The sequence below is a fragment of the Pagrus major genome, chromosome 7 (genome assembly GCF_040436345.1).
Source record: "Pagrus major chromosome 7, Pma_NU_1.0".
Taxonomy (NCBI): domain Eukaryota; kingdom Metazoa; phylum Chordata; class Actinopteri; order Spariformes; family Sparidae; genus Pagrus; species Pagrus major.
In genome coordinates this window covers 19,885,499-20,029,677 of record NC_133221.1, presented here as the reverse complement: position 1 = coordinate 20,029,677, position 144,179 = coordinate 19,885,499, and the positions used below count along the sequence as shown (strand labels likewise).

At 42.0% G+C, this 144,179-nt stretch overlaps 2 protein-coding genes across 3 annotated transcripts in view; one reads left to right on the top strand and one right to left on the bottom strand.

Moving 5' to 3' along the window:
* pex14 (peroxisomal biogenesis factor 14) overlaps nt 1–44,117 on the top strand; it is a 53,346-nt gene extending 9,229 nt beyond the window's left edge. Inside the window, exons 3-10 of one of the 2 annotated variants that reach the window (XM_073470327.1) lie at nt 12,872–12,956; nt 20,752–20,877; nt 24,253–24,338; nt 26,316–26,418; nt 30,820–30,917; nt 38,593–38,684; nt 41,894–42,341; nt 43,722–44,117. In XM_073470327.1, coding sequence (XP_073326428.1) covers nt 12,872–12,956; nt 20,752–20,877; nt 24,253–24,338; nt 26,316–26,418; nt 30,820–30,917; nt 38,593–38,684; nt 41,894–42,341; nt 43,722–43,745 — 1,062 coding nt within the window. In that variant the 3' untranslated portion in view covers nt 43,746–44,117. Of the gene's footprint in view, nt 1–12,871; nt 12,957–20,751; nt 20,878–24,252; nt 24,339–26,315; nt 26,419–30,819; nt 30,918–38,592; nt 38,685–41,893 lie in introns of both variants that reach the window. The other variant, XM_073470328.1, reaches the window with a different exon arrangement.
* A 16,853-nt stretch (nt 44,118–60,970) lies between these two features.
* Nucleotides 60,971–136,241, bottom strand: casz1 (castor zinc finger 1). Its single transcript, XM_073469473.1, has 18 exons — nt 136,148–136,241; nt 93,308–93,859; nt 86,720–87,620; nt 84,558–84,623; nt 81,839–81,929; nt 79,164–79,328; nt 77,335–77,507; nt 75,930–76,795; nt 71,902–72,034; nt 71,421–71,484; nt 70,271–70,434; nt 69,870–69,992; nt 69,467–69,787; nt 69,160–69,358; nt 68,172–68,343; nt 66,479–66,627; nt 65,174–65,405; nt 60,971–63,265 (listed from the first exon to the last, which is right to left on the bottom strand). Exons 1-18 carry the CDS (start codon nt 136,194–136,196, stop codon nt 61,992–61,994), a joined length of 5,694 nt encoding a protein of 1,897 aa, XP_073325574.1. The 5' UTR covers nt 136,197–136,241; the 3' UTR covers nt 60,971–61,991.
* Between the last annotated feature and the right edge of the window lie 7,938 nt (nt 136,242–144,179).

The window sequence follows — 144,179 nt, the reverse complement described above, 5'->3', positions numbered from 1 at the left end:
TAAACAGCATGGTAACAGAGCTGTAATTTCCTATTCTCCCACAATTTAGTGAACTGTCACAATATGTTTACTTAAGAAATGATAGAAATACGACACCAGTTTAATTACAGCGTAGTCATTTTGCCTCAATATACTTGGGAAAGTGGGCTTATTGAGCTGAGCTTCCTTTATCCTCTCTATTCTGCTTTGTAATTACTTCAGCTTGATTTATCGTCTTTTCTTTGTGTTTATGGTTGTAAACTGCTCGAGTGAGTAACTTGGTCTGAGAGTGGCTTGTCTCCTCGCAGCGAGGCTGGAAATCTCCCGATGAATCTGAGATGTCTCTGCTGTCAAGACTGCTCACATCGCTCTCAGCCTCCAATGTCACTTTCAAGGCATAATTACACAAGTTGTGTTGATTAGTATGAGAAGCAATTACGCCGGCTTTCCGCCGCAAATGGAGAATGTGATGGCTCTTGATTGACAGGAAGCATCCTGGCTTTAATAAGTAAATGACTATGGTAATTCAGGTACTGAGACCCTTTGATTTGTCAGCATCTTTCTCATTTTTGTGATGTCCTCTGATTTTAATGAACATGAATTTGATTGAATCCCCCTTCATTTCTCCCTGTCCCTGCTCCCGTCTGTCCGTCTGTCTCCTCTCTGACCAGCAAGTGCTCTCACGAGGGAGCCATATGCTTTCAGAGCTATCTTCAGCAATCTTGCTGCCGATGCTGAATTATTTCTCTCTGAATGAATCCAGTGTGTAAAAATGAAAAAAAAAAAAAGACAGAAAGAAATGAACAACATGCAATTTTGGCACACTGTTCAAAATGCTTTTCAGCACATAGTGCCTTCACAAGTGTGGAAATCAGAGGAAAAATAATTTGTAATTGACACTTTGGGGAACATTTTTTTCTCTTTTTATCTGGCTTCCCAGTAAGTTATTAGCTGTTAATTTGTCGGCAAGCTCCCCTACAGCGCCAGATATTTGTTCAAATGCAGGGATCCCCTCAGTGCATTTGTAACTACACTTCTGAAAATGCTGCCCTGTCTAATTATGTAATATAATACTGCCTTTTAGGCAAGTTTCTTTTAATTGAATAATATTAGCTGTAGCTAAGTGTAAGCTATTGGAACAGCAGTGCTTAAAATAGCTCTCTATATTGTATTAGACACACAGTAGTCTTCTGCACAATGCAGCTAAGATAGGGTCTGCAGTTTGCACATTTTATGAATACACCAGTCTTATAGATCTAAAGCTTTTACACTAAGTTCTGTGTATTTTTAGATATTTGAATTAGAGCCAAACATTTAAATAATGCTGAAATTTGATTGGCCCAGCCCACAGTCTCATATTTCTTTTCTTTGTTAACCACACTTGGCCTAATCAAGTAATTCCCTGTTTGTCTTAGTAACCCCCTATAGAGTCATACATGCATAAATATAATAAAATAATTTGCTCTTGCACTCCCTAGCCCGGCTGTAATTTATATGGATTGAATGAGTGCTGCATTGTGGAAAAGCACGAGTGGACCAAATGCTCGTTTGTCACCTCTAATAAATGTTGGAATGTAAATTATGAAGTTATGCTTCAGATGTAAATGCACTTTATTCCAGTCCTTTAATGTAAACAGCCCACTCCAATACATTACGGGTGGGGGTGGGAGGGCAGAGGGGGATTTGACTTGGAATTTTGACTGTTTTCACAATCAATAATAAACACAAAAGAGCCGAGATGGGGAACATTATAACATATCTGAAGTCGGGTTCATAAATTATTGCATGAAAGCAGGCTTGTACACCAAAAATGTAAATACATTAATGTTATTAATAATGTAGTGACTAATAGTTCTATCAAGACTGTAATAGCAGTTTAATGGAATATGACAGCAAGAATGTATTACACTTCTTACATTTAGACGGGACCTCACATGACATTTATCAGGGATTTTCTGAAACAATTTTTTTGATTATTTTGTTAAGTTAATTGCTTCATTCCCCCCCCCCCCCCCCCCCCCCCCCCCCCCAACGTCTTCTCTGGGAGAGGGGCAAAAAAAAAACTGGTAATGGATATTAATTAATATGTGTCAGTTTTCGGGGTTTGATTAAAAATAATGAAAGCAAAATGCTAATGGGATTTCAGAGTTTCTCTGTGTGTGGCGCCCTGAGATTGTGGCTTTATCAGGGGAATCTGAAAAACAGATAGTGGGCTACTCTCTAGACTAAAATGAAAGTGGCAGAATACAGAAAATGAGATAAATTATCTTAAAACCCTGCAAAAATAGAGCACTTAAGTGAGAATATTGCACTCCAATTAGCCTAACTTTAGATGTGTGATACAGTGGTTCACTGACAGTAAAGTTTCCAGTGCGTTATTATGAAAAGTTGAGCCCGGCTTACAATTCATCTGTTCTTCTCAGAATGACGTTATCCTCACCTGCAGATGAAGAGTTTGATTTCTGAGCGAAACAAACACTTGAATCATTTCTGACAAGTTGCTGTCTTGGCAAGTTGTTTTTTCGGGCTGCTGTGATGTGTTTCTAATATATGGTTGTTTGCCAGAAAGAGGATATATGGTCTTGTTTCTCAGAAAGGTTACACAGCCTGTAGGTGTTTTTTCAAGTGGTTTTTGGCCTTTCATTTAAATTAGATGTTCCTCATGCCTCTTTTAAAATTGAGCTTCACTTCACTTGGCACTGATTACAGCAGGGACGTCAATGCCTTCATCTAAAGTCCACTACAGTCAGCATGGAGAAACCTCTGCCAAGACTTCTTTGTGTCTGCATGCAGTCTTCAGCAGAAAGAGGACTTTTAAAAGCTATCATTAAGGTGGGGCACAAGTGTAGACCAGCAGTGAAACAGAGGCTGGCACAGTAAAAAAGCAACCGTAGCCACTGGCACAACTGACAATTATCCAACACCTGGACTGGCTCTCCTCCCTGGTATGTGCGTCAAGACTGTCTACTTTGTGTTAATGCAGTGATTAACAGGAAGATTGCGTTTGTTTTCCTGTGCAGCTCTCTTGGCACCCAGTCTTTGCTTTCTGTTTGATTAAAACAGTAGATGGATGGATGCATTGTGGCTCTGTCGTGAACTTTAAAAGAAAGGGGTGAGAATGAGATGATCGAAACAGAATAAACTGAGGAGGAGTCCAGGCCTTTTCATTGTGGAATCTGGGATTTTAAGCGAGGTATTGGTGGCCTGCAGTCCTGTGGAAAGAGTCAACCCTCTTTGGTTGCCCCCAAATATGACTCTACGTCAGATTAGTGCGTCTCCCCTTATAACTCCCTGTTCTTTCCCTGTTATTTACTGTCACTACGTGACTCGCCTTCTGTCCGTCCCTCCTCACATCTACAGGACTACGTCATGGTTTTCTCCCCCTGCGTACTGCGTGGAAAGTAGTTTTAGGTATCATGGGGACGAGAAAAGGGGAAGTGAAGGGGCTTCGTCAAACAGCCCGTACTTCTGAAATGCAGAGAGTGGCATTGTCATGTGTTTTCTGTGTCAAGGTCGACAGAAAATGTCAGAACAGGTGCGCGTCTGCTGCTGAGCTGCTTGCCAACTCAGCCCCTTTGCTGTAACACGCCACCCCGTGTGACATTATAGTGGTTCACTGTGGGTTGTCTCCTCTCCTCTCTCTTTCGGTTGAGCGGGGTAAAACATGTATTTTTCCCCGTCACAATGTGAGTTCATGTAGATTTCAGATAGGTGTCGACGCCTAAACTTTGACCACTGGCTGCTGCTGTGTAGGAGTGTTGTGCAACGTTTTCTTTTTCCTTTTTGTTGTTCATTGTTTGATCTAAAGTCATAACCTTGATCAGGAGGAAGTCTGTTTCTTTAGATCAATTATTGGTCATGGCCTTCTTGGAAGCCCTGTATAAGAGGGACATCAAATACATTTTTATAAACTTAAATGTACAAACTTTGTACGTGTTTTAAGGCACATGTATAGGACAGGTGTGCTGATTTACATCACTGTCACCTCAGTCTTTTACAGTCAGGCAAACATGTTGCAAAACCTGAAAATTCTTTCTTCTTCTCAGAGGAGGTGGATTATGTTTAGGTGTGGCATTTATAAACCAAATGTCACACATGCTTTTGTCTTTTTATGACATTATAACCGATGAAATCTCCAGTGTGTAGCCGCACTGGTTCAGAAAGGTTGAAACGAAGAATTATTATCCGATCTGACCAGCTGTCATGTTTGTATCCTCTCTGGCAGCGGACTAAATGAGAAGAAAGAGAACTGCTACTTCTGTGACCCTGATGAGTGTTGTTTTCTGACGCTGTCAGCACCACACTCTTTTTCTGCTTATCCTGCTCTCGAGGTTAAATTCTTGCTGGCAGTTAGAAGCCTCCAGAAATGGAGAATTAGCCAACATTTTTCTTTGTCACTTAGTGTGATCAGGAACAGACTCTGCCTGCTCTCTTTCACAAAACCAAAAACGGAGGTCTGCTGCCTTAAGTTTCCTCCCTCATTTGTTGGTGATTTCTGTCCGACTTATCTGCCGCGGTGGATGTGTGGCCCATTGTCTTGGCAAGTGCGTCTAAATGTTTCTGACAGGTCTCAGTGAAAGACAGGCCGCAAGGGTAAACTGCCAGGCTTTTCCTCCCCCCCTTTGACTCCACTTGTACCACGCCTGGCCAGTAGATGGCGATGTTAATCTTCTCTGGCTCCGTTCCTGTCTGGACGCGTCTCCCTCAATACCATCCTCTCTTCTCCTCCTCTCTGTGGCACTCGCTGAGGAAAAGAGGGGTCTCGCCCCGTGTGGAGGGTCATGCCACCAATTCCTGGCCCCCTTTGAAGACCATGAAATTGCTGATCCAAGACGCACGATTAGTGCATTCAGCCTATTGACTGGAGAAGGGTTGACGCACGATTATAATGTCACTGGAATGTCACAATCTGTCTGGTTGTCTTTGTGAGCATACTCTCATCCAGTGGCACAGTGTACCCAAGAAGGAATAATTTGATCAATAAAAGGACACCTCTCTCTCTATTGTCGCTGGCCTCTCTATTCTAGTTTTATTAGTCAATTTGGCAGGCCGGCAGCAGGACTGCACACAAAACCGATGCCAACTCGCTGCATCCTCACCCTGGCTCCGTGCTTTATTTGCCTATCGCAGTGGTTCACTTCAAGTTACTTTGCTGTGTGTGTATTGTAGGGTGTGTGTGTGTTTGGGTGGTTGCTGCCTCAGTGAGAGGAGCAGTTTGGATCAACAGAGGAGGATAGGCTTGTCACTGTAAGTTGCTCGTGACGGAGGGCGGCTCTTCTCCTGACACCACAACACAACTTCTGTGGTGTGTCGCTTGGACACAAGCTTCACGTTGTTTGCTGCTGGTGCCGCTCGCGTTTTGCCTCAATCAACTAATTGAATGTGAAAGGCTTGCGGGCCTTGATGATATGAAGGACAACACACACACAGCAGTGGCAGTTTTAAGAAAAGCCTTTGTGTTTTGTTTGTGTGACTGTAGCTGGTTGCTTCTGCCATTTCTGTTCACAGAAGAAATTTGATTCATGCAGATCGGTTTATTGTGTCTAAAAACTTTTACTTTAAAATGTTAATTTGTGACAAGTTTTCATTGACCTCAGCACAGATTTTGATCCTTTGAAAATTTGTATTCAATGATCTTATATGATAAAGTGATATCAAATGTCCAAACCATGATGAATTAAGTTTTTTCACATATTTTATATCTCTATTTTGAGTAAAACTTTAGGTGACACGTGTATAAAACGCTTTATAATCTAATTTTTATTAGATGTTATTTCTTACTAATTGTAGCTGCTTGCCTCAAAAAGCTGTCACACTCACCTCATTGCAGTTTTTGTTCAATTCAGATATATATAAGCCATTTTTATGTCAAGAAAATTTAAGTCAGCAAGTAAAGATCAGTGACCAAAGTTTATATACAGTTTTATATTTTTGTAAATATATAAATATTTTTGATGTCTAATTTTCCACAAAACCTTTCATATGTAGCCGAATTACAGCCACATTTTTGTAGCACATTCCTCTGGTCTAAAGTTGCACCGTGAGCACTCTTGGTTTAAGTAACGCTCACTGAAGAGCACATGGAGCCGCTTGTCACAGAATGTCATCACTGACTGTAAAAGAAAGGAAAAAAAGAAAAAGAAAAAAGCTTCGAATTACAGGAAAGAGGCACTGCATTAAAGAACAAAGGAGATCGATGGCAGTACATTAAATTTTATGCGAATGAAAAAAAAAATCAACTAATTAAAATTGATTACTCCTGCTTTGTAAATGTGTTTCTGAATTAAATTATTGTATGAAAACATTTTGACCAATCGAGGAGCTGAGGAAGTATCCATTACTGGATTGCAGCTGAGAAGGGGCTGGACTGTTTTGTGGTGGCTAAGTAGTTTGTTGTGCTTCGCTGCGACTCCCCCTCTTGCACCCCCCACTGCTAAAGTGCCATGGGTTAATCTGTGATGACCCTCATCTCTCAGAGCAGCTCCGGACTCATGGTTTGGGCCTTTTACCTGAATTAAAAGGAATTTGCGGGCTATATAAGTATTTTTGTCCAAAGTGGGTGAAAGTGAGGTGTCACTGACGGAGTCGCTGCTCTTTAGTCATCGGGGGCTCTCGGGGCTCTCAGGGCCCCGCTGGGGACGCCCTTATCTAAACAGTCATCTGTCTCGCTAGTTAAGCAAGGGCAACCCCAGGCAGCACGACTGACAGTTACACATTAAGAAATGTCAGACTTGGCTTTAAACTGTATCTCTCAAGCTAGTTTTGAATTGGCTGCATGCCACATGTTTCTCTTCAGGTTTAGATCTCGCAAGAATAAAAGAAATACTTCACTTTGTTGTTGCTTCGTCTTATTTTTAAAACTCTCTGCTGCTCCACTGTTTCTTCATGCTTCACTAAAGAGTCTTTGTTATTGTTTTTTTTAATCCCGTTTATACAGATCATGAAAGAGGTCTGAGGATGATTTTTTTTTTTTAAACTGCAACCTGTAAAATCACACTTGTTGTTCCTGTTTTTAATTTTCATACCATAACTTAAATTTACAATATGAAGGGCATGGAGAATATTGGATCATAAAATATGCGGCCACAGTTTTGAAACATAAATTTACACCATAGTAAAAATCACTTTCTGTATCTCCAGAAGAGAATGAGGGAATGAAAAGGGCAACTTTCTTTTTCCTTGATGGCCTTAGTGTAACTCCCAAGGCTGCATTATCTGTATTTATCTGTTCTCTGCACAGTTTTTACAGTTTGATTGTGTCCTCTCTGCATCAAATGTGCCTCAGCCGCTGGTGTTTCTTAGCTGAACCGACTCAACTTTTCCATGTTTGTGATGACAGAGCTCTGATAGGGAAATGCTGCTGAATGGAAAGTTTGGGTTGTACATGCAGTGGTCTTGAAAAAAAAGCTTGATTTCCGTCCAACAACCCCCCCCCCCCCCCCCTTTACAAAACTTGCATAATGCGCTTTTGATGTCATGATTGTAGCCTTGCCCATGGCTCTGAAACTGACACTGATACAGTGCTGTGTGTTATTTTTAAACCTTTGCAAAGAAAATGTCAATGAAGTTTTCCATGACCCCTTTTTCATCTATTGAAATGTTGACTCTGACCTTTAAATTTCAAAAGTTGCGATCATTCGATAAAGATTGACCGTATTTAGAGAGAATAAGACACAGAAAACAAACACGCTGTGTTTACTCTTAGGTGCTGTAAAAGTAGGTTTAAACAAGCTCATAGTTTGACAGGAGAAGAAGAAAAAAGCCATTTCACCAGTACCCTATCAGATTTTACTGCTGCTGAAGTTTCGGTAGTGGTTGTTCATTGAATTTTCTCACTTTGTCGCTTCTCTGAAAAGCACTGCCCTGAAGAGAAGAAGGCAACACACAAAAACGTTCTTTTTGTACTGTCACTGTCAGGACAGTTCAGCTCCAGCAGTGCGAGTGTGGACGTGGAGGTTAGCTAAATGATCGGGTCTGCACTTCACTTCCTGATGTCTCTCAGGGTCAATAATTCCCCATAGCTCCTCCCATGAGACCCTGCTTCCTCCACTAAAGGTCACATTAAGGTGGGAAAGATGTCACAATTAGAAGGGCATTTAAAGCTGCTCTTTTAAAAAGATTAAAAAGCACATCAAGCAGGCAGGCAACTAAAGGCACCACAATAATTGCATTAAAACTTCATTCCTTTCTGGCAAGGGGCTCTGGTATCAGAAAGGTATTGGGTTAAGTCATTTAAGACAGCCGCCCCTGATAGCAAAGCATCCATGAAAGCACCAAATTAATATAGAGCTTCATTTTTCGCCGTCTCTCACTTTCTCTCGCTTTTGGTCCTCCAAACGTGTGTTTGGGGGGGAAATTTGAGACTGGCCTAACACAATTTTTGTTCATGTCTATCAGTCTGTTATTATATCAGGGGCACTTCTCCACAAATGTACAGGCCGGGGCAATTTGGAATGAATTGATTCACACTGAGACTGAATCCTATACTTGCTAATGATTTCCTTTTAGCCCCTCCATTGCAACCCCCCCACCCAAGTTGTAGTTCCATCATGCCCTCTGAATGTCTTCATTGTTGCAGACAAAATGTGTACATATATTTTTTCTGGATTAAAGGAAAGAAATTGATAAGCGCATGGCAATTTATTTTCTGTTAATTAATTGAAAAGTGATGTGACTTCTACTTTTGAATGGTCTTTTTAGACCAGAGTTTTGATCTTTGATGTTTAAATGGAAAATTAAGTTGAGGTAAAGCCTGGGCTGGTAAGATGTGAAGTATTTTAATCAAAATATCTCAGTAGATCAGTAGATTCAGAAGATGCTCAGAGATAAACAACATGCAACAAACATTTAACACGGGGAAGCCACAGCTGCAAACAACGCATTTTTACCTAACAGTTTCGGTTCAGAGTAATTGTTAGTAAAGTGGTGGTTTGGGTTGGCCCAAATAATTAAAACTGAAAACAAGTGCCTTGAATCATGTTATCTTTTCATCTGTTGTGGTTTAAATGTTGTTCTCCAATGCATTTCAAATACTGAAACTTACTGTTACTTCAAAAACTGAAACCAGCACAGAGAAACGATTGTAAGCCATATAGTGCGTTGACATTTCTGTATAGTGAGTCGGTATAGAATTTCCCAACCGCACAAGTCCTGGAACCCCATAATGCACCTGCAAAATATCTATAGGTCTTACCGTATATTATAGTTAAGTGTTGTTACTAGTTTGAGCAAAAATATACAACTGGTTACATGGATTGCTTCAGGCGTCCAACCATGCGGTTCGAACGTAATTGGATTTCGTCCTCATTTCTCACAATTCAAGGTATCACAGTTGTAATTTTTTGACAAGTGCAGTGCAAAGTCTTGTCCAATTCAAACTCAATAACACTGCTGTAATCTTGTCCGTTCATCAACTTCACTCTCTTTAAGTGTGTTGGTTAATGTCATCTCTTCCTATGATTGAGTTTTCGCCTCTTTTTCGGCTTTACCTGACACTCTATTGGTTATCTGGTTTGTAAAGATTATTGCTCTTAACATGGAGCACTTTGGTGCATTAGCAGTCAAAGCTTTACTTGAGCTTTACATTAGAATCTAATTGTTGTTTTAACTGAAAATGATTCACTAGTTTGCCAAAAGGAAGGAAATTCACCTCATTTCTTTTTTAAGTTATTTATGCTGCCAACCCAAATGTGCCTCTTACTGTTATCCATCTTTACCCCCTTAAAAGCCTGGTTGTGTGCTACCCAACACTATAACTGGGATGATCCATAAGTCAATAACAAGACAAGACTGAAACCTGCACAATGTGGTTATAATTGATTGAGATGTCTGGGTGGAACTTGTGCAAAGCATCTATGTCATCTGCTAAGAAGTGCACTTTTCCTCTCCCTGAAGATCTACCACTACAGTTTTAACCAAATGGACATTTGCCTCATTAGTGTGCCGCTGAGCTAGCTGCGGTCCTTCCTAAGATGTCATACTTAGGCCTATTAACATTGACACAATTTCCTCGTCCATGTTGTGCTATTGAAATTTTGAGGCAATGTAAACAAGGTTTGCTTGTTCAGCATATTCTCCCTTCTATTAGATCATTACCTCTCACAGGGCCAACATCACTCTGTTATTTACTGGAATAAATATTTGAATATTAGATTTTAGTGTGTTTATTATCTCTGGTTGCTGCTTTTACCACAAGTAGTTTTGTTGGCTTACTTGAACGGTAAGAGGTTTGCCAAGAGCAGGATGATTTTGTCTTGTTATCAAAGGGGTATTTTCTTTGTGTTTTGACTGTATCTTTTGGCCCAGAACATCAGTTGGGGGTTCACCATGCAAATGGTTTAATCTGCTTGTCACAATGAAGGTTCCGGGTGACTGACTTTAATAAGCCCTCAGCATATAGAGATACAGGCAATTCCATACCCCTTGCATAACCCGTATGTACATCAAGGTCATGGTAGTTCACAGTGCAACCGTAGATTAGTGTCTAAATAAATTGTGGCAGCATCTCTTGGGATGAATCTGGCACATTTTGATAAATTTCACTATTGAGGTTTCAATATTGTATTCATTGTATAATTCTGCAGCAAGTCTTTGGATGCTGCATGTATTTGTGTGTACTTGTGTACTTGATTTAATAAGAGAGTTATTAAAGCTACTACAAGGAACTTTGATTTTTTTGTTGATTCTGGCGATCCCTTTGAGCAAAAGATGAGAACGGGGAAACAAACTTAACTTTGTTTTAGTGCTGCACTGTACCACCAGACTATAGAGCAGCTTCTTACCTCAGGCTGTGAGACACTTCAATTCATCCTCAGCACTCCACCATTAAAAGTAGTTTTCATTTTATGACTTATCCAACATGAATAAGTCTGATTCCGACCTGGTAATAGGCATTAATAATAACTATGATAATTATACAGAAATAGAGAGCCAAAGTCACGCCCCTTCCGGTGGACCACCATGGGATCTTATTTTGGAAAAAATATGTATGGTAGTGAATGACAAGAGACAAATAATTTTTGGATCCCGCTTGAATTGTGCCTTGAACTACACAAATAATGTTTGTCATTTTTCAAGAAAGTCATAGTTTGTCATAATACAAAATTAGAAAGACTATGCAGCCAACAGTTGTGTTTGTTACATAGTCTTGTTGAACGCTCACCAAAACTGATAAGTGAAACCTTGTAGAGCCGATCCTGTATATTAGCTTGCTCACAAAACTGACAAATTCTCCTTTCACATAACTGCAGTTGTCAATATAGCCAGATTTATCGTGATTTTCATCTTTTAGTACCTTTTCTGTGCCAAGTTGACGGCCATGTTGGTGACATATGTTGAGCAAGTTGATATAGTTCACTGAGCGGTTTAACACAAAACTGACTGGAAACTTTCTTGGCTGGAAAATATTTGAAATAGACAAATTTCATATGTGGTGTTTTTTAAGCAAAAAATCAAAATACTAATGTGTATAATAATTAATAACACTAATACAAACAAATTACTCTGTGACAGTAAACTGAATATGTTTGGGTTGTGGACAAAACAAGACATTGGATGTCATCTTGTGCTTTGGGAAACACTGATTGACATTTTTCACCATTTTCTGACATTTAACAGACCGAACATCAATTAATCGAGAAAATAATGGAGTAATCAATAGTGAAAATAAGTATTAGTTGCAGCTGTAATTCTAACATTATTTTCAGTAAAAAGGAAAATTGTGATAATTATCATTCCCACTAACTATTATATGGCAATTGTAATACCTGTCTAATCACCATGTGTATTTTTTCTACTGTGTGCAGCCCTCAAAAAGTTCCCTAAAGTTGCCTGTGCCATGATTCTCTACTGTACTGTGTGTTTGTCACAGAAATCTAGCTCTTTATACAGCTTCCCTGCCACACCTACCCCTTGGACAAGTTTAAACTGCAATTCTTTTGGATTGAAACGGGTTCATAGTATATGCAATGCATTACCCAAAACGAATTACCACTGGCAGGGCGCTCAATCACTTTGTATCTTTCAACACTAAGAGAAAAGAAGAGTAATCAAAACCTTTCAACCTATTAGAGGGATGACTTTTACAATTGAATCACGGGGACCACAGGTGCGATAATAAGTCATCTAAACCTCCCCTCCAGTGTGTTTCCCCTTTCTCTGTGTTCTTACATATTTATCTATTTTAGGAGGCGCCACTTCACGGCGCCCACTTTGAATTTATGTTTTAATGCCATTTGAGGAAGATTTTTTTTCTCCCACCGATTCTTGGAAATGCATACTGGGGTGGAAAATTAAGGTGCATCTCGAAGGAAAACATAATAGAATCGATGAACGCTGTGCACTTAAAACTACTGATGTTCTGATGCTATTTAACGTTCTAGTGCATTAACGTTTCAAGTCATTACAACATTCAGGCTGGGTGATTTGATCATGGCAGGTTTTTAACTGGAAGAATTACAGAAGTTTTCAGCCTAGGATTCTCAAGTTATTAGATACAAATGATCACCTCTGCATTAAGTATAGATTTTCTTCGACTGCGCACTTAAGAATGGAAGTTTGTCTTTAAGAGGGTAATAGCAAATTAAGCTCCATACTCCATTTGTCCAGCACTCTTGATGGGCTAATTTTATAACTGCTGATTTGGTCATTCCCCACATTTAGCTGGAAAGTGGTCAGGTGGTCTTTCCTTTTCACTGCTGGGTGTGGGGGCTTAGAAGCAACTATCAAATGGAATCCGTTTATCTTTTTTTCTTATTTATAACGAACCTTTTTTCTAAAAGAAGGTCTAGACTGTTGTTTGTACTGTTGAAAGCATCACTATCCTGCAGACCTTATCTTCTTCCTTTCACATTATCTCATTGTGAGGAATTAAATCACATTTGTCTCTTCCCAGATTACCACTGCTGTAAAATTTCTCCAGAACCCAAAAGTGCGCCAGAGTCCATTGGCGACCAGAAAAGCCTTCTTGAAGAAAAAAGGTGAGAGATATTTGATTTGCTCTTGATTTATGTTGAATACAGTGCAGGAAGCGTTGAAAAATACAATATGTATCTGTCAGAAAATCGTATTAACATCATAATCCATATGTGTTTATTTACAAAATGTTGTTGGCCAGAGATGCACCCGCTGTCTTTCTTTTTTTCTTTTTTTTATAAGATTGGTCTATTAAGGTCAAAGGTCGTGGCTGTAGCTCTTTGCCCTGGGGGGGTCTAACAGGGGTCGATTTAGCTTCAGAGTGCATGATTCAGGCCCTGTGAATAAATGACACACCAGTTGGGATGCTCCTTTGGGTTCAGGAAAATTAATATTGACAAACTCCCTCTGCATTTTCAATGGAATTATCAATATTGCCTTCCAGCATTTTAACCCTTTTACTTAATTTAACTGTTATCGTAAATTTGAGGCATGACACGGGGAGGCTTTCGAAAGCAGGGACGGTGTAAATGTTTGCTGGCTCTTCAGTTTCTTTGCAATTCATTGAGATTATTTCTGACACATGGTAGAATATTGTTTGTGCAATAAAACTTGCAAAAAGCTTTATTACTCTGAACTCATTTAAGTCGGTTCAATATAATGCAGCAGTGGAAATGTGCAGTGTTATGCCATGTGTTTCTTAGAGTCGGCCTAAGCAATGGCAATATGCACAGAGAGAGAAAGTATGTAACTTTACCTCAGATAAACTCTTTGTGGTGAATATTTTTATTTTAGTTCTTGGAAAAAACAGTTTTATACTTCGGGGACTGTACCTCTGCATTGCTGGGGGACTTTGCCTGCAGCATTAGAGTAGCCAAAGAGTGAAAAGTGAGCCTAAAAGCTCCATGACAGGGGAAGGTAACCTGAAACCAAATCCATGGTTGCCGGCTGCTACTACACACATCTCATGTGGCTCTAATGACTCTTGATATCTTTTGAAATTTCTTTCTCATTGTGTCTCATTATTGACAACTAAGGCATGTTTATAATCTACTGTTGGTTCTCTCAAATGTAATCAGGCCTCATCAATACCAAAATGATGTCATACTACGCCACACTTTCTTCTTACTTTCTGCTTCATTGTAAACTCCGCAGCTCCGCTATCCAAAATGGTTTTGCTCTTACTGCACTTTAAGTCCATGAAATATGTATGACGCTTTAATGCAGATTTATTTTGGAAAGTCAGTTCCACTGTAGATCTAAACAAGAATCCTCGATTTGCATAAGGGCATTGATCTCAGGGAGAGAGAGGGTAAAGATGAGAGAAAATAGAGCAATGAAACACTAAGCACAAAGTATGTTTGAGTAGCACTCTGAAGTACTCATAGGATAGCTCTTGACTTGTATTGTATAGTCATACAACAGTGAACCTGAGATCCTTTAAATTTATACTCAAGCTTTCATTTTCATGTGTTGTTTCAGGTAAGTGCTTTACTATAACCCTGTACTTTTTCTTTCTTTTTCACGTCAACACACTAATTTCAATCCTAGAGCAGCAGCATTTGTACATGTTGATGTTACAGGAAATTGTGTCAAGAAAAGGTTTAATAGTAATTATCTAACCTCGTGTCATTTAGAAACTAAACTAAGTTGAAAAGCAGGATTATAAATCAAATTTCTTGAAGAGATAAATTATGAGTCACATTCGTATCTTTATATCAGTATTTCTTATACAACTAAGCCTTTTCTTTTAAATGACAAGTAAAATTAAATCAATTTTCCCAGCCCTTATTTGTGGTGTTGCAATGCAGGACATTATGAGTTTTACTTTTCCGTTACTTGCCTTCAGAGTATAATATACAAATGAAGCATCATTACAAAATCCTGATTCATGTTCTCAAAGATATACATTAAATATATTTGTGTTTTCTATGTTGACATGAGTTTCACTTTGAGGTGACCACTTTTTGACTCATTTTATATTGTATTTAGAAAGAGTGAATTTCCCATTCATTCACTCCTTTACTGTTTCAGAAAGAGTTTTTAGCCTGGAAACAAGTCAGACAACTACAAGATGAATTCAAAATTCAAAGCAAAAAAGAAATTTAAAAAATAATAAAAAATTGGAAAATGGAAGAAAAACTGTACATAATTATTTAAAGGGTGGATGCCTTCCAACTAGGGTTGGAGTGATGTCAAATTTTACAAACCGGTTTGATATACAGTAAGGCCTAAAACCTGACCGGATCATAAATACCAAATTTCACAGCTGGATGTTGTACAAGACTCAGCCGCTCCGGAGTGGAACATTATTAGAGCCCCTGAATGAGAGTGTAGCAGCACTACAGTCCATCAGGACAACTGCAACACATTGTGTTTTCCTACCCAACCCTACTTCCAACTCACAAACACTAGTACATGGCCTGATTTGTAGTGATTTTTCCCCCTTTGGGCACTTTTCCTCATCTCCAAAAATAAAAAAACACAGCATGTCAGAAAAGTTTCTCTGTGGTAAACATAATGTAAACGATCCAGTGTCAGTAGTAAGTCACTCGCCAATATGACTTTCACGGGTGCGGTAAATATTTCCAGAGACGTTGCTGTTACACCTTAGGTTTTGGGGCAGTGTGGTACTTCTCCATGACATCGGATTTAAAGCGTGTTTTTCTTAAAAACAAGATTGATATCATACTGTTTTGTGGCTTTGACTAGTGTTATCACAATACTGGAATTTCTAACTTTGATACAATACCTTGAAAAATATTGATATTCAATACCATGTTCGATAACACAGGGAAAAATTCATATAATATTGAGGGCATACAATTTTAGATTTTTATTAAAACATAGAACAGCTTGGTTTCTGTTTGTTCAGTACAACAGCATTTAAGGTAGTATACTTCTGACCATAGTCATAAGAGGGAGAGGAGGCAGGCCTATGTGGACACTGCAGTGCTGTGGGTGTTGACTTGCTATCAAAGAGGATCCGGAGTGAGAAAGCGCATCTGGTATCAGTATCAAGACTGTGGAAAATAAGTTGTGAAACCGTTTCAAATATTCATCATCAATTTTTCAATATTTCAATATTTTTTCATTTAAAAAAATTTATGATGCAGCAATAATCAGCATTGTAGCCATCTGAATCGCAATTGAATTGTGAGGTGCCTTATTACTGCTGATTGGTTGCTTGTTTTTCAGTCCTGAGCCATAGTAGATGTTTGAATAAACATGGCAGTGAGCTAAAACTCACTGTTCCCCTGTTTCTGTACTCTGCATGTATTGTCCTCTCAACCTTTTGACCTAGAAACTCAATCATCCTTCTCCTCCCACAGTCACCACAGCAAATGTGCCAGTCTTAATTTCTAATACAGTTTAATGTCATATTTATGTAAATACTTCTGGATTTTACTCTATATTAACAGCCAGAAATGTCAAAGCACACATAAAATGAAACAATACCATCTCCCGGTAGAGTGGAATTTAAATTGGATTCCTCTTGCTGCCAGTACTTATGCCGGACAGCTGATGAAGGGGAAAATAGGACCCACTTTGATTGCATGTTGCGGAATCTTTACACAATAATCTCGCTCGTGCATATTATTTCCCTGCACATTTGTGCCCTAATCTGTGCTGAAGGATGCCTCTCTGGTAACATCTCCTTTTTTCCAAAGAGATCCTAATAGTGTGGTTTATTTCAATATTCATTGAAAAATATAATTTTCTGTTTTCCTTCAACTGTCAATTTCAGGGTATGAATTGGCAATTATGTAGTCCAGTACTTCTAGCTGCCCCTCTTGAGTCCTTGTTGAATAAACTGACTGAAATATTGAAACTTTGTCACTTAAATGTAATATAAATCTAGATTTAAACCCAGGGATGCCTTTATTTGTTGTTTCTTCTGCAGGGTAGTGGGAAAATGAATTGCATTTAAAGCCATCTTGAAGCAATTTTGCTTGACTTGTTCCTTGCCAAGATCAAGTAAATTTTATTGTGTTTGACTGAAATATAATGTGCTCATCTAGTGAATTGTGCCATCTATGTCCTCTACAATTAACAGATGTAACGACTAAAAAGCGTTGGGCCCCATTTTGGCACCGCCATTTAGCCCAGACAATTAGCAGTTACACACATAATTACCAAAAAAAATCAAATTCTCAGGACAAAGTCAACAACATTTTCCAGCTTTCAACATGTCACTTTGACCGTGGCCCCTAAACTGACATCACTCAAGCGCTGTTGGATTACCAGACTGAGTGCAGTTTGTCTGGGAATGTAAAGCCCAGAGCGAACACATACACTGTGGCATCACAGGTAAATACAGCACGTGAAACAGGCACAGTACATTCTCTGTCAGTGAGACATAAATGATGGCTTGACTTATTTCTTTTTTATACCGTCCCAGTTGTTATTGAGTTGAATAAATAATGCTAATAGATTTCACCCTGAGTGGAGGGCCAGTGATCGAGGGTCACAGGGAACACAGGTAGGCTGTTGGTCTATTACCATACCTGCTATGAAGGTAAGGGTAAGGTTCATCATCCCAGATATTAATAGGATGCTGTTTGTAAGTGGGGTTATGTGGCTCACCTCTCGGACAAAAATGACAATGACCAAGGCCTGCATAGAAGGTAAAGGGATTGATGTGGTTATAAATTACTCCACGGCGCCACCTAGCCTAGGCCTTGCCTACTTTGTCATCAGTACAAGGCGATAAAGCAGGGAAATGAGAGCAGAGTCCCCCTTTTTAATACATAAATGAATACTCTATGAGAGTGGTCATTATTTAGGGCATGCTATTTTCAAGCAGTTACACCGGACCAAATGACATGTAGAATCTCCCTCCACCGACGCAGCATGAGGAGCAGGTTGAAGTTGCACCCGACTTCCTAATAACCCATTGACCCCCATCTATTTATGACCCCTGTCATACATTTCTTTTTTCTAAATATCATATTCAAAATGTAAGTAATTTTCATTCAAGGGCAGCTTCATAATTCAGGCCTTGGGAGGACGGTGAAAAAGGCATTCACCTTTTACCACCCAAAATATTTTAGTAAGCAATATTTATAATTGGCTGTCCGGCCTAGGTGCTGACCCATGAAGTCCAGAAGTGCCAGAATTGGAGAAATGGATTTAATGTAAGAGCCTTGCTGCCTCTTTGCCCTTAAAAAATACCCAGAGAATATGAGCCAGTGAAAATAGAGCTGTAAATAACCTGACGAGCAATGGGTTTTCCTTTAAATAAATACCGATCAGGTTTATGTTGAAAGACAATAGAAAACGTAGCCCAGATATGCAGTTTACAGTATTTATAGCTGTAATATCGAGGTGCCAGCACCGTAATTTCATGCCCCAATGAGAATGGCAAGGTCAAAGCAAATGCTTTGGCTGAGCATCTGCTAATACGGTGACTCATAAACAGGCACTGCGTGTATCAGGTGCACCAAATAATACAGTATAATGAAATACAGAATAGCTTTCCATTATTGTTCTTTTTTATGGTGTCGTCATTAGGTGTAATTTATGTCTTAAAAAATTCATCTCCCCACAGGTCGATCTGAAATGGAGGTCCAGGGGTCATTCCACAGGTTTTGGAACCCGTAATAAATTTCACAATCCCTTTTTTGTCTTTTCCTTTTATATGTAAAACTCACTTTCACCTTGTTCCCTTTTCTTTTGGATCTAAGGGCTCTTTCATTTGCTGTTGTCTTCACCTCGACAATAAACAGATCAGAGCATACAACACAACTTAGTAAGCTCTAATTTGACTAGAAAACAGCTTTATGAATCTATTTTATTTTGACGCAGGGTAAAAAACCTTTCATTTGCTGCATAAACAACATCAAAGACGAGAACAGCCATTAAGATGTACATACATTAAGCTCCATAGCAGCCTAAATGTGGATTATTTAAAAAGACTTTTCAAGGTGAAAGGAGAAAACCTGAAGCATTTTTATTTCTTCTCATTCGGTGAAACTGAGATCCTAGCATGTCTCACTCAATAGTCTGCCACCATGTAGTCTGCTGTGGTCAGATGAATCAGGAGTCCAGGGACACATTATTGCTTATTTGACAGTGTAGTCTGACTGCACAAACTCAGCACATGGCGCTCACCACTTCCTGGCACTCAGGACCTGCTGTAGACTACTGGCCGGCCAATATTTGCCTTCAATTATTCAACAATTTTCATGGCCATTTGAAGTCCCCAGAGCATTTAAATAGGTGACGGAAGGGACCTCCTCTTGGGGTAAGCTGTGTGGTAGATTATCAACGGATTGCTTTATGCTTTAGGGCTGCTGATACAGGGATAGGTTAAAGTGGGATTTCTGAAGGTTCAACCTGCTATTCAGATCTGACTCACAATTAAGCAGCTTAAACAGATATTAAGAGGGAGACTTTTCATTGATTAAAAGTTTTTCTTTAAACCTTAAGAAATGAAAATGTCTGGATTCCACATGGATCCTTTTCTTGTGAAGACCTCTCTGGAGGTCAGGGACAGAGATATTAGGATGTGGCTCTGTAGAGTTGCTATCAGGGCCGCAATGAACAGGTACTTTGTCCATTGAACTGTTTTTTTTTCTCAATTAATAGATTAGTTATTTGGTCTACAAAATCTCAGAAAATGGTGGAAAATGTTGATCAGTGTTTCCCAAAGCCCAATAAGATGTCCTAAGATGTCTTGTTTTTTTACTCAGACCTCTTAATCAAAATAGTTGGCGATTAATTTTATAGTTAAAAACTAAGCGATCAATCGTAGCAGCTCTAGTTACTATTAATGAAAACGTAGAAGCATCTCCTGAAAGACTGCAACTGAAGCCTTTCCAATTGCTCGATTTCTCTAAAAGGATGGAGGAAGCTTATTCTGAGCTTGTGTAAATTCTCTAAATCCTGAGGGAACAATGCATGTAAAAGGTTCTCTTACAGAGGGAATTTTCTGTCAGTGAGCGAGGGAAATGGCTCAAAGACATAATGGTAAAACGTTAGCAAGGGACACCCTGTTAGGCTACACTGAGCAATACTAATATGTACTTGCTCAAACATAAGGTAAATGATGCTCATCAATGCATAAGAACTAGTGTACAAACCAGTTTTAATTCTTTATCTTCAGCTTTCTCCTAATTGATTTTGTTTAATGTTGTTTTTTTTTTTTTTAAATGTAGCTCATTGAAAGTTGTAATTATTTTCCTTTGTTTAGACTAAGATGCTCATTAAAAGATGAGACCCACAGCAATGGCAGCATATGGCGCCTGAAATAAAATCCTTTCTTGCCACAAAAGGAGATGTTCATATTAGATTTTTTTTTCTCCTCCCTTCTGATTCTCCATCAGGGAGCCCTTTGCAATTTAATCATCACTAAAATCATTAAAAAGATCTGAAGATTAAATTATATTGGCATTTGCAAAATTATGTAATACATTTACATTACAATGAAGAAATTAAAATAATGCATTTTCGCTGTCTGGGGTGTATGAAATCTCCACATGGGAAATATAACCGGAGAAGTGGACAGACTCTTATTTTCTTTGCCTTTGGTGGCAGTTAATAGGCTCGCAGAGTTTCAGATTTCATTGTGTGAACCTTTTCACACCATCTTCCTGTGATGGATATCCCTGAAAAGAAAAACTCTCAGCGGAATTTTCTGAATTATGAAATGAAAATGCATTTTTGAGAAGAGGGGTAGGTAAAATTGAATGAAGATTTGACATACCTTCTCTAAATTGTAGTTACAGGATTTATGGGGAGCTTGGGAAGTATTTAAGCATATATTATGATAGCCAAGGAGCCATTTGGCGTTTCCCATTAATGCGCAGTCACTAAACCCCCTCCGAATGTCTTAAAAGGTGTGTGTCTTGATTGCAGGGCTGACGGACGAGGAGGTAGAATTGGCCATCCAGCGCTCTGGCAGCACAGAAGAAGTCCTGCCTCTGAGCCCTGTGGGGCCTCCACATCCACTCCATGCAACTCAGCTGGTTCCTGCACCACACAGTGAGTGCACACCGCCTTTGATACCTGCTGCATATACATGATATTAATATTTATGTGCACCGTCTCACCTGAAAAGCCAAGTCTTATTTAAAACTTTAGATCCTTGTCCAAGGTCTTCCCTCTTGTTTTTATTCATTTAAACCCACTAAACAGCATTAAATCACCAAACACAGTGATATTTACAAGTATGAGACATGTACGCCACACAACATTTGCCATGATTGTGAATTCAGATACAGAGAATATGACATTGCACAGCACAAGCTCATGAAGCTGATCTGTTTCAAGGGGTTCCACCCTGGCAAGACCCCACACCGCAACCTGTATCTTTATTACCTCAGGAGGTTATGAGTGCTGTCCACTGATTTACCAATGCAGAATGAAGTCCGCGTAATGCTTAACCCATATGACAATGATTCCAGATGTATTCCACCCTCATTTATTACCACACTGTCCTTGACTCCCCTGGCATCTCATGTTTTGTAATGAAAGTGATGTTGATGGGATGGCCATGTAGTTAGGGAGACTCGCGGCTCTCCGTCCATAGTGGGGGGTTTTATATCAAAACGGCTATAAGGGAGCTGCATAATGAGGTGAGAGCGGGGAGTCTTGTATGGGGGGTCATGCTGAAAAGAGGGGGCTACCTCCCTTTGATGTCCTTGTTATGGGGACGGTGCACGGGGACCCGCATCCATCTCTGTCGAAGTAATGGATACTCTGATCTCTATTTCCACGCGGTAGAAGGACAGGAAGGCCTCCACTGAACCCAATAAATTTGAGAGGAGATTGGAAAAACGGGGGATGGAGACCACAGTTCCACAGCTTAAGTGACCAAATAAAAAAAGGAAGATGGCAGAGTGGAAGTGGTGGAAGGAAAAAGGGAGAGACAGAGGAAGAATGAAAGGTCCTAACGGGGGGGAAAGGAGCACATGAAGACCCCTGGTGATGCAGTGAGGCTTGTTCAGGGTCAACCACCTATCCCAAGGACTCCCAGGCCTTTCAGAAGCACGGTATTCTGGGATAGGTGACAGTCTATCGCAGCTATAATGTTGATGAAGACCCAAATTTATGTGGTTACCATATGGATGCTGGAAGATGATTCAAAATTTTTCAATACAAAAGGTTACAGGTTCATCCCTGAATGCTGCACCAGCGATGAAACGTGCCCTTGAGTGAGGAGAATAAAACAAAATTCACCTTGAAAATATACCATATAGTCCAACATGACAGCGGGTCTCTCATTTTATTTGCATGTCAAATCACACAAGCGGTAAAGCACAAGATCAATCTGTTTTACTTACTTCAAGCCAGTAAACATGTACCACATAAGCCATTAGGTGAAATCAGACCTGTAATAGAATATCAATGGTGTACTTTAGCGGCCTAGCCTCTAATAATTTCCTATTCATTTGGGCCGCATCAGAGGAAATAAAAGAAAAACTCATACAGTGTATTTCCTCCAGAGCTGTTTGTTGTTTAGTGACATTTTCAGTTGAATGCCTCTCTTATGTGGGGAATTTCCACTTTGACAGACAGTTGGCCTACCCAGATGACAGCTTGCACAATGACACACTTTCACATTATCTGTCACTCAGCAAGACAGTCAACTTCTAGACACACATACACACACACACACACACACACACACACACACACACACACACACACACACACACACTTGCCTTTTCAGTTGTATAAAGGTTTATACACACTGTATTAGGCCCCACCCCAAAATAAATGGAAGACAATAGTGTGTTTTCTGGAAGAGCAGGATAGAGACAAAGCTCTTTTGCTATGTAGACTTTATAGATCTTTTGCATCAGCAGATGGAGAAATAGATTAAATGCTTATAACGTGTACATTATACACATGAGGTAATGCAGAGGTAATGCTAATGCTGAGTTTTTTTATGTGTTTTGTATGTCTATGAATTTGGACACCAAATGAATTTCAGTGTAAACTGACTTTAAAGTCATATCATATTATGTCATATTGTATTATCCTTATCTGCATTTAAATTATACAACCATGCAACGAGTATTTAACACTGACAAAGAAAACTTTGATTGGGCTACACAACACACACACGTTTCAATTAGGGTCGGGCAGTCTGATGAAAGTGCCGACCATCTACTTTTCAGACGCATCATAGAGATTGCACTATCTGATTTCATCTTATTTCACTTTCTATATTTTCATAACATCATTGACCCCATTCACAGGGCAGTCATTTTCCCCTGACATCGTGCTCAGAGTGGGAAGCTTGAATGCTGGGATAATATTATGCATGTCGTATAAACGTAGGGAATCTGAGAAGTTGTTGTCATTTCATCACTTACCGGTTGAGTAGAAACTGAAATGTTATGGGACAATGAAAATCCGGAGGGAAATTGGGCCATATTTGATAGCCCATTTGCTATCGTTAGCATTCAACAACTTCCGAGCTAACATTGCCATTTGATTACTTTCACTTCCAGGCTTAAATAAATGTGTCCAATATATGGGGTCATATTTTAGAACTAATTTATGCCTTTCCTAGCTTATGGCGTTACACTATCAAACAGTAATGTTAGCTAGGAAGTGGTTGAATGCTAATGTTAGCTGTTGTTTCATTCATTCATTCATTGTCTTTTCAGTTGCTGACCAATCTGAAAGCAGTGAAATTACAAAGATTTGTCAGATTCCCTACATTTCTACAACTTGCAATCTGGAACTCAGCAGTACCACAGCTGAGCCTCCGATCCCTGAGCGTGATTTCAGAGGAAAATGGCCGCTGTGTGAATATTGTCAATTGACTAACAGATCAGCCTTACTTGAACATACCAATAATATGATGTCGCTAATTAGGTAGCTATGCTGATGGGATGAATTACTTTATATGGCTCTTCCTTGGGTGCCACATTGTAAATAATGCAATGTAAGTTATAGGTAGCCGCTTGGCAGATGAGGAGCAATCTTTAATGCTATATTGTGCTTTAATGGTGCAAATTTATTTAAAACATTCAGTCTATTTAAAGACTGGCTATACAGGGAATTTCAAAATAAATCGCAATTTCGATCTTGGATTGTGATTGCGTTTAAATAGATTTTTATTTTTTTGGCCAGATTGCCCACCCCTAGTTTCAAGACCCAGTTCATTTATTCCCATGAATTTATCTAATGAATGGAAAACAATGGCTGCCTGGGTTGGTAGGAAAAGTTCTATGAGACACTGGTACATTTTTTTAAGTTTCATGTCACAGTTTATTCACATGTACTTAGTATGCCAGTGCTAGAGGCAGCATCTTGAGAAAGCTTCTGAGCCACATTAAACTTTTAGTGAAACAGTCTTCAAATGTATTGTACTATGTTTAAGTGATGTGTCTCCCTCTCCAGGTCCAACGGGCTACAGATGGAGAGACTACGGTGCCCTCACCATCATTATGGTGGGCATCGCCTTTGGCTTTCATCAACTTTACAAAGTAAGTCACACCCTGTTTCACCTGCCGTCGTGACCATGTTTCCTCACCGACTTTGTTTTCACAGTTAATGCTTCTCTAAAATTAGTTATATATACTATACTTTGCATCCTAAGGTCTGTCTGTACTGCCTCTCCCTGATATTACATTTAAATTGGTGGGCTTAGCAAGTACATCAGTTTATGATGAATTATGGTGCTAGAATAGAAGGCGCCTCTGCAGTATGTAACATCACTCTGGTCTTGTTATTAAGCCTACCCTGCTTTACGTCAAAGCATGATCTCATTTGAACCCCTTCTTTTTAACTTTCCCTTCCCTCCTCCTCTCAGATATATATTTTTTGCCTTTAAAAAATATAGTTGCTAACACAGCACACAACCATTTTTTTGATGTCCCACCTTCTAAAAATAATCACCCTGGTTTTTATCGGGCTTAGCAGCCCTTGAACATGAGCTCATGAGGCCCCTTGTCCCCGGTGACATTAATCCCATAGTGGTTGTTAGTAGTAGTCTGAGTGGCATGTGGAAGCCATTACTCTCGTTTTAGAGGAGGACAGGAGCTCGAGCAGTAGCTCTTGGCCTAGATGACAGGCTGTTCTCCTCTGTGTGTGCACGAGAGAGAAAGGGTACATATCATGTACATGCATATGCCTACCTGACTCTGTCCGCCTTTCGTAATGCTGCACATGCACATTCAGGGTCTTCTGTCCCTTATTCCTCTGTCCCTGCGCTCCTCCGCTTAACACAACACACACTGTACCAGTCCACTGTTTCCTCCATGCAGCAGGGTTTGCCAGCCACTGGTCGTCTGGGAGGTGGGATTCCCTGGCGGGACGGCACAGGTTGCTGTCATGTCACTGGAGCGTAGCGCCAGTCGCACCATATGTCCAGGCTTCTGCCCATACTTTATTTATGTTATGGTGCACCTTGTAAACACCACACTCCCAGCAACCCACTTATTAATTACCACGTGTTGACACTCATTTAATCTTTTTCTCTAAAAAGTGTTTATTACTTGCGCTGGTGTGGCGGCTTGCCACCTGAGCTGGAGAGAAAACCCGGCTCAGGCAGCAGAGAGCTGCAAACCGGCTGCGAGCGATTAAGTGATCTTTATTCAGTCTTAAAATATAAAAAATAAAACATTTATGATTTTGAATGCAGTTCAGTGGGGCCCTCCAGGGTCACACAGACATTGATTTTATTTGGAGAGCTCGGCTCTACACACATATGTAAAGGATCCAGAGAGACGCTTAGCAAGCTGAACAGCTGCTCATCTGGTTAACACTCACGCTAAAGAACAAACATCCTCATTTGGCTGTCAGACATACATATCATTTTGGTAGAGTTCTGTTTATTCAGTGGGAGAGACACGATAAACAACATGACAGACATTGTTTTTGGTTTTTTGGAAGACTATTTTCAGTGTTCACCACCATGTTTTTACTGTCTCTTTCTGGGTTTCATTCATTTATATTGTTGGTAATGTGTTTTTAAGCCTGTGGATTGTAGAAACTTTCGTGAAAGAGCAGTCTGATTTTTTAAGTTTTACAAATGACTTGTTTAGTGTATAAATTGTCAGAATATTGTGAAGAAATTCTCATAACCGAAGGTTGCCTCTTAAAATTAATTTTTTAGTCTAACACCTAAAGATATTTAATTTACAATGGTGTAAAACGGAGAAAAGCTGCAAATCTAGGACCATTTTTGACATTCATGCTTTAAAAATGACTAATTGACTAATGATTATCAAACATATTCATTCATTTTTTACTCTATATGTGTGCACATACCTGTTTCAGTTGTATGGAGGCTGCAGAATTACATGCACGTAATCATGCCGTTTAGACAATGAGGCACTTGTCCAATAAAACAATGCTTTTGACCCTCCAATGCCAAGTCTAGGTGGCCCTGTCTCTTCCTCATCTTTCTGCCCCTTCCCACCAGAGAGAAGTGTAATATTGTGCCATGCTTTTAATTGCAGAAATACATCCTTCCCCTCATTATGGGCAGCCGAGAGGACAAGAAGCATCTGCAGAGGATGGAGAGCAACATTGCGGCAATGAGTGGCACGCTGACACAGACAGGTGAAGATTAATATCTTCATCACTTTCTCCCTCCTTAACATTTTCCCTCATTTATCTGTCGCCAAAATCGGGGGGCCCCGCACGTTTTTAACAAATGACGCCGCTGTCATTTCGCTTTAATTTGAAATTGCTTGTTTACTGTCAGGCTCGGGCTCAATTAATTACGTTTCGCTGAAAAGCTCTTAACCTCGGAATATTAATGAGGAGTTGGGAAATGACAACTTTTCTTCCCCCCGCCCATCCTCTCTCACTCCCCCCCCCCCCCCCCATCCGTCTCTCCCCCTGCACCAACCTCACCCCCATCCAAACCTCCACCGCCATCATCATCATCCACCCTCTTCCCCGTAGGTGGCGAGAAAGTTCATTTTAATTTTCTGTGCGTGTATGTGTATTTGCGCGCGTGTGCGTGCAGGATGTGCGTGCGGCATGGCACTGTGTGGCGTCTGGGCTCAGCACTGGCCCTAGTGTGATTAAGTGCACGGTGACAGGTGCGGCTCCCATGTTGGACAGGTGAGGAATCTCAACCTGGCTGTCAGGCATGGAGAGAGAGAGAGAAGCAAGGAGAGAGATGCTTTCCTAGCTCTTTGTCAGTATAATTAAAAATCCAGGGAGGCGTAAATGAGAGAGGCAGTCTGAGAAAGTTTGGTCTCGTTAGCAGTAGTGTTGAACTGGAGTGTGTTTTCACCTGAAAGGTACCAATCCCTATTAGAGATACGAGGCCTGGCAGAAATGTGCTTGGAAGATACTCAAAAATGCTTTAAAATTATGATTATGATAAATTATGAACTGCATTTAATGTCTAGAATCTAGACTAGACCTTTTTTATATATTTTGTTCTTACGTTTTCTACCCATGTTAAATATTATTTATATTTTATTCAAGGTAACGGTGCATTTCACCCGGTCGCCTGTCAGAGTGAGGAAGGAAGTCGGTGAACGGGACTATACATGATGTGACTAAAACTTCCAACATAACCTCGTCCTTGAACATTTCTTCCTGAGTCACGTAGCTAGATTTCCAACGGTGGTTGTTTAACATTGAAAACAACAACTCCCATGATCCAGTGCTACTCACAACTTTTTTTGTCTTGGTTGAGAGGCCTCTAGTGGCAGAAAAATACAGACTGTGTGTTTAATTAATTAATCGCAGTTTGGCCAAGTTTAGGCACTAAAACAACCTTAGTTAAGTTTAAGAAAAGATCACGGTTTTGGCTAAAGTAAGTATGTTAATTACATAAGTTGGGTGGTGGATATGTGGGTGAAACACCAGACTCACACAAGAAACTGTGGTTCGGTTCCTGTGTGGAGCCAAGTTTGTTTTTTTTCTAACCCAAACCATGATTTCTTTGTCCCATGATTGTCACAGGAAATGGAAATACCAGAACCTATCGCATTGCGATCTTTTGCATACTAATTAGATGGAGCTAATGTGTCATGCCCACAACCATAGCTCCAACTTTCATGAAATTGTAGAGCTTTAGTGGCCAGTTTTAACAATTTTCTTTTAAATATGAATTATTGAATCAAAATGTGTATTTTAATCAAATGAACTTCCCTGTGTGCACCGTAAAAAACTTCACCTCAGGAGTTGTTTATGCTGAAACAGTGTGTAACTAAAGCCAGTAGCTCTTTTCTGTATGCAAAAATTAGTTTGTATAATTTCCAGGTTAGATAAAAAAAAACTGAATGAGTAACCATATCGGTTGTCATATCAGGCTTTTGAGCTGTAAATAGAGAAAGAGACGCCCAAACAAATGTTTCCTTCTCAGGCTTCGTTCTAACTTGCGTCATGAATTCGACAGTGTCAGTTTAAATACAAGCATCCTTTTGTTGGATTGTCCCTTCATCACCAAATGAAAACAAATTAAGTGTTGAATTTACAGCGACTGCCACAGACCAACACAGCATAGATGAAAATACGGCTGTTATCATTCAATCCAGTCACACCCATTGCTATTGTTTTCTGGCTGGGTAAGGTAGGTGGAGGGCAGCTACTGTGTCAGATCGCGTGCGAGGTGTGCCACCCTCAATCTGATTAACAAATATATGCTCTTTTATGGTCATTTTTCTCCCAACTATGCAAACACATTTCCTCTGGCTATTTCACTGCCCATTCTTGCTCTACTTATCACTTTTTGGAGATTTGCCAACTCCCAAGCCCTGCTTTGTTTGTCGGTGAGGACAGGGTTTCACCGTAAGAGTCCTCCTGTGTTTTTCTGCGACTAGGTGAGACTACAGTGGAAAAAAAAACACATGGGTCTTTTCTTCAGCCAGTGTGGGGAACTAATTTGCTATGACTGCAGTAGCCAAGCTGCTATTGTAGTTAATGACTGTTGTAGTTAACAGTTGGGGAGAGGGGTTGCAATTACACTGAGAGTTTTCTCCCTCTGCTTTCCCTTTTGTCTTCCTCTCCCTCTCGCTCCCTCTCTTCTCGCTGCACTGAGTAATAGCGACCGACTGCCTCGCCGCTGCCAATTGCTTGAACCCCCTTTTGTTAAAGTTCATGTATTTCTCTAGTGCCGGGCGCAATGAGGTGATGTATCCTTTTGAATGGGGACCACATTAGTCTCTCTCACCAGCCCCAGCTCGAGAGTAGGGGCCTTGACTCCCATTATGATTTGCCTACAACTTCACACAGACAATTAATGAATGGATCTTGGAACTACTTCAGCGCGCCCAGGCTGTAATGGAATTGTGCGGCTGTTTGGGCACTCTTTGTCGGTGGGAGCCATATTGGTGACCAGCTGGCCATTAAAGACAGAGACAGGCTTGGACATATGTAGTGTACATTATATCGAGGTATTTACTGAATAATTTACTGAATACACAATGTGCACCCTCCTCACAGCAGCTGCAAGCCTCACACATCATCTTGTCTCTGACACACACACACACACACACACACACACACACACACACACACAGCCTCCTTCTGATTCATGCCTGGCCAAAGTCATTGACTTCATTATTCTTGGCTTCATATCTGTGATAACTGAGGATATGAAGTTATGCATTTTTGTCAAGTGTCTGAACCGTACAAAGGAGTCAACTTTGTGGAGAGACATGAAAAGAAGTGGCCTGTTTGGCTGAAGTAGCCGAAAGCGCGGTGCCAGTGGTAATTCAGGAGGCACAGCATTACCGGCTGGCAGACTGACCCACACATCTGGATAAGCTGTTTTGTGGCGAGGTGGAATCAGAGACTAATAGGGCAGCTCTTGGTTTAGCGTGCACACCCTGTCACAGTAACACCTTTTTTTAAGCAGCGATGGCCGCTGTATTTTAGTTTTATTGCCGTCTTCAGAAAGCCTGGTCATACTCTGGATCACAAATTCAAACTGTTTGCACAATGGTCTTTGGCCTCAACTGACGATCCTGCTCCAACTCGCATCCCGTAGGATTCTGCAAGCATGAAAAGATCAGACGTTTCAGCACCCCACCCATATTGATACAACTCCACCCATTTAAACACAGGTGTCGCTACAAGATATTAGCTTCTTTGAAAGATCAAATATTGTGTCTGTGTTGGTTTTTCAAAAGAAACGCAGCCTCCGAGCCGGGCTCTGTCTTTTGTCCCGGCCTGGGTTAATGTGAGAGGAGCGTTCTTTACATCCCGTCCAGCCGGCTGCAGCTCAGGCTTTTAACCATTGGCCTGACAACCTCAGCAGTGGACCGCCACAATATCTGTTGATGTTAATCCTATTAGGCTTGATTTAACACTTTACACGCCCATGATTTATATGAATGTTTATTGGTTTTCTGTAATATAATCAGCTCGGGGAAACTTAATGCATTGTTTGGTAATACACGCGTGACTGGAAGCAGGGGGCAACAAACTGTGCCCGGTGTTATTTGAAATCATACACCCTCGTCCAACACCAACACTTGAACTAATTCAATCTTCAAAGTCAATGGAAAAAGAACAATATTTATTAGGATTAGGGGGGACATTTTGTCTGGCAGCCTCCTCCCAAATGAGAGCCTTGTTTTTTCCTTTGTTGATCGTTTGAGGATTTAAGATGCATTAGAAGGCAGTGTCTGGGTGGATAATGGAAGGTTAGAGACTGTTATTTGATTTAAGTTCAGGCACTAGAGATTAATATCTCCATCCTATGTGCGCACCCCTCCCTCCCCTTCGCACCCTCTACCCCCAGCGCCTCGGACCAAAAAGCTGCGACTAAAGTTACCGGGTATTAGCTTTGATTACAATTCTTAGAGGACGGCTTTGATCAGTGACACAAGTTGAGTCTCATCAGTTCTCTCATCGTCTCTGGAAAGAAAATGTTCAGTTTTGAGGCACCAAAACAAACTTATCACACAATCTGACTTCCCTTTTCCTTTCTCTCTTTTTTTTGTTTGAAGTGTGCTACAGTTTTACCGTCTGTTATTCTGCTTGTTTCCACAGTCAGCCAGCTGCAGCAGACCCTGGTCTCCGTCCAGGAGCTACTGATCCAGCAGCAGCAGAGGATCCAGGAGCTCTCTCAGGAACTGGCTGCAGCAGAGGTAGATACAACCTCATCAACAGCTCAGCACCCTTCACTTACGAACGCAAACAGTTCTTAGTTTGCAGGAGTATAAGTGATGACAGTTTAACAACTGAGATTCCACTCGTAGGCCTGTCATGATAATTACGATATTGATTTATCATAAACATCTTATCTTACTTATCTTATAGACTTTTTGAAAAATATTTTTGTTTTTTGTGTCTTTTATTATGTGAAAGAACAGCTTAAGATTATGACAGGGAAGGGGGGAGAGATAGGGGATGACATGCAGCAAAGGGCTGCAGGCTGGAATCGAACCCAGGCCACTGCTAAGGACTATCAATATATTTACATCACCACGATCAATTTTGCTGACCTCGATAGTGGCCATTGTGTTTTCACATGCAGGTTTTCTTTAACAGCGCCACAGAGTCTGTTTTATTTATTGTTTTGGTAGTGTGGATTTATTTTATTTATGTTTTTTTGTATTTAGGTCATTTTATTCATTGTATTTATTTATTCGGTGACATAAAATGGTCTTAATATGACAGCACTTATATTGATGACATTTTATTGACCAAACTAATCGATTTATCGAGAAAATTATCAACAGATTAATTGACAGTCAAAATAAGTGATATAAAAAAACCCAAGATATAATAATAAAAGCTCAATTGACAAAGGTCCATTGCAGTTACAGTGTTTTAAGCAAGGTACAAACAGGGGTAGCCACTGTGACATTGGAAAAGTGTAGATATGGAGTCCATATCTTGATGAATTGTCCCTTTTTAAGTGTGAAGCAGAGAGGTCAAGTATACCAAAGTAAAACACTTTGATTATCTTATGCCAGTTTGCTTTGGTGGTCGGTTCGTCATTTATCCGAGACATAAAGATTTTCTTCCTCGCAGCATATGCAAGGATATCGTAGTCTGCCAGAGCTAGCACCAACAATTGCATCTTGACTGGGATGATTGATGTTTCTGAGGAAAGCTAGACAGGTAGTAACTCTGAAATTAAACATAAAGATGCAGGTTGAAATCTCCAGATTGATGAGGACAGAGAAAAGGCTTATCGAGGCCTCTGTGTGCTAAAATCTCTGAGTCATAACTAGCTAAGACGGACAGTCTTATTATACTGTATATCATCAGAACACAAGCTGCAAAAAAGTATGGTGCATCTCATCATGGGACCATAATCTTTAACCATATTGTCGTTCCTCCTCGCCTTGATTTTTATAGACAGTGTTCATAATCTACTCAGAATTGTAAGTGTTTAGGTGAATCCGACTGAGTGATTGTTCTAAAAACTTATGTGCGGGGATGAAATGTTGCTTGCTTTTTATAACGGCACTCGTAAATCGCTTTATGATCTCTGGGCTCTAAAAAAGTGCCTTGGAAGAGACAATCTTAGACAATGTTTTATGTCCACAGCTTGTTAAGCACATGGGTGTTTCACTGTAGCATCTGGATATCGCAGGAAAACATATGCGGACACAGCTGCTTCGGCACAAACGAGGAAGAAAAATATGAATCTCTTCCCTGGACGAGGTTCATCAAAAACTCACGAGTCATAGCTCTTTCTGTGCCGTTTCAAGTTCTCAGCCACACAGTCTCTGTGAGCGATGTCGAAAGCAAATCAGCATGAGTACATCGGAGAAGTGATCTGATGTGACCCCATGCTGGTCTGAAACAGAACTATCTAAAGTTTTCTGTCATGCAAGCTTTGTAGGCTCACTTTATACAATGAGTTCTCTTCCATATAGAAGGACAAGGGATGTTTTTTTCTTTTCATTCGTCATCTCCAAATCACAGATTGGATTAAAAAGTGTCTGCTTCATTTGCTATGAGTGCCTTGTTGGACAGCGGTAGTGTATAAAAAGTATAATTCACATCAAAACACCCATTAAACAAATCATAAACTCTGCTTTATAGCTATAGTGTTGATCTTAAATTTTCCCTGCGAGGCGGCACAAGGCCTTCTGTTGTCTCAGGCCATGGGGGAAATTGGGAAATTGTTTTCAGGTCCGGGATGTTTGATGAGAAACACATGTTGGTGCTGGCGAGCTACTTATCATTCACCGTTTGCGGCTTTCGGGGGTTCGCCTCACCACGGCGCTCAACGTGCGCCACGCTTAGCAATTATACCTCTCAACGCGGAAATGTGCCTTTAACCCGAAACACATGGAGACTTCTGTTTCCTCAGCTGCTAAGTAAACATTTCTCGTAGTTTGGAAACCGCTCAATTGCGGAGTGCGCTTGTGTCCCTAAACTGGGGACCTCATTATGGAAGTGAGTTTAGACAAACTGACTCATGTCCCCACACGCACACACGCACACAGACACACACACACACACACGCACACACACACAGAGCACACGCTGATGCTGCACATTTCCAGACTTCAGAGCCTGAGACAGTTCCTCTCTTTTTCACTGTTTTTTCAGTTACCATCACTCTTAAAAGACGTATTTTATATGTCATGGCTGTATTCTACCACCAGTGTTAAAGATAGATTTGCCTCAGGATGATTCACCCCTGACGTTGAACAGCCAAGTCTATTTCTGCTCCATTATCATTACAAATCTGCCTGTTAACTGTGTTTGTCCTGCTGTCTCAACTCACTGATCGTTCTCTTTATTAGTGGATACTACATAGAAGATTAGACACCGCCTCCTTGCATGCTTGCGAGACGAACCGCCAGTGGGAAAGTGCATAAATAGAGTGAAATCAATTGCACTGTAGCAGTGTTTCCACTCAAAAACACTCCTCTGGGGACTTCCTTTTGAAACTAATTCCATCATAAATATACATGCGTTACAAGAAAACACACTGTCTGCCGGCGGAGTAACTGTGAATTAATTTGCCTTCAGACACTCTTAAACAAGGCTTGTTAAAGATCTTATCTTGTTGCTAATGGTCCACAGGCATTTATCTTCATTTAGCCAGATGCGTTGCCGTCCTTGGGTGCTGCTAGAGTTGATAGTCGTTTTTTTTTCTTTCCTTGTAATATATATTTCTCTTTTTTTCTTGAAGCACTTGGTTAACCAGCAGAAAAAGGCCGACCCCTATGGCACTCAGGCACCCACCCGAGACATATTAGTTACAAGGCTTTTAAACCAGTTAGAGGGAATCTTTATATGTACAGTATTTACACAGTAAGAAGCACATCCAGCCAGCACAGTGGTGGTTGATAACGTAATAGTTGGCTTCTCTCTCATAGGTTGAGTTGAGTTATTTTGGTTTTGGTTGGTTGGCTCACTTTGTTTGTTGGTTGTTTGTTCATGCATGATGCTTTTTGCAATGTGCAATGCCAAATTGAGAATTATGGTCTCCACTGTTGAGGCCACACAGAGCCCTTAGAGCTCTGCACCTGCACACCAGGAAGTGTGATAGAACTCAAACAGCAGACGAAAGAACAGAAAGATGCACACTCTTTTTTTTTTATCTTCAAGTCTGTGATTCACTTTTGCACTTGCACTGCTTTCTTCAGGGTAAAATTGTCAGCATGTAGTTTGTAGGTGAAACATAGAATAATAAATAGTTTATAAAGAGGTCATACATGTACATTGCCTCTTAACATGTCTATGTCGACATCCCTGGAAACAGCAAATACAAAATGGATGCATACATTTATATTAAGTCTATTAGAGAATACAAAATGCATTCTAGTCACATATGCACGTGCAATATTTAAAGGAACAGTCCACCCTAAAATCAGAAATTCATATTTTATCTCTTACCTGCTGTTCATTCATCTTGATTGATTATTGGAGATATTGGTCTTCTCTCAAATATAAATGTGCCAAAAAAATACATTTTAAAAACGCCCTTTTTCTTCCTTCCATGGTTGTTGGGTGTAGTTCAGTAGAAAGAAAATAGTTCCTTCATGAAACTGCTTACAGCAAGGTTATTTGGATTATCTGGAGTAAGCGAGATTTTTAAATGCAAGCACTACATGTAAGAGAAAAAAATATGTATTTTTGATTTTGGGTTAAAATGTCCCTTTTAAGGTTCAGAAAAAAATAAAAGATTTTTGTTAGGAATATTCTTTCAGTAAGTGTTAGATTAAGTTGTAAATATAAAGAATAACACAGTAAAAACTAATACAATAGACATTTGCTCGCAAGCAAAAGCAAAATGGTGAGTATAAAATAATAGTAAGAACTAGAATGGCACTACCTACTAATGACATACCTCCGCCAAGGCCCAACAGACCCCTTTAATTCAATCAAGCTTAATTCAATATCAGATTCGATAGCCCTGCATCACTCTAAATTTTAAACCACCCAAAACTCCTTAACCATAATCTAAGCTCACCATACCTAGGAATCCACATCACATTGTACTCGCTCATAGACAGAGTTTTTTCCATCAAGATTCATGTGTTATTCCCTGAGAAATTCATGAACATGTAAAAAAAAAACCAAAAAAACGGCCCATCTCTCAATGTTAAAGAAAGTGAGAAAAATTTATCTTTTATCTGGATCAGCACCAAAGTTAATGAGGTCTATTCTGGGCCGAGACCCAACCGCCGACGGACACAGGTGAAAACATAACGACTTTGGCGGAGGTAATAATATAAATATCAAATTCTGCAAGTCAAACATAAAGTGACTCTGCACTGTCGTGCTACAGTAAATATCCACAGACCTGGAAGTATCTTCAGGATAATGCTTTTGTAATCAAAGCTACTAAATCATCACAGAAGTTAAATATTTTGATCAGCAGTTTGGTAAAACATCACATCGTACACACTCGTGCGGTCTATTGGATATGTGTCAGCACTTCAGGTGGGGCTTTTAAAGTCAGCGGTGTTTCTTTCAATCTCTCCGGTCACTGATACCCCTCCACTCAGCCTCCGCCCTGGCAGCTAGTGCACTTAACACAAGATTCTTACACACTGTGTGTGTACACACACTCACATAATGTATCTCAAAGCTGAAATTCAGTCCTGGCCCAACATTTAATTAGGTTTCTTCAGACTTAATAAGACATATGTCAGTGGTAGTGTTGTGTGACAAGTCTTGATGTGAGATATTATACGGCGCTGCTCTGTAGCTAATGCACATAATGTATGTAGCTGCCGGTTAACAATTCTGCTCTAAAGCTTTTATTTCTCCTGTTAAGTGATAGAAGTGTATCGGAAACGTCACATTTCAGTTATTTGGAGCAATTTGCATTTCTGAAGTTAATTCTGTGCTTGGAAGTCTTTTAGCTCAGCCCATGCAGCAATTAATTTTTTTCAGTGTAAAATGAGAGAGAAGCAGAATCCAGCCTTATTATACGGGTGCCTTGGGGAGGCGAGGGATTAAGATGGTTCTAATGAGGTGACGGCTGTAATAAGAGTGTCTTCAGCCGGCCTCCAATGCACCACCTCTAAAACACGGCTCCTTATCAGAGAGCTTTAGGAGTCGATAAGTGCCAAAAAAGAAAAAAAAAACCTCCTTCCCCTCCTCGCCTCCTTTTCTGTCTCCCTTCACTTCTCCTCCTCTGCCTCCCTCCTTCCACTGTAAATGAGTCTGATCCCTTTCAGATGTGATTCAATTAATTTCTCTTAGATTTAATTACAAGCGAAAGAGTCCAAGTTATCCCTCTCCCCTCGATAGGGGGTCCACGTTTTCTAACAAGCTTCCTCTGGTGAGTCAGGAGAGTCTTAATTACGGTTTTTACTTTTCTTTTATCCCACTTTTTTCCCTTGTCTTCTCTCTCTCCTCCCTCTGGTCTCATCAGTCTATCCTCCTGTTTCTCGCACATGTTTGTGCTTCTTATTCAGGAATGGACTGTGAATGGGGAGCAATTAGGTACATCACTGGTTTCCCACCTTTCCTTAAAGCTAACCAATGCCTTCCCATGATGCCTCGTCACAGGTTGGATTTGTCTATGGGGAGTTTAGCCAATGATCTTATCATTTGAATTACTCTGAATGCCCTGAGGAGGTCCATAAAAATAAACATCATTCTGTGTAGCATAAATGTTTTTTTCTTCGTCTTTCTTATTTTGTTAATCATATCACAACCATTCAGATGTCCATGTTAGTCGTATACCATCCCAAATATCATGTTTTCTTTAGTCTGACTCATCTTATGTTGACTGTGTTGGTATAAGCCTGCCATTTTCCAGCTTTTTCAGTGGTTCAGTGGCATTCTCATCCCTTTCACTATTTGCGTGCTCCTGTTTTTAAAATGCCAGATCTGAGCTAACAACCTACATGCTGAAAATGGCTAGTTACCCCAACCTGGTCACTACTGTGAATAAAACTAATACGTAAAGTTGTAAAAGAAGTGGATAATCTCACCTTTTGCCTGGTTGACATATTGTTTTGACAAGTGACAAGTGTATGGGTACAGTCACACATGTGATGTTTTCGCTTGGAGTTCAACTTTACTGAGCTTGTATGCAAATTTGACATCAGCAGGAGATGGTCACACCTGAATTCGAGCATGTGTGACCATACTCACTGGTTACAGTGGATGCCTTCACAGCCAATAGGAGTGTCTGATACAGAAGCTTGGCTTTGAGCTTTTCTCTGTACCCAAATGAGAGCCACGCAGGACTTTTAAAGCTCAAAGCAGAGAAGAGAAGTTGGTCAAAGGTTTTTGTCGTGGCAGAAAAAAATACAAAGATATGACGAGAATGAAAAATAGTACAGCTGAGGGTCTATTTGAGGTTTCTTTATGATTCAGGACAGGAACTGTTATCGTGCTTATCATGTTTGGCAGGAAAAAAAAAACAATTCCTGGCAAAAAAACAAAAAAAAACATAGTTTTTGTTTTCAATATTATGGTTTTTAATAAAATAAGTAAAAGTTCAAGTTCTGTTTTTTCTTGTTTTATTGGCTTATATCCCCCATTATAGTGTAGAGAAGTCTTTATTGAGTGATATACACATTTAGCTGAGGTTGTGCTGATTCTGGGGATGTATAAAACGCAATGCTACTGTAAAATATTCCCAACAAGCTCCCAATGTGTGTCTAAGGTTTTCATTCATTTTGCAGAGACAGTTTACAGTTGAGTTTTATCATTACATTTGACTGTTGCCATGCAATGTTTTTTCTCTCTGTGCCTTTATCGAAACTCATCATTTTATAGCTCCCTCTGTCAAAGTCCTGCCTATCCCTAAAAAAGTGCTGCACGGACAGATTTTTGGCATCAATTTGCCATTCAAATACCAGTGTGTGCGATAACACACGCCTTTGATAAAAGACAAAAAGAACAAAACAAACTGCTAAGCTATGGTCTGCCTTCATGAATGTGGCCATTGTTCAAGATAAAGTCATTATCCAAAACACTGGACACTGGCCTAATCTGTTCTAGATAGTATGGAAAATTATGTAAAAACAGCATGATTCCCACTCACGGACTTTCTGAGCACTCGAGGCCATAAAGGTGACTGTAGTGGGGATTGTTTGTCCTCCTTTCTGTCATCACCAGCAGCAGGCAGTTGTGAGGTTGTTATGGTGACAGATGACCTGACTACATAAAAACATGTGGCTTTGAGCATTTGCATTTGCCATATTTGTTTATCTTGTAAGCTGTGTCTAAAACAAGGCTTTTTTTTATTTCATATTGTTGAGACAGAGTTGTAGAAAGGTATACATTGACTTTGTGCTGCGACCCTGCATGTGACCTGAACGGTGCTTCTCTGTGTGCATGTCTGCAACAGTTATGTGTGTCTCGCTTGTGGTTTTCGTATAGGCTTCGTCTTCAACCAGCCGCATCCTGGACAACCAAACAGTTGAAGAGCTGAAGGCTGAGATCGTCTCTTTGAAGGGCTTACTGCTCAGCAGGTAACAAAGTCACCAGACCCCCGTCACATGAAACAGGGCAGGTGTGTGTGTGTGTGTGTGTGTGTGTGTGTGTGTGTGTGTGTGTGTGTGTGTGTGTGTGTGTGTGTGTGTGTGTGTGTGTGTGTGTGTGTGTGTGTGTCTGTTTAATGGCAGACCTATCACTGCTTTCATGCACTTTCCTGGATGCAGTCCATTTAAACCATTTGAAAGTGTTTAACAGGAATAAAGTGCCACCAAATTGATAGTTAATTTACTCAAACATACCTGTCTGCATATATCACAACGAAAATAAAAACATTGTTTTGACAGTTTGAGACACAAATAAAGATTCGTATCATAATAATAAATGTCTCAAAAGAACAAAACAAGCCAAGCTGCCAGTAGCCTTACCATGTATATTGAGCGTAAAGGTTGATTTTTGACATTGGAAACAGTCATTTGACAAATCTTACAGGAGACCTACAGGTATGATGCCTTTTTGTTTTCTCCTTTCCTTCAGTGTTTTATATACAGTATGTTCTTGTGCATGTAAAAGATCTTTAAAGTTAAAAAGGTTAAAGTCCGCACCAACAGAAGCTCCTCTCTCCCACAGAAAACACTGCTCCTGAAACGCCTCGTCAGCAGTCCCGCCTTTAATTCTGTGACTTTGTGACATCACACTATGTCACCATGTCACACATTTGCATAATGTATGCCTAGTGGCTAGTTTGGCACATAAGAATTGATTTAGCTCAGCTGCTCTGTTGTTGTTAGTGGTGCTGGCTCAGGCATGTGTGAGTTGACCAATCAGAGCAGACTGGATATTCAGGAGCCGGGCCTTAAAGAGACGGGAGCTAAAACAGTGTTTCAGACAGAGGGGGAATACAGCACTGGAAAATATATGAGAAAACTGAAACCTTTTCTTGTAGTTACCCAGAATAAAATGATCAACCTGAAAATGAGCATAACATGTCCCCTTTATCTCCTGACACCTGCTCAAAGACAAAAAAAATTACATATATAGTTGAAAAATGTAAGCCTTTTGGCAAAATTGACTGTTTTGAATGAAAAATGGCAGTTGGGAAGAGTTGTCTTTTTTAACTTTATGGACTGGGGATACACATGGGCAGAAACATTGCACTTCAGATAAGGTCCTGCTTGACCTCATGTTTGTAATGAAACTGTTTTTCAGCTGCTATAACTTCAAATCAGGCCCAGACTGGCTGTTAGGGGGCCTGGAAAGCTCATTGGCCTAGAGTGTCAGGCCAGTGTTAAAAATACTAAAGAAAATGTGTTGATCAAAGCGAAAACAACAGCTACAGTCATTCAGAAACCCCCACCTGCTTCAAACCTGATGCAATGATCTATGCCTGTTGCATACACATCCACATACACATCCACACTGCATGGAGTGCAAATGGTCGAGCAGTAGGGAAAAAAATCTGGACAGCGCAAGAAAAGAGAAAAAGGAAAGGTGGAGCTGGGATAGATTGCATTAAAAGGAGAAAAGCCCTGAAGCAAAGTGCATCTAAATGCTCCAAAATTACAAATGTTCAGAAGCAAGGGACATGGGGAAACAAAACATATTAGCAGGGTCTCTGTCAGCACGCCGTAATATCACAACTGCCCTTCCCGAGTTGATTCTGTGTTTTAAAGAATTAATAAGGAGCAGGAAGCAGAGAAATAAATATTTATATGCTCTTTATTTTGTCACATGGAAGGGATCCAGTTACTCAGAGCTTCATGACGATCAGTAGAGGTCCAGTCAGAGCTCTGAGGAAATGCCAGCTGCAAAACAGACACTCCAAAAGTGGACAAAAATAATAACATATATATATATATATATATATATTTTTGAAGCAAAGTGAGCATAACTACTTTTGCTTCGTCTGGCCCAGCAGCTGCCGCAACACACTGACAGCGGTTCGGCCTAGTTCGCAGAGTTTGCAGGCCTTGAATATAACCGAGTGAACTCCCATCTGCTCAGAAAGACTGTGAGATGTGGTTAACAGCTCTGAGAAAAGCTACAAAGTTGACCTTGAGTTAAGATTTATTATTTAAGTACATAAATGGTTTCTGGAGTTCTGAGTTTAGATCTCAGAAACAACAACCAGAATGCGTATTCTTTGCATGCCCACTTCTATAGTGCAGCACTGATGGCCTGAACGTTTGTGTTTGTGGATGAATAAATTAAATAAAAGAACATATATTGTCACATTTCTCATCCAAACTAGCACACTTACAGCATCATTATTGATCTTAAATATGTTTATTCTCACAGCCACTACAAGTTGTAATACAATCCCAATTACTTTCAATCACTTTATGAGAAAAAAATACACAAGAATATAGAAACACATACCAGAGAAATCAGCTGTTTCCTGGTCAATCATAGATGCTTTTGTCAATCATTTTATTTGTTGTCAGGGTAAAATCTGATGTTAATACTGCTGTCATGTACTGCTAGACGTTCCCTTCATTTCTTTCCAGCTTTGTTCCTCAATCTAGTCAGGCACAGCCCAGCTCAGTCAGGCCCATTAGCATGCATGATTATGTATCAGTGTCTATAATGAAGCCTGAAGTAAGAGTGTACATCAGAAAAGCGGGCGAGGAGGAAAATTGCCTCAGAACTGTGTAGTTGAGCATGTTTTGTTCCTCTCGTACATTCTAATCAGTAATAATCCCTTTGTCATTTGCTTTCTTGACTCCTTCCTGACTCTCACAATGAGTTTTCTGGCAAAGGCTTGAATCACAAAATAAAGACTCTGAATCACCATCTGTCTCCAAACGTGCTCTCTTCCTGTTCAAATGATCCAAATCATCTCCAAACTGTTCTTTTTTTTTAACCACCAAGAAGTGCTGATCCCATTACGATTCAGCGTTGTCTTTTTGATCTTAAAAGCTGCAGTGGATGTAATTAAAAAAATCTTAGAGCTTCTTTACCAGGTGTGATGAACATCTGGCTGTTTGGGGGGGAAAAAGCCATTTTCTCTGTTGTAATTATGAGGATTACGTAGTGTGCTTTGTGTGCGGCTGCATGCTAAAAAAGAAACCAGTGTCGAGGACGTGTTCTCATTCAGCACCTGACTTGGAAAGCTATGTATAGGTTTGTGGTTGCAGTATGTCCAATTACGGCTGATTACATCGTGGGAAAGCTCTTTTCACACGTTTTGATCACAGTGAGGTTGATGATGAGATTGTGATCAGGCCTCATTTTCTCTCCCCCACAGGAAACAATTCCCCTCCACTCCCACGATTCCTAAGATCCCCTCGTGGCAGATTCCCCTGAAGCCGCTATCGGCACCCAGCTCGCCGTCCATCAACAGCAGCAGCGACATCTCTCCTGTCAGTAACGAGTCAGTCAACTCCTCCCCTGTTAAAGATGGACACCACAGCCCCCAGGATGCTCTGGGAGGGCCTGATGGAGCTCATGGTATCAACGGCGACGCCAGCCCCGTGGACCTCGTCACAACGCTGCCCCTGAAGGATCAGGTCCGCATGGAGGTGCAGGGGGAGGAGGAGAAAAAGGAGGAAGAAGAGGATGATGTCAGTCACGAAGAGGAGGAGGAGGAGGATGGGCTAAGCATGCAGACAGAGGATCGGCGAGGTGGGGATGGACAGATTAACGAACAGGTGGACAAACTGAGGCGGCCCGAGGGTGCCAGCAATGAGAGCGAGGTGGATTAGACGACAGTAGACAGCACAAAAACACTCTCCAAACACAGCTTCTCATCTCTGCTGACGGCTTTGTTTCATTCTGCTCCTCTCTGCTCGCTCTCACTCTGTTTGTTATGTTTTTAAAATCCGTCCTCACTGTCTCTTTCCACTTGTTTATGTAACATGTTAATCTTGAGCAAAATGAGGAGTAGGCGTGGGCGTGAGAAGACGCAAAACTGACAGATATTGGAGTGTGTAGTTGACACACAGCTTACCTCGATCCACTAGTCATCATGCAAACTAAATGACTGCACGGCGAGCCGAGTACCATGTCGTGACGTTTCTTTGAAAGGAGAAGTGACGTGCAGGAGTCAAATCAGAATGACTTTAAAAGGCTTTCTGCAGTACTAACCATATGTGACTTACTGCTTTTAATTTTCATGATTTGATCAGATAATTCACAGCTTTGCCTTGGTGCCCTTGTAACTGTACTAAAGCTCTCACGCAGACCAAAGAGGCAGTGCTGCACACACTATCTCTCCTGTATAGTGCAGCTGTAGGTCAGGAGTCATATGTTGCTGCTTCAGTCTCAAAGTTACCGTGAGCTTCCAGAGAAGCATTAGCAGAGTTTGTCTCCCTGTTGATGGCAATAGGAGAGGACAAGCTCTTCCAGGGCCGGAGCTTTTAGCCTCTTTTATGTGTCCTTTCGCATTGGTGTCAGTCTGTCAATAATTCACAAGGCCAGCAGGGTGGCATTTGGGTGAAATAAAAGCCCTGAAATTCGAGATTAGAATGTGATGACGGGCTTTGTTCCGCGCCGGTGTCAGAGTGCTCATACGCTCAAAGGAGGGGGAAGATAAATGTTTTTTACCCCCTTTTTCACTGAGGGCTATATTGTGCATCTTTTTTTTTTTTTTGGAGTGTGTTTGTGCGTGGCAGGCGAGGAAAAAAACCCAGGCTGTCTGCTGAGCTGTATCTGTGTCTCCAGCAGGGCAGCTGATTTGGTTTGTGAAGTATGTTAATAATCAAATGATCAACAAATAACAGATGTATTAGTTCATGCAGCTTGAAATGTCAAGGAGGCTAAAAGCGGAAATCTAATACAGAAAGCCCAGTTGCATTGTATTATTTTCCGTGACAAACCCTCCGGTCCAAATTATGTAGGGCCTCCTAGAGTGAGTAATCTTTACAGAAAACGGCGCCAATATTTTGTAATTAAGCTGCAGTAAGACAACGAGGGCTGCCACAGATGGAAGTTGCAGAACTCGTATCGCTTTCTTTTTTCTCTCTTCTCAGTGTGGAGGTGGATTGGGGGAAGTTAAGAAAAAAAATTGCCCCATGATTGAAAAGGAAAGTAATAAATGAATACCTGACTTATTGAATTACTCACTCTGTCTCCAGCTAACAAGAAGAGTCCATGAGTGAGAAGAAGGGATATCAGCTGTCGTGCCATTTCCACCTCCATCACATGGCCTTCATTAGGAACACAGAGAAGGTAGAGGCACATTTCTGTGTGACGCCGGTCCTAACCTGCAGATTATGTTTAGTTATTTGAGTTTGTGTTAAAAGTGTCGAATGATGAGACGGTAACATTGCAGTATGCTGTAAAAATATATATTTTTTTGATTGATTGGAAATGAATTTGTATGGATGAATGAGATTGTTTAAAGGAGTACAGAATCAAGAGGTGTAACTTCTGCTTCTTAGCCACTGTAGTCTCAGTGATTGGTCCGCTCTGTAACCTGCTGATTACTGTCCAAAAGTGTACATACGTGTAATAAATTTGGTTTATCTCAAGTAGAATCTCTGTTATATTCATTTAAAACCAACAGGACACAAAAGACTACTGTATGCCACTATCAAAGGACAGAAATAGTATGACCGGGATCTCCATGTTTAGAGTTTACATTTCTTGTATTCAGTTGCTGTTTTACATCAGTGCAACATTTATTTGAATGTTTTTTATTTTTTTCCTTTATGTATATTTTTAACATGCTTGACTCTAAATCATACTTGAGTTAAATTATGTTTCCATCCATCCTCTTACCATTAAAAGAAAGACAAGTGCACAAACAAAAAATTAAAACACACAGAAGTTATGTTTGTGTGAGTGCAGTGTGCAGTTTTTGTCTTTGTTTTTAATCTCTTTGATATGTTTGTGTGAATGTGGTTGTGTGCCTGTAACACTCATATCTAGTAACATTTTATTTTGTCTGTTTGGTAATAATAAAATCAAACTATGGGAACTTTTGTTGTAACATCAGTGCTGTTTTACCACCCGAAGGCCTGTGAATTCTTCATTTATAGGTCAAAGTGTCTGATTAAGCATTGTGGTTCCTGAGCCTTCCGTTTTTTTAATGCCACATCTCTAAACCAGCTGCAAAGTACCTGTAAGACCAGCTACACATGAGAATACTACAGTACCTGTGTGTATACTGTGTGTAGAATCATGAATCATCCTTTACTGAGTTTTCAGAAAGCATGATGGGGCAGGGACTTTCAGCTTTTCTCCAGCTTTCTCTCTGGAAATGAGTAAGTGACATAGTTTTACATTGTATGTGTGAAGATTTGTTTATTTCTGTAGGCGGATTGTCAATCTTCTGGTTTCTGTCGTGGGAGTGTTTCCTTTTAAAACAGGGTTTCCTATTCGATGTAGACACTGATCTATACACTGAAGGTGTTGCCATGTTATGCTTACATTATTTTTTTTAAAGCTTAATTTTTTTCTGCCTCGGTGCAGAAAAACTAAGGCAGAGTGAGACAGACAGAGAGAATGTACAACGATTGTCACCACAGTGTTTCTGCTTCCTGTGAGGTTGTAATGCTCTAACCAAAATACAGATTTGCTAAATAGATGCAAAATGTAGAAAGTGCTTTGCTAAGCTTAAATTTTGTCCCCAGTAGTAGAGCAGACAGTGTCACAGTTGGCCTGAGGTGGCGCTAGAGAACCTCAGGCCTAAATCTGAGGTTGCCTAAATCAGTGTTGATTTTAAGGACGTCTCTGAGTCACTGTGTCAGGCTGATCTTTACATCGTCACACTTTCAGAAGTTGAAGCTATTTTTTGTCATTCTCGGAAAACATGCTAAGCATACTTAAAGCAAAAAGCTTTACCTGTAGGTGAGTTATACCAGCGCTGCAAATGGTTCAGTGTAGTAACGTATCAAAGTGGCTAACTTTTATAAGATGTTTACTTATACAGACATTACATAAATATATAGCTATAGCCATGATGGTAGGGATGCATGATTGTACAATTCTGGGCCGATACAGATAAGATGTTTAATGTAACGATCTGGCCGATGCCAATATTTTTATTTTGTTGTTATTTATTCCCCATTTTGTGTCAGGGAAACAAAGAAATCTTTATTATAAAAAATGACTTAACAGTTTTAAAGTAAATCTTCCTTACGTTATCTTTTTATGAGCACAAATTTAATCATGAAACAACCTTTAATCATTTGCCAACAGGCCAATAGCAAGGTACATATTGTCTGATACAGATGTTCGGCCGAACAATCTATAAATTAGGGCTGGGCGATATGGCCTTAAAATAATATCACAATGTTTTTAGGCCATATCACGATATACAATATATACCACAATACATGAGCTATAGCTTACGTGAGCTATATTCTGATTGGTTGCTGCTTTAGATTGAGTCAAGATGCTACATGCAGGGAGTGTTTCTATGAGATATTAGTTCATGAGGATCCCCATTAGCCGTGACGTCAGCTGGTCTTCCTGCAGTCTGAAATGTAGAGATCCATACCAGATAAAATCACAGCTGTGGACAGTTTGTCTCCCCTTTTATAAGGTGAATGTGTCCGACCTCATATTCCATATTTAGTGGCAAAATGTGAAGCGAACCATCCGCAGAATCTCAGCTTTTTTTATTGTAATTAAAATCCGAACATAAATCGGTGGCTGCTGCTCGCACTGGTTGGGTTGCTGATAACTCCACAAGGTTCCCGGCATTGACAGCACAGCTCAAATCACACTCCCACAATTTGTTCTCTTAATATGCGATTCTCTAGCGTCTTGTCAATACGAGGGCCCTCCATAGATCCTCAACCTAAAAAAAAAAGCTGCGCTGAAAAGGCCCATTTTTCCTCATCCGGGGCATTCTGAATATTGCCGTGCATTATCAAGTGTATGAATTTAATTTATCAAGGTCTAAATGATCAATAGCGTTTCACATATTGATGAGGTGTATAAACTTCTCTGAGGTTCGATACCACATCCCTTTGTAATCCATTAACCTCTCCCTGGAGTTCAGGCCAACCTTAGATTTATAGGGACCCACTATAATAAATCCACTTGTACATCATTTAGTGTCTTGGGGGATTTGCAGTGCATTCCTGTCCAGAAAGCACCATCTATCCTACCCTCATATTCTCATCTACATTTTAAAAGTCCTAACAACATCCTCCACAGTCTGCGTACCCTTTCGGAAACCTTGTGCCCTGTGTAAGCACACTTCCAGGGGTAAAGCTGGTGCGTTAGCCAGTAACCAGCTCAGTGTGGTAGTGCAGTGAAGGATTGTTTGTCCAAAGCAACACCTTGGTTTTGACACCATTTGGCTCCCCGGTTGGGAGCCTTAACCTCATCAATCTTGCTGCTAAACGGAGAGCACTCAATAGGGTGGTGTATCGACGCGCTCTGAACTCCATTGTTCACTGGAACTGAGCACTCAGCAGGTTAGAGGGCTGAGTGTCTCCTTGGATCAATGCAAGGGTTGTTAGCCCATCGCAGCCAGTCAGAGGGCTAACATGACTCTGTCTGCACCGTACACACATCATCTCTACTCATTTAAAACTCCTTCTTGAGTCCTTGAGAGTTGATCCCAGTCCAGCTTTTGCTTGCAGGATAGTTCAACATCCTAGCAACAGCATTTGTCCAGTTCTTGAAGCATGAAGCTCCACCCAACATGGCAGCCAGTCATCTCTCTCCAGGGGGAAGTGTCCTGTAAAATAAAAATTTGCATAGGAAAGGTCGCGGACAATGCAGGAAGAGGAGGCCTGAGGAAGAAATGCGTCTCCTTCCTCTTCCCTGTGAGATAAGATACATGTGGCATGCAGCTGGGAGCAATCTGATGTAATACTTGATGTGTGACAAGGCCTGTGGAAGTCCACCGGTTGCTTTGCCCCTCTGGAAATATCCTTTTACTCCTCGGGATTCCACGTTTGGACTGATGCTATCACCATCTGCTGTGAAAATCTGTTAACCTTCTTTCAAGATGCTCTCCTACCATTTAGTTTCTCCTGTATTTTCTGTACTTTTGGGTCTCCACTTTGGTTCCGACTGATTTATCTCCACAACTATTGGATGGATTGACATTAAATGTTGTACAGACATTCTTGGTGCCCCGAGGATGAATCTCAGACTTTATACCTAGTGCCACTATCAAGTCAAAATCTTTCATCTATTAGAGAAATATCTCAATACCTAATGGATGTTGACCCATGGTTCCTAGATGATGTATCCTTGTCACTTTGGTGATCTCCCGACTTTTCCTCCTGCGCCACCATGAGGTCGACATCCGTGGTCTTGAGTGAAATGTCTTGACAAGAATTATTATTATAGAATTAAGATTAGATTTGGTACCAACATTCATAGCCCCCTTGGGATGAACATCTCCTCTAGCTCAAAATGTCAATGACGAAGCCAACTTCAGGTACGCTTTTGTGTTAGGTGCGAATTAGCAAATGAATTAGCATGCTAACACACAAAACCAAGGTGGTGACCACAGTAAACATTCAGCTAAATATCAGCATTTAAATGTTGACATTGTCATTTTGAGCATGTTAGCCTGCTGTTAGCATTAAGCTCAAACCACCAATGTCACCACAGATTTGCTTGCAGGTAGGCTAGTTAGCATGTAGGCTAGTGAAGACTCTCATGCTAGCAGGTAAGCTAGTGAAGACGTATGCTAGCAGGTAGGTTACGCTGTAGACATGTAAATGTTCACACTACGCCTGACAAACTTACAAAATGGCCACGCGTGGTGCGCTACATTGTCATCAAGTCGCTGTTGAAAGTTGCGGCGGTCATGTCCGTCATGCAGCAACAAGTGTTCAGCGCAAGTTTGTAGCCTCACATCGCCGGCTTCCTTTAAGAACGACTTATGGCCTGAAGCTCTGTCACTGGTAGTGTGAACACACCGTCAGTCTTGAGGAAAACGTTCATGGCCTTATTCTACGTAGGCTTGTACTTCAGTGGGTTAGCAGGGCTAACCTTTTTCTGACTGATGCCTTTCCTCAAGAGCTTTCAGCAGTGAAAGTAAGGAAGCACGGGTCACCTCCAAAAGCTCTCAGCTGCTGTCTCTCTAAAAGCAGCTTACCAGTTCTGAGCAGCCGCTGAACACTGGCTCCTTCCTGGTGAAAATGAGAACATTTGACAAGCCAAGGTCACCAGGGGGCTTTGCCTGTATAAGGCTTCAATCGCAGGGCCCAGCGAACACTGCAAAGTCATAAAGCACTTTGTCATCACTCGCTATATAAACTCTCAACAATCAAGTGGGATCACATTCCCTCCCTCCCACCCTCCCACTCTGTGTGGCCTGTGTCACTTGATTTTCTCCTGGCGCTGTTTCAAATCCAAATGGAGTGTGTGGATACTGGAGGGCTGTCATGTGGAAGGCTGTGGGGCCTCTTTTGAACCTGAAGGAAAGCTCTGCTCACCTTGTTGGCAGGTAAAGGAAGGCGCTGGTGAGGAGCAGTGAAGGGAAGGCAGCGGCACGCTGTAAAAAACAGAGAGGTGGGTTCTGGCTGGCAGTATTTATGAATGGTCCAATAATGAGCCATCAGGAGCGTGGTGGCCATGAGAGCACGAAGGGAGACAAAAGGCAGGGAAAAAACGAATGCCCTTGTCCTGTGCTGGTGGAGAGCAGCGACGCCGTTGCGAAGAGATTGGATTATTCAAGGGAAGGCCTGTCAGCCTGCTGAGGCACCGCGGCTGCAGGCAGCGCAGGGGCAACAGGTGCGGCGCTCGGCAGCGTTTGTGCAAATTAGACTAATCACAGGGCCTGACTGTGGAACACCTGAAGCATGCTCATGACCAGGCGGGCAGGAGAGGGGGGTAACGGGGAAGAAAAGAAGAAGAAAATAAAGAAGTACAGAGGGTCCAACAGCTGTCTTCTTCATGGCTTTTTGTATCCACGACGGGCCTCACGTTCTGTACGCACAGCTATTCACCTCGGGACAACATTTCTCATAGAACGTGTACATAAACAAGTCCACAGGCATGTTAGCGACTGCGAGACTGCGCAGAGACGCAGATCACAAGGGCAAACATGTAAAAAATCATCACCAGCATGTAAATAAATACCAGTTTTCATGTTATGAGCATTAATATCTACCAAAATAAGCATGATATCTAGCTAGTCCCAGCCCGGTCCTGGTCCAAAGCTCTTGGTTCTCTCAGCTCTCAGTGTAAACAATAATACACCCCTTGTCCTTGAGCTCCCAGTCTGCTAATACCGCTAACTGAGCTAACCAGCTAATGGCAGCTACAGTTAGCAGCAGTTAGCTGTTGAGTATGAATTTGACAGGTGGCTAATGCTAATGCCAGTTTTTATGAATCCAGCTGCCTCGCAAGTAAAGGAGCTAACGTGTCGTACAAGATCGAATTCCACAAAACCGATTAAATTCACAAAGTTTCGTAACTAAAAGCAGCAAAAATGGTAATCAGGTTCGAATAGTCTTACAGCAGTGCAGCTAGCCTAGTTTCACCCACCCTAAGTACACGTCTGTGGAGAAGGGGAAGGCCGTACATTCACCGACCTTGTCCTCCAAAATTGGCATGGATTGTCACAGCGAAATACAAGCCACATTTTCATGCCCTTAGTGAGGAGGAGAGCGAGTGAAAAAAAATAATCCCAAAATCCCTCAGTGGACACCCAATGTCTTGTTTTGGAGGGTCTGCGGCACTCACAGAATTCTTCTGGTAACAGAAGCTCACAGTGAATGATGGACGTTTTCTAATATTAGCATCAGCAGAATCTTCCCAACCTTTGCTTCTTCCATGCTACAAATATCACATTGCTGATGTATTCCATATTAAATTACTGAGTTTTAACTGAGCGGGGCTGTGCAGTGTCTGTTATCAACAACCATAATGTGGAAGATTAGCACACACATGATGCCCACCTGTTGCCCAGCTCTGTTTTATGAAGGTCACAGCTGTGATACTGAAACCGGTCTTTTTAAAGGCGCTCGTGATGTTCATGAGGGCGTGGGGCTGGTGTTGTTCAGGAGTCACTCAACAGAAATAACGCTGATTGTAACGCTTTAATTTTAAATGTAAACAGTCACCAACCAGAGACCATACTCAAAACTTTAACCTGCTTAAGGCTTCACCACACGCTTGTCTTTTAAATGCCACAGTTGTCACATTTCTGTTCAGCCCACGCAATGTCAAGTTTATCTTTGTTCCCACCCAGCCTCTGCCGACCACGTCGGGGCAGTGACATTAATATCTATTGCTTTATATTCATATCAAAACTACCTTAAGAATCCTTTTTAAGGTCACAAGACATTTTCTTTTGTTGTTTTCCTTGGTTTCTCTTGAAAATCAGTATGAGTAAGATATTATTGTTTGACCAAAGTTAACTAGACTAACGTGGGTTTTGGGAATGATTCACCACCTGCACAGTTAAAGCTACATAGTGTGCAAAGTTCAGCATGGAACAAAAATGACTGAAAACTTGAGGTGGTCTTTCCCTGAGTTTGAGAATGATGTGTTGATTTTTTTTTTTTTTAAGCATTCAGGATGAAATTTTATTAAATTTTAAGTAAAAACTATCCAGTGCAAGGCAAGTGTGTTGGTATAATGGACTGAAGTACATAAAAAACAGTCCGTGCATGCAGTTAATTTATAGATGCTGAGAATATCAGGAAGTGAATTAAAGGATAAGTTCCCCCAAAAAATGCAAATTTAGACTCACCTGATTCTGATGATGTCAGATGTGAAGTTTCACAGTCCACAAAACATTTCTGGAGCTTCACGGCGAAACAGTGTTGCATTATTCTCCTAAACAACTGAAGCAGATGGGGACTTGTTTTAAACATTAAAAAAACAACTGAAAGACAACAAAAAATGGCTCCATACGGCTCACCTGATGTAATCCAAGTCTCTGGAGGCCCAGAGATCCCAAATTGATTTGAAAAGACATCATTTGCACCCTTTATACGTCAAAATCTTCACTGTAGCTGCTAAGCTAAAAGCGTTAGCGTGCAACCTGTCTGAAGTGGGTACATGGCCTCGAATTCAAACATCTTTTCATATCAGTTTTGGATCTCAGGGCTTCCGTAGTATTTTTTTGGTACTTTTTTTTTAAAGTCCCCATCTGCCTCAGTCGTTCAGGAGAATAATGCAGCGCTGTTTCGCTGTGAAGCTCCAGAAATATTTTGTGAAACTTCACCCGACTTTCCATCAGCATGATGGTGAGTAGATAATGACTGTGTTTCCATTTTTGGATGAACTTATCCTGTGAGGCTGCCAAATATCTTGACCACAAGTTTAATCAGATATTAGTCATCAACAACAAGCTGAATTATGATTTGTACAGCTGAGCTGATCTTACGTCTGATTTTCTTTACAACTTAAACCTTTTCTCCTTTAAGTCAGTAGCTGTTCTGCTCTCCGATGAGTCAGCATAACAGCACTGACCTGTTCCCACGTGTAAAAAAGAAACTTTTCTGTTTTGGTTCCACATTTGTGACCAAAACTTCATCTTTTTTTTTTATGTGACCTGTAACTGTTCCTCGTCGAAAGTCATAAATTAACCGAGTGACATTTCCTGCATCCTGCGGCCGTTTCTTCATGTAAATGAGATCAGATGTGCACATGAGGAATTTATTAAAGCAGATTACTAACAGGTGGGTGTGTGTGCTCGTGTGTGCGCGTGAGAGAGAGAGAGCCGAGCAGTAAATACCAACTTCCCTGTATGTGTAAACAGGCAAAACCCCTTTAACGTGCTTCGGGAGGAAATCATCGTTTTCTTTCACAGAAATTACAGCTGAAAGCCTCCCGCTGCATTAACATAAGAGTGAGTCATACAGCGCCGCTGCCAGAGTCAAACGGTTTTACAGCTCTGTCAAACGCTGTCCGTTGTGTGTTCCAGCCATCATCGCAGAGCAGAAACACCATGTTGGACCATTCCAGCTTATTGTCAGCCAATATGCCAGGCTTTTTCCCTGAAAGAAAACGATCCCATTCCCCTCGGACTCACGTCAAATTAAGCAAATTTACAGCTTAGCACTTAAGAATTCTCCGTTTGCCAAGAAAGCAGCAGCGGGCCTCACTTGCCAGTTTAGCGGCGCTGCACTGTGGCAATTGAAGTGGAATGAGAATTACTTCTGAGAGAGCGCCGGGCCATTAGATTTTTCTTCTTTCTCTTTTTTTTTTCTTGCTCCGAGCTCTCTCCTTTTGGATAAGACTTATAAAGTGATGAAACACTCCCACTCAACTCCGGAGACCTCTGGTCCAATTCTGAAACGAAGGGTAATGGCAGCGTGGCGACGAGCCAGCCCGGATCAACCGTTTTATGCACTTGTTTCTGGTCGCTGTCTGCTACTAGTTGTTTGTTCTGCTGGCAAAGTCGTGTTTAACTCTGGGGATGAGTAATCTGTGGCAATGGGCAAACTTGAGGCAAAGTAAAACAAATAGAACACAATGTTTGGTATTTCTTCGTAAACATTTATGTAACAGGGCTGACAGGAGGCTCATTTTTCACAAGCTGTTTAAAGGGCCTCAACGCTAATCTTTCCACTGGATTCTGTTTGTGTTTGTAAGACGACAACTGCGTGTTTACCAAATAACATCTCCCGTGTAACATTACACTCACTGCCCGCCTCCCCCCCCTCCTGTGAAAATGTGTTCACCTCAAACACAGCTCACAGAAATACAGGAACTGTTTCTTTCGCACTCAGCACAGTAATCACTCACTTTTTGACTCAACAACTTCCCATTCAGAATCAAACATCCATCAACATTTAAAAAAAGGTGTTAAGTACCTGATGTATTGTCTCATCTAGAGGACTTCTAGTCAAGTGTGTTGAAATAATGAATTTTCATTTTCAGGAAACTTCATCTAAAGGTCAAACTCATAATCTAAAGTGCTGGAGTGTCTCTCAAGAAAAGGCGCAGCCTCGGCGAAACTACGACAGCTTCACGTCTGTGATAACATCTTTTAAAATAAATATTAGTTTTTACTGGATTTCATGTTTCTCGCGATCCACGATGAGCGTCGCTGACCTCAAAGCACACCCTGACCTCTGCGGAGATGAAAACAGAAACAATAAGAAGAATGACGCTTTATCAAAGAAAAAAAATATGATGTGGGTCATTACCATGAAGATCTGATCAGCAGTTTCCGGACGTTCGCTCGACTTCTTCCCTGTGTGAACTGGCCGCGGTCGAATCCAGTTTTTCAGGTTTTTGAAGTTAATAACCGCACCGCCAACCGCAGCCGCCGCCGCCGCCGCCGCTTGTTTGTTTTCACCAACTGAATGTTCCAGCAAAACTGTGAGAAGAATGCTTTTGTTATCTTAATGGCGTAAGCGAAAGAAAATGTGTTGAAAGACAAAGATTTGCAGATACACCACCCGCTAAAGAATGTGAGGTGTGTTTATGGAAAAAAGGAGAGAGAGAGAGAGGAAAAAAAAAGAAGCAACCCAGCCAGAAAACGAAGCATACAGGTGTTGCACAAGAGAGGAATATATGATTGAAAACCTGCTGAGCGTATACAGAAGTTGGTCTGTGCTTTATGAGGCACAGGATCTTTAAAAGATAATTATATATTTGTGTATTCGGAGGGAGGATGAAGTCAATACTCGTCTGACCAGGCGCTGGTTGCTATGTTGAAAAGCCTGACAACAACCTAGTTCTCTGAGTGTGGTTGGATTTAAATGTGGAAAATATAAAACGGATGGAAATCTCTTGTTTTTTGCAGATCTTTGTAGACCAGCTCTGGTGTTTGATGTTTGAAACTATCTCATGTTACAACTCAGACTTTCCTAGAAACAGTTTTAATAGACGTGGAAATTCTTATTTGGTTACTGTAACTGTTTAATGTTCTCAGAGTTACACTCTTTTCTGCGTTGCTGCTGAGGATAAATCCTTCTTGTAATAATTGCTTTGTTATTTGGTAACCACATGAAGCAACACAGGGCACCTTGCCTGAAGCTGAATGTCTGCTAAGAGTCCTGAGATCACTACGTACGCCGCACTTTGAAAGATGCCAACACCGTCGCAGACCGCAGTCGCACACGTTGGGGAAGAACAGCAGCATATCTAAACAGAGCCACATAAGGCAAAGCCGCATGTTCCTATGGCCCTGCATCCAATAAGGTCTTGTTAATGGTAAATTGGATGAGTGTGTGTCCAATTCTCCATTTCCTCTGAGGTGTCTCAGCAGCAACAGCTGCTACCAATGGCAAAGCCGCTTTTTTCACACAGCCCCCTTTTCTGCCGTGTGACCGAGGTCTTTCCAAAATAAGCCCATACACATGCAAAAATAGATAAATGAACATCTATTGCAAAGGGCACGGGATTTAAAGAGAGGGGCAACTGTGGCAGAGTGCTGAGAGAGACGAGGGAAACATCTCATCCAAAAATGTAAACTATAAATGGGCCAATGAAGCAGTAAAATGAGCAATGCGGCCATGTCATATCCTCGTGATACATGATATACTGTGTACCTGTGGGGCCTATCAGCACCCAGCCAGACTGTGTCTGATGATAAAGATGTGATACGCGAGACGGCAGGTCATTCATTTTATGTAAAAGGCTTTTCTACTTGTGGCCACAGCCTCATTTTCTGCGGTGTTGAGCTGGGCAGCTTCAGGGTTTAGTTATAAAAACTTCTCTCTCCACATTTGGGGTAAAAATAATCTCACTGGATGAGTTAAACATCAACTGGTGGAGCCAATAAGAGCTCTGATTTACTGACTGCAGAAGTCCCACAGTTCTGAGGGTATATCTGAGTATTTCATGATTTTACATAATTTCTCATTACTTTGTTCATTGTGCACGTCAAGAAATGTGATTGCAGACTTGGTTGTGTAAGGATTTAAAATACATAAATGTAACCTGATAATAGAGCCGAGCACCTAGCCTTAATTTAGGCCTAAATACCTTGAAGAGTGGACTGGCTGACAAAAGCTGTCTTTATTTAGCTGTTAGTTGTTTTTACAGGTCGTAAACAGTTTTTACAGTAACTGATTTGACATTAGCTTCTGTTAGCTCTGGTTTTCTCATAATCCAGCTTTCTAAAAAGCTGAAACATGGGGTTTTGTGGAGACCGGCCAAATGTGAGTCCGCTTTTGAAAAACAGTAGCGATTATGTTTTAACCTTTCAACAATTATTTTCCAGTTCTTATGAGGATTTAGGCAATGTTGTTGAATGCTAACAAATGATTTTTGTCTTACCTTTTCTTTTGTCAAAGAAGACAGATGAGAGCTATCGTGTTACAAACACTAGCTAGCAGGTTCAGCTAGCCACACTAGCTGGAAGCAGCACCAGCTATGGTAAGCTAGGCAGTGAGTGTGCTAACCATAGATTTTTAATAGACCTAGATACTGGACCCAAAGATTGGGCCTATTCAGTCCAATGAGGACTGACCAAGTTACTGTTGCTAGGTTGGACAAGCTTGACAACAAGAAACATGGCAACCTGACTATTGTTGGTGACATTAGGCTCAATCCTCAATAGCGTTAGCTAACCGTTATACCTTAGCTAGCGTTTTGCTTACATTAGCTAACCTGAGATGCGATCATATACAATATGATGTGTCCGTGAAGATCGTAGCATCAACATAATGTGACCTCACATCGTAATGTTACCTTTGAACGAACGTATATGTTTTTCTTTTCAGCATAGGTGAACGTCGCATGTAAGTTCAACACAAACAGGAAAATCTTTGGCTGCAATACCACATGTGGCCACTGGACAACTTAGAAGCTAGGCTGAGTGGCGCCTCCGTGTCCAGGTGCAAATGATATATTCAAGGTGCTTGCTAGCCGACAAAATTCATTCTGTTGTCATTCATTTTTTAAAAAGGTTTATTTGTTGGCCACTTGGGGGAGAAAAATCAAGTTACACTGACACATTATCACCTTTTAAGTTGATACAGCGGACTTGTTATCAAACTGTTTCCTATTTACACAGAAGACACGGAGCAACATTAGCTTTTATTAGAGTGAGTAAGTCCAATATTCACTTTTTTTGGCACTCTTATCGTCTTCAACTCAAAATATCTGTCTCTTTAGCTGCTAAATGCTCCACTGTGTTCACCAGCTAGTTGCTAACTCATGTGTATCTGTTGTTTGTACAGTGAGTCTGTCTGCTAGTTCCACATATTTCTTTTAATTACATTCACATTTTCCACTCAGGTCTGACAAACTCCACCCAGTTATTACTGAAAACTCTGCTACAATCTATCATCCCTCCTATAAAATGCTAAAATCATGTGTCAGGGAGCATCAACAGGACTGAGGGGGAGACAGGCAGTTTGACAAACTGGTGAACAGTCTGTTTTATTGAGAGGTGTGTGCCTGGAGGCAGTTTTTGCAGAGCGTCTTGGACTAAACTGAACTGTGTTATCAACATCACATCTGACTGAAGTATCTGTGTCTCAGGCCTGAACAAAGACGCTGAAGATGCTCCGTCATGTTGGCAGCCATCACGCTGTAAAGTACATACAGTCCAAACACACTCAGCCAATCAGAGCCCGTGTCCCCGGCTGACTGTTCTGATCATCGGGAGCAGCTTTGTTTGTTTTCTGCCGATATCACACCTCAAATCACAATATAGTGATAATGACCGCACACATTATTACCTTTTTCTGTTGGCCTCATGTACAGCCCACTGCTCCTGAAAAACAGATGTAATCTTCATCCATCTTTGGTTGAATATCCACTATTTATGTAAACACTTTATTACAGTGCTCGTCTTAATGTCTCCACACTCTTTAATACCCAGTTCTGTTTATGTGATTGATGTTTTTGCCCATTATATTTCGTCATGTTTTAGTTTTTCTCATCTCATCTGATATATTTTTCATTTGGTATTATATTGTGAGTGTACTGATATTTTTGAAATATGCAAATGCTCGTTATCTTAAAAATGTAAATTGCCTTTTTTTAACGTTCATCGACGCTTCAAATGCTTCAGTTCCATTATTGGTTGTGTATGAATGTTGTTCAATTTGTCTTTATTCCTGTGGATCCTTGCACTCTTTGTTGTAGCAGTGACCGACCGTACACGCAGGTATTATTATAGTTTCATCTCATCTTATGTGATCACACTCTCTGGCACATTTTTCTCCCGGAGCCTTTCCAGCTCTCCCTCTCTGGCTATTACTGCAGGATTCGGGAAGAGGCAGGCGGTGAGTCCAGGGCAGGCAAATCTTCATAAATCCTTCCACAGTGGCTACCCTCTTCAGACTCCACTGTACAATATCTGTCTTCATCTAGGAGTGCACAGGCCCAGCCACCTGCTTTTCCTCTGTTCACCCCCTCCCTCCACGCTTTGTGAACTTAATAAAAGCTGCCATTAAGCAGCGCTTCATCTGTTTGGGCCCTAATCTGCCTTATAGGCATCATGTGACCACATATGCAGTGCACACCTGTCGTGTGTGTTCCCAGCCTCGACTGTCGCCTCTCCACACTCTCACTCAACCTGTTCCTGGCACATCAACCGACAGTTGTCAGTGATGCATGCATACCCACCACCCTCATAAAATACGCACCACTTGGAGGTGTTTTGTGAAAAGGTGGAAGGAAGTGTCGTACTCTTCTGTGACATTGAAAAAGACATCTGAAAACAGGCCTAAAGTCGTTCAGTACGTTTTTATTTCACTGAGTGAAAAGCTCAATCTTTGCATAAGACATGCAGAAACAGAAGAAAAACATAAATATAGCACAATGAAGATGAACAGCACTGTATCCAAGTGGAAATAAGCAATACGACAAGAATGAATAGTAGTGCTGAGGGCAACAAATTCAAGTAGAGACTTTTTAAAAAATTGCTTCATTGTCTACTTTCATATAAAATGTCTCATGAATCTCGCCAAATTGAACGCTAACGGGAGATGGCTTTTAGTCCAAAAGTGCAATATATTTTACAAAGTCTAAAATGTTGCTCTGTGTATCCACTACGCTGCAGTGAGCAGGCGGCTTTCATATTACATTTTTCCAGCAGTGGAAATACATCTCAGTTTATTTCCCCACCGCTTTTTTATACCATCCTTTTTACTCTGTTAATTAAAACAGTAAAATGATCTGTCGTTTCGGCAGCAGCCTATGCAGGATTTGGAGGTCGTTTCCGTCTGGTTTTTGTGTAATATAATTTTCATGTTTATTCTTTTTTTTCTGGTAGATTATATACAGGATGCCAGCTGGCTGACAGATGGTGATGCCTTTACCCGTGTTTTTTTTTTCTTCTTTTTTTTTTTTATTAAAAAAAAAAAAAAAAAACATCACAAGGAAGAGAAGGAGGAAGGACAGGAACAGCTGTAGACGAGGGACAGACAGAACCAGCGCACTGGCCACTGGGTGACATGAGGGAGTGGGAGGAGAACCCAGCACATGGCTCAAGGCAAAAAAAAAAAAAAGGGAAAACTGAACTAAAAAAAATAAATGTGCCCTGCTAACACTGAACAAGACACAGAGAGCCATCTTGTTAGCAGTAGCAGGCCTCTAAATCTCCCTAATGGTCCTCGGCTCTGATCTTGTTCTCGCACCAGAATGTCAAAGCATGAACAACGGGCGACCCCAGCAACAAATATTGTTGATTCCTCTACCTGCATGAATGCAGATGTTTTTTGTTTTTTTTTGTTGTTGTTTTCTTCAAATTCTGTGACAAAAAAGTGCCCCAGTTGGATATATAGCGGAACAAAGCAGGGAAAAGACGCACAAGGTCATGAAATATGAATCGAAGCTCTGAGCAGCTGGGACGGAGCCACAGGTCTGTGTTCTTACAGCCGTGGCCTATCTGTCTCTCTCAGGGGGAGACACGCACACACACACTCACTCACACACACACTCACACACACACTTCAGTAGTGTCACTGACAGATACAAAAAGAGACAGAGAGGTCGCTGCTGTGACCTTTTGCCCTGCTGTTCTCCAGCAGCACCTTTCCCCTCCACACGGGACCGCAGGCTGAAGCACTATCAAGCACTACATGTGTATTGTTATAATAATTATAGTTTCTTTATTTTCAACTTTTTACAAATCCTCCTATTTTACACCCTCTGTCACACACACACACACACACACAAACACACACACACAGACAAACATACACACACACATTAACTGAATTCAAGTGCACAGCGTCTCCCAGCCCCTACAGTTATCGCAGCAAATGATGGGAAAACAAAACAAATGTCGCCTCTGCGTTGTCCCGGGAGACAGTTCAGTCTGTGAACGAGGCATGCCCACAGCAAAGCAAATATAAACCAAGAATCTCGATTAATGAGGAAACAAAAATAAAATAAAACACCAAAGCACACACATAGAAAAATGACAATGAATAAAACGAGTTGTTAAATAAAACAGAAACATTGATGAATGAATTCAAATCAGTGTATTTTAGTTTGAGCTTCTGACATAGTTTGGAAAAAGAAATAAAATATACTGCATCATATCGTATCATAACGGAATCTGCCAATGCTACAGTATGAACAACTTTTTCCAAAAGATCTGGGGTAATTAAAAAAGGTCACGCACACAAGCAAACTATGATGAGGCTATTTGAATTTTTAACTTTTTATTATTCATTTCTCCTTTTAACGGTTTTCTTTTTAAAGGAAGCTGTTCATCAAAGAGCATTTTGTTCATATATAGTTATTTTTTTACAGAGGAAAATACTGTACAACCTTTTTTTTTCTTCTCAAAACAATATCTGGAGGAATATCATCTACACACATTATTTTTCCCTATATTGTGATCATTTATTTCCAATGCCAAGCTCAGGAGATAACTCATGATCAGTGTGTCAACTTCTTGGTCGTACATATTCGCTCAATATAAACCAGAGGGTGGCTTTGACAGATTTATAATTTAGTACTACAGTAAGTGAGCATTGCCATGAACTTCTTCAGAATTAATTTAAAAAAAATCACAGTCCGTATTAGTGTTTCTTATCAGGGCACCAGTTTTTTCTGGTGCGCCCATTTGCTTTTTTTTTCAAACTGTCCAATCACAGAAGCAAAATAAAAACCAGTCTTTAAATAAATCACAGAACGACAGTTCTTTGTCACACTAACATCTATTTGTGCATTAAAGCAAAAGTGAACTAAAACAACATCTTTAAAGCAAATTCCCTGTTAAAAGATATATATCATTTTTTTTTCAGACGGTAAAAATGAACCTAAAAAGTGCAATAACACCCTAAAAATTTCTCATTGGAAGGTCACATAAATATTAAATAAAAACCGTTACAACAGGAGCTCAACCACAGCCATAGTGAATGGAAAACAAAATGCCGTTGAGACATTTTCGGTCTGTATATTTTCAACATAAAACACACTCCCTGACGCTTCCTCTGTCATCCCCCCTCGCTGCATCTGAGTGACTCATCGTTTCCTCTGGTCAGTCTGACCCCCCCCCCTCCCCCACACACACCTCCCGCTCCTCCTCCTCAACCGGACTCGTTGGCCGTTAATCACGACCTCGCCTTGCTTACAGATCGATATGCTTCTGACTAACAACACAACAAAACGACATTGTAATGCAAAGATGCAAATGGTAACAAAAATATCTTTAAATATGCTTATGAGTTATCTATCATCATCATCATCGTTTATCATCATGGTCAGCTAATATAAAAGTGCACTATCCACACACAAACTTGATTCCTCCGCAGGGGGGGTTAAATTACAAGGGCTGAGCTTGGTTTTTGGTGCTAGTCGAACATTTTCTAGCAGAATGTCAGAGAGAACTGTTGAGACTGCAGCTGAGACTGACCACACATTTACTGGTCAGTTCCACATGTTGAGAACAAAGAAAAACATCTGAGAGAGGTGGAACGAGCACAATGTAACTCCCCTGTCTCTCAGTGTCTAGTAATAATATTAATTAATAATAATAATATTAATACAGAAAAAAAGATCAAATGTTTGAACACATCCTGTTTCCCCTTAGTGATTCACATCCCTTTTTTTTCTGTGTCTCCTCGGCCCTGCAGTTCATGTTGCCTGAGCCAGCAATTTCCTTTTTGTATATCATCGTTCACACACACACTTACATATATAGTTATATAGAGAGATTTGTTTTTGTTTTTCTGACGTTTTGTTTTTTTATCCACACACAAAAAAGTGAAAAAAATAAAAATAAATTAAAGTCAAACATGCACGCACACACAAAAAGACTGATGTGTAGTAAAATGCTTTACATTGCTGCCCCGCGTGTAAAACAGGGCCTAATTCTGTGTGTCTCCGTTCATATTTTCTTAATGCATAATTGAATTAATAATGTTGGTCATCTTGTAAACATCATAATAAATCATTTTGGGCCGTCATTTTCTCCACGCTGTTGTTGTTTTTTTGTTGTCATCTGAAGTCTCTAAACATGATAAATGACGCCCCTTTTCATTTTTGTTTGTTCAAAGTACACAGAGTTTTTCTTCAGTTTCTACAGTCACTCGCAGTTCTCTTTCTTTTCATGGGTCAACGTCTTGCTTTTCCAGTTGGGAAGTATCAGTGTGGTTAACGGAAGCATCAAAACTTTCGCCATTGTCCTTTTCACCGTATGGCTCCGCTGTTGAATCATCATTCGAGTCAGTGTTGAGATCCTCCTCTGCCTCCTCCTCTTCCTCCTCCTCCTCTTCTTCCTCCTCCTCAGCGTGCGCCTCCTCCTCTGGCGACAGGTCATCTTCGGCCTCTCCGGATGTTCCCGTGGTGTCGTCCTGAGGTGCCTGCAGACCCAGCGGGGGCGTGGCGTTGTGGCCAGACCGCGCTGCCTCGTGGTGCATCTTCTTGCTGAGGTCCAGTGAGTCGCTGAGACCCAGACCAGCTGCGTTCTTCAGGAAGAACAGGGAGCTGCTGGTGTCGGTGCTCAGGTTGAGGGAGCTGTCCAGGCTGAGGGAGGATGGCGGGTACGGGTGGTTGTACTCAGACGCGATGTGGCCTGTTGGGTAGAGCATAGAGCGAGCGCTGCTGTTGATGGTGTGGGAAAACCCGTGGAGGCCTCCAGGTGAGGAAGTAGAAAGACTCATGGAGACTGGAGGGATTGCAGACACACTTCCTCCCAGGTGGTGCACTGCTTCTTGTTGGGGCGACACAGACGGCAGCTCGCCACGCTCCTGCTTCTCATGCTTTCTCTTGTGGGAGTCCATCTGGGACATGCCCACCACCGTGTGCTTGCACTCAGGGAAGGTGCAGTGGAAGTGCGAGCACTTGAGCTTATATTTGCAGTCGGGAACCTCACAATCGACACTGGAGCTGAACTGGCAGAAACCGGCGGCGCTGATCACATCTTGCTTGCCGTGGTGCTTGCGGTGGGCCGTCACCTTGGTGCTGTCGGTGCAGCGGAAGCCGCAGCGCAGACAGTGGAAGTGGGTGCTGTTGCCTGAAAACTGGCAGTCAGTGAAGTTGCAGCTGAGGGAGGATTTGAAGCGCTTGAAGTCGTCCAGGACCAGGTTGTCCACGCGGTCGTGGTGCTGCGCATGCTTGTACATGTGGGTGCGGCCGCAGAACTTGTAGCCGCAGTTCTCACGTGTGCAGTGGTAGTGGGTCACCTTCAGAGAAAACTGGCAGCCCGAGTCCTTGCAGTTCTCGTAGAGGTCATAGCGGCGGAAGCCCTCCAGCATCATGCCCTCATCCAGCATCTTACGTGATGAGGCGGTCTTGCGGCGCTTGCCGTATGGTGACATGTCCTCGATGATCCAGAAGCGCTTCTTTGAACCCGTGGCTGTGGGAATGGAGATGGTGTTTCCTGAAAGAAAGGAAGGAAGCACATTAAAGAACAATCAGTCGATTCACAAAGTAAAACCCACAAACTACAAGCAAATTACACTGCGCGACCGCCTTACTTTAAACTCTAATGTGCAACCTTACTCAGCCAAAAGTGGTTCACAGCTGAGTAAGCATAGAGAGCCACACAGTTTTTTATTCCTAATTCCCAGAATGATTAAAGGAGGGGGAAAATGATAGATTGACTTTGGAACATGACACTTTTACAGGGTGTCTCCAGCCTCCAAACAGAGGCGGAGCTGTGGGTCTTAACCGACCCTCTTATCTCCATGTTGTTTTATGAGGGGCACCCACCTTTTGCAACACCCTGGGGTCACTGCTAATGATGTGATCCCTGTTCTGCAAGACAGGAAGCAGTGGGCCTCGATAAAACTTGAGGCGTGATTAAAATAAGAGGCTGCTGTTGCAGCCTTGTTAATGGAAGCTAAACAAGGCCCAGGCTTCATACTACAGGTGCCAAATTTACCGCTCTATCTCTAAATCCTCGTGATACTAAAAGTGACCTCACACGCAATGGTGTAAGAGATTAATACACATTTGTTCTGTCACTGTACCCAGTCAGTAAAGTAAGCATGCACATTTCATCAGTTTTAAACAAATGTTGCATGCTGGAAAGCCACTTTTATTTTCTTCTACAGAGAAAGTTGAATCACACAGTTCAGTTAAATCCTACACAGGACTGACAGCTGCAGTGTTGGTTTGCGCCGGGGATAAGTACCTGCAGCATCCTGAACTATAGGGACGTCATTTTTAACCGGAGACGGAGTGGCAATGATGGGGCTGAAAGCTGGTGTGTTGGTTGGCATGACAACACTCCGAGTGGCTCCCAGAGAGGCGCTGAGCAGAGAGTATGACAGACAGGATGGAGAGAGGAGGTATGGGAGTGAGGGGAGAGGAGGTCGAAGGAGAGCAGGAGAAAGGGATGGGGCCTGGGACTGGAGGCCAGGCTGAGGAGCGGAGGGAGGAGGAGGTGGTGGTGGAGGAGGAGGAGGAGGGGAAGAAGGAGGTGCATTTTGGGTAGCGCTAGTGTCAGCAGGGGTGGTAGGAGCAGAAGTGGTGGCGGGGTAGCCTTGTCCTGGAGAGACAGGTTGACCAGAGAGGGTGAAGGACAGACAAGAGGGGAAGAAACACACAGACCGGCACACACACACACACACACACACACACACACAAAAACAAGGGCCAAATCACACGCGCGCACACACAGAGGGATGGGAGGTAAAAAGGGAAAGATAAAAGATAAGAGAATGATACAAAATGAGGCCCATTCAAGACAAGTAACCCAAACACCAGCCAAAAACAACAATGATGAGAGTAGTGGATAATACTGGCAACACGTGGAGAAATGTGAAAATCACAGGCAGGCTCAGATTTAGAAAAAAGCAGGAGGAGAACCCATTTATTCAGTAAGTTTGAGGGGAAAGAGGCTGCTTCTCCTTTCCTGTCCTATCCACCCCACTAAAAGTGCTAAAGTAGACATAAAGCCACAGGGATGATCTCTGGCCAAAGGAAAATGTAATAAGCTACACACAGTGCAATAACTCAAACTACTGATGTACAAAATGGATGTTTTATGAGGATGACCAGGCAAACTGCAAAAGATCTTGTCCTCGACTCAGAGCATAAGAATACAGCATTGTCATCAGCCTCGTATAATATGACTGATGTCTCATTGTTCTATTGATCAAACTACTAAATCATGAAATACATGATTGAAGAATGTATGAAATGACAAGTTGCTGGTTTTCTGAGTAAGGTAGATGAGTGACGCATGATGAACGATGCTGAATGTCACTTGTATTGCACTATTCACCTGTTAGACTGAACTGTATTAAAAGCTCTTCATGCTGACACTTTGTCTTATTCTCACCTGCTGGAGAGCCATCATTGCCTACAGGTGTGCTGGTGCAGCTCCGGTCCTGGTTGGAGGACTCAGAGGAGAGGCCCAAGGGGCTGCCCCCTCCTCCCATGTAGTCCATGTAATCATCAGTCTCCTCCATCATGCTGGAGGAGAAGCTGGAGTTGATACCAGCCTGGTTGGCTAAAGGCCCAGACATCATACCATGCTGCATCTCATCTGCCCTCTGACCGAGTGGCATCACCTGGGAAACATAATAATCATCATTGTAAAGGGACATAAGAAACAAACCAACATCCGTTGATATAGCGTGTCATTAATGCAGGTGTTGTCACTTGGCGTTTGACCAAGAATTTCTCAAAACCTCTGAAGTATTTTGAAAGAATGAAACCCGCACGTCATTATGTGAAGGCTTCAAACCGAAAAAAGAACAAACAGAACTAGAAAATCCACATATTGAAATTCACGTTCAGTACAGGATGTACTTTGGAGGTTAAGGTGGGAAACGGAAAACACCCCAGAGTGAAAAATTCATCCAAAGAATGTCATGAGTGATTTGTCATTGACTGGTGTGACAGGATATGAACGGTACTGTTTTTTTACACAACACCGAATGAACTCATTACTCTTTTACTTGAATATGACTCACAGAGCACGAAGCACGATTTAAGAAACACCCAAACTAGGTACATAGTGTAAGTCACAATTACTTTGCATTTTAACATTTAATAAGTAGGCCTCATCATTTTTGAGCCAAAATAGAAAGAAAACTTAGGATTTGTTTTAAAATTTGTAATAAAAAACTTAAAATGAAAGTAAATATCTGTTCTCAAAAATACATTGTGCAGTGAAAGACTTAGGGTTAGTAGCGTCTTTTTTATCTTCTCATTTTTTAATTTCACTTTCTATAACCCGAAGATTTCCTCCACAGTGCTTCTTGGAAGACAACCTTTTTTTAAATCATCTATTTGCAGCAGAAACCACACTACAATGATCTGTGTCGGTGAAAACACAACATTTGGGTGAAAATCCATTTAAATATTTCTGTTTCTTTTTAAACATTTGGGTATTTTTCTGGCAAGAACTGACAAAAACAAAATCACTGAGCCTTAAAAATAGAAAATTAGAGTCAAACATCTATGCTGCATAAATAGCCTGTTTTATCTCTCAGTAAAACGGTGTGCAGCTTTGCTGGAATATGTTTCATTAAAACATTCAACACCTGTTTTACCTCACTGCGGTGTTCCGCACGTATTTTCACATAATTACCCTTTCCATAATGACACGTGTTAGATGTCACCATTTGTGTGTTTGTACCTGTGATGGGACTCTGTCAAAGTTCTTCCCCAGCATCCGCCTCATGTGTTTGCGTGCATGTGAGGTCATCTGGTGCTTGAGCAGGAAGGAGAACTGGCAACCCGCGCGGATGCAGTGGAAGTGGCTGTTGACTTGGTTATACTTACAACCTGCGAAAAGAAACCAGTAACAGTTGTAAACTCTCCGTTCACAGATTAATTTGTCTCTGAGAGCAGCGACTGCAATGAACGCAATATCATCAGTGAGACGGTGTTATGATTAGATCAAACACAAAGTGAAATATTTTTAGGTTTTTTTAATTTCATGATATAGCTCTGACAAAAGAGAGATCGGGTTTCAAAGTGTTTCAGAGTGTACATGTAGGAGGAATATTAGATCACTTCAGTGTCACACTGAGCAAGTCAAGGCTTCTGTGCACCGAACCTGTGGAGCTCTTTTATTACACTGACATGCTTTATTCAATTAGGAATTTACATAAATAAATTCTCATTTTCTGTGGGCCAATAATGCACACACCCCTGCAAACCAAAGTAAATATACAATTATTACCATATTAAATTCATTTTTCAAAGTATCTCCATTGTCATTTTTTCCTTTTGTTCTCCATTGTACTGCTGTCTGCTTCATATTCTTCTGTTCTTTTCTCCTGTTTTAACCAGTCTGGCTCTAATTGCTTTATGATTTCAAATTAAATGAATGTTCCGTTTTGTGTCTGTTAATCAAATACCATTATATAAAAGCAGGCAGAAATAATTGAAAGAGTAACATGCTGGGCAGGTGCTTGCATGTCAGTAACCATGGCACCCAGTTTAAGAGCACAACACGTCTGTGTCATCAAATAGCTTTTGCACACACAACGTTTTAAACACGCAAAGTTGAGCAAATAACAGTAACCCCGTGACATGGAGGGCCCTTTGTGAGACAGAAACCAGGTAACATCATCAGCGGTGTTCAGTTTAATGTTGCTGCCATGGATACTGGCAACCCATCAATTCTTTATGACTCGAGAGCTACCGATGGTAATCCTTTCTGTTTCCCCCCCCCAGCCCGAACAATACAGTTGGCAGATCAGGCTGGGGACAAAAAACAGCTGTTTAGGGCCTGTTTTTGTTTGCTTTGTTTCTGCGTTCTGAAAAGCTTGTGTAACCGCCTGAAAAAAACAGATCACTTTTAATTCATTTCTGTGTGATGGCAGCGGTGGCTGTGAGGCGCAGCTTCAGAACACAAACAGGCTAAACCAGACAAGCCGGATAATTAACAAACACAAACCTAATTGCTCATTTCTGACAGGGGCAAAAGGAAGAAGAAAACAACCTGGATGTGATTGCCCCCTTTGACGTTATTGCTCATATAGTACAGGCAAGACTACCTTTGGGACTTGAGGTGCCATTGTGAATATGCAAAACACAGCAACAAAACCTATGAGGCAGACTTGTTTCATGCCTCTTAAACAACTCAAACGGCACGACAGTGTGTTTGCCAACACTGGTCTCTCTCCCTTTGTAAACACAGAGAATATCCTCTTGCAACAGCAACTGAAAATCAATCCACATCTTTCTCAATTTAACACCTTTAATCCACACTTCTCTCCTCGTAAAATATCAAAAGCTGAGTGTTAAGACATGTGGGATGATGAAGAGGCAAAGACAAAAAGGTAAAAAACTTAGACAGGATCAGAAGTATTTTTCCTTACCCAGCCTTCCACACTCCTCCCTCTTGGTGAAATATTTGAAGCCGTTGGCGGCACGGCGCTCCGCCTTCTCGTGCTTCTTGACGTGCCACGGCAGCTTAGTGGTGATGTTGGTGACAAAGTAGCAGCCGGGCCGCAGACAGTGATAGTGGCCCCTCATTCTGAACTCGCAGTGCTGCAGGAGAGGCACATAATTTCCAATTTCATGAGTCAAACGTGGTGAATGTTTGAAAGCCGAAGGAGCTGATTAACAATATTTGATGTTTCTTTGTGAGCAAAGTTAAAGTGAACGCTAAACAAAAACATAATCAACACCTCACAGTGTTTTCCTTTCTGGTCATTTGGAACATCCCACATTTCTAAGTATGATAGCTTTTTTTTCTGAGGCTTCCCACAAACACCCCTCCTTTCTAACATGTCTGTACACCACCATCTGTTTGTGATGCTCAGATCCCAAAGGACTGGGCCAAATAAGATCTGCTCAGTTCAGGAGATGGAGACTAAAGGGAGGAGGGGAGGAGGTGGAGGGAGGAGGAGGGAGACGGGGGGACTTTTTGTGAGAGGGGTGATTTTCGACACATTAATGAATTCATTTAAACGGTTTTCCAAATACGGGCTCATGAGAGCAGGCAGGGGCTGCCATTTAGGTTTCATTTGCGAAGCATTCCCCTGATTTTTGCCCTATTCCAGACAGCCTTGTTTACTGTGCAAGTGACAATGATTTATTGGGTAATATCAGCTAAATTGGCCTTTTCTGAGAGGAGAATGCGGCAGTCAAAATGACATCATTGACATATAAACAGGCATTACTGGGGTGAGTCGACTGTCTTTTTCAGCAGAGATGGAAGACGGGGAGCAGCGGTTGTGAAAGCCTTGAGTCAAATAACCTCAAACACTGGTCTAATAGATAGCATACTTCATGCTTAGAAAACTCTGGGGGATGACAGTAGGTGATTCAGCTCCTGGCTGAGTTATCAAGCTGCACACTCACCTGGTTGGGACAGAGACACTGGAGAGAGTAGTAGGAGAACTGGTCACGGATGTTGACCAGGTTGTTGCTGGGGTTGATGTGGTCCAAACAGTGGGACTCTGCCTTGCCAGACGTCTTGCACACATACTTGCAATTCCCAAACAAGCAGTGGAAGTGGAACTTGTTTGAGTACTTACAGTCAGTAGCCAAACAGGGATCACTGGATGAATAAAAATGGAAAACACAGTTTAATAAAAACTTGGCCCAAAGAGGAAAATAAAAACATTCTAATGTGATGTAATAAGACACAAATAAATGTCTCTCCTACTTTTCCTGGAACTGCAGGAAACCAGGTTTGACTTGTGGCTTAGCGTTCTCCAGAGAGGTGGTGGCCAGAGGGGAGTTGGCCGGCAGGTTGGGCATCGAGGCCGACATCTGAGGGATGCTGCCAGTCAGCTGCTTCCAGGCCAGCAGGGAGGGAGGAGGGGAGCTGTAGCCACCGGAGGAGGTGAGGTGTGCCACATCCATAGAGGGATTGTTGGCCATAGAGACGGGGGCAGCAGGCTGCAGCGGGTTCCCCTCACCAGAGTCCTTGCCCTCACCAAACTGAGGCTCCGACTTCACTTTCATGGTGGCTCGCAGGTGGAAGCTGAAAAACAAGATGGAAGCTCATTTTTAGAGAAACCATCAATTTTTTCATTTTCTGATAATGAACCAGTTTTCACACTCACTTTGCATGTTTTATGGCCCCATCCACAGTGCTGAAGAGTGCACCACAGTCCTCTACCAGGCAGTGAAAGTGCACTTTCTGAAGGAAGTCACACTGTGCCTCACAGAAGTCATCAGTGTCAAACCTTAACATAGATAACAAAGGCGGTTCTCAGATAAACAACAAATGCTAAGAGGACAACTGGCTTAACTCTGACGGTAAACGTTGTATATCCGCTGCACTGTAAGTCATCACAAATTCCTGCATGACCAGATTCTTTATGTTTCAGGGGGTTTCCAGGCATACAGTATGTGAGGAATTGGATTTACAGAGAAAGGCCTTCTATTTACAGTACTTTAAAACTCTCTGACTGTTTTCTCACTATCAAAATGAAATGAGTCAAGTGTGCTGCATGTTTCATACCTGCGGAGATATGTCCTCCAGATCTCAGTGGGTTTTTCTGGCGTGGGCCTCTTCAGAACTCGGTTCAGATACTGTGCTGCCTCTGCAGCGTTGCTGCCCTGGCCTGCCTCCAGCTCTGTCTTCAGGTTCATGGCGTTGAACAGGGCAGGGTTCACCTGTGACATCTACAAAACACATAGCACGTAAACAACCAGCTGCTTGGTTAGCTGAGCATACGTAAGTTGGGCACTTGCATATGTTAGTGAGAGTGTGAGAGTTAACACACACACAGACAAACACACACACACACACAAATGTTTTGGCGAGGCTAAAAAGCGCAGCCAGATTTACAAACATCCAGGCTTTTGCTTGAGTGCAGGCCAAGCGTGTTTGCCAAGCGCCCTCTGGGAGTAACTGTTAACCCTTTTATGTGATGTGGTTGCTTGAATCAAACCCCCAAAAGCTGACATGACACGAGGAGCTGTTGGACAACAGGTCTTAGAGCTCCTCCACTGTCTGGGTTTAATGACTGCTTTGAGGAGAACAACGCTGAAGTTAAGCTCTCCTGGGGAGAGGTTAAAAAAGACAACACGTGTCGAGGGAGGGAGGAGGTTTTGATCAGTTTGTGAGGGTAGAAAAAATGGAGGCTGATCTGTCATTACACCATCAATGTGATGGAAACCACCTAGCACATTGTTATCAATCAGATAAGACGTATGATTAAGACAATGTCCATTTTAATCTTCACAAAAAATACCGCACGTTTAAATTTCCATACACTAACATTTAGCCTGGTAAAAAATGAGCGCAAGCGCCTTCATGCTTTTTTTCTGCTCTGACTTTTTAATCAAATAATTTACCAACTCTATAAATAAATGTAGAGAGAGGCGGGGGAAGAAAAAGTATAAAGGAGGAGAAAAAATGGACGGTGAGTTCAAAACAGCTCATCAAAAAACAAACATCTCTATATATCTGGCATGGCACCCAGCTACTGCTTCATTATATTAATTTGTGAGAGGTGCAGTGAAAATTACACTGTATGAAAAATGGCTGGAAAATTTAAATGATACAAACTCATCTTATTAGCGGTGAAACATTAAAAAACAAACAGGCCCCTCCGCGTCCCGCTAATTTGTCTTTGGATGAAAGGCGTTTGATGGATGGATCTTACCTTATTCATAAGCGAGGATAAAAGAGATGTATTCCCTGGTACAGGGTGTCCGTTTGATTCATTACTGGAACAAGGAAAATGAACAATGTTTAGTCAAGATTTGCATGAGAACAGTAAATATTACTATTTATCACACAAGGTGTGCCTGTATAATGAAGAAGAAAAATGCTGTCTTCTTAAGAAATAAGATCTACAGTGAGTTGGAGGGAAAATTGGAGCTGAAGGTTTATATAAACATCCCTCTCTCAAAAACAGGGAGTAATATGTTGTGGATTTTATAATTGTATGCACATGTAATGAGATATTTTTGATAAATAATTGTGAATATAACCCTGGCTGCCAAGAATGTAGAAATCATCAATCAATCTGAGAAACCTTATTTATGTGTTGATTTATTTTGTGAATACATTATGTGAATTTACTACAAGAACCAACATTTTCTATATAGAATTAACCCTCTGTGTTCCATGCAGCTGTGTACCTGTGGTCTTTTTTGCTCAGGTCCAGGCTGTGTTCCTGCGTGGAGTCTTGGGAGGCCCCAGAAGTGGCATCCACTGGCTCCTGCTTCACTTGAACCAGATTGAACTGGCTGGCTGAAGCCGGCTGCCCGTTCCCTGAGGATGAAGACAGAGACGCAGAGGAGAGAAGAGACAACAAAGTTATTGTTGGTCAGCATTATTATCCTATGACGAGATCCAATCTGACTTCTGTCCTGGCCCGAAAAGAATACTCCGAGTGATAATTATTGCGAAATTATGTCAGGCCGTCAAGCCTTTTAAATGGTGATTGAGAGGCGGGAGATATGAGGGAAAAAGACTCCTTTTTCTGCAGCACTTGTCACAACTCATTTGCCAGGCTGCCTCTTAACTGGTCATTAAGTGAGATGCTAATGCTGAGGGAAAGTGGCAGTCTCAGATTGGCCACCCCTCCCCCCTCCCCCCTACTCCCTTCCCACCTTCCCAGGCTCATCGTTGGCCTGACAACGGACGGCAGCCAATGCCACTGAGCATACCCACAAGGAACAGGGGTGCTATGTCGGTCAGATTGGAGCTGACAGCCAATCAGATTGGTTCAAATAGCATGACCTCTCGATCACATTCTCCTCCAAATAGGTATTCAGTGGATGCTGTGAGCGAGGACAGGAGCGCTTAAATGAAATAAATAAAGACGAGGGGATGACGTGGGGGAAAAATGCTGACAGGAAGGTGAATTCTGCCCTGCTCCCCCATCCCCAAGGGATTGAAATATTAATTTGTCCTGGGGCTACAGAGAGAAAGCGGGGCTTTTGGTAGACAATAAGTGGCGTTTTATTTTTAAAAAAATATGTGAGTGGGAGGGGTGACCCCCGTGTACCCTCTCAGACACTGTAAGACTGGAGAGCACCAGCGGCCATGATTGGTTTGGTGAGGAATCTGTTGTTTAGAAATAGAGACTGGTGCTGAGGGATAGTGACAGGCAAGGTCATGGGCAACCAAGTGTGTGCCCTTGGCCCTCAGCCTGGTGAGGCCCCTCTCCTTTTTCTTGCTGGGGAGAAAACAAGACGAGCCTACGTAAGGGGGAAACCGAGCAGAGTTCCCCCTGCTACAAGATGACCCAGAGACATATCAGGCAGAATAGGAGTGGAAAAGCCAGTCTTGGGCCTTGTCAGCTGAAAGCTAGGAGATGAGGAAGTGTCAGTGTCAGTTCAGTTTGACAATGGCTGAGGTTGGAGGGGCTGGAGGTGGGGTGGGGCTAAAGGAAAACAGCAGTCAAACAATTTTGCGTCTGGTTTGAGGTCGCTGAATGCTAACCAAGTCTCCGTCCTCCCCTCCCCCCCGACTTGATAAGAGTACACCCAAAATTAACTAGCCAGACACATCCTGCCTTGTCATTGACAATTAAATCAACACTCAGACCAAATGAGAGCACATTATATCAAGAGCATCCACTCATATATGTACATCTACATATGATCATCAGGCAGATTAAAGCATTCCTTTACTATATCAGAGGATAAATTGACTGTTTAAGGTGGATTATACAGCTAAAGTCTCTTATTCTGCTGCACATCATGCAGTTATAATTTTCTATCTACTTCCCAAAGAAGGAGAACAAATGAGTTTGACTCAAAGCAGCTTCTTTCTGGAAATTATCCAGGAATAATGTAGCACCATGTAATTACTCCGGATAAGATACAGAGCTTGTGAAAGATCATTTGTACTGTGTGTCTAATTAGTAAACCCTTCAGATGCTCGAATCTCTGGGAAAAAACACTTAGGGGTAAATTAGAGCGGAACATTAATAAAAAAAAAAAGAAAGAATACTGAGAAAATGCTGAAAGCAGAAACAGGAAAAATGCACAATTCACCACAACAGAGGTGCAGTTTCACAACCCCAATGAAAAAATAAACACTGTGAAAAATAGCCACAAACACTGTGACTTTTTTCACACCTTTTCGACAGAGAAGCACAAACCACTTCCTCCTCTTTTTAGCCCCAAATGTCCTGTTCACACATTTTATGAAGCAAATATGAGAAACAAAACTGCAGCTACCCCTCCATCCTGTATGTGCACAGAACTTTAACGATAAAGTGTGTGCTTGAGATCGGGGAGCTTTGTTATCCGGCAGAGAGATCTGAAATGCAGCCTCTCAGTGAGACAAACCAGAGGGGTGGTGAAGGCACCATCTGTGGAGGCCCCACCCTCAGTGGGGGCCTTCCCAGTGTGTAGACTACCTGCTGGAAGCCCAGAGGTGGAGCTCAGCCTGACAGCCTGGGCTCAGCTCGGCTCCCCGGAGCAGCTGCCCCAGCTCTCTCCCAGGGCCTGTCCTGCTCCGGGAACACCACCAGGAATTGTAATCCTTCCCAGTCCCAACATCCGGAGATGCTCCCCCTAGCAGCCCCATTTACAATCCGCACCCCACCTGCTCAGGCTCAGCACAGGAGGCCCCGCTGCTACTGAATGCAAGACTGTGCTCTGCAGTGCATTATCAATTTAATGCTTTAACTTCATTTTCATTTTTCAGAAGCTTTGTTTAGAGCAATATGATAAACAAAGACAAGGCAATTACCTCCAAAATTTATGTGAATTGTGTTTATGCTAAACAGATATTGACATGTTTTCGTGGGAACAGAAGGTTTCTAGAAATTCAAAAAGTGTGTCTTTGTTGATGCATGCAAGTGTGTCGGAGTTCTTGTATCAGCGAAAAAAAAAAGCCTCTTTCTCAGCTCTGGTGCATTGAGTCATTTCTGCCTGAGTGATTTCTGTTTTTTATCAGTTTGCATAGAGGATACGGAAAAAGAAAAAAAAACAACATTTTTTGTTCTCGCAATTTCTGAACTTAATTTCATTCCACCTCCATTTGCTTGGAACGGGCGCAGACATAGATAAGAGACCAATGATGAGGAAACATGTTCGACACAAGCCCCAGGAGCCCCCACTCTGAACATCATAAGAGACTTTTACAGGCTCTACTCTCCCCTGTCAGCGCATTTATCTCCAAATGGATTGGGGGTATCTAACAAACGATCAACACAATAACAAGCCCAGAGCAGAGGACTATGCCTCCGGTATGTCCCTTTAAGCCTGAAAGCAGCAGTTTTTCTGCCTTTTCTCTCCACTGTGGGATAGTGATAGAAATGACCTTTGAGTGCACTTTCTCTTCTCTGGCAGTAGTGGAGCGTCCACGCACAGAAAAAAGGATGTGGCTTTTACTATACATGCAGTATATTCTCTTTGGACTCTGACACAGCTCAAAAGGTCATTGTTTGTCATATATTTCAAGACTTCTGTCTCTAAACAGAGTAGCAAGCAAAGTTAACCTTTACAGTTGATTACCAATTTATTAGTGTTTGTAACTTGCAATAATTTAAAATAAAGTGTGTTAAACTGGCTCAGTTATAGCATTAATCAAGGGGGAAAGGAATTATTAAGAAAGGGTTTCTGCAGGTTCATTTCAATCGGCTTCAACTTTGCACTACATGTGCTGTTCAAGCCAGTTCTTGCTGAACTTCCACCTACCCATATGAGATGAAAGTAACACAAACAGAATCGCATTTAATTTATTATACACACGCATTGACTGATTAGTGGTTATTGGTTTCATGTTGGTTTGGTTTTGTAGTTTTGTTACAGGGTGATCAATGCAAATTTTTCCCAAAACACATTTAAATGTTGGACTGAAGTTAATGCAACTTTATAAAAGTAACTTCATAATACAATCAATCTAAAGACCTGTCAAAATTGCATGTAAGGTATTTTAAGGCCTAAAATTCTGATAAAATTCAGACATTTAAATCCTTTTTAACGACCCGCGTAAACCCTGTAACAGGCCTGTCTTATTAATGATTTCTTTTTAGTTACTTTTAGATTAAACGATTAATAGACATCAAAATGCTTGTTTTATCTGACCACCAGTGCAACACATAAATGTATTAAATGGAGGTTTTAGTTTTACCCTTTGCCCTTTTTCACAATGTAAGTATCCACACAAATAATGCACTTTGAAGACAATTTGGGAAGTGACTGACCTATATCTGGGTTGTTGGAAGGCTTCAGGGCAGCAGCTGCCAGTCTGGCCATCATGGGTGATATCAGACCTTTGCTTGCCGAGATCTTCTCCATGATGGAGGAGGTGGCAAAGGAGGTTGGGGTGGATGCCATGGCTCCGTCTGCCCCTGCTGTGGAGCAACCTTGGGTCAGTGAGTCGGTGGGCATGGAGTGGGCCCCAGAAGATACGGCTGATATCAGGCTAGCGGCTGGCGGAGGTGGATGTAGAGGCAGCCTAGGCATGAGGGGGAAGAATGGGTTGGAAGTGGCCAGAGCGCTGTTGGAAAGAGCCAGGGCCACCGGCATGTTGCTGGGCAGGGCCTGGGACAGCAGGCTGGACATACGCTGGCCTGCACTGGACAGTGAGGGTGCAGATTTGAGGGTGTGGCCTGATGGAGAAGAGGAGACAGCTGTGGTGGGCGTGGCCAACAGGTGCGGTACAGTGGTGGACTGCTGGGTTGTCGGCGAGGCACTCAGGCTGGAGTTCTTGCTGCTGATGGTCGAGAAGTCCATCAGGTCATCATTGCTCGATTCCTCTGGCTCATCCTTCGGCGCCAGGAAAGCGGAGGAGAGGCCCATGACACCGGAGGAGCGGATGTGCCGGCGCTCGTGTTTGCGCTTGTGGGAGGTCATCTGGCTGGTGGAGGTAAAGGTGAAGCCGCAGCCTGAGCGGATGCAGTGGAAGTGATTGGTGGCTTTGCTGTACACGCAGCCCTCATACTTGCACTCCTCATACTTATAGAACTTCTTGAAGCCATCTTTGGCATAGGCATCATCCTTGATGTGGTAGCTCTTGTGCTTCTCAATGTCACACTTGTTCTTGAAAGTGAATGTGCAGCCTGGGCGCCTGGAAAAACAATGGAAAATAAAGGGAAAACATGATTAGCTACGATGCTCTGTTACAAAGCTGCTGGGAGTCATTGAGAGGGTCCACATGATTCAAATACTTCACAATGGAGGAATGATAACTGAGGCGGTTCAGTAACACAGCAGCAGCTCATTGACACGTTGCCACCTGCAACCTTTGCCAGAGGGATACATTCCAGGGAGGGAGTCTGAATCAACTGAGTGATTCTCTATACCCATTGATAATAGTTGGGGTGCATGCTCTTCAAAATAAGAGCGTGATTCAAACTTATGAAACTAAATGCTCTTCAATAAAAGTGTTTTTTAAATATTCTACTTAATTTTATATACTTATTGTTTCTTTCTTTTTCTATTTCCTTCTAAATGTGACTGTAATATAAAATACCAATGTTGCAGCCCAAGAAATGGGGGAGTTGTGATGTCACTTGTGATGTCAGACTGTTTATACATGTAAAAAAACAAAAAACAAAAAACAAAAACATCATGTGGAGAAACATCCACTACATTAAGCCTGTTCACCTGCAGTGGAAGTGTGTAGTCTTCTGCCCGTAGAACTGACAACCGACTGTGCCACAGTCCTCAGTTGCACGAAATCTCTGGAAGCCATCGTTGATCAGCTGGGCGTTCTTTTTATGGAAGTTTTCATGGGTCATGACATCTGAGGTGCTGGTGTACACCTTGCTGCAGCCCACCTGCAAAGCAGAGACAAAGCATGGCAATCAAAAAACAAGATCTGGGCCCACAGCAGACACGAGAGTTTCAGTTTGCAAGAATGGTTTGAAAAAAGCTAAAACTCCGTGCTTTAAAAAGATGTGATACTATACAAGCTATACAGACAACAACTCAGTGTGGTTAAGAAGATGCTAGTGGCCTAGAAATGAGTGGAAGAATGTTGTTTTCACACGTTCACAATTTAATTTGTGGTGATGCGCACCAGAGCGACACAAGTTTCAAGTCAAACGCTCGAATTGGAAACAATCATATCATTGTGACAAACGGAAAATAAGAAAAAAAGTGAGTGAAAGAGGCAGTGGTCACAGCAGGCAGCTGAAACTAGAGTACCTTCCTGGCAAAGCTGCCTTTTAGAAAATGAAAATCATATTTGAAGGGTGACGATGCAGTCACCACAAACTTACTGTAACTCTGAGAACAAATTTTAAAGTTGGAGGGGGCAGAGGAAAGCAGACAGGAGAAAGATGACTGTCTTGGTCTTTAGTTTAAAATGTTCTGGTACTCAGGAGTCCTCAGAGCCAACAGAGGGGGAAAAAACAGGTAATGTTTGAATTAAAAGCAGCAATTGTATATCATCGCTGGCACTTTTCACCCGTACAAACCGGGCAACTTCTCCATATTGAGTCAAACAATGAAAAAAATGCCACTCTGTTTTTTTTCCCCCTAAATCAAGAGAGCCCATGCCAACATCTGCAGGTTCTCAGGGACTGTTAAAACAAGGGCTGAAATGTCCTAATAACAATTACGCCGTTAGAGGGGTTTAAAAAAGAATATATCTCCAGCCATCCTCCGCTGTGCTGCTGCCCTGCTGGCGAGAAAGCTCTCAGCACAATGACATGTTGAAAATAAGCAGATGTAAAAAAATTAAACAAATCCAGAAGGGGGAATTATCTTCAACTGGCTGCTTGGTACTAAAAGATGAAAAATGTGTAGTTTATATAAACACCTTACTGAATTTTATCCATGCCAATTAAGGAGCGAGAGAGTGAAGAGGTGGGGAAAAGCACCAGCAACCTCACGTGTATTTGCCCTTTTACAATTTTCTTTTATTTACTTTAAGACACATAGCAAACTGCTCTGTAAAGACACTTGGCACAAATGAAAAAATAGTCTCTGATTCCAGGCCACAGATGTAGGTAAAACTGTGCGACTCTCAAACATCCTGAAGTCGTGTATGTCTTATAAGTGGCCTGATTTTCCCGATCTGTACATTATCTATATCACAATGCTAATTTTTTTACCTGCTGTATGTTGTTTAATACTGTCCTGAAATGATGCCATTACTACAAAAAGTTGTTTTAAGGCTCCTATTGGACACAGAACCAGGCTTTAGGCTCTATATGAACTGTGTGTGATCCAATTTACTGACAATTGTTTTGTGGCCCTGGAAAGTAAATTGAATGATGAATTATGCATTTATCGCAAACATTATTATTTTTTATCAGCATTAGTGAGTGTGTGTTATTTGTACTGTATGTGATAAATACATGTGGCTGTATTTGCTGATATTATATTTTTTCTGTTTTCGTGTGCGTGCATGTCTACTGTACACGTTTGTGGGTTTATTGTGGGTATGTGTGTAGGCAGAGGAAGAGATGTGAGTCTGCGTAGTGTACCTGCATGCAGTGGTAATGGGTGCTTTTTCCATTGAGGTGACAGCCATGGTAGTAGACACTGCAGTCGTCCAGAGGGCTGAAGCGCATGAAGCCATGCTGCAGGGAGTTGTCCCTCTTCTTGTGCATGTTGTAGTGCCTGATTACATCCTGCTTACTGGTAAACCTCTGCAAAAAGGGGAGGGGGAAAAATAAACGGCAACAGGTTGGTGTTTATTTAAACCAGTCACAGAATCTGCAACAAGTCACTTTATCTCTGTGGAAGCAGCAGCTGCAACATGCAGGAGCCAATTGGCAGTTGAGCAAGGCTGTGCACACTGCAATAGAGAGGGCCAGGATGCCTTTAAAGATGACGAGTTCTATGGTTATTGATTTACTTTGCATATCTCAAATTTGTGTCCTATCCAAATGCAGCACCAAAGGCTCTGGGACTTTCTGAGCTCAGGAGAAGCTTCCACATGGAATGTGAAGTATGTTCCCCATACACCGACTGCCTCTGCATTATGTTTTCTCTTCCACCAAAATGTATTTTTTTAATTAAGATAAATCAATTGACATGCAAGATCACAGTTCTGATGTTTCTTGCTCTGGAAAAATTATGTTCCATGCAGATGGTTTCTCAGACGTGCACAGGGGAAAACAGAAGACAACAGAAACAAACAAACAAACAAGCCAACCAAAAAACGTTTTCCCTTTCAATTCGCTGAGATATGATTCCAGTTTTAATTAAAGCATTAACACTCGCTTTTGGTGAAGGCTGCGCCTGTAACGATGAGTGAATATGCTAAGAGACCCGCCTTCTAAAATTACAAAATAATTAAATAAATAAATAAAATCCCTCCCACTCCAAGGAATAGGGAAGGGGAAACAGAAAAGTCACTCCACAGAGACCTGCAGCAACCAAATCTGCTGTAATTGGGCTTAAGCTGATGTTACAGAAACTGTAACGGGAGAAGCGCAAATCAATGAGACAGTTCTGTCTTCAATCCATATTTATCTCCAGTTGAGGGAAAAACATCAGAAAGAACTATTCTAAAAAGCAACTAATTGCTGTACAAAGTAGGGTAATTGCTTTGTGTCATGTGTTCCACTTGCGCACAAGTAAAAATCTAAGATCTCACACAGCTGTTCATTCCCTTGCTCTTGGCCTGTTTCCCAAAGCATATTTCTGAGATGTTTGACTCCTGTAGGAGCAAACATTGGGATTTTTAATCTAATTGATGGCGGCTTAGAATTCATCATTTTTTGAATAATTTTCCGGAAAAAATCTGGAGCTCAGATCTGGGGTTTCTGGTATCCAATGGTTAATTACGACCGAAAGATAAGTTGAACTGCGGTCATGGTACATTCGATCCATCAAGCTGTCCAAAATAGGCCACGGAGAGAGCTGACTGGGAAAAAGATCTCATTTTCAGTTGAGTGGTGATGAAGGTTGGAAGCCACTTGCTACATTTATTTTAGGATTCCCACTAGTGTGGCAAGATGCACACTCTCCCTCATGTACAAGCCCATGAAAGGAGAATGTTAAGACTCAGCCAATCGCCCAGAGGCTGGCAGTGGGATAATATTCCAGGAGAGTGTGTCATGTAACATTTCATGAGTTATCGCTTCGAAAGGGGCTGCTCATCACTGCCTGCTTGTTTTTTTCAGGGTATTGACATCCCCGAGAGCTGGCTTCCAGAGCATATCTGTGTTTCCATGCAACGCAAAAGCAACAGAGAAATGTGGACCTGACCATGGAAATTGCCATGATAACCTGAACTAACACTCTAAATAATGACATGAAATGATTTTCCTTTGTATTCCTCCAAGAATGTGTCCCATCAGACTGTGAAGTGGGATTCATGCAGAAAATGAAAGCTTGGATCTGTAAATGCTTTTCACCACATAAACAATATTTATCGAGCGGTAATCTCTCTTGATCAGGAGCAGACAAAGGAGATTACAGCTGAAGATGGCTTAATTCAGAAAATTGTTAGCAAAAGGAAGGAAAACACACAGAGCTCTAGCTGCGCATGGATTTTTGACATCTTTGACAAATCTTCCTGTGTTTGTCTAACTCTCTCAGGCCATATGCTACAGCAAACACAAGGCCTGTCTTATGATCTGCTCTGTGTTTTTTCTTCCTGTGCCATACATGACAACTCCTGGGACCAGGACAAGATTAATAACGTGAAGGGGGATTAAAGGCAGGCCCCCAGTCACTGGCAGATGTCTTTAGAAAAAAGAACACATAAATAAAAAAGAGGCATATTTCAAGCATATTTAAAATTAACCCTTGTGATAAAAGGCCAACTGTCAAAGACCAACTGTGCGGGGAAGACGCCTGCAAACTGAACGGATGTAAACACCCATAGCCTGTTCTGGAAACCAAAGGCCAACAAACTTTTCATCTAAGTACACTTTGGCAGGGTGTGACTACAAAAAGGTGACACAATACACTGTTTGTCTTTCCTAGGATCGCCTCTTTGTTGTGTCCTGAAGAAAAAGATGCTCAGCTTATGCGCAGCTCACCTTAAAGGTGGCACTTGAAAATTACCTTTGTCTTAATTTTCTTATTGTGTGAGAATATGACCTGTGAGGCACCTAAGTTTTACTAAAGTTTGCAGGAAACAGAAGAAAATGTAGAATTTGTATTTGGATGGTGCTCAAAAAAGTGATAAAATACTCACGCTCACCTGGTAGTTACACTCAGGGTCCATGCAGTGGTAATGCTCTCTGTACTGGTAGGCACAGTGCACGTGTCCACAGTGTTGACTTCCAGAGAACCTGAAAACCCAGTTGTAGGAAACATTTCAACAGAGCAGTGAATTAAAACGACGTGGGAACACATCAGAGCTTATCGCATACAGAACAGTCACAGGGATGAAAAAGCTGAATGATAAGAAGCTGGGAAAGATAACATTATCAACAGCAAATCAAGAATGATTAGTGAAGAAATTATTTGGAATACCACGAACGGCACAAAATGAAACAGGTGAAGGTGCTTTCAAAGGCATTATGCTCATCTCACCTTCAAAGTAACGCAGCTCACACCCTCAGACTGACTTCTGCTTTCCACACTGCTGCAACAATTTACCCGTCTGTCACACCAATTTCAGCCAAATTAGCTCCATTTATTTCCAAAGCAGCCGTAAGAGACACTTATTACACTGAAACCCTTTCCCTCGACACGCATACACACACCCACTCAAGGATCGGGAACCCCATGACTGCTTTATTTCTCGACGCTGTGAAAACCCTTGTCAAATCAATGCACAGTTCTTTCGGGTTAACCACAGTTTTCCTCCGTGAGGAAAAGGGTCAAGTATCTTGAGATGTAGGAACAACTCTGTCTACTTTTCCTCCCAAACCCTTTCACTCTCTCATCTGGAATCCAAAAAACAAATTTTAGTCTGGTGCTAGTTTAAAAAAAAAAGGGCTGCTGCTTGCTACAGTGTACAGCCACTTTTACGGTGGTGATTATAAGCCTGACGATGATGACTGTTAAAATCCTCCAATTACCAGTGAAAACACACAAATAAACATTTGCACTGCTGCTGCCAAGAACTCCATCTGCTAGCGCAGAGGAGAGGGGGAAAAGGGGGCTAAGTAATATTTTTTCCATCTCTCTTTCGGTTTTTTCCTTGTTAGGATTATCCCAGAGCTGCATTTACAGATCACTTTGCTGAGTTCATTAAGCTAATTGAACGGCATATCCACTACTCTTTTTAAGTTGGCTGCTTGAGTGTGCGTGTGTGTGTCTGTGTGTGTGTGTGTGTGTGTGTCTGGAAATGGTGATGGAGGTAGAGGGGCTTTGGGAAGGTTTGATGGCTCTTTTAGAGAAGACAAAACCAGAAGAAGGACTGCGTACATGCACACAATAAAGCCAACATATGTCCCAACCATTAGTGTTTTCTATACTCTTTTTTCACAGATATACACACACATTTACACTTATGAACACACAAAGCCCCCCCATCCCTGGAGACTGTGGCCCACCCCTCTGCTCATTGCCCAGCTGTATCACTTTGCCTCTGGACAATTCCCACTTGCCGCGTCAGGGGGCCTAATGGGCCGCTGCTATTCAGCAGCAGATTAAATATTAATATCGCCACGATACAGAGATTGCAGCGCATCTCCAGTTACAATAGAGATACACAGATCAAAGTGCCGAGGCAATAGTGGGTGCATGAAAGCATTTAAAGAGTGAAAACTGCAACTAAACAGTACGAGGGAAGCTCTTTAAAACATCAAACTATAGTCTGGTGAGGAGATGAAGAACTTTTTTTTCTCTTTTCACAAGGATTGAACATGAACATGTTTACAAAGCGGGTTTTTAGTATTAGTGTGCACTCATTAGCCCCAGCTCCAAAGAGGACCCTCCCCCGCTTCTACCTCCCCTCTCGGTGCTACATTTGCCCTTTTTATGAGCCCTCCTTTTCCATTTTTTTCCTCCCTCCTCTTCTATCCTTTCTCTTTTTTTCCCAACCCCAACACGGAAATTGAAACTGTATCTGGGCTTATCTGCAGCCTCCCCGTGCATCAACTGCCGAGATGTTTAGACAAATTTTATGCATTATGCAGCGCAAATATCAAAACAGTTCTTGGCAGTGCCAGCAGAAGCCTCATTAAAAATTCCTTAATTAAATCTTCTTGCAAAATGTAATCAGTCCAAGGAAGGGGTTTTGTGTGCATGTGTATGTGTGCGCAGAAGAGGACGCGTGTGTATGTGTGTGTGTGTGTGTCTGTCAGTGCCAAGGCTTTGATTTGTGCCCTTCATGTTATGGCTTGGAGAAGTAATCATTAACGCCAAAGCCACTTTGGCTTTTCAAATGCTGTTTTTCTCTCTTTTTAAATGGAATAAACAAACAAGTGATAATCACCTTTCTAGTGTCGGCTCAAAATGAATCCAGAATGGGAGACATTGTTCTGTGTCCATTGAAACCCAAGACACCTCCCCTCCCCTGATGCTTTTGTCTTTGTTGGTGTGAATGACAGACTTTTTAGATCAGTCAGTTCCTCGTGTGTTCAACAATAAAGGGCAAGACTCAAGAAAAACCTGGCCAAGGCTTATATCCTCTCTGTGTCAGTTAACAGCTAACAGTACACAGTTGCACAGAATTATGTTCTCCTCAATGTTTTAGTGCTATACACACCACAAGTATTTATTCAACCAGTTACAGTAAGCTACCATCAAACCATTTCACTTTCATTACCCCTCATCCCTCGACTTCCCCTCAGCACATAAATTTCAGTCTTTTCTTAATCAATTTACTGCACACAGAACACTTTCATACCCATCTACGATCTAGTTACATCACTGTATAAAACACACAACATCAGAGGATAAAAAAAAGGTTCGCTCTGTTTTGGGTATATTTTTTCATTGGGAAGCACATTGAGGGATTTGCATACCTGGCAATATATTTCTGGTAGAGGTTGATGTCATCGCTGGCGGGTTTATCTGGTGGCAGGCCATTCCTAATGCAACAGCAAACACAAAAGGGACAGGATTAATGGTGAGGTTGGGCTGCCTGTTGTTAATAAAAACAAACTGACACAATATTTACTTACAAGCCGCTCCCAAACTTTGGACTATCAATATACATTTTCTTGTGGCACAACAGCGTTTTCATGTGCCGTATGAATCAGGGATAGAAGGCGCACACTTTGATGCATGGGCTCCCAACCAATGAAAGGCAAAATGCAGGAGCAAAGGGACATTAATCTTTTATGGGGGTATTTTGGAGAGTGCTCATATGCAAAACTGGATAATGGGGATGTGGAAGAAAAGCTCTGAAAAGGTCTTTTCTGATAATCTCTAAGGGCCTTGGCTCTAATACTGATGTCAAGTTGTCTCCAATCAGTCTGGACTCAGTTCCAACAAAGATGTAAGACAACACTGCAGCTTGAAATGCATATAGATCAAGCTAATTGACTTAGTACCAGCTTCAACTCAATCAGATTCAGTTCAAAAAAAGGGAAATCAAGAGGATCTTCATATAACTACATTAGAGAGGCATGCTGAGGGATGCTGTGTACTTTGTGCCACCTGTGATGTGAAGCAGGTAACGGTACTGTCTGTAGAGTGACAGTTATAATACAGTATTGGTTCTGCTTGCTCCCTTTCAGAGATGGCATTTAGCTCCATGTGAGCAGTTCCACACGGGGGATGACCTCAGGTTAATCTGGCCCAGAGGGGAGGATGCACTGCCAGACATTCTCCCGAGCACCCCCTCACCTCCCTGTATACAAGCACCAGACTGGGTCAGTTAGCCAAGCTTGTAGCACCACTGAGCCCCAACCTGACAAAGGCCAAAGCCTGAGGGAGAGGTGCCTGAGGGCTCTTGAACAGTGTCTTTGATAGGTCTTGACTAACTAGAGACAAGGTCAAAACCAATCAAACAGACTCTGGGAGCTGTTTCCTACTGGTAGTGCACACGACTGTAGGCTAGCTCCCCAAACCCCTCGTTTGCTTCCTTTAAAGTGCACTCGTCAGGCAGTGCAGATTCGGCCCCTGTGACTCGCCGGGAGGTTAGTCATGGCTCCAAAGTAATTAAAGGGAGAGTTGTTACACCCTAGCCAAACGAAAGAAGTCAGTCACTTTGCGATGACTGTGCTAAATCAGTCTCCACGGAGTGCTACAGCAAGTAAACACTTCATGTGCCTTCGCAACTCATCATGTCGTGGATCTATTGGGCGCTGTGCGCTATTTCACACTACATTCCTGTTGGCTGCTGTGAAGGTAGCAATTACCTTTGCGTTAGGCTAACTGACTCACAGTAGCAGTTAAGTGTATGTGAGCTTCACATTAGCTCCAAGGTGTTCCACTGGAGTCTTTTTAATCTACCAGTAAACTTTAAAGCAAAATTTTAATGACAAGTTATGCAATTTATTAGCTCATTTCCATGATGTATGCATTGATGTAGTGTAAATAACTAATGCGGTAACACACAATATTATTGTCAATAAGCACAAATCATATAGTTATCAAAAAGAGAGGGATTTCTCTTATAATCAAGTTCTGTATAAGTTATTACCTTATTTTCAACGGCCAAGAAAGATATGTTTTCTGCACCATGTGTGGTTTTTCATTCTGTTTCTTCGAACATATCAAAATATACTCAAGTGATTTCCATTACATTTAGTGAGAAGTTTGGTCATGGACAACGGAATTAGTTTTGGTGCGTATACTACTTCAATCAATAATACTTCAATCCTGCTGAACTGAAATGTACGAACATTTTGTTTTTCTTGATTCTCTGATCAAAGACATATTTTTTCATAAAGGCCACGCCCATTTGTGGCTGCACCATTTTGAATTTTTTGCATAGCACTTCCAGTATTTCACAGCTCCACCTTAAAAACTGAATACAATCTGCACCAAATCTAAGAAAATCTAACATACGTTTAACTCTAAAATCTGATGTACTTTTTCCTTCCTGTGTAACTATAACCACAGGATAAATTGAGTGAATTGCTTTTAAGTTTACACAATTCCTTTTGGTATAAAACTAATATATATAAATCTATCTGTATTTGTATTTTGTTGCAGATTAAAAACTTGGAAGACTTACTTAACAGAGGAAACAGTGCCCGTGGTGATGGAGTCAGTCTTGGAAAAGCTGGACTTCAGGTAGTCAGAGGTATTGAAGCTTAAGTGTCCCGCCTGGTCCATTGTGAGCCCTGGAGCGATGCTGGCCCCAGCTGCGCCTACGGTGGGGACACCAGGAGCTCCTGGGTTCCCTGGTGCTGTTGCGAGGACATTGGGCATCAGTGAGGCCTCAGGAGTTCCTGGCATTAGCTTCTGAATTGTTCTGATGTCATACTTCGAAGGGCGGCCCACTTTGCCAGTCTTAAAGGCGATGGCACCGCCCATGTCAGGGTTGCCCTCACCAGGCTTGAAGAGGTGCAGAAACTTGACGTTTTCCAAGTCGTATTTGGAGGGTCGCTTGTAAGCATTACCATTCTGCTGCTGTAGACTTTCACCCATCTTCAGCTTTTGTATAAAGAAGTCGTACTTGGAGGCTCGAGATGCCATGTTCTGCATGTGAGAGGGATTTGGTGGCTGGGAAGTGCCCAGCTGAGGTCCTCCTGGTGGTTTGTGGTCCAGGCTGGAAGGGTAGATCTGTGCCTCGGCCCCTGGGAGGCATGCAGAGGTCTGGAGCATGGTAGCGCTCTTTTCTTGGGCCAGTTTTGAGTTGAGGTCGTCTGGTTTGGGTGGGGAAGCATGCATGGGCCAAGGTAAGGTCTCACCGGCTTTTAGCTTGCGAATGTACTCTTCGTACTTGGAGAAGCGGGCACGCCGTGAGGCCTCCTCACTGCTGAGGGATGAGGGGTCTGAGGTAGCGGCTTTGAGCTTCTCAAAGCTGATCTTCTTGGTCAGCTCATCCCTTACCTGCTGGTCGTCATAACCGAACATTCCCAAAAATTCATTCATGGTGTTGGCTGCATAGTCTCGCAGGGCAGATGCTTCTCCTGCAAAGAGAAAAAGAATGGGTGAGCTTCTGTGCAAGATGCTTTCAGATTTTTCTATTCAAAGCTGCTACCAGCTGAAAACGTATTGAGTTCAGAGTCACTCTTTGGTGGTGCCTGGCATTGCTGTAACTCTTGACTTAAAACAACATATGTTAGTATAATTGTTGAGCGGTGAAATTGAACCCAACTTAACCCAAGGTTCAAGACGTGTTAATCAGTGGCCAAACTCACCCACTGAGTCTACCAAATGGCTCTCTCTCATTACATGTTGACTGATGCTTGCTTGACCAGTGTTACACTGTCACCATGCTTTTGTAGCTGAATTGGGCAATATAGACTATATTTGACAAATTATTTCATTGAATACATTAGATACAAATGAACTAATCTGGCAAAGAAGTTTGTTTTACAAGTGGAGAATATGCTTTATCCAATTAATTTTTGTCCAATGCTCTCTCGCTTAACATTTTAGGCAAATATGCTGTTACGTTACGGCTACATTATTATTATTATATCTATTTTTCTGAAAAGAAAAATATATATATGTGTATAATTGATTTGATTATGTTGTTCTTGTTATTTCAGAGCTGCAGTAAATTTAACAACAGGAAAAGTGATTCTGCAGTGCAAGCTACAACAGCCTCCGTACATGTCTGTGTACAAGTGTCTACAAACAAGCAGTCTGAGGCATTGCTCTTCCTGTTTTGGTTGCACTTTAAGTCGGTCCTGCAGAATTTGCGGGTGATTGTGCTAAAAGACACACTGAACAAACAAACTATTCTGATTTTTGATTTTGATAATGTTATACTGTCATAACAATAGTAATTCTTTAATTATAAATTAATCAGAGAATAACTTTCGAATAAATTAAACATTCTACATCTAAAAGTGTGACATTTTAGTGACCACATTAAGGGACCTTATGTGAGAAAAAAATATACAGGGGAGGCTCTAGAAAAAAAACTGCTGATATAACTTCTTGGAATGAATAAAACTATCAGCACATTTACCCGCAAAAAATGTTTACATGATGACTAATGCTAGACAATCACAGAAAATTAAAATGACAGAATTTTAACTATCTGAGAAATTACTACATGTAAAATGCAACTCATAAAATCTCCCATTAATCTTGTTGAAAATAAGATGATTATTGTGTCACCTTCAAGAGTGAAAAGAACAAATCCTTCCCTCCTTTCCTCTTTTTACACATTTGTGAACTGAAACATCACTTTCATTTTAAGAGTCCATTAAATTGGACAACTTCCCCAAGGACATAGGCGAAATATAGTCAATGTATAGTTTAATTGCATTATGTGGAGATTAATTCTGGCCCATTAACTTTCATCCAGGTTAGTGCAAGGGGTCAGAGAGTGGGGGAAAGGGAAAAATGATGGGGCCTGAAAGCAGTGGAGGGACAAAGTTCTGCATAAAGAAGAAGAGCGTGGAAAGAGAGGAAAAAGGTACAGAGTGTGTGAGAGTGTGTGAGAGAGGAACAATAAATAGAGAGGGAGGACTTGTGAGGCAGCTTCTCAAGCAGTTTTTGTGTGCTGAGCTCCAAAAATCTCCTGTTGTGTCGGTCTGCATGTTAGGCAGGATACCAGAACACAGACATGCTAGTAATGCAGCAGATGATAATTTCACCTGGGTCATGTAAAAGCTTTGGCCCTCTTGACTCGTCCTTGGCGCCGCTACAGGACCAGGGTCCAAAACCTTTTTTTAAAAATTAGTTTTATTGCTTTTTACACCGTCAGAGCACAGATGGGCTGGCGAGAGGTAACACCGCCTACCACCCGGGTAATTAATACACAAATATTTCAGCTCTTGTCTCAGATTTCTCAGTTATTGCTAAATCAGTCGCTGTGCCCTGCCTTTCACATCTCCTGCGCAGCATGTAAAATAATCCCTAAATTTCCATTCACTGTGTTGGGGTTGCTCCTCCGTGCAGTGGATTGGTATGAAAGAGTATCTGGTGGATCGAAAGGGCATGAAAAATTTAAGAGAAATGGATCAGGTATTTGAGAGGAAATACCTGCGTGTTTGCTACAGATCGTTTTATCAAATCTACCACGTTTTCACATGTACTGAAACCACAGAGCGACACATACAAGCATCTACTGCTGGGTACAGAACAGCTGAACTTACTCTATACTGATGTTTCTGTTGTTCCTTAAGCTGTTTTACTGATAATAGTATATGTCATGAAAGATCACTTGAAAGACATCTGAACACGCCACTTCAAAGTGCAACTTGGCAGAACATTCTTCTCATTTGATTTAGGTGCTGATAAGCTTGGTACTTGGTTGGATTTTATTGCTACTGTATTTATAAGGGTGTCTCAGGTCATAGCATATCATATAGCTCTAAAGTTAGGCCAGACCTGCCCAGTCAGAAAATGCAACTACACTTTACTGTGTGAGGAATTATATCTACAAAGAGCAAAGGTAAAGGTAAAATAAACACTAATTTCAAAACTGTCACCGTTGATTATGTATCGACTGTAAATAACTTCATTGCTAATGCCTGTCGTATTGCAGTAGGTATTAAATTAAAGAAAATACCTGTAATTTCTGTTGGTCAGTTGGGTCAATTGCTAATTATTGCAGAGAGACTAGTGGTTTGTGTCATGGGAGCATGCCTTTTCCATATTCTATTTGCTGAGGGTATTATCATCACCTTCTCCAAAAATTAGTCGAGTCTCTTTATTCATCAGCAGAGCCGTGTGACGAGCTATCAACGAAAGGCAAATGATTGGACTTGAAAGGATTATGACTGGGACTGACAGGAGATAACCTTTCTAAAACACCATGTAAATGAGTTTTCTACTCAAGCCCTATCTGGCTGCCTCTTAATGATGCAATGTGACACCATGTGGGAAACTATGTATGGGTGCATGGGTTAAGGTGAGATTGGCCCCACCACTAATGCTACCGCACACCCATTTAAAAAGAAATAAATAAACCTCCTTTTTCTCTTCTGTTCGGTAACGCAGTTGACAAGTCCCTCTGCACTCTCTCTGGTGTCACGGGAAAATCTACAAAGAAGTGGTGCCTAATCTTGACACTTCAGGCAAGCAAAATCCAACACACGACAGACACCGGCCTCGTCTATATTTGAGGCAATTAGGCCACATTTTCCCTCCCAGATATGATAACAGATGGGTATTATATCTCTTTTGGCTGACCAAACATGGCCATCAGTGTGGCATAGCTTCCCTGCTCACAGGAATGAGAGGCAGAGGTGTCGCTGATGATAAAGGTGCATGCTAGTGGCTATATATGGACTAACCCGCGTTTGAATACCCTCTAAAGGATGTCAGTTTTGAACCACTCAAGCACAATGTAAACGATTTGGTGAAAAATATTTTTTTAATAACATGCAGTGTTTTTCAGCCGGGGAGTTCAGTCGGGGAAAGTTTTGAATAGTGGGATTCTTTTATATGGAACAATCATTTAAATGGAAATTTAAAAAGCAATTTGTGTTCATGTTAGTGAATTAGTTTAAGTGTGTTTTGTTTAAATGGACAGTGGTATCCTAATGAAGAGTTGCTTTGAATAAATGACATTATGTGCATTTGTTCGGACTAATCTGACACACAAAACTGTACGGAGCTTCAAACTTGCTCGCTGTTTGGTTAGTTAATTAACAGGCAGTAAATAGAGAGTGCTTTGAAACAGCTTGGAATGAACAATAACCTTTTACAGTGAACCCAGAATTGCAAATGGAAGTCATGGTCAAGCCTGTTTGATCCATCGCTATGAGCATCTCTGTCATTGCTTTCATAGTTTTTTTTATTCATTGGTTATTTCCATTGACTGGCTTATGAGGGCTCTAATGCGACATCTAAATTATCTAGGAAAAGTATTCTGGGGTTTTGCACTGATAGGAAATCCGCACGATGCCTCAATGTGAGGAGTTAAATGTTTTGAAGGTCGCAGTTTCTCTCATTGATCTTGCAATGTTTGTTAATTACATTGTCACTGATGTTATGAGAGATAATTAAGCCACTATGTTTATATGCATAATTACGTGCACTCCGCATCAGCCTTTGAAAGACAGCGGCGAGAGAGAGAGAGAGAGAGGGAAAAAAAATGTTTTAATTGTGAGCTGAGCAGAAACGTGGCAATATAGATGCCCTAGTTACAATCAACAAAGAGCAACTCTGAAAAAAAAAAAAAAACACTCTAAAGACAAGATTTGCAACTGATGCAGTGTGCTCTCCCCGCAGTCTTCAAACACTTTGGCTTTGTTGTGAGATGTAAAGTAGTGAGGCAACCAGTGAAGGGAAAGGTGTAGGCCTGCTACACAACAGTAATACATATTTACAGACAGGCTTTTTTACGGCCATGAAATAAACACAAAATGACTAATTAAAACCACAAAGCCTTTTTCATTTGCCTCTGAAATGAAACCTGCTTCATTTTCTGAGAAGCCCCTGCCCCCAATTCTGTATGTGGCCAGAGCTACTGCCGTGCACTTAGTGAAAACAAAAAGAAATGTAGACAAAAAGAGCATGTGTACATGACTCTGAGGTAGATACCTAAACCTAGATGAAAGACCAAAAAACTGTTAAACTGAGGTGAGCAAGCACAAAACAAAACTTGTTTTTGTACCGCAACAACCGGTCTCGCCTGCAAATTGCTGTTTTTTTTCTCTGGGTGTCTGTGAACCAGGCTTTATCTATTCATATAACCGAGCTCTGTTTTTTTTCTGCCCCTTTTTACAGCTCTGTTTTAACTTCTGCTACACAAAGGCCACTCTCTCATATAGTGCATATGCGTCTAGTTTCAAGGGTCACAGAGTATATAACCGTAAAAGGTACTTTCTTAAAAGATTGTTTGTGCTGTTGACACACACTATTGCTACTTCAGAATGACTGTTGGAAGTCTCTGCCAGCTTTATCTATTTGATAATCAGTGAATTATACCTAGGGAACATCATGTCATGATTAAACAGGGGTTATTATGAGTCATTTACAAGAGCATATAGCATTAAGGAATATATTAAAACATGCCCATGTCTGCTAACAATAAAAACATGAAGCCCCTGTTGTTTGTGAAAGATAATAACATACTTGACTGTGATATGGCATTGCAATATAACTTCCCTGTTTCTGACTGTATCTGACAATTCATCTCTTGGATTTGACAACTGTGAAAAAAACCCAGAACTTCTCCACGGCAAGACTACAACTCCATGTAATAGAGGAGCTTGAAGCAGTGGCTAAGTTTAGTGAGCTTAGGGAAAATCAAAGACTCAATATGTAATCCTGGGTGTAATATGAAGCTTAGCCTGGTCCTGCCATGCGCTCTTGGCCCACAGCTGCTGAGAGAGTGCATAAACGGCCTTACGTTGTAAGCCTACTCCATTTATGAATTTACAGTGAACCACACACTGACAAGTTCCTGTTTTCCCCTCTGGCCTGCCAGTTGTATCTGTCTTTAGGGTAATAATGTCACTGGCTATTCATAATGTAACTCTAGAGTGTCTCTTTCCAATAATGGGCACACTTAAGCTTATGTGGATGTGGCAATGTCACCCACTCTCTATCTGAGCCTTTGCCCTGTAATACTATGGAGTGGAATGATTTGAAGGGCAAAGGTAGTGTTGGTTTAAGATGTATGAAAAGGGTTGAGTTTAAATCAGAGTGTGGCACACTGATTGGAGGACAGAGAGTCAAAATGTACCTGGAGAGGCGAAAGGTGCTTGGCGACTCTGGGCCTCGCTGGGTGGCATGTAGGTGTCATCTTTTGAAGCCTTGTCTTCAGGTTCTTTGTTGTCATGGAAACTGCCATCCTGAGACCCCGCCGCAGGCTCGGCCTCCTCTTCGTCATCACTGCAACCTTTGGGCTGGACCATGTACACACCCTCTGGAGGGCCGTCTTCGTCAGTGCTGACTTTGAGTTCATGCTCCTGCTCATCGTCAGGAGCTGGCGGCTCATCACCGTACTCGCCGTTGACCCACTTCTCGATGGCCTCACGTCTCTTCTGGTCTTCCTCTAGGCTCTGACTTAGGTTCAGGCTCTCGGGGAAGTTGGTCTCATTGTCATCGTAGTGGGAACTGCCACGCTCGCTGTTGTCTGCTACACTCTGGTCTCCCTCTGCATTCTGGGAGCTGCTGTCGAACACCACCTGGCGGCTCAGCTTGGCACAGATAGCGTTGAGTTTTAGGCCACCTTTCCTTTTGGCGGCCATCTTGGATTTTCCTGAGGTCGTTTCAGTGCATAAACTCCTTTCAGCTGATGGAAACAAAAACAGAAAAAAAAGATATGCGATTACTTAAACTTCAAATACCACATTATCTGTGTCACAGTTTAACAAAACATAACTCCACTTTTCACCCAATAAGCAGGTGTTTTAAATGCGTGCCCGGCAGGCTTTCATGACGACCAGAAACAAAGTTTGAACCAGCTTTTTACATGTCATCAACTTGTACTGATTTTAGACATCACAATGGAAAAATGAGTGATGGCTGCTATTAATAACATCCAAAAGCACTTAACAATAACGGCACAAGACTGGAAGGACACACAGAGATACTGTACATATCTTTCTAAGTCACACCTCTTTGGCCAGCTCAGAGTTTAACACAGTGGTGGAAAAAAAGGGAAGGAAAAAAAAACACAGGCAGCTGAAAATCACTGGCAGATAGGTATCAGACCCCCTACGGTACTACAAGCAGCAAAGACACGGCTACATAATCCTTCACATGACAGCGCTATAGAGACACTGTGAAATGTTATCTTCACTCTCACCTCAAGAGGCTGTGGTCCTGCCACTGAGTGGGGGGCTGCTCAGCATTACAGCTGTCAGGATGTGGAGTGAATGCGCTGAGCACTTTTGGGCTTTTTGGAGCCGTGTTCTCATGTTGGCTATTCAGTAGGATTAGACTCAATATCTGTTTCTGTGGAGGTTGCTGGTTTCACTTTATTAAAGCAAAAATAATAAGCCGTGTACATAAGCTCTTTCTACCCTCTGCTGTCTTTAACTGTTGATCTAACCAAGACAGTAACATGGACACATCGAGCAAAAAATGTTGTAGTTGTTGTGTTTTACATATCTTTGCTTAACAAGACATGCTGCACAGTCTCAACATTTTTTTTCCCCTCAGCGCGGCCTCTCTGAACAATAGACCATGATAGAGTGTGCTTTGGGGCAGGAATGGGTGGCATTATTTCAACCCAAGTGGGGCTATCTTTATAACATGTCCTCTGATGAGGCAGGAACAGCTGCCTGTGGCATTCCGTATCCAGAGCTGCCTTTTTAGGGCAGAAAATGCACTCTGGTACCTTTCACTTTATTTCCAGAGCCACCAAAGTTCACCCTCCAACAGCAATTTTCCAGACTCAAAATCAAGGCCAGATCTTTATCAAGTTGTAAATAACTTTCAAAAAGTGAGCAGGAGGTGACCGTGAGTAACACAGTATTTATGATATATAAAAAAAAAAGCAGTGGAATCGCCAGGGATCAGACGAGCATTTTAACTTGTATTCTGTTTTTATTTTAAAGCTTTGTCAGTTGAGGAGTTAAAGAGCAGATATATTTCTTCTGTGTGTGTGAAGTTGTATTGAATCTTAACTGAGCCACACTGTGGTTAAGATAATACACCATACTGAGCTACGGACATACCATTTCAGCAGACAAAAAATTTGATATCAGACGTAACAAAGTTCTATCTTAAAGACTCAATTCGCTCTCTGTAACAATGAGTGCGAGCCACTTCATTTTCCCTCAGCCATAAAGCCAAGCACAATCATGTGTGAGCCATTGCCAGCATTATGTAAATCACATCGGTGCGACATAAAATCCTGTTTTCATTTTCTTTTGCAAAGCTGTGGAATCATTAGAGGATATACAATTTGAAGGAGTTTACAGATCACCCCGTCACCAGCAGACAATGCACCCCTGTGCTCGCCACACATGCTTTCTCAGTTACTGTATTTACATTGCTGACTTCCTCCCTGAAACAATGACTTCAGGAATTATGTAGTTTTGAGTGGGCCGTATATCAGCGGCACATTACTGTACAATTTAGTGTTGGACAATTGCAGGCGGGGGTGAAAGGGTCACCTTTCAGGAGACAGCAATTTTAGAAAAAAAGGAATCAGCTGGAAAAACTATTAGGAAGTGGAAGACATAAATTTTCAAGTTTTTTTTTTTTTTTTTCAGAAAGGAAGATTGAGGTCATTTGGGTGTTGCAGTGAAGGTCATTTTTTCTGTTTACTGCGTTCAGTATTTCATGCTTTAACTACCGATTTCCTTTGCATCGCAATCTCAGGCTCCTTGTAGGAAATGACCCCTACACAGTTGTTTCTTTCCATTAGTGAGTATTTATGTATGACTTTCTGTTAACAATACAGAGCGTGAGTAGAGGACCAAGTGCTACTGGTTGAGTATCTAAGCAGACCTCTAACTGAATTATCAGACATATTCATTGTTTTCTTTTTAAAGGTAGGGCGTGATTTAAAACAAATGTAATATTGTGAGCCTCCTGTGAGGAAGAACATGCTATGGTTCAATGGTTTATGGAAGCTGTCTAAACTATTATTTATGCTGAGGGTTTCTGTCCACAGCAGCTTTTTGCCATTGCTTACAATAGGGATTGCTATGGTAACACTAAGCTGTTTACCTCAAGTCGTTTGTGTGCATGATAGCGTACAATGAGATAAAATCTGCGGGGACCTACATGAAAGAACAACTTTTCCCTCTGGGACCTACTCCCCCACCTCCCTGAGAGTCCAGTAAGCATTCTGCCTTATTAATGAATATCAGAAAGAAAAACAACACTGTCACATGCATTGGACATTATTTACAGTCTGTTTTAGCCTGGTGTGCTAATTGTCAAGGAGGAGACACCTCAGTAAGCACTGGGAGCTGGAAAAAAAATAGACAGGTCTGAATTTGAACAGCTGAAACTAATTTTTCCAACTGCTTATGTTAACTGTGACACTATTTTTACTGGAAACAGTGCAGGGCCGCAAAGGAGCGCCATTTACTGTCTGTATAAGGCCAAAACCTGAGGAAAAAGTCAAGAAACTATTTTGAATACATTTGGGAGAGGTCAGCTTCTTTTTCATCTTCAGTCAAAAATAAGTGCATCAAAGTTCTTTCGGGTCCTGTTTCTTCTCAGCGCCGGATGACACAGCTTGTGTTCAAGTCTAGCCCTCCGCACTTACTTTTCCACAGCTCTAAGCCCCACAGGTCTTGTTGGTTTTTGATGCAGAGTCTCTGTTTGTGTGCCAGAATGATATCATGCCCAATCAAGTGGTGTTTCAAATCCTAATAACGCTGTTGGAAGTGCATTATTTGTGTGAACGTGCACAGACTGTAATCAAGGCTGCTACGGGTAAAGGATGTGGGAGTTAACAATGGCTGTGAGTGGCAGGGTCACGCCTTTACCTCTCTCTGACATACAAGAAGAGGCAGCTTATGTCCAAAATGCAGGCGTAATCATCTCATGGAAGATGTAAAGTCACATATACAACATATAGAAAATTGAATAACTTGACTTTATTGTTCATTCAAAGTGCAGAGCTGCACCATAAACATACTGACTCCCTGCAGTGTTGTCAGTTTGTATGGAGCGAGCACACAGGAGGGTCTGTATATAAGCAGGGTGGATATTACCTGTTTAAACTGAAGCTTATGTCTTCACCTAATCAAACACAGGTACAGGGCTTGTTGTAGATTCCTGCTGAGTTCCAACATGACTGACACAGGGACAAACCCCCCGCAATATCAGGAGTTAATTAATACAAACAGGGTCTGGGAGATGTCTGTTTAGCTCAGGATTATTTTACAATATGCAACGGAGAGTTGCTGTAGCTCTTTAAAAAAGCCCAGTTATAACTTTATGAACCTTTGGCAGATTAATCGACAAGGCTGCAGCTCCCTGCGCGTAGCTCACTGAACCTTTTGTGTCTCTGGCTCTCAAGGGAGATGTATGTGTGAGAGAGAGTGTGTCTGCATGTGTGTTTCAGAAAAATCACTGAGCCACACAGGCAAACATACACAGACACACTTGAAAATTACCATGTTTTTATTTTTGTAAATTTACGGCTTGCAGGAAGAGAATGTTTTCCTCTTCTCCCTCTCCCCCCTGCATGGTAGAGAGGCTGCGGCAGCCGCAAGGAAGTCAAGCGGAAAGCCACTGATGGACAACTACGCCACGACACCCAGACCCCAGCATCTGGCCCCTCTCTCATTTTTATTACACAAGAATAACAATAAGCAGGTCGCCGACCCCGCCGTGAGATTTTGCCACAGTTTTCCAACAGTCGGTGCAGCCGATGCTGAGAAATTTCCATTTTTCCGCATGCATATTTAATTGAGTTTTGTCCCAGTGGTGCGGAAATGATTTGTTTTTTGCTCTCTGTTCACTTGACTCCTCTTCGGAGTCGCTAACCCTGATTAAGACGTTCCCGTTAATTTCCCAGCGCACACCTTTTTTTTGTGCATTAATGGTTCTGATCGTCTAATTAAAACTTCTCAGCTCGGCTGCTGATCACCGCTCGTTGTGCCTCTGACCTGAAGTTTTAATTGCCGCATCAGAAGCGATAATAATAATTTTGAGGTTCTGATGATTAAAAACAATGCCACTGCCAACTAGTTGATAGATGGGGGTTTAGGGGTGGGTACATCTGAGGAGAAGTTTATGTAGAGAAGGGATTTAGAAAGCGTGCTGTAAAAGCGGGTATACACTTCCAAGGAGCAAGAAGGGAGGGGTGGGTACTATTGTAGGTGATCACTGAGGGGAAGGGGGTGGCAGAGCATATGGAAATCTCGCAGCTCTCATGTCCCTCAGAGTCGTACTGAAGAAACAGGTTTGGCTGGGACTGGGACTTAGCTTTCCCCACCTCAAATCTAAATCTGCCACTAACCTATCCACTTTGGAGCTCTACTCACTTGGCAGGTTTGCCAGGTTTGGGAACGGAGAGAACAAGAGACAGAGAGAGCACGAGAGAAAGAGTGATAAAGGCACATAAAAGATGACGACAGTCCAATACCGTCTGCTTATTTTCATAAAAAGATAATAGCGCAGTAGGCGCGGTACAAAAGGCACATTGTTCATAAAGTGACTGAATGGAAAAAAGGAACCTACAGTGACTGTTGTCTCTGTCATAAAACATGATACTGATGAGATAGGTAGATTACTGTCAAAACAGGAGAAGTGAGTTGTTTGTGATCTTCTTTTAAACTGTACTTTCACACTGTACTTTACAAATCACTCACACTGCAGTAATGGTAGGAAATGATTCGGGCGTGAAGAGAAAGGGAGAGACTGTGCACCCGGGAAACTGCCACCAGCACCAATCTGTCACATTTTGTTCTTTTTTTAACCACTAATAGATTTTTTAGGTTCCACTACAGGATCAATGTTTGGCTGCAAAACACACTGTACAGTACACACACACAGGGACATACAGTCAGGAGGTAGCTGTCTTCTCTTCTCTGCCCTCTACCCTCCCCCCTGTCCCTCTCTCTCACAAATGTATTTTATTATTAATCAGTTGGTTGCACATCTGCCTGCTTGTTGTTTTTTTCTCTATCAATAAAGCACTTATTGCTTTTAGTCTAGAATGTGACCTTGCACATTGTGTGCTGTCTTTCTGGGGGTGCTGACCTTGAAGGACCCGTTTGGACTACTACACTGCAGCTCAGTCCACGGGCTGTTATCAAACACAAGCCCTCAGCCAAGTGCCACGCTCTCGTCACACCGCCGCAAAAACACAAAGAAGACGCTGCAGGACAAAGACAGACGCAAACGGCCCCTGTTACACACAAACACACACACACACACTGACTGCACGGGACAATGGCTGAAGAAAACAATGTATATTTCAAGTGCAGACGGAAGAGGAAAGACGTTGAACTTGAGGGCAATCAGGCAGGAAAGTTGAAATCTGAGGACAAATACGCCCTCCAGCTTCATCACAAACAGGGTAATTATGGTGTTTTCCAGAACAGAGGACAAGCAGCCTAAAATGGTCTTAGGGAGAAAAAAAAAAACAATCTGACATGAGTGACAAGAACCATTCTGACAGCCACGTACTAAAACAGCCAACTTTTATTGAGTTTGCTGCTTAGGGTAATTCATGGGACACACGGCTAACTTGTTAAAATTGTACATCAAATCTGGACTCACAGCTGGCACCAGATGATTACTTAATTTAGAAGTGTTTGTGTTGCGGGAGGTGAAAAAAATAACTTTGCTTTAAAAATAAACAATCGCACTCAGTCTCATGCTTACACAGACTGAAACAAGGGAAATTTATTCTTGCAGCTTTATTTTGACGCTCAGCTCCCATGTTCAGTTTCAAGACACCACAAGTGCAATTTGATAAGCCAACCGCCATGGTAAATGAGCAGACGACCCTGTGTCCCTCCCTCATGGTTGCTGCGCTCGGCGCGGCAGCAAGGCGGTGTGGGTAGTACAGTGGAGAAGGGGCTCAGCGGTGCACCTCTCAAGGGCCCTTGAGCTAATATCTGTACAGATTAACTGCTTCAGTTGTATTTTGGTCACGGGGATCTCTCTTCGCCTTTGTGGCTTGTTGGGAGGGAGAAGGGGAGATGTGTGGGAGTGTGTGTATTGTGCTCAAATGTGTGTGTCAGTAACACACTTTCTTCTACTGCGAAGTGAACGGCCTGCTCGCCTAAGAGGTCAGGAGCCGCCAGACTGGTGTGTGTCACTCCATGTCATTATCTTTGGGGCCATATTTAATTTAGCAGAATCTGGAGCTGCTGAGTAAGTCATCCCCATCCTTTTACCATCACCTACCCCCTCTATCTCTCCACAGGACACGCACACACAAACACACACAGTGTCAATCCTCCAGGGTAAACTCAGCACACGCCGCTCCATTAGTTATCAATTAAGTCTGGAAATCTCCACCTGGCTGACACACACACACGAAGCCAACACACATACGTAGCACCCTTCTCAACAGGAAGTTGAGGAGAGCGTGCCTTATTTGACTACGAGTGTGGGTGAGAGAGTGTGTTTGTGTGTCCGTGCGGGTGGCACTTTTGTCCATGAGGTTAACCTTGATATGAGGCCCTGTCAGGCCAGATAATGTCAATCAATGACAAGCCCTCACAGATAACCCCTAATGTGAAGCCTAAAAAGCAAAGCTGTTTAGATCTTTAGACATGCCCCCTTTCACCAGCATATGAATTGCATTACAAGGAAATGAGCTGTGGCATTTCTTTAATAAGACTCTTAAGACATTTTGACAGCATATAAGGCACTCTGCCGTTAAAAAAAATTAAATAAAGCCCCTGCTGACAAAGCCTCCTCACACAAGGCAGCACTCTGATGGGCAGATCCAAGTCCCTGTTAAGTGGAGGAAAGGAAAAGACATGTAGGGAGGGGGGAAAAAGGAAAAAGAAGGGTGGACCTTTCCCTTCTTTTTTCTCCAGCTCCCGGGGACTTCTTAATTGATTTCCAAGGTTACGTTTCAAATTTGTTTTTCAGATACGGGGGCCTTGTGAATGAGAGTGCGAGTCAATGTTTTTCAAGCAATTTCCCTAAATTCGGCCTAGTTTGGAATGTTTGCATCAGATCTCACTGACCTCCTTCCCACTCTTACCTCCTCCCTCTGTCGTTGCTCTTTTTCTCCTCTCTCTCTCTCCTTGAAAAGAAAGAAGGAGGTGACATTTACCCCCAAAAAAGCATGTATTTCCAGACAGGATGCCTGTGCTGACAACATCGATCCCTGGCTACCATTAAAACATTTGCTCTGCCTGACAGACTTTTCCTCTTTTGGACTTTATATGTGGTAGAATGAATCACAGGTGCCCGTTAAAATGTCATCCCGGGCAGGTTCTCTACCTGTCCAAAAATGACCCGTCACTCGCTTAAAACTGGAGGCTTTTTCAAACACTTTCACACATTCAGTGTTCAATGTGTTCTTCTAATGAAACACAATTAAATTTTGATCAAAACACTTTCTTTGTAGGGCTAAGAGAGGAAGTGATGAGAACGAGCCTTCCTGCTCCCGGGATTTGCATTTTTTACACCCTGTGGCTGTAACTCGGCTGCCAAAACTTTAGTTATACTTTTCTGATAAGCAGGATGAACGCGACACTGGGGTTGAAATGATACATGATTTTTTTAAAGGTTGTGTGTGTCTGTGTGCAGAATACACTGGACACACATATGTTAAGTGGATGTAACCGATATAAAGTGTGTGTGTGTGTGCGTTGCTTGTAGACAGCAGAGCATCGTGGTGTGTGCTCTCCTTCTGCTCCGCTCTGTCTAGTGGCTGCAGGTCACGTCACTTGCTCTGAGACACACACTGTTAAATACGTGCCCTGGCATTTCTACACTATCAGGAAAAACTGATCCACAGTGAGGACAAACACAGGAGTGTGTCAGTGACAGCACTAAAACAGTGTGCTTTACCGAAAAGTTCAATCTCAAGTGGAGGCGGAACTAGACGTGGCAGATTTCAGCTAAAACAGGAACATTCTTGTTTCTGGGAGTTCAGTAGATGGAGGAATGTGCTGTGACTGAATTTGAAGGTGTGATAAAACAACACTCACAATAAGGGAGAAAAAAAAAGAAGAAAAAAAAAAGAAAAATGACTGTGAAAGGATGAAACAAGCAAAGCTGCTTTACAGGAAAAAAGAATGCTGTCTATTTTGGGTCTCAGTATACAAAAGGAAGTGCTGCTAAGTTGACTCAAACAAATAAAATTTGCTTTTGATAAAACCACAGCAACTACTTTTGCATTCTACACCAAACCCACTTTGTTTCCTGCATCTTTATCTTCATGACTTGCCACATTTGTGAGAAGCCGCTCACTAAATTGTCAAGCACAAACAACTGAAGGTTTTCAAACAGCGCAGTGTTGGCGGCTTAAAATGTAATTTTATTTGCAAAGTGACAGGTTAAAGTAAAGCCTCAGAAGTGAACATGTAGTGCTTGCCGCTGTATCCAGCTGCCCGTTTTACATTTCTCCAACATTAATATTCCTCTTATTATTATTTTAAAGTGAAAACGGATACTCTGTTGAAGTGCAAATCTGATGAATTACGGGAGCAGATTGCTGCTATTAATTATTAAAACCTATTTTATAAATATTCAGGTCTGTCATGCATCTAATAATGAACGCTTTAGAGGAGGTTACTTCCCGTGCGCATCCTAATGTGTCAGAAATATCACTTTTAATCACGCTCGTGTCAGCGAGTGCTGGGTTTGAACCTGCCGAAAAAATCTAGCAAATCAAGGAAACTCAGCTGGCCCACTACTGTGCTCATCACAGCTCTTCCGTTCCTGCTGTTTCGCATGATCCGGGTTCTTCTCCTGCCCCGTCTAAAAAGGTGGTGAACACCTCACAGCTCCCCGCTGTACTCTTACTGTGGTAATTTGAATGGAGAATAATGCATCGGCAGCACTCTACCCTTCTGGACACACCTAGTCCCAGCGCTACTGCTGCCATATGCTGTGTTGATACATATTCATAACACTTTCTTGTGTGTTGAGCGTTGGTGTGCAATGAGGCTTAAATGAGTGTCTCACAACTTCAAATAGGAAGAGGAAAAAAGAAAAGAAAAAGCCTGGCACAAAGAAAGTTGGACTGCTCTTCCCCTTTTTCCGCTTTCCTCTTTTCTTCCTCTCTCCTCTGAAGAAAGCAGACAAGTTTGGGTGCTGATAGGTGATCCCAGTGCTTCATGAGGGTGAGCGAGAGGCTGTGGAGTTTCAGGATTGTCTTCAAGAAGCTGTGCGAGGCGCCAACTGTCAACGTGGTTGGATAATCTGTGCTGTCAGGTGGGCCCGATGGTCTCACTGGTAGGGTGAGAGTCAATGGCACTCTACCACGACCTTCGTACACCTCGGCAGTATATACATATGCTGCACAGAGCATACACACAACCTGATAGAGACACACACACATTGTGAAGCACTCTAAGATTAACGCTGTCAGAGCTGCAATGATACCCCTTCATTATCTGCACACGGGGCCTCCTTCGTGCGCTTGCTTGCCTCACTGTCCTCTCCACTGCTTCTCTATGGAGGTAGTAATTACTAAAGCTAACATTTCTCGCTCTCTGCGCCTCCAACTTCCCTCCACTTCCCAATTATTTTATTCTCTTTTTGCAGTGCAGTTTCAAGTGCCTTGCCAGCCTTTTGCCAACTGGTGACACAGTTGAAGGTATGCCAATGTTGATGGCAGCACCAGTGTGAGTCACTGTGCATGTGTGAGTGCTGTATTATGAGATTATTTGGTGCCCAGCTGATGTGCAATAAATGCACAGTGTGTTAGCCCCGATTCAGATCAGTCCTTTGGGTCAAACACTCTTTGTTGGAGAGATGCTTGATGTACCACTGCAGTATCTGTTGTACTATACATTGTTGGTTTAACAGGCTGGGATCAGAGAGATGCTCCCTCTTGCATGGCATTTTTCATTACCAACAATGCTCTTACTCTTTGGCTTTCTTCTTCCTCTCCCACTGGAACTATGGCTTTATCAAAGGTGATAGCTTGCTCAGGCGCATTTTCTCAAACGTCTTCTTCAGCCAGCCATTTCCCAAGCCGCTCTCGGGTAAACGTCACTCATAAAAACCAGGGAAGATTTGATGGTGAGATCAAAAAGAGAGGAAGGACAGCAAGGAGAGCTGGGAGATGGGGGGAAAAAGAGGAAAGATACCCTCCTCCCCCATCCGACACCACCGAGTGCTCAGGGTAATTCCTCCGAGCGGGGCCTGTGTTTTCAGACGCAAATACAACAAAACGCCGGGTGCTGCCACGAGACATCAAAATGGGCGATTTTGACTTCAGAGGGTCTTCAGATGCTTGAGGAGTTGAGAGAACAGAAGGTACCAGCAGGCTGTTAACAACCAATACGGGAACCACGCCAGAAAGACAGTCTCCTCCCAAAATGCCAATCGGCACCAGATCAGTAAAGGCTTCCACCATACTGTAATACCCCACCTGAGCACTTTCATCTGCTCAAAGTGAAATAGCTTTAAAGTTTATCAGCTGCTGTGTGTTTGTTATTTATGGTGCTGTCGGAATAACACGCTAAAAGGTAAAAATTCCACAGGTAGGTGTCATAAAGGCAGAACGACAAAAACAAATGATACAAAGACTTTCCTAACAAGACTGAAGGCTTCAACAGGTGCCTTGAAAGCAGGAATTTTATGTAATTTGGCTTACAGAAAGATTTTCATCAGCGAATCAAAGACTTGCTTCGCTCTGTCGAGACCTGAGTTGTGTTGTGACACGCTGAGAGGGATGTCCGCATTTTCTCCAGTGTTGTTCTCGCTCATTCTTGGAGCATTAGGCTCACTCTAAATAGCCTCAAGGAGATTAGGCTGGCTCATATTCAAATGCACATTTCTTCTAAAACCCACTCCACGAGTGGGCCAAGGAGATCAGTGCAGGAGTTGGGTGAGACGGTAGTCAGAGAAGATTCTGTCATGTATAAATCAGCTGAGAGGAGGCAAAAGAGACAGAGAGGAAGAGTGGGAGAGAAAGGCTGAGGTAAAAGACAAACAAGTGTTGGCTCTGCTATATGAGTTTAGTTAGCTAGAGAGTTAGTGCATGAGTTATGGCTAGCGAAGGGCTGAGGGACGCTGTATTTATGAGGGGACTGAGTGAGTGTTAAATCCCTGGTAAGAAATAAAGTCGTCCCTGAACGAACAGGGGAAACATTTCACTCAGTCTAAGAGGTGCCTTGAAAAAAATTGAAAGCCATCCCTCTTCCAGGGGAAGCACTATTCTGTATTCCCCAAAATTGCTTTATTCCTTAAAAATGCTATAGATCAAATCCAAGTGGATTGACTCTCATATTTGAATAGAGAGGAGGATTCTCCGTGTGCATAATATCAAGGGAGTTCATGAGCCAAGGAAAGGGAACGAATCTGATTCTTCTAAAATTGCATGCGGATTTTCTGAGGGATCTTTGGCTAAAGGGGGGCTGCCAAAACACACAGTGCACTTGTTGCAGTGCAAAGGTTCATCCAAGAGAAGTTTTCCACTGTGGTTTACCCAGGAAAAAGTAATTTTTCAATTCAAATATTTGAATTTAGCTATCTTAATAAAAGTAAATATCAATCCTTCTATCTATCCATCTAAATGCACATATAACATATTTCCTATAAATTCATTTTTCCTTGCAAAAAAAACTTGCAATGTTGAATGGAGTCAAGAAACAAGCCAGAAACAAAGGAGGGCACATGGCCAAAGGAAAAGGAAAAGCTTCACATTGCACTTTGTGCACATCCAACTCTAACTCAGACCTCTCTCCAAACCCTGCAGTGGTAATAACAATTATTACTTAAAAAGGATATATTTTTGCATTAACTTAAAAGGCTATATCTTTTTCTTCCCCTCCAGCCTGTGCGGCCTCACTTACCCTAAGTATCTTCATAAATCACCAGTTACTGTTAACATGTACTCCACAATTCAGTCATCAATCTCCTACCAGGTCAGAGTGAAAACAGAGGGGGAAATGTCTGCTTAGTAAAATGTCTCTCTCGTGAATGCTGCTACCACCACCCACTACTCAAACACACACACACACACACACGCACACAGACACAGAGCAGTAGCACAGACACACACCAGTTAAATAACAAACACACGCGCCCGGCACACAGCAACCAAAGCAGTCCTATGGGACACGGGAGCGGTTGCCAGATCACCACGGTAAAGCAAGCCAAATTCAATTCTGAATTCACCTTTCACTCGGGAAGCTGGTTCCATTTGTTATAAAAACAAATAAACAGCAAGCGTGAAGTTAAAGCCGGCCAACTTCTTCCTCCTTTTTTCTTTTCTTTTTTTCTTCCTCTAGGCCTCAACAAGAAATATCAGGCCCGGGCTGTAGCAGTAGACTGTCTGAGAGGCAGACACCCACAGGGCTGCATGTAAATCTGTGTTTATGTTCACAGACACAGTATTTATTTAACCAAAAGGAGAAAATCTAATTGTGCACGAGGAGGATTATTCCTCTCAGTACTGTGTCTCCACGAGGGAGAAAAGGACTCTTTAGCGTTGTTCAACAGACACTGTTTACATCAGCAGAGTGGAAAATCCCTGCGATGACAAACCTCTCCATCACAACATCTGTATCTAAACAGCCGAATCAATCTCGACCAACACCGCAAATTACCTCATGTTGCATCCGAAAACATCTGCACGTGACGTTATCGAGGGGGTTTTAGGTGCTTTTTAACAATTTCTATTTTTAGTCTGCGGAACGGTGTATTTACATCATATTTCCCTTTAAAGTCAAATAAAGTGTATTTGTGTAGCCTATGATCACTTTAACAGCCTTAAATGGCTTTATAATAAATAAAAAGTATTTGTAATAAAGTTAAGTGATGTGTAATTAGTGGTTGGATAAAGTAGTCAGATCCGTTGCTGGTAGAAGAAGAAGAAAAAAAACCCAAATTTGAGTAAAAGTTCTGCCTTCAATTAAAAAAATAATACTTAAAAAGCAGTGTTATTTGGAAAAAGATCAAAAGTCAAAGTACTCCTAACAAATGGGCCAATTGAAGTATTATTATAAATACAATTATTACTGGATTATTATTAACATGGAAGTAAAATTTGTGCTGCAGCTTGTCAAGTTAGAGCTCATTTAAAATAACTTAACACACTATTAGGTAGTTTAATCTGTCACTATGCATCATATTTTATAAACTGATCATGTTTTTTATTTGTATTTGTAAAATATTAATCTGTTCATAACTGGTAACTATAAATGTCAAATAAATGTATTGTAAAAACTATAATATTTCCCTTATTTCCCCATTTTCCTGAAATGAGTGAAAGTAAAAGTATAAAGAAGCAAACAATATGAAGTAAAAGTACCTAAAAATTGTACAGTGTAGTATTTGATTAAATGTACTTAGTTGCATTCCAGCACTGAATGTCATAAACTTAACTGAAACATATACAAAGTGGAACTGAGGAGTATAACTATACTGTATACTATAAGGCACAGCACAAAAAGTCAACAACAGAACTTTTGAGGAAGCAGCACACCATTAAAACTAATTAAACACACCACTGACATCCAGTGCACTATAAGTACAAATATGCATCTGTAATTAAAAACTACACGTTTTTTCCAGAAAGCAAACATTACACCTGCTCTGTTTCCACTCTCTCTCTCTCTCTCTCACACACACACACACACACACACACACACACACACAGTCCCTCTCTCTCTCACACACACACTTTGACACCACCCACCTCATTACTACACATGCGTGCCTGACTCATGCCAACTGCAACTAGTAGCAGACCCGTTCACCTCGAGGTAGCACTCAACTCCTGCGAGTGTGTGTGTGTGTGTGTGTGTGAAGGGGGGGGGGGGGGGGGGGGGGGGGGAGAGAGAGAGAGAGAGAGAGAGAGAGAGAGAGAGAGAGAGAGAGAGGGTGGGGGGTGGTGGGTTGGGTATGAGAGAGGAAGGTGTGTGTGAGTCTTACCTGGCAGCAGACCGCCCTCTGCGCTCTGTCTCACCTCTCCCTCCTGCCCTGGAAGAATTCTCTCCACAAAGCAAGGCATTTTCTCCTCAACTGCTCTCTGCCAAGGCTCTGCTCTCTCTCTCTCTCTCCCCCTCTCCCTCTGTCTCTCTCTCCCTCCTTTCCTCTCTCCCACTCTGTCCTCCTCTCTCGCTGTCTATCTCTCCTCCCTCCTTACCCTCCCCCTCTCTCCTTCTCTCTCCACTCCCCCCCACCCCTCCTTCCTTCTCCGAGCACAGATGTCGAGGCTGTGCGAGTTTACCCACTTTACCAGTAGGGGTCCTTCATCGCCCTTCTCCACCCCACAGTCACATGGGGGAACAAAACACACACACACACACACACACACACACACGCACACACAGGCCCCAGGAAGAGAGAGCCACTTAACGGGCGCCCTCCTGTCACTGCTACAATGAGAGCCCTGTGCCGAGCAGCACGGCTGTATGAGCTGTTCGTGTGTGTGTGTGTGCGCGTGTCTGTGTGTGTGTGAGAGAGAGAGACAGGTGTGAAGTGGGTGGTGTGCACAGGGAGCTGGCCCTCGGCCCTTTTCAGCCCTGTTCAGCCCTGTTCGGCTAGGCTCGGTCCTGGCTCCTGGCCCCTGAAGTGTAGTACAGTAGTGGCTCACACACACACACACACACACACACACACACACACACACACACACACACACACACACACACACTCACGGGTATATGAACACACAGATTGACTTACAGTGGGTCCCTTAGAGCCAGCAGCCAGAGAGAGATTGTGGGCACGCACAAGCATACACACTTTCACTCATACACAACACAGACACACGGAACAACTGCTGCTGTTTGCTACTGCTGCTGGTGACAGTGATAACATGTGCTTTGTGCCCTATGTGTGCGTGTCAGTGTGCATGTGCATGTGCACACAAACACATGCATTCATACACAAACACACAGCGGATGCCTGCCAGCTCTCATATTTCAGGTCTCCGTTTTATCCCTTTACTTTTCTGGTTTTTTTTCATTTATAAAAAAGAAAACAAACAGTTTTCATTGACACTGGCATGTTAGATTTGAAGGCTCTTAGCGAGTGTACAGTGGGGAATTTCTAGTTTCTCTCCTACTTGTGGGGCACTTTTCACATTGTAATATCAGTACTGGAGACTATTAGCTGTCCTACCAAAGAATGTCAGATCTCTGTTTACCTTTGAATATGGGCTGATTCCCCTGAGTAAAAGAAAGGACAATCTATCAGTCTCAATTAGCCTGTAATTATCTTCTGTGTCATTTTAACAACTGAATTAAAGGTGGGAAAAGGCTTTTGAAAAATCAAGTAAGAATAGGAATTAAACCATTGTTGAAAAGTAGACAGAAGAGTGTGTGGACTCAATGCAAACTGAGTTTTTACACCTTTACTGTGTATTAAGCAACACACTAATTCCAGGAAAGAGGAAGGACTAAGATTAACAATATGTGGAACTTGATCTCATATTTTTATCAAATATTGCCTAACTTTTATGATGGTTTATATTGCAGGAAATCAGCTATCCTGATCAGGATCCTATGCTATTAAAATATCAAAACAGTAATTATCAAGCCAAGCTTTGTGCGTGGACTTGTTTTTCCATTTATTGCTCCCTGGAACAGGATAAGGGTATCTGCACTCAAGACGTGACATCCCGGACCTGCTGTTGTATCATTTGAACAGAGGGTGGATCACCTTTATTTAAGTTAAACAAAGCCTTCTAATGACACAAAAATGGTAGTCACCACTTGACAGACAAGCGTCCAACGCCCAACCAGACTGGCTCTAAACCGTTGACTAAGAGTAATAAAGAAAATAGGATGTAAAAGAGCAGGACACGGATGTTGAATAAAGCCACCAGAAAGTGTACATACTAAAAGTCGTGATAAGCTAATGAGGGCAACAGAGGCTGTGCTTTTGGTTTTGACTCTTATCACTGTTTGCATCAGTAGCAAATCTCCCTTGACAGCAAGACTGAAATCAAATACAGGTTTTTAGGCAGATGAAGGAAAGTCATTTGTATTTACAGGAAATAAGAACGATGCACTCAATCATTATTCCCTTGCTGTGCTAACTAGAACGCAGCCCCTGTATTAGATGTTGGAGGAGCGGCACAAGGACAAGTAAAACATACCTTAAATAGACTACAAATGAAGTCACTTAACACCCACTCGCTTCCCTCGCCACCCCCTGCTCTGTCTGTCTTCAAAAAAAAAAAAGCCTGTGTTTGACTATCTCCCTCTCAGGTTCATAGTTGTCTTTTGCTTTTTAAACAGGCACCTCGCCTGTCACAGTGCAGGAACGGGCGCATTCCCCTTAAATGGCTCCTTTTGACAACTGATCTGTAAATACAGCCGGATCTGCAACTTCCCCCTTTCTCTTCTCCCTTCATGTCTTTTTGCCCTCCCTCCCTCTGCCCAAACTCCTGCCAGACCCCCCCCACCCCCCCCCCACACACAGAACATGAAGGTCTCACTATGACCCCCCCACCCCACCCCAATCTCACGGAGCCACGCACACACACGACCATACACACACATTTACCCCCACATCCCCCTCCCAACTTCCCCAACTCCATTCCCCCTGCCTCTATAAAAACACAAATATGCCATAACTCAGGCAGTGCTGCCACATAGCCTCCATCTTGCCCTGTACCGGGGAGGGGGGAGGCCTCTCAGGAAGGTCACCAACAAATGGTTTTCCGATTCACTGCCCCTGAAATAATTTTGTGTATTAAAACCTGAATCTGCACTTTCTGGCCTGAAAGCTTTTCTAATTATTCCGGTGTCCTTGGGACAGACACAGATCCTTCACACGCCGGGGGAAACAAGCTATAGAGCAACCACTACAGCCACAAACACCCCTCCACCTCCACTCCTACCCTCCCTCTATCCCTCCATCTCCCCACCTCCTCTCTCTCTCCTCTGCTCTGCTTTCCTCTCCTCTCCCCGCTTTACAGCCACCCCCCTCCCCAATCTGTTTTCAAAGCGTGTCTGTCCTTTATTAAATTGTTTTCTTTTCCACATTATCAGTTGCCATGGAGACCTCATCTCTCGGATTATTTGAATTTCATTATATCTATTGATTTGGGAGCATTTCATCTTTTTTATTGTTTTTCTGTCAATTTTCGAAACGAATAACCATCTAATTTGCGTCAGCGCTGATTACGTTCGTCCCTCAATAGAGGTCGGCAGCTGCGCCGGGGAAACAAATCAATGGAAAAACATCATAAAACTCGAAAGTACAATCAACCAGGATATGGGTGACATTCCGTGGTTGCTGAAACGAAGTCATCAAAAAATATATACTTTTTTTCCCTGCGCCTCTGCATGTGTGGGGGTGCAGTGAGGAGGACACATATGTGTCTGGGCAGATATATTACTATATTTCAGCAGATAATATACTATGGTAAATTTCCATACTGATAACAGCCCCTCCCTGCCTGACCAAAACAAAAAAAATGCTTACTGTATCTAAATAATTTATGCAATTTTAGCATTTATATATAAATTTTTTAATAAGCTGCTTGGAGCAAAGTGGCCATTAACAAAACACACAGCTGTCCAATGGGCTAAGCCCAGCAGATCAATTGCGCTTTTTTATGACATGATAAAATGCTTTTAAAGCAATTTACACAAATATGGAAAAAATGACTTCATGGGCTTCATTTATTCATAAGGATGTATTAGGAAAAAAAAGTCTTACAAAAGCCAGACAGGAGAGATCGTCCCGGTCCTAACTGGAACGGACTTGCTGCCCTCTCCACAAGGACATAAAGTTTCATTACTGATGCACGCAGTCAAAGGCAATTTAGCAAACACAGTGTGCAAAAGAAAACATCAGCATATTGCAAGTGTTCCTGTATTAGGCGGACCTTGCATGTTGTTTTCCAATTTTGATTCATTTTTGTGGGGGCAGGGTGTTGGGTGATGGATTTTTTTTCCTCCCCCTGCCCAGTGTCACCCTGACCCAAAGCCAAGGGGAGGTAGCCTCAGTGACAGGGACGTGTGCTTTCTGGCCCCACGAAACCGAGCCAAACCATGTGCCAGACAATGGGGCCTTGCAGCAGGACTAATGTGTACACACACCTTCAGCTGTACAGTGAAATACAGTAAATGACACCCAGACTCATTCTGTGAGAAAACAGGCCCACAAATATTTTGGTGGATCCGATCATTTAGCATCTTAGTACAGACGCACACACACACATTATGCACAGGGGTATGGGTGGGGGGTGGGGGGCCAGGCAGGGCCATTTGGAGGCTAATCTTGTTTCAAAGCATCCTCTCTTCATGTGCCGACAATGTGCCTCAGCCGCTCTACAAAACGCTGCTGCTGCTGCTGCTGCTGCTGCTGCTGAAGGCCCCATGTTTGCAACACATGTCAACATTTGACAAAGCATTACTTTTCCCCCAACAATATTCTCCTGCTCAGGCCTCTGAAATGAGGGCGCTAACAAATTAGCTTTTTATGTTTATTTGTGTGTGGGTGTGTCAGAGAAGGGGGGGAGGGAGATCTCATTTTCTAAGGCACCAGTTCTCAACCAGAAAAAGAGAGAAAGAAAGAGAGCGACAAGAGAGAAAAGAAAGAAAGGCAGAATGTTTTAGAGTCACGATTCTTCTCCTGATTGCCCTAGCTGTCTCAGTTGTGCAAAACATGACCCTCCCCTCCCTCAGCCACGACAGAAACACGGGCGACTGGATAAACACTATTTTATGCAGTGACTAGATGAATCGTCAGACAGTAATTACAGTCTTCCTCTCGCCCCAACAAAACTCTACTGTACAGGCTCTTTCTTTGACACCAAACTGCAGTAGCACGTACTATAAAACTGCAGGTGTGTGACATGTTTGTCAATGCCTCTCCCAACTAGATAAATATAAATATTAGACCCTGTGACAACAGCGAATTGCTCTCTGCCGCCTTCAGCGATGTGTTAATAATCTGTGGCTGAAAGAGGACTTGTTGTGTGGACGGACGATGTTATCATGTGCAGTCAAACGTTGCAGGGGCTGGCTTTGTAGAGAAAGTTTGGTGATTTTTTCTGCTACCCTTGCAGATTGTGCTTTCCTCTCCTCGATGTAACAAAAATAACACGGTTGCGTCCCAAACTAAACATTCCCACACAGTGGCTGGTAGTTGAAACGGTCTCTGACACCAACAAGCGCAACACCTACAACTCAGTCCTGACGCCTGTTTAAAGAGATCCAAACTTGATGACAAAATTGCTCAGCAAATTGTGCATTTGTTGTTGACACATATTGCAATTTCATAAACGAAGACCATTTCATACTTCATATCAGTTGCGAGTTGAGAGCAGTGAAACACTCTCACACACTCTTTCTCTTTCTCTTACACTGATTCATCCGGTCAGGCCGTGCCCCAAACGTGGTGCAGTAAACCATGCTGTCAATGTCCGAGCTCTAAAAAGCACAATTACAGAGGACCTCGACTGAATAATTTAAAGAGCATAATTATTGACCTCTATCCGAATTCCTCTGAAAGGTACATTAAGATATAGAAAAGCGCTGGAGGTGGAAGTGGAACTGAGGGAGTGTGTCTCCCCAGGCCTCCCTAATGCACTCTCCTGCTGTACTCTAACTTCCTGTGGACCCCTAATGTGCCCGCTGCTCGCCGGCCTGATGAAGACTACGGTTAATGAGGCCCCTGTTTCTGAAATGAAGTATCTCTGAAACCATCAACATGCATTACTATCAAGCCGCCACCCCCCGCCAAACAAACCGCACGTATATACACAAACACACCGTCACTGTCCCACACACACACACGCACATACACACCAGTCTTCAATCCCCCCCCCGCCCCACCTTTTAGTGCCACCATGGGTTCTGCTAGGCTGGACGAGTCTGGGGGAAGGGTGGAAGTAGGGAGGTGGGGGGGGGGGGGGGGGGGGTGTTTGAGGGTTAACTGTCCCTCAGGGGGCTATCAGTGAACTGGGCAGCCGTCACTGCTGGTGTCCCTGGTTCTCAATTGACAACCAGGCTCTGACAGATTAGCAGCTAGTCAAGAGGAATCCATGGCCCTGGACACAATTAAAATAATCACTTTTCTCAAATTTGGCTGTATGTATGTGACTGTGAGTGCAAGTGGATTTGAATCAAGCATCACAGGAGTGTGTATGTGTGTGTCCGTGTGTGTGTGTGTGTGTGTCCAATGGGGGGTCGTTTCATAGCTGGCAGCAGGCTTGGGGGAGGATACAGGGAGATGAGGCCTTTTTAATTAAAAGAAAATATTTGTGTTTGCATACTATCGTGGTTGGAACCTGGGACAATTCCGAGAATTCTAGTTGTTTAACGGCTCGCTCTTTAAAGTGATTTGAGGTATTTCAGATCCTCTTTGCATACATGCATATTTAAAATTTCAATTAGGCTATACATTTTTTTAAGAAAGATTCAGAAGTTTTTCCTCCAGAGTTAAATAACCACTTTTTTCCTTTAAGAACAATTCAAAGAAGAAAATTCTTTTCGGATGGACTCATTTACCAACAGAAGGGTGCTGCTGTCTCAACTAGGAAGGATAGAGGGCACTGAAATAATTAGGCGACTTCTGCAACATCCTGAATGCCAAGGACAGGTGGATTAAAGTATTAAAACAATCGCATTTCAGTCTTGAAATAGTCCTGTGCACGACTCAGCACCATGCGCATCCGTTCAAGTTCAGCTGCCAGCTCCATAACGCCACAGGAGAGGGATAGAAAAAAAAGCCCAATCCCATTAGCTACGTACATGCATCTCAGCAGACCTGCTGGAAACGTGAGCAAATCTCTGAGATGATTATCCCCCAAAGCTCTCAGATGATAATACATAATCGAACAGTACAGAAGATTTCTCTGAAATCTCATAGCCAGCGAGCACTAATTTGTGTTTCCCCGTTTGTGTGCGTTAGAATCTGGTGCTTTCCAAATGAAACAGCAGAGACTGCTCCAATCAGTCGCCTCTGCACCCGAGGAGACATTTAACTGCTGTCCTCCAATTACAGACCCGAGCTCCCTACATTAGGGGAAGGAAATTATTTAAGACAAAGGTTGAGACACGAGTTCACATTTGATTCTATTTACAGTGCAAAATTAATAAGAAAGCAGAGTGCTTCGTACTGCCGGTTCGCTCAAATATTTGGGTGAGCGATCTTCAGTTTAATCAGGGGTGTTTAACACAACTCTGTGCTTCAATTAGAGACTATAAATGATAGAATAAAAGAACTTTCACATTCTTCTGCAAAATCTGAAAAATTCAACTTGAGTGTGAACTGCAGTCACTTTTTACTGTGAAAGAAAAGGGTTAAGGGTACTTAAATAATTTTTAAAACTCCATTAGTGAGCTCATTACTATCATGGGGATTTTATCTTATCAGAGCCAGAACCACTTTCTTTAGAGATAGCAGATTTATTTCATCAGCATCAACTGTTCAGCTCTCCAAACTAAAGCGTCCACTCACACAGATGCCTGTGAGGACAACCAAAAAAAGATAAGTGAAATATATTTCTAAATCAGTCAAAAAAAGTTATGTTTGTATAAAATAAGTGATGATGTGTGATGTTTTTAATTTAAATTTAAATGTAATTATAGCGAACGGGTTACACAACCAGTGAAAAGACCCTCTTTTCTTACAATTGACAATAATTAAGGTGAGCTGTTCAATGAAATCTAAGCCTCTTAGCCCACCTCCTGCCATCTGTGGCTCCAATATTAGAGCTCGGGGAGGTTCTCTCTTTCGCCTTCTGGAAGGAACAGAGGAGAAATACAGTAAGTGCCGTCTGTACTACGAGTCAGAGTACCACGGTCAACCTGTTTTCACAGCCGCGGCGTGGAGGTGGAATGAAGTGTCTGTGACAGAAAACAAACAGGAAGTCGAACGACGAGAGAGAGAGAGAGAGAGAGAGAGAGAGAGAGAGAGAGAGAGAGAGAGAGAGAAACCTGTGCCCTTCAGTCTCTCCCAGTAAAGACGCTCTTAACCAGGTCTGACAGCTGACAGCTCCTTGGCAATTGGGGTCAGTTAAAGGAAAAGTAGCTCAAGTTTTGTTGGGGCTTTGGCTTCAGAGATGTTCAGGAGCCACTGCCCACCGCAGCATCAAAGGGGATTATAGGGACAGGGCCATCTGTTGCCAGAATAAGCGTGAGCCCTTTTATGTCTCTGCCTGTATGGTTGTGTGTGTGTGAGTGTGTGTGTGTGTGTGTTTATCACTGTGTATGTGTTTATTAGAGAAGGACAGCGAGAGAGAAAGACACAGAATCCCTCATGTCTCTGTACTTTTAACTTAAAGGGCAGCGGAGGAGAGGGGTGCAGCCTACACTGGGGCGGACAACTGGTTTTAATCTGGGCTGGGGACACTAAAGGTTAGAACCAGGGCACGCAGGGCATCACCATCACATGGTGGAGTCCCTTAAAGGTTAAATACACCCGTTAAGTATGAGGTTATAACACTTTCAGTCCATACAATCAGTGGCAATGTTAGGATTCAAGGTTTGTATTTATGTTCAGCGCTGGTTTACTAAAAACAGGATCCTACTTTAATCATGAATAGTGTGTCTTTTGTCATCCAGGCAAAACACAGAACTTCTTTTTGTTGTGGGTTTATTGGAACACAGCGCCAACCTTGTTCCCCCTTCACCTTTCTAATTTGTTTTGGGTCCTGTTCCTGGCCTCAGCCTGGGAATGTTTTCTCCTCGATAGTCTGCTACCTTTTAGCTGAGCCGCCCAGTGCTTGACCTACTGCCGACACTTATTTTCAGCACTCTAATTGTCGTTTAATCACATATCAACCTGTCACTTAAAGACCCCCTTTTTTCAAGGGGGAACATTTGCATATGTTGTAAAACTAATTCCTATCGAAAGCTCCAGTGGCTGTGAAAGCGGGCGCTCCGTCTCTCTTTTACTTTCACACCCGTGTAGACACAGTTAAGCACAAGAGAGACAGAGAGAGTAAGACACTCACACACATGAACACACGCACAGGAACGTCTACTGTATCTCACCTTAACAGACAAAAACACACATAGGCAGACGCAATACCTGATATTCTCAATTCAGGTGGTTTTATCACATTTGTTAACAGTGTGTGGTGACACGTAACGTGTTAGAATAGGGACAGCGACAGGAGTGATTCAGAGCGCATGTACTCGTGCGAGCCAAAGCGAAGGTGACAGTGGATGTATAGTGTTATAAAGGAATCAATTAGAGTTAATAATGTATCACTCTTCCAAATGTTACATTCATTTGTTCACACTTAGATAAAGCCACTGCAAAATAGGTTGTGCTGGGTTTGCCTGGCAGACTACACTACATTTACATTATCACCCTTATACATCGAGGAGCCATGTTCCGCTTGAGTGGTGGCGGCAGAGTAGAGGGGGGGAGTGAGAATCATGTTTTTCGGGCCCAAGGAATGCCAGTCCTCTGGAGATCTCCCCCTCTAATTACAGAGCAGGGGAAAGAAAGCTCTTTGTTCCACCTTTTATTACATTAATTGATAAAATGGAGCTCGGGTGGAGCCGTCTTATAAGGGGGGAGGAGGGCTGGGGGTGAATTGAGGGGGATCCTTTGGGCAAATGAAGGTGGGTGAGAGGCTTTTGGAGCTAAGGTCCTATTTTCAGAGGACTCCTAATCCCGTTAGGGGCCCCGATGGTGGCGCAGCCCCGGCGCTCTGCTTTCCCACAGGCCCCGGCGGCTGCAGAGTTGAGGAGGGGAGTGGTGGCGGCAGGGGCAGATGATGGTGTGATGGGTGAGAGTCCCGGCAGCGTTGTCTGGGCCCAGGCCTTAATTAACTGTCTCTTCAGGGGGTACTGAGGGCCACACTGAGACCCTATGTCACAAACGCCAGCAAGCAATGAGAAGCTTTAAGAGGAAGTGGCATCTCACCCTGCCTGGAATGGCAGGAAACCCTGTGGATCTTTAATATGGACCCCATACTGCTCCAAGCCATATAGATGTCGCAGGACATTAGCAGGGCAATTTTATGACTAGTTATTAGCTTAGCACAAATTGCACAGGTGGTTGATATTTTTAACAACTCTACAGCCATTAAATTGTCAGCTTATGATGAAAGTTTGTTTTATTCTGAAATCAGCACTGACTTTAAATAAGACTAAGATGTTGCTGTTTTTCTAAACTAAAAGGACAATAAGTTCCATTTCTATTTGTGCAGGATTGGCCAATCTTATTTGTCAGTGGTTAAGTAGCTGTAACAGGCTTTGTCATGGCTGTAATCTGCTTCTGCTCGTTTAGGCTACCTGCAGACAACAGAGGCTGAGAAGTGCTGCTACAGCGTCCAAACGGAGTCTGAATATGTTACAGAGGCAATTAAACATGTTGGTGTGTGTGCACGCACACAACAGTGTCAGAGGTGCTAAGCCGGGCCAAACACGCCTCATTGAAATGTCCATCTTAAAGCCACCCAAGTTCCTCATCTCCCCCGCCCTCCGACAACCAAGATGCTTCAAGACTGTCAAGAGCATTTTCCACAAAGCTGAGGAGAGGGCAAGGGGAAAAAAAAGGACCTGCCACTGTCACATGCATGCCTGCGCGTGCACACACACTTGCGAGGCTGTCAGGTAAATTAGATCTGAAAGCTGACAATTTCTGACCATATTTCCTTGATTATTTCGAACAAATGCACACCAGCCGCTCTAAGGAGATTAAAGTGACATAAAAGTCCCGAGTGGGAGGAGGGAGGGCAGAGAATCCAGGTCACCCCCATTTGTCCCCCTGCCTGACAGCAGCTATATCGCTATCCAATCCAATAAAAGTCCCCCCCTCCTTTTGCTTTAATTAATTTTACAGCTAGCTTGCTTAATTACTTTCAATCAAAATCCTCTTGCCATCACAAAATTAGAAATGGTTCAACTCCATTAGTCTAAATTCTTCATTTACATACACAAAGACTGTCAGCTCTTGCTAAGCAAACGGCCTCCTGCTTGATGAGATTGTTTTTTTTCACACACTCTATCACTCTCTCGCTTACACACACGCGTGCGACTGTGGTGTTAATTTTTTTGAAAGGAGAAAAGTAGCATAAAATTATTTGATCCCTTTACTTAAGACATTTTCTCCCTAATCAGGGTTCAGGTAAGCTGTGGTGCACATCATCCTGGGTAATGGAGAGTTGAGTGTGCGTCTACAACTGTCGAAATTGATTACATCCACAACTCTGTGTCAAAGGAAAACTGCTCGACCCTAAACAATGCAGCACATGATATATGCTGCATATAGGGGATAAACAGAATTACTAAGGCACTGGCCAAGATCATGTAAATTAAGCTAACTAGTTCTTCCTCAGGATTAGCTTTTGTTTCAAAAGTAATAGAGGAGCTGCAGATTATCCAGTGACACATTCAGTAGTGCTCCATAAATCTGGCTACTTTGTGGCGGCTGTCACCAGTCCGACTGTGGAAACCAGCGACGCACTACCGCTGGTCGGCCGCTGTGAGCAAACCAACGGGATTTTTCAGAGGGGTGAGGGCCCATGCCCTGCCGCCTGATCGCTTCAACTTGGCACACAGACATCCTCTCCATCACACACACTGCCTGAGGCCTACACATCATCAAGAATTAAGGACATGCAGATAGGGTTTGTGCACTGACCAAAGTGAAAACCCAGGCACACAAGCACACCACTGCATGTGCGTGCACACACATACACTTCACACACACTACTAGTGCCATAATTAGGTCCCGAGATGAGGGCATTAAACTGGTATAATGCACTCACTGCTGCAGTACACTACCGCAAAATATATCGACACTAAACCTACACGCTCATCAGTGACACCCTCCTATCGCTTCTTTTATTTCCTTATTCACATGCATGCTCCCGAGCAGGCCCTGCGCTAAACCACACAACACAACAGCCTTTGATCTGCTGTGTTCAGATCATCTTACAGCCGCTGCCCTTTCATAAAGGTGGAGTTGTGGGGAGAAAAAAGAACACCTTGAAAAGAAAAAAGAGGCGAGGGAGGTTTGTAGCATTTCTCAACATTGTGACACAGTCTGGAAACGCTTACAAAATAATCCCCAACAAGTAACCAAGGTGCAGGAAAAAAAAGAAAAAAAAATCCCTTATGGGCTGCCGGACTGACTACAATGCAGGTCTGACCTGGCCCCTTTACTCTGCATCTGCAATCACCGGTTTCCTTTGCCCTCTTTAACCAGTCCCCATTAACACTGTTAATTATCCAAATCCATCATTCTTGGGGTAAATGAAGACTGCCTCTTTAATTCAATTTAATAGGATCATTTTCCAACTCACGTTCACTTTAGCCCCAGCTGCCCGCCCACTTGTCCCCCACTGTGTCTCCCCCCTACTGTATCTTGACTCCCTTGGCTGTATCTTCTATGGTCTGGCTCTCTCCCATTGGTGGAAGGGGAGGGTGATGAGGGCTAAGGCTTGATGGCAGCGATGGGCTGACACACTGTTGATCTCTCATGTCTTGTCTTGGCTCGGCTGGTGGCAAGCAGCAGTTCTGGGTTCCCAGTCTGCTGTGCACACTGCCTGCCTGCCGCACACACACACACACACACACACACACGGACTCACAGTACCAGCCATGCTCACCGGGGCTTAGCTAATCCTGTCACATCAGGCCACGTTGGCTGAGTTGAGGCCTTTAGCAGCAACCCCCGCCCCCCCACCTCCATGCACCTCCACACTTTGCCACCACTCCTTCACTGACTCCTCTCACTCACTTTCTCTCTGTCTCTTACTCCTTTGTTCATTTCACAAGGTCATGGGTGGCCGACTACAGCACGCGAGTGGTGAGACGGGACAGCTGACGAATCACTGTGTGTTCCAGCCGTGCCCGTAGACCTCATCTTATGGCTAACAAGTAAATACTGCGGTATGGAAAAAATACAAAATAAATACATAAAGAATTGCACATTTACTGCAACTTTATAGCATGTTTTTGTAAAGTTGCATTTAAGTCTCCAAAGTGATTGTATATTTTTCTCTGTTTTCTCTATTTTAAAGAAAAGCCTTTAAGAGGTCATTTTAATTATTACTGTTACTGTAAGAGGCTGGAATGCATCCACCGCTATGAAGGCACGACACCAAAATGTGTTTATAAAATACACAGGTGTCATTTTGTTTTTTCTTGCCTGTAGCGTGTCATAGTGGTATCAGTATCAAAACACATTTTCCATGCAACATACTCTGGGTGTGGGAACTGGACACTCATGCCCTTTAATCTGACTTTCAATCTATAAAAGTACAGCTATATCAAGACTGACTTAGGCCGTGTTTTATATGCCTTCTGAGATTTTTTCCATGCTGAAGCCGTTGAGATTTTTCCATAAGTTCAACTACAATTACAAATCACAGAAAAATTAAATACAGGAAATAAAAACTTTATTCTGAATGATTAAATACTTTTAATAAAAACAGCCATGAGTGCACAGTACTGCGTCACAATCCAGTCATTTAAATTCTCTTAAGAATGTGCTAAATATTGGCTTTCCTTATCCCATTATTCAGTGTGAGGGTTAATTTGCCCCCATTTCCACAGTGCCCCCCCTCCCATCCCCCACGACTAAACTCACTCAAACCCACACATGCACACGCACACAGCGCTCCCTTTAAATTTTTCCCAGACTTTCATTGTTTAGCCATTTGAGACAGACTCTGGGAGAGTTTCAAATGATTTTAGCCATGATTTAATTTGGTTGGTTAAAGGGTGATGTCAGCACAAAGGGAGACGAGCCTCTAAATCCACTACATTCACCCAAAATGCCCAGATGAGATAATCATTGGTGACGTCTACGAAAACACTTATTATATTTGCCCATCGCCTGGCTGAAGCTGTTAAAACTCATCAGCGTTATTCCCATTTTTTTTTCTCTGGGAAAGAGAAAAAAAGAATTAGCTCAACTTATAGTCAACTGTCACCCCTTTTAAAGAGACAGTGCTACATTGTTGAGGCTGTGAGTTTATAAATGGAAAAAGACAGGGCAGAGGGCTATCGGGTGTCTATTCAATACTCATTTTGTTTGCACCCAATACTAATTAAATAAAACACGCACAACTTTATAATTGGTTTTACAGAGATCAACAGTTTCAAAGAAGTTGGAAAAGTAGTGCCAACTGTGGTTATACATATAATACATTTTTTATTAGTAAGTAGTAATCACAGGCTATTCTTACATGCTAGAAACTGTGAATGAGCACTGCTTGTCCCTTTGCTTGTCCACACTATCTAAAAGGGCTTGGGGCTGACAAGGCAGCAAAGGAGATAAGAAATGGATCAACGTGAGCCTTTCTCATAGCTTAATTTATTTTAAATCCAAGCCCTATTTACACACTGCACACCGGCAGGCCTTGTCAGCTCCAACTAGCATTGAGATATTTAAAACCATTAATGCTGTACAGCGGCAGCCTGAGCGTGTATGACACAAGCTGTCGCTGTGTGAAACAAAGCCAGATCTCTAACTGCCACAGCTTCCACTTTTGAACACAGCACGGCTACAAAAACGGTAGCCGTGCAGACAGACATTACAATAACACAACTGCCAGACCTTTCAAATTTAAGAAAAGGGTAAAAAAAAAAAAAATACAATGGCGATAAATAAAGAAAAAGAGTGCTGTATTTCTCATGCAGTGAATGCACAGGCCAGATGCAGTGTATCTTTAGTACAGGGGCTAGCCCCATAGAGGCAGGGGTCAGGATATGAAACACACAGGCTATCCGCCTCCCGACAGGATATCCTCGTGGATCAGCAGCAGTAGCCATGTTGACCCGCCCCGTTATTAAAGAGGCTAATCTGTTCAACATGTCAATGTTAGCACTTTTAGCTGCGATTAATAAAAGAAGACCCCAAGAGTGCTGTGTGTGCTTTTTCAGTGCCCCAGGTTGTTTTCATTTGGTTTGTATTTTTAGTGGTTTTCGCTGTTTGGTAATTCAACAGACCTCTTTTCCCCTATTAGCATAAACAGTGTAAATTATTAACTTTGTTAAAAGAATTATAATCAGCCCTGAATCCTAAGCTCTGTAGAAGCTTTGTGTGTTTTTTCCCTTTCTGCCACTGGCAAAGAGGCACTATGGCATTGCAGATATCATTAAAGCAAATGTAACTTTATATTTTATAGATACGGAACAATGTGCATGTGATGCCTGACTTTGTGGCCATTTATGTGATGCTTAAAATGTATGGCCCAGTGGCTTTCACAGGCTGGTAGTAATAGAACTGCTCTCTAACAGACTTGCTTTCTAAGTGCCTGGTGCTGTGTCTTAATTTGTAATCTAGTCAAACCAATTGTCCGCTAGCTAAAAAGGTCACCGAGACAATAGACTACACAGCCTCCCGCAATGTAGAGAAAGCCCAGGGTGTCTTTTGTAGCTTTTTAACCAAAGATGTAATTAAGACACCTTCATCTTCAGGGGTGAGAAGGGCACCAACAAGAGTCTGCTGGAAACACAAGAGGAACTTCACATTACTGGAAACAGAAGTGAGACGCACACTAAGGCAGAGCATTTGGTTAGAGGTGAAAAGCACCTGTCTCCGCAGCGAAATGTCACAGCTGAGGACATTTTCTAAGTTTACCTGCTCGTGCAGTCATCTTGTGATTTTATACATTGTGACCAACGACTGCGGCGAAGAAAGCTTGTTGGGAAAAACTGAGTGATGCAAAGCAACACAGGAGAGGCAGAGGGGGGGACTTAAAGGACGTGATTTATCTGGGCTTGATTGCGTGTTAATCGAGGTTACGTGTATTAAGTGGAATCTAATTGGAACAGACACTGGCAGTCTGACAGATCGACATGATGCAGATGGATTGAGGGGGGGGAGAAAGGGGGAGTGAGGGAGACAGGGAAAGAAAGAGGGGATGGTAGAGAGAAGGGTAGTGCAGTCGAGGAGAAGCAGAACAGAGGCAAATGAAATGCTTCTTTCTGCTACTGTACGTGGCCAAATAGAAAGAGTTTTGTGACGGCAAACTTTAATATAAACCAACAGAGCTTTTTAAGCAGTTGAATAACGAAAAAGAGAACTCTGTGGTTCAGCTCGTCTCACGTGCGCCTCATGATTGGCGGCTGATGAGACATGTAACCCTTCTAGAGGAGGACACACACGGGCGAGATTGTGAGTGACAGGGCACAGCACTGGAGTTCGCCCTCCCCCTCCAGTTGCCACAAACAGTCATTTCTTCTTTATTGGAAATGAGAGAAAAAAAAAAAACACCCCTCTAAAAACACATGAGGTAAAGAGGCCGAGTGACAGCTGCTGGAACATTCTCACCTCGATGAGGGGACGAGCAAGTGTTCGACTGGTCCTTCTGACTCTCTACTCCTCCTGACAGGCGACAACTGTTTCGAAGGCCCTGTCCTCTCCCCAAATCTGAGGTATTTAGCTAGTGGGCTGAATGACCCTTTCAAATGTTACAGACCGTAAAAGATGACCACCTGTTAAGGCTGGGCAACTGCTAACTCATAACTAATACACCACAGACTCTATGGACAAATAGGGAGCTCAAGAAAATGGTTTCAAAGCATAAATTAAGATTTGACGTTGAAGATATGGTGTCGCATGGACATAATTTCTGTCGTAGCTTTGGCTCTGAATTGGTCAGTGTTGCTATAATTGGTAACGGGGGGGATACAAAGTGTGAGTGACATGAATGGCCTCAAAGCAGTGAATAGCCCAGGAGCAAAAATGACTGTCACAGTGCCATTATCTAAATCTAGGTTAAAAATACAGTGGTTCCCAACGAAAGGGTCACTTCTACTGATGGCCGGCCAAAATGAAGGGTGGCAACAGCAAACAAATGTTCAAAAGGTACTTAAAAATGAGTGATAAAATAAGTACAAAGAGCAGGAGAGAAAAGCAGAGAAAGAAGTAAAAAAGAAAGGGATAAAAACTATGGGCATAATTTAGAGGCGGTTTGCAGGATACTACAACACTTGAAACTTCACCCATCAACATAAAATGCCCAAATTGTTCCCGACATAATCCCGTCATAGCGCAGAGACAGAGGAGTTGCTTCGGTCATCCGTTGATTTGATCCATTATGACTGTTACACTAATGGCATTAATAAGGGCAAAATTGCTATTTTGAAACGCAGAATTTTTCATCCTCTTCAATTGGCCAACCTTATCGCCTTTCTCCTCTTCCTACACCACTGTGTGTGTGTGCATGTGTGTGTGTGTGTGTGTGTGTGTGTGGTTGTATTTGAGTGTGTCTGTGCCCCCACCATGTAATGGTTATAAGGTCATCTCTATTTTCCAGGCTTGGTGTACAATGTCGTCGGATTGCAACATTTTGCACGGTTTAAAAACAACATGAGCTTTGAAATTTGACTCCCTGCTATTTTCGATAGATTGACTACTATTTTGTAGTCACCAGCTGGCCCTGATAAAACGTCCCAACCTCATTTAGCACTGCTTCAGAACATTTTAAACTGTTTGTATATTCATTCAGCTTTGAAACTGAAAAAATACAGTAAAATATTTTTTTTTTAAAAGAGGTTATTTAAAATCCAGGTAATAAATATGTGTGTCCTTGTCCTGTACGTTTCATTTACTCTGAACTCACACTACACTGACACTGAATGTGTCTGCAAGTTTCCTGTATGTTTGTGTGAGTATACGTGTGTGTATGTTGAGCCCTCATCAGCCTCTAACATTGAGAGGAATGACACTGTGTGATCAAGGACATGAATTGCTCATTGATTTTTAGGGGCCAGCTTAACTATCCATTCCAATTGATTTTTAGCTTTGCTGGGTGTGCGAGTTATGGCAGTTTTAATGTATCATCTGTATGTGTACTCATCACCCACTGCATCAGGATTTACAATAGTCTGTGGAAAAAGCATACACAACACCGTGTGCAAAAGTGAGACAGGGACTTTCCTTTTCTGCTCTTTTTCTATTATATAATCCATGAAGTGGAAAAAACAGGTGAAAAGAAATCACCTTTTTTATACCTTACCCATTATCTGCCTCTGAACCTGGTAAATGATCTATTGGCAATAACATTGTCTTTTATCTTGATACAGTCATGGAAAATAAAACCAAAGCGTGTGAATGACCTGTAACTCCCTTTAATGCTAACCAGTGTTGTTTAGAGCATGCATTTCAGCGTGCAGTATCATGTAGCCACGCTAACCAGAAAAGAGTAGAAATTTCAAGAGGGCTCAGGCCCCCGTGCAGCACAAACAGACATACCACGGCTTTGCCACAAACATTCACCATGGAGGGAAAAAGCAGTTACATTTGAGACTCTTTCAAGACTTAGTTTCAGATCAAACAGTTATCTTTTCACATTTAGGAGAATGTCGCCATCATAACTCATGTTACCCATCAATTAACAATTCATACAAACTATTAATAATCAATGGTTTGATGATGTAAGAGACAAAGTCAGAGCAATGTGATCCAAAAGGCGGTCTAAAGTCATCTGTCAGGTAGAAAGTCATTAAAATAGGGGCTCGTTTTCCTGCGCCAAGCTTAGGTTTCACTGAGGCAGGGATACATTTCTATTCTTCAGCAAAAGACTGCGCTCTCATATGATATCATCTCTTTCAGAACATTACTCTCAATGGCTTGTCTTTTTTGTCTTTTGTGTTTTTCTCCAATTTAAATGGCCCCTTTTTTTCCAAATGGTTTGGGTGAAGCGGTCCTCTATGTGAGGTAACTGCCTTTTGTTCAGTGAAAAGGACTGCATAAAGCACACTTTACTCTATCCTTTAAAAAAACAAGTCTGCTTAATTAATGTTTTACAAGTGCTGCTGTATTCTTAGTAAAAAAAAAAGCCTCTATCAAAGCCGGCAGGTTCAGATTACGTACGCTAATTGAAATTCTGAATTTCTAAGCCAACTTCTTTTTTTTCCCTGCTCCCGCTCTTTCTCCCTGCGCACACAATAAAGCCTAGTGTTTTGTAGTCCACAAATGACATCAAATCATCTAAGTAATATGGGCTTTTCTTTTTTTCCTGTATTCTCATGTTCTGCTAGTGGGTTCATGAGACAGCTTAATAAAGCAGTAAATGCTTGGGGAAGCCTGAGAGCCTATTGTGTGTGTGTGTGTGTGTGTGTGTGTGTGTGTGTGTGTGTGTGTGTGTGTGTGTGTGTGTGTGTGCACGTATGTGCACACACATGCTCTCGCGTTTTACCTCCACCAGGGACCTCAAAGCAGAAGGCAAAGCCTGGTTCCATACTTGAGCAGATTTTCCAAAAGAATAAAGCAGGAATAAAGGCAATGAACAAAGGAGAATGACTAATACCTAAACCAAAGCCAAAACTAAGACACTTATCTCATGGGTTGACATTGATAGAGTCCATATTAATGCAGTCTGAGCTAAATGAATACAGCATAATTTACAGGTTGTACATGCGTTAGGAGCTGGAGGAAGGCAGGCTGTGTGAACAGCTGCAGGTGTGGGAGCAACGAGGCCGAGTTTGGACAACCATCACAGACACCACACTGCACAATAGAGGAAACACAGGTTTCTACGCTCTGGTGGCAATGATCTGAGACATAGTGGGAGATTGGATCAACTAGGATATGGAAAGAAATCTTTTTTAGCTCGGCTCCTAGTCTGCGCATACTTGCTTGTTTGTTTTCTAGGGGAAGGTTTCAACCTTTCCTACCGTCATTGTTTATCTGGCAAGGTAGCTGTAGCGGGCAATTACATAAATTACAGAGTTTAAAAAAATGTCATCCCTGATAACCTTTGTTCTGAGTTAATCATTGCAGGGAAAGAAAACTGCTTCTCTTCTCATCTCTTTTATATTTACCCAAACTCCCTCCTTTCAATGGGGTATTATTTTATTGGCTTGTTTTGCAAGCGTTATAACTTTGCATTCTTCTCTCAAGGTCAGTTTCTAGTGTGTCACGAGGAGTATTTACACATGGGGCTTTTTCAGGTCAGTTCCATTGTATTTACATCAAATAATTTTTGATAAGGGATGTAAAAGACCTATAAACCCAACATCATAAACGGGAGGTGTAGTTGAAATAAGGACAAAAGATCAACGGCTGAATTTTTCCTTATCTTAGACACGTTGATATTTTTCAGTCAACTCTCGTCACCTCCTCCCCCCTCCCTTGCTTTTCTCCCTCCCTCTCACACGGAGCTGAGTAGAAGCGCGGACTTGTTAGATTTAGTCCAATGGCTTCCCAGTGCGGCCAGCAAGCAAGCTCTTGTTTCATAGAGAAGTACCTCCCCTGTTATCTCCCCAGCACTATAATCACTTAACAAAGACTTGGGCATTTGCACAAATTAAAACATCAATAATGCATAAGTGCTTTTCAGTTTTGAGCAGTAGCGTCCCTGTATTGGGATGAAATACCCCGTCTACCAGTGGAAAAACTCTGCTTGCCATCTTCTGTCCCACAAACGACTTAAAGAAGCCACGGCTCTGCTTTGAGCAACAACCCTCCTTCCTTTAAAGTTGAGGCTAAAGCTGTGGTGAACATTTGGGATCTGTCTTGGTAACGGGACAAAATGGCTGGGCTGAGTGGGATGCGGAAGTTGTTTTAAAGCAAGAGGCGGTAAGTGGTGGTGGTGCATCAATGCAAACAGGCAACACCCTTGAGTGGCGCAGCGTGGCATCCTTCCATAAACAACACCACCGCCGTGTCCCCGACATTTATGATTTGTGGTCAGAATGGCAACACAGGCCTGATTCCAGTCCAAGTCTGCATGTTTGCCCTATCGTTACATGGCTAAATCTGCCCGACCTAGTCTCTTATTTTCCCAGATGAAAACACCAGACGGTTCATATGGTTGTCAGAGAGCTTTGCTTAAAACAAGTCATATGAGAACATTACACTTGGAGAAGGAAGGGAAGGGCGGAGGAATCATGGGAACGAAACTTAGTGACACTTTGAGACCAGGACGCTGTTCAGGCTACTGTTTAATTTAAGGAAAAAAAAAAACTCCTTTATATTTATTACTGCAGATGTGACTATGAACTGTGTTGCGCTGACTATGGAGGTTGGAGGAGTTAAGTATTATTATTGGACTAGTAAATCCATGACCAGTCCTGTTCCAACACCAATAGAGGACAAGCCATTCCATACAGATGGCCTCAAGGACAATTAGCAGTAATGATTGGTTGCCACATAAATGAGGGAAATTCTATTTGCTACTGCACTTGCTGATGATCACACACCAAATGCCTATGACAATAATATGGATGGCTGCTTTAAACTTAAATGTTACTTATAAATGGTGCTTAAATATACAGAACACTGGAAAAGAACATTTCTAAAGTCTCATTATTTAAGGAATACATAAATAAGATAAGGTAGAACTTGAAATGTTGTACAAACATCCCATTATCATGAAGAATAAAGAGATGAGACAAACAGCATAGTGATCTAAAATATTATCTCTTCAATCATATCCTTTTTCCCCAGATATCTTCATTTCCCCCTCCCTTCTCTGTCAGTTAGTCTGGCAAACAATCCCCTTGTTAGCAAACTGTTAAGACAGCCGCTTGGTACACAAATTGCGCTCGACCAAGCGAATTTGTTTTGCAAGGGTGACCTGTTTAATCATCTCATTTTCTTTGGCGGACATTTATTCATCTGGTTTCCACGGTTACAGAGAACATTAAGGGGCTACAGTAATAAGGCTGGAGAGTCAAACAGGTAATAAAAAAATTAACGCCATTTTCCAGCAGCCGAGGACAGTGGGTGAAATGAATCAAGGGAGAGGGGAGAGAAGCAGCGGGGGGAGGCAGGGGCTGGGGTGTGTGTGGGGTGGGGGGGCTCCAATATTGTCCAAACAATAAGGCTTAGCGGTTATTTTACTCTGTAGATCAGCTGGTGCTGTTATGGACATGACACTTTGGGCACAGAGCAGGAGAGATAAAGCTTTTAAAGTGGCCCTGCTCCTTTTATTGTCATTTAGCGATTACATATCAGAACAATTAAAAGTTAGCCTGGCATATCTATTAACTTTGCTCTCTTTTTTTATTTCTCTCGTGCTTCAGAAGGAAGATAATTTGCACTCCTGGCAATGCAACGTGTCAATAACATACAAGGGACGGCATGACATTTAGATGCCCTGGTGAGAAATGTTTCGTAGTCCTCCCAAGTTGAATCATGTTTTCTAATATTGTCATTTGAACAACTGAGCAACAGCAGACGCAAAACAAGAAAAATAATGTTGGAGAGTATAGTTTGTCTCTCTCAAACTACTAGAAACATTGACCTGCACACCAACTGAGAGAGTCCAACTTCTTGCCAAATATAGAAAATTCCGGCACAATAGGGGGAACAGGTGCTGAGGGCCCATAGAAAGTGACGAAGCCAAAGAGCTGGGTTGCTGCTGAATGCCAAATAAGGCAGTGAGACACGTCGCACCAAGGCACAAAACAACCTATGATCACCGATTCCCCCACAAACTGTCTTCTACACAATATTTCCCTGTGTTCAGACTACATTCAGAGCTGTTTTCCACTTTAATAATAGCTGAACAAGAGAAAACAGGCAACAAATTTTACGCATTACTCATTTCTCCACTCCTTCCAAAAGTATTTCTAATTGACAGCAGGGCTTTGGCACTCCTAAAATACGCACAAACGTTCTCAACCCAACCCTTAATCATTTAAATCGTCTGGTTTAACCTGTATTTGGGCATTTTACAACTCTGCCAACACCTGTCCCCCACCCCGTGAAAAACAAACCAAATTGAATTCTTTCTTTGTCTGCTGTCGTGTTGCTTGTATATACGTTGTTCCGGGGAGGGGGGGCTCCGGTGTGACTGAGGTCGGAGAGGGAGGCACAACTGATGGCAGACAACGGCTCTCAGGAGAGGGAGGGGAAAAAGAGATGTCAGCCGACCCGGCCTCACACACACACACGCACACACACACACATACGCACACACACACAAACACACACACACACACACACAGAATCGTAGGGAACGTACTCTAACATCAAACACACACCGCTCGCGTGTCACAAGGAGCGCTCTCCCCTCCTCGCCCCTGACTGAGCCAGGAACCCAGAGAAACAAACTCCCGTCATACATGCGGGGTGAAATCCCCAAAAGGGGGATAGAGAATGGACAGCAGCGAGAGAAGAAAAAGGCTAAGCTGTGGCTATGGGACTGCCAACTGTTCTGCTAACAGCCTCTTAACAGGTGTGGGCTCTAGAACCATGTAATCCTATCAAGTTACCAAGTAAAAAAAAAAGAAAGAAAGAAATCCGGCAAACTGCAAACTCCTGGGCTCTCTTCTCCCCTCTCTCCCCCTGTCTTCTCTATCTTTCTCACTCTCTTTCTGTCTCTGCTGGCAGTGACAGAAATGAACAGCTGGGCTTCAGATTTATCATGTACAGACAGTAATTATTGCTGGTGCTGCCTGCTACTGACCCAAGTGAATAGAATGTCACATGAAAAAACACACGGCAGAAGGGGGAACCTGAAGTCGAGGGGTGCCGGGCTGGGGGACTGTGTGGAAGATGTGTGTGTGACACAGAAGAGAGAGGAGGGCAGTGTTTAAACGTCACCACGTTCCTGTTTGCAGTCAATTACGGACGAGGACAGGGGTATTGGCTCTGTAACTCGGCAGAGCAAACATTTTCTCGCTCGCAGTGAAGGTGACAGAAAAAAGAGGTTCTGTGTTTGTTTGTGTTGATTATTTTTTTTCTTTCCTCCTATCAAAAAATAAAGCCGGTGACAGTACACTGAATTCCTGTCAAAGAAAACGGTGACAGAGAAGTGAAACTCAAAGCGAGAAAACAGATTTGCTCTTCATCTTTTTTTTGCCTTACATATATGACTAACTAAACTCACAAACAATTATTGATTAAAAAACAAGGCAAACTCACTGATGTTGGACCACACAAAGTGTTTCCGTCATTTTATCAACCCAGCCTGACCCCACCTGATGTGTTTGTTCCAGAGATAAGAGGGTCAGGAGATATACTATCAATTTATTACCCGTTGTCAATCACTGTCCTTGTCATTAAATAGTTAACCCCGCATCTGCTGCTTCCTTTTCCTCTACTCAGTTATATGAAAGTTGTAGTCTGTCACATTCCATAGCCACTAACCTACAGTACGGACTGGTTCACACCTTAAAGACCCCCTGCCACATTTAAAAGGATTAGTCACCACATTTTGTGCCGGCTTAATCTCTCTTTCAGCTGGCCTAATAAGTGTGCTTCGATAAGCGAAGCATGCAAATTCATTCATGGCCAGTGGAGACCACGCTTTCAGACAAATGCGCCAAAGTCTTCCACTCTGCTAATTACCTCTTCATTTTCCCCTTTTCCCTTCTTATATAGCATATCAACGACTAGAGATTATTCTTCTCCCTTACTTTGCATGAAATTATAATTTCATATGTAAGATTAAGAAATCGAGTCGGGGAAAAAAAAAGTTGCCGGAAGCTTCTCCTCTTGACTCTGCACAGAAGAATACATGACACGGCATATTCAGCTGTGAGATTAAAAGCAGGATTTCTTTTCGGCTGGTTACGCCGAGACAAATGAGTAAGATTATGGGGGGAAAAAGACATTTTTTCCATAAAATAATGCATGATTAAACTTTTTTCCCCCTAATTAATGTTATAATTTATAATTCACTGCCATCCTTTTTGAGATAGTTTAATTAAACAGGACAATTCACCATTTCCATTTCCCTTAATTTTAGTAGAGCAGTTTAACAAACATGCATTATCTGTGATAATAAAAAACTTGGCCTGTTATATTTTAGATAATAAAGGCAATGAAGACCCAAGGTGCAACCTGTTTATCATTCTGGAATATTTCTTCACTGAGTATTAATTAGGCCATTACTCCAGATTGGTGACGGGGAGCTTTGAGGTTTTAATTAGGTGCTGGCCACTGCATGAGTGCACAGGATTGAAGAAAGGGGGTGGTGATGCCACTTGCCTTGCTCCTGGCCCATATCAAGTAGCCCTGAACACTTTGGCTACTGCGGCAAGATGCATGGCAGCCCACGTGCATCTGGAGTTTATTTGATCGTTTGATCTCTAATGTTTCCTCTTTCTACCGGTAAAAAAAAAAAAGGGCCAGTTGGTGTGATTTGGGTATTAAAAGACGGGGGTTAAGGTAATTATGGTGTTGGGTGGCTTGTGTCTGATGACTGGGCACATGCTCAATCAGGACTCAGCTGTCCCTCTCTTTCTGTCTACCCCCCCCAATACACACATACACACACACACGTGCATACACACAGGCACACGCACACACACACACCTCCCTCCCCTTGTCTGCTGTCTATGTTCCCCCTTCTCTCCCCCTGCCACTCTGCTAAAACCAGGCATAACAGACACAGCCTCGCGCAACATCAATCAAATACTGAGAGCGGACCATAAAACTACACAAACATATACGCTGCCATTAACTACTGTATTTGACACTTATTTAATAGTTTTTTCTCTGATGTAGGTGTGAAATCAGAAAACTAAATTTAAAGACCGAAAGGGAATTAATTTAGACGTAGGATTTAAAGCAACAATGAATTGGTGAGGTGCGGTTTTTAAATATACATTTAAATTACAATGCGATAAATTTGTTTTTGACTTTTTAAAAAATAACAGAACATAGCAAAATAAAATATGAATATAGGCATTTTTGCTTTAAACACGTAATTCAAACTTACCCAAGAGAGGGATGTAAATTGTGTCAGTTTATTCTATTGCATATGTAAGAGGTAACAAAAATCATATATTTTGATATCATTTGTAAACGGTATTTAAAAAATAAATCTTGAGAATGTGAGTGTTTTTCCTCGGTTGACAAGGCGATACTAATCACCTCGTTGCTGAGAAGCACTCTTCCCTGACAAGGCTCCTTAGAATACAAGGATCCCCCAGGAGAAATCGGCATGAAAGAGGTTAAAGACAATGACTCGCATTTTTTTTCCTCCAAATGTCTCCCTGTTAAATTTATTTCAAAACTCTGTTAATCTGCTGTACACAACATTCCCATTAGCATAGCCCAGCCCCCTAATAAAAATTCCGGCTAGTTTAATTAAAAAATGTAAATTTACTGTCATCCAAGGAGCAGCAGAAATAGGAGTGCAACAGCATATTTTATTGCTTAAGACATCAAATTGATTCAGGTTATTGCCAAATTGTGATAAAAGGTTATTGAGGGCCTTCAGAACTGGGCTTGTTTTTCTCCCTCATTTCATCCTGGTTTTGTGGAAGGCCGTAAAAGATGGAGAGGGCCACAAAGGGTTAATGAGACAACTCAGTGAGGGAGAAGGTAATCAACATTATGACTCATAAGAGGGTAGAAAAACATTTTCCGAGCTGACGAAAAGTTTGAAATTAGGGTGTGTCACAATAACAGTTGTACTTGTTTGTTGCTATTTCAAACTATAATACAGGACACCTTAAATAACCACCCATAATAAGCAAGCCCTCATGTATGTCTGAAACCCTGTGGTCACAGTGGTCTACTCTACAGTCTGTCAGAGTTTTTGTTAATTAAAATCATCATATTTAGATTTCATTTTCATTTTTCAGGAAGGCTGCCATATACATTATTAAAGGGCATAGAGCTTATGTAGTGTCAGGAGTGCTGAACGGCAAGAAAAATAAATAACTGTAAGAGGACAGAGAGTACCAGAGAGAGTACATAACTGGCAAAAAAACCTATTAAAAACAACAGCCTGGAGCAAAACATGCTTGAATTAAGTTGGAATTACAGAATTTTTTTTAAAAAAATATAACAGACAAATAAAGAAAAGAATAATTCTGGATATGAATATTTTCCTGTTCATCCTTTCTGCTATTTAAAACACTGATACTATTTTAAAAGTAACTCCCTCTTTAAAAATATCTCTACAACCTTTACTAAATATTTATACACTGAGTTTAAAATAATGCGGTACAAAAATAGGGCAGATAAGATCTATCAGAGTCTATGAAAAGTTATCATTTAGTTATTGAGCAGTAATATTTATGTATGGTGCAAATAATGAAATACAGAGAGACTAATAATACACACACACACACACACACACACACACACGTATATATGAAGGGAAGTCACTACTCAGAGCATGCAAACAGAGAACGCATACGTATATACAGTACACGCAAAACAGAAAGAACTAAATGTGAACATGGCAGAGGACTTATTTTAAAACACACACAAAACCCCCTATTTCAAGTAAAGTGGTGAGGAGAGTGAGGCTCATAAGTGTAAGGTGTAATCCAGTTACAACAGGACAAGTTTACCCTCCTAAAAGTACGCACCGAATGACTGTTGTTAACCTGACAGTTACAGGTCTGAGACTGTTTTAAATTATCTGCCCCACAGGTGCATTTGCACAAAAATGCTGATCAATGAGAACAATCTTAATAAATATTTTAAATTAATGTGGGTTTTTTGCTACATTTTACCTAAAATTGAATGCATTTAATTTATCATAATGTTTACATTTTACTGTCGCGTACACCAATGCACTGTATATGCACTAATTAGAAGTACCTGGAAAGGTGTTCTTTGCTCTGCTCATGTTCCCTTTACATGTGTGACAACATAAGCAACACAACAGTTTGTTTGCTTTGTCCCCTTGGCAACAAACCCTTGGGCCATTCAGTGTACCCTAATGGCATCGGCAGTGCCTCTGTGGGTAAAACCAATACCTGTATTTCTACAGTACCACATGCTGGCTTATTCAAAAACATGTAATTAAATGAAAGAACTAAACAAGCAGGACAACACGAATGAAGAAGAAAAAATAAGCCTGTCAGGGAGTTGTGTTGCTCTCATGTCCTGTAAGAGAAATACACTCTGACAAGAGAAAATGAAACTGGCTTTGAGAACTTTCTTCACATGTGTGCTGCATTTAACACAGCGTCATGAGTCGTAAGCTGGTAAAACGGGCAATCATATTTGATATTGCAGTCACCTTTGGGCACTGTCAAAGAGCTATAAATAAGGGTGTCGCAACACTTGGGTATACGTACGCGCTGGCACATAGTTTAATCATGAACAACTTCCCCTCAGTGTATTTAGTCCGAGATAAAGGCACACCTTTAACTGTCAGCTAATAAAACATATCTGGCAAAGACAGAAAAAGAAGAAGAGTACTCACCATATTCAGGGAAGTCGAAGTTAAATCCTCTCAGACATGTAACTTTCATAATATTACTCAACTCTGTTAGAAAGTCATTCGAATGTTGGTTGGTGGAGGGGGGAAATAAAGCGGAAAAGTAACTAGATAAAAAAAAGGCTTCCTTCAATCATGCACTAAACTCCTTGACATGTAATCTGTCAATAGTTTGTTGCTGAGATAATGCCGGCTGCCACGAGCGGATTTGATTGGCAGCTTAGGGTCTGGCCCCTCCTTCCTGTGGTTTGACGGGGGGTAGGTGAAAGAATATGGAGCCTCCCCCTTCTCTGCTCTCTCTCTGTGTCGCTCTCTCTCTGCCTCTCGTGCGCTGCCTCTCTCGCTCTCTCTCTCTCACTCTCTGCTTTGCCCCCATACACACACACACGCACAGACCAAGCTGTTGGTGATGTTGTCTGAATAGGCTGATAGGAAATTATGGCAGAGGAACCAGAGCAGTTTTTTTCTCCCTCCCTCAGTGGGCTGGCCTTTTCCATCTTTGTGGTCTTCTAGCCTTTCAACTCTCTTGGGGTGGAGCCTCCACTGCCTCTATTTAAATGAGGGGAGCACAACACTTTAAAAAAAAAGGTTTTGGGGAGGAAGAGATTACACGTTTATTAAAATATATTATACGTTTATTACACGCAAGTATTTGAGGCTTTTAGACTAATTATTTTAATTGAAAACAGTGTTACTATGTGTAAAAGCTTTTTTTTATTCATTATATATTTAATTCTTGTTTCATATAAAGTATAACCAGTCACTGAATGTCGCACATTAAATGTACGCAGTTATATCAAGTAGATTTCAAACTGAGGTAAGATAAAAAATGCCTGTCTACTTATGTCTCTTGGTGAGTTTTTATGATATTTGACAAAAAATATTACTGAGCTTAAAGCAAATAACTCTTTCACAAAAAAGAGATCCTCTCTATGTCAGTGCCGTGTAGAACACTTTCTTTGCCTCTCTCCCTCAGAGCACTCTCTTTCTCCTTCCCTCCCTGTGATAAGCTATCAGTTTTCATTGTAATTTCAGGTGAAATGATAAACGACAGCCGTTACCAGGTGACAATGAATACTTTATAAGACAAACCCCTTATTTGCCTGGCAGTTTCTTCCGCAGTGGCATGCAAAGTGCCTCTGGACCATTTGTACACAATGTCCATATACTGTAAACAACACTGAATGTCAAGAATGTGGAATTTACAAAGTGACAGAAAATTACAAAAAAACTGTGTGAACTTCGAAAGGACACTGGATATTCCTGTTTTCTCACAGTGGTTTTATTTTGCGTAAAGGTGGTGTATAACAAACATTTACTGGTTATAGAAAAAGAGGAAATGAATAACTTTATGGCTGTGAACTATAATGCAATGATACACAGTCCTGGCTTCAGTTCCTGAGTGCTGACAGCAGAGTCCAAAGTATGTACATAAAACAGGTTTAGGTTGATTTTGAAATGATGATGACTCATCCTGGTTAATAACAGGAGAAAAAAAACCTTTGTCTCGTTCTTCCTCACCCACATAAAGGAAAATGTCCTTAAAAGAGTTTCTATCAAAAGGTTCCACCCTTGATCTCACAGTGTACTGTAAACATTACTTCAGTTTTTCTTAGCCATGATAAAAAATATAATAGTTTCACATGACCTGATCTGGCACCCGGACTTCTTTTTTTGTTGTTGCAAAGGTGTTGGTTGAACTCTTTTGTCAAATATCAGTCCTGTTCTTCATTAATCACATATTGTACAAATAAAACACATTTTGTTGGTGAATTAGTGAGACCTGGTACGGTCTGACGCCCATGTAGATCATTACTGAACAAACTTTGAGCTAAATACTCCCTGACCACAGTGAAAACATGATTATAAATCTCTCTCATTGACTGTGATATTGTGCTAAAGATATGATATATTGTCAGTTAAGCTAAAATATAATGGTCACATACATGTATTGAGGTCACTGGTGTGACGATGTATAACATTTCAAAAGTGGTGAGCTCTTGTGAGAAGCTTAATACCAACCCCACTGTGATAAAGAACAGTACCTGTAGTTCATTTGAATTTTATGCTTTACAAAAACTTTAAAATTAAACTGTGTGTTTAGTTTTTTTGTTGTTTTTGTTGTTGTTTCTTTGGTCTTTGGTTCTTATTCACATATCCATATTCTATTAAATTCATATGTAGAACTATATAAAAGAATGCAGAGATGTTTATTTACTAAACAATGGACTGTATGAATTTTGTGGTAAACATACAAAGTTTAAAAAACACTAAAATGTATATTTCTAGCGGGTTTACATGATTGTGACTGCAAACAAGATATGAAAACATCTGCCTGGCTGTGACTCTGTGATGCTTTGCTCCCCATAGGTACAGCATGTCAACAGAGAGGAAAACTAAAACTTTTACAGTATCTTCAAACTTGATATTGGGGACATTTCAGTTTGCAGCGTGGATGCTATTCATGTCCACGGGAGGGAGGGTTTGTCGTCCATGCATTACAGCCCTCTGGCCCTCGAACTGCCATCTTTGGGGGCGAAACCATTACTTTTCAAAAGGAGCTGTGGGGCTTTTCGTTTGATGTGGTCTGAGGGTATTGTATGGTGCATGCGGGAGAATGTTGAGGGCAAGGTGGATTGTGTATGCGAGTGAGTATGCGTGTGCGCGCCGCCGTGCATGTGACATGGCAGGGGTACATCAGTCAAAGGGCCGCCGGGCCAGACGTTTGGCTGCCCCTGACAGTGCACTCCAGGAGGGGCTGGTCTGGTGAAGGGCCCACTCCGAGTCCTCCATTCCCCAGGACAAAAGCTAGGGCCCAGTTGATAGATGTGAATTCAGTGGCTTTTGTGCCCAAAGCCCAGAGACATGCCGAGTGAGAAATCTGACCTTTGCCGAGAGTCAGATTGTGTTTTTGAACCCCTCTTGCTGTCTCTGGCAGGTCGGGGCAAAGAGTGAGCGAGCGAATGAGAGGCAAAGGAGTGGGTGCGAGATAGCGTGGGGTGGAGGTCTGTCCTGACTGGTGGAGTGTACAGGTGGGTGGGGGTGGGGGGTTTACACAGGAGGAGCGGCATGAAGCACTTCTGCTGCATCTAACTTTGAACACAACAAATTAAAATAGTTTGTGTTTTCCAGCAGACAACGGATCAAGTTTATTTTTGATATTCACTGTCATGTTGTTGTCAAATTGGCAGGAAATTGAACGTGTAAAAGCTTAATTCTGAAGCAGGGGCTTTTAAAGTGGGATTCAACAAGAGTTCACCCCAGTGTTATTCGAGGTTGTCTGTGATGTGAGATATTATTCCCTCTCACGTCTGTTTATATTGCATTATATATTTATTTTTAAGCAGAGAAGGAGCTGAATATTAAACTTACACACAAACACAGCCAGAACAATGATGACGGCTATACACCACTTCTTGATGATCATCATTTGCATTACTCATGACAATGATTCTTCAGAATCTCATTTGATTTTCATAATTGCTGTATAGCTGTATATACAGCTACATACATACACTCATAGACAAAATCATGGCAAAATCTCATTATAGGTGCACACTTGAAAGAAATTAACATAGAGTTCGTATGAGGTATACGGTATATTCGTGTGTCAACATGCTGCAATGTCTTTCTTATGTTTGTGCACTGTTTATGATATTACATGAATTATGATATATCATGTTGCTTGGCAGCAGCGTGCTGAGAGCAGAGATTTTGTAGATAGAAAAGGCCTATGTTTTTGAGTCATACATTTTTCTTGACACTGCTTTCATCCCCCGGCCGTAATCATCATATCTCCCCCATTGCTCTCCCGGATGCAGACATCCATAATGCAATCTTCCTAATTTTGATCCCTCGCAATCTGGTTTTTAAAAGGGAGGGGAAAAAAGGGACATATTTCTGAAGGCTTGCTCCGTAATCATTTTAGACAGATAGCCTTTCCCATCGCAGATGAGCAAATATTTGTAAACCAGCTATCTAATGGAAAATTAGAGTGAAATTAGAGTGAAATTCATGACAGTGAAATCCGATTATCTGTAATTCTATTATGCCATCTTAGCCCACACAGCATATTTTTGTAGAGTTTTTTCCATAAATACCTATGCCAGGGGTCCTGCTAATCAAATAAAGCTGAAATTCATCTTCCCATTAAATTCAATTAGCTGCAATTTCTAAAGCCTAACAAAGATTTTAATTACTAAATTATAAAATTCTCCCTAGCCAAATTGGGGAGAGAAAAAGTGCATACCCTGCTTCTGAAAAACAAACCCATGAAAGGAAATTGTTGATCAAAAAAGATATCCAGGGGAAAATAACATTAGGGAGAGCACTGGGGCCTTTATTCTGCGAGCCTGGGTGGGGAGTGACGTGTGCCAAGCGCTAGGCTCCTGGGCCGGAGGAAATGAACTTAGCCGAGGTTCTCTCTGTCTCTAAATGTCTGCCCTCAGAGTTATTATGCTATAATTGACTAATTGACACCTTAATTTCATTTATGGGGCTCCTGTGTTCATAAAGCAACCTCTGGGTGGGGCAGTGGTCTTGAGCGGAAGCAAGGAAGTCAACATCCAGGACAACAGGTAGGGCCTGAGGCCTTCAGTTCTGTCCTCGGCAGATGACGATTATGCATTTGATAATGAAATGGTCAGGAAGAGAACATACTGACTTAGCAGAGGCTTAAGGAGCATCTTACTCATATGTTTAAATCCCTCTGATGAATGCTGATGGGTAATAATCATGCATGTCCAGTCGCACAATCTGGCACCGCAGACACAAATGACCTCCTTCAGGGTCAAAGGGGTTTATTTTTGGCGAGTAAGGTTCTTACACTAACAAATAGGGATTCAAGCATTGTTTTTGGCTGCTTTAACTTCTCAGGTGCCTGTGGGTGAATTCTGTGTGGTTGTATCTCTGTTTCATTTTGGAGTTTAACCATTGCTGGTAATGTTTGGTGGAGAGCACACTGCTAATAGGACAGCTCTGGGGTCTCAGGTCAGCCACCAGGTCCATTTCCCAGCCACCCCCTGCTCCTCACCAGTGGGCCACTAAAATAACAGCTCAGCACCCTCTGCAGACTACAAAGCTCCATCTGAAAAGGCACCTGCTGCTGTTATTCACTTTAGCCCCTTTGGCAGCTCACTCTGTCTGTTTAAAGGACACGTAGAAGAGAAAGACTGACTGGGAAATGATGAATTATTTAAGTATGATGTCTAATTGTTTCAAGGCAGACATCTTGTTTCTGGAAGGTAAAGGCTTGGGGGTGGGGGTGGGTGTACATGTGCGGGGAGGAATCTTTGTGAAGAGGTCTGTCTACTGCGTAATGCAGGCAGTCTCGTACTTGAAGTGGCTGGGTAAATATGACCAAACTGAAACTTTAATCTGCTTTTTCCACACCCAAGCTGGCTGGGTATTAAAGATAATCTTTTTTGTGTGTCATATGGTGGGAGATATAGATGGAGCTAATTTTTTAGAGACAAATCTGATATTTGTCAACTGGTTGAAAAAAACCAGGGGATTTTCTCCTAATCCTCCCTTGGATGTGAAGGCGCGTTAACAGCAAAATGCAGATGGTGTTCTGTGCAAGGAGAGTACCCAGCACTCAGCGCAGTGCATACGGAAAGACGCAGCTAGCCTCGCTAGGGCTCAACACAACCTGCAGATAGCAAACTCCCCCCCCCACATTCAATTAACGAGTCACTTGTGAAAGCAGAGGCATAAGAGTTTATTCTAAAGCGCAAACTTTGCAAAATGCATTTCTTGGTTGTTTTTACTTTTTGTTTCCTTGCTGACATAACATCCTTACTTCTAGGCTGTGTTCATCAAATATTCAGTTGCAACTCAATTCCAATAAGGAAAAGAAAACAAATTATAAATAAAATGGAGGCATAAATCTTTCAGGATCCTAATTCTAACTTTCCCTTGGAGTGTTTCTGTCTTTATTTTGTCACATTAAGCAGTTTTGCTTTCCGTTCCCACTGCTAGGCGTGGCTGATTTTATACTGGTGGAAAGAGCCCTTTATTCTTCTGCTCTCTTGTTTTGGAACACTGCATTTTGTGGTGTCACTTCTTTTATGCCCAATTATCACTTGTGTAACTTCTGGTTTTGTTTTTATGAGCGACAGAACAATAAAACGTATGTGATGTTCTTTTTTTGGTTGCAGTGGGACTGTTGTAAGGAAGCCTGCACGTCACCCTGTCAAGCATAGCTGTAGTATGACTACAACCAATCACCACAGTGATGCGAAGCTGCCCTGACCGCTTTATCCTATCCAGTATTTTGTGAGGATACTTTCTCTGGTAATTTTAGCACCAGAATGCAACATGGCAGAGCTCTTTGGATGCATTCCTAAACCACTTTGAAGCTCTGCATTACATTTGACATTGTATTGATAGTCATAATGTGGCCTTTCAAAGACATTAGGTCAAATGTATTCAGTACCACATCCTAGCTTCAAAAAGAGGAAACAACTCCGAAAACATATGTGAGATGAACATGTGGTGTATGTATTGAAATACGGTAGACTGTATTATTGTGTAGATGGGCTTAAGGGGGAGTACTTCTAAACCAATTATTGAATATATAGCTAGTAAGGTTGACAGTATGGGACAGAGCAGATTAATGTCAAGAGGACAGGGAAGACGCTGACAGCATAAAATCTAGAATAGTTGCAGAGGGATAAACTGTAAAACCTGCCAACTCGAGACAAACTTATCTGCCTTCACTCACACAGTATCTCATATAGTCACTTGGTTGTTTTTGTCATTTCTATATGTTGTACTCCAAGCAATTGAAGCAGAAAATAAATCAGAATGACATGTATTTACAGAATTTTTAAATATTAAAATAAAATACCACAAATCCCTCACGGATCCAAAAGATTTTATCAAGTTGCAGTGTGTCCTTTTCTGCATTTAAGTGGTAATAGCATTAAGAAAGACTCAATTGAAATGCAACAGGCGAGGAAGCTATATTAGTCTGCAGCGTGTATATTTGTTCTGCACAAGATAGAGCTGACTTCTATTGATCAGTCCTGCGATAGAAAAAAAAAGTTGACATTATATGCACTATGAAATTCAGCATTTTTTTAACCTTCAGCAATGCTTGTCATTCGCTTGTAAAATAAATATATAAATATACACAAGGAGGAAGAGAAGGGAAGGGAAAAAAAATCACTAAAGCTCTTTTGCTGTAATTGGCTGAATAGCAAGGGCAGCAGAAAATTTACAGGCAGACAACAGTGTGAAGGGGACTCGGTCACAGTGCAAAACTAAGCCCTCAGCACCAGCAAGGGAGTAAGCAAGCCAGAGCAGCGAGTGAGCGTCGAGGTGCCTGTCTGGCATATCTTAACCAGCATGAGGCACTTGTCTCTCCCTAGCTTTGGCGGTAAGCTGCAGATCACAGTCCATTTTCTGGACAAGTTAAGTAAATAACCCAAGCAAGCATGCATAAGACAGTGACAGGGAAAGAGAAATCCCCCAAAGTCACAGTGGTGACACTCTACTAAATCCAATCAAACTGAGGAGGGAGAGGGAGAGAGACATAGAGAGAGGGAAGGAAGGAGGGAGGAAGATATCCTCTTTGCTGCCTGTGTGTGTGTCCAACAGCATTGATGCAATAACACCTCATTCAGTGTTTAGCCCTTCTCAAAGGACAGGCAGGGATAACACTTTAAACCCTGTGGCTTTATCTCCTGCAGATTTTCCATAAAATGCCAAGCCAGGGAGCCGGGGCCATGTGACTACCATGTAGGTCAGGGCAGATGGGGGGTAGAAAGTGTGGGAGGTGAAGGGAGAGAGACAGAGTGGGGGAGGATGGGAGTTTTCTAATGGAACTGTTGAAAATAGCAAGCAGTAACCAGATTAGATCAATTAAGATTCTGTCTGTATCTGTTGCTGACTAGAGCAAGCCTAAGAACTCAATCGTAAACACAGACACAGCTATCAGAAAGAAAATGTCCACACACAATACCCACTTTTGGTTAAATGTAAAGTTTTTGTGATTGAGAAAAGTTAAAGTATG

Bases quoted from the DNA above. Each gene is read 5' to 3' on its own strand.
- casz1 (XM_073469473.1), bottom strand. From the start codon at position 136,196: ATGAAAGTTACATGTCTGAGAGGATTTAACTTCGACTTCCCTGAATAT. The intron at 87,621-93,307 runs GTACATTTTGAC...TTCTCTTTGCAG, and splicing joins AGCACCTTTCGCCTCTCCAG to GAGAAGCATCTGCCCTGCGA. The intron at 71,485-71,901 runs GTACACAGCTGC...TCCTTGTTCCAG, and splicing joins CTGAGCAAAAAAGACCACAG to TAATGAATCAAACGGACACC.